Genomic DNA, 142,005 nt, shown 5'->3' with positions numbered 1-142,005 from the left:
TAGCAATTCTGTTGCTCTTGTTGTGTGGCACATTTCAGGCTTGGCCTCTCGTTTTAGATTTGTAAGGATCACTTTGTCGGTGTGTTTTCTAACCAGTGAGTACACTAAACACTGGAAAGGTGTTGAGTGGGCATGTATAGAATTAGCTATAGGAACAAACCTGTCATGCCTGTAAATGCATTTTTGACATGCTTACTCAAAAAAGTCTAAATTTAAAGCCCAGTGGATGCGACGCTCATGTTGGCTGACATATCGAGCTTGACCGCAGGGTATAAAACCTTACAATCTGAATTGTTAGCTTGCCACCGAAGTAATAGTTTTGCAGCTCGTCTATATCCAGGTACACGTCTGGCCTAAGCGGGACGCGGGAAACTGGAAACCCCTTCCAAATGTCATTGCCATACATCAAGGCTGTCAGCACACTGCTATCCAGGGCAGACGTTCAGAGCTGGCTTCCCTGTAAACATTCTGGCCAACAACCAGCAACCTCGACTACTAAACCACAGAACAATTAACTGACCCTTTATGCATCATTGCCAAATATCTCCGTCCCTCATCTGGATTCGGCACGTACATAGCTGTGGTTCCCGCTGTTGACACTGCTGACAATGATTTGCTGTATTCTCCGACTGTTTACGATGCTAATTTATGTCTGTGGAGTTAATACATAAACTATTTTCAGAGTGGATGATGCTGAACTGTTTATTAGGATGGCTGCAGTTTTTGCTCGTGTTAAATAAATTAGAGTGAATGTTTAGCCTGCTTCAGATCTACTGTCAGAAAGTTATTATGACATTGCAATGAACTGCTGGGTTGACTTTTTGAACATGACTTTGACCGGATTCTTCTTGCTCTATCTTGCACTTTAATTTTATGACAGTGTAGCTAGTGCAACTGATCAGCTGATTCACATAATTCACACAATCAAATGAGGACATGTTTGTTATCCTTATTATCAAGGCGCAGTATTATAATTCTGATTATTTTCTATTAAGATTTTAAAAAATAAATATTGTACTGGTATAAATAATCCAGGACAAGATAAATCAACTTAAATTCATAGGTTATTCTTTGTAAACTCTGTGCAAACTTAAGTAAACCGTTCGTGGTAAACGACCTGTTTCATGTGTGCGTGCTATGACCTCACCTCTTCGTACACCTCCCTGACCGCTGCTCCACAGGGCTCCTCGTCCGGCTCCATCCCTCCTCCGGGCACAATCCATTGGTCTGGATGTCGGCTGCTGCTCACCAACAGCACCTGCCAAAGGAAGGGAGGCCTCCGTCAGCTCCTCTGCTGCCAGAATCGGGGTGTTGAAAACACTGCAAAGGTTCAGATTCCAGCCCGCGAGTCCAGAGTCCAGAGTCCAGAGTCCGTCATCACTAAAGCTCCCCAGTCGCAGCCAAGTGAGGTGCTATATATTCAGCGTATTGAACATCTCACATACCGTGCCGGTCATTCATTTCATTTACTTGATGCAACAGGAGTGTCGTACAGATCTGGCTGTTCCGCACGTCCATGAAGCTTCGTCTATTGGTATGCTGATGCACTGAAATCTAATTTCAGTGCAGCCTCATTTAAAATTTGCCATTACTGAATATATTACAAGAACAAGAACCTCAAAATTGAACACGGTTAAATGTATATTAAAGTGACCACATTTGGGTATTTCTGGTAATTCGTTAATTAAAAGATAAAAGACTAAAACCTGCCAAAAAGAGACTGCTCAGCACTCTCATCCAAAAAAATCAACATAAGGCCCCTATCTATATTTAACTGACCTGAGACACTTTTAGTGTGGTTGGGTTTTTGAGCACGGTGCCCCTCTGGTGATGCAGTCACTTGACCTTAAACCCTATCTGGCATCACTCTGACCCACATTAAGTTCACGTGTGAGTAATTTCTCCATCCTGCCGTGAGCTAACCAGACATGTGCGGCCAACTCTTTCTCCTGCAATGAAGGCAACTCTCTTAAGGCAGCACAGGCTTAAACCAGGAGCCACTATCAGTTCTTTTTGTTTTTAACACATGTCCCAGCAGAACTTTCCCAGTTTTAAGATTCGCCTGCTGAGACCGGATACTGAAAGCAAGCCAGATTCGCGACGATCATTAACGTCTTCCCTGCCGCCAAAGCCCGACTCGGTTGCACAGAAACAACCGTGATGAGTGACCCTTTGCTGTAACTCATTCCATAACCAGGTCAAACAGCGTAAGATAAAACCCAAGAGAAATCTCAGGCCTGAGAGACAGCTTCATTCTGAGAGTCTCGCTGCTGGCTGAGCTTTCAGTTTTATGGAGAAGTGGCACACTTTAAAACTACAACTCACAAAAGAGGTCCTGTTCACCTGCAACACGGGCTTCGGCTCATTATTAACAAATGCCTGAATGCATGCGGGTGTTGCTCTGAATCCATCCCTGCATTTACAAACTTACTGGAGACCATGTGACTTATTTTTAACACTGGCAACTCTGTCAGTATTTAGTGCGGATGACAGGCTACATTAGAAGGTGCGAATGATTTCACAGTCATCGATGACCTGAATCTGGAGGTCACTAAAACCCGCAGAACAACAACATTTTCCACTCTGTTTCATTACTTCTAAATACGAACATCATGAAAATATTTAAAAAAAAAGACTGCATGTAACAATTAGGACTTAATATGCAATGCCAAAGTAATGAAAGCAAAGATAAATCACTCAAAGAGAAATTTGACATGTTTTTATGTTCTGATCAAGGCGATTTTCTTGCTGCTGGACTGGATATAACATTAATACTACACCGTATGACGAGGTGGCAAGTTAAACGAGCAGTGGTGAGACCGAGGGAACTGTTGATGCACCGCCGCTTGTCTCTCCGACAACACACACACACACACACACATGCATGCGCAATTTCACACGGACGCCCTGTGAAACACGTAGGCACTTTGGCGCGCGCACCCTAAAGGCTTTTCAAAAACCACTGGATCAGCAGTTGCCTTTCTGCGCGAGAAGAAAAGAGCTTAGTGGAGGAGGTTAACGACCCCGGCGGGCACCGGGCACACCTCAGTCAGAGCGAGGAAGAGCCCCCCGAGTGGGGACATCCACAAGAGCTCCACAATCCGACTGCCACGCGGCTGACAATGTTATATTTGTGAGTCAGATGAAGGGGCCATGTTGAGGCGAGAATACATGTTTGGTCTTGTGACCACGTGAAATTTCATTTTTTAGCTTTCGCTGACATTTTTGTTCCAAAAAGTTTTAGCAATTCTGCTACGAAAATGAATTATTCTGAGCTGATCTCCACCAAAAACAAACAAAAAGCTTTTAGTTTTACACATGCCAAAGACTGTGTCTGATGTTAGGCCACATTGTGTTTGGTGCAAATTTAGAGACATTAAAACAGCCAGTTACAGAAATAATGTCTGTATAAATATTCACTCAGGCATGTATTTATAATAAAACTGTTTTTCCTCGTACTGAAAAGTGAAAGCAAACACTTATTTTTTTAATGTGTGCATGAAGTGAAGTCATCCTGTTATCCTGCACTCCAGCTGACATGTTCAGGAAGCGACTGTAAACCAGGCACGCAGGCTGGATGGATAGTTTACCACATAAAGTGTGACACACGCAGCGAACGAAGGACGAGATCAGTACGGCGTACGACCGTTCCATCATCCTCAGACTGTTAGCTTATGTCAGCATGTGTGAGACCCTGATGAAAAGCAGGAGCAGCAGAGAGAGAGAGACAGAGAGAGAGAGAGAGAGAGATTGCCAGCACAAGGAGCAGGAAAGTAAATCTGTCAAGGGACAGCAAGTGCCTGCACCTTGTTTCTATAAATTGCAGCTGATAGGTCACTCACGGCGTTTGGCACACTGTGTAACAGCCACTCAGCCCCCTACTCCTGCTGTCACATGTGGCCCTGAGCTGGGCTGCCGTCATCAGGCAGATAACCCCTGCCCTCAGCGTAAAACTACAGTAACGTAGCTTAAGTCTTAATATCAAACTAAGTTGAATGCATATTCTAGACACTGCTGATCTCTGCATGTTTGTTTTAACACCGAGTGGATGAGTAAAACTGGAGACAATGCAATTCAGTAGTACTATAAACCACAGCCTCCAAAATGAAAGCACAGATGAATCAACAGCTACAAATGCTGAATACCATAACCTTCATGAAGCTGGGATTTAGTGCAGGATTATTACACCGATCAGGCATAACATTATGACCACCTTCCTAATATTGTGTAGGTCTCCCTTGTGCCTCCAAACAGTTTTGACTCATCAGAAAATGGACATGGGGGTGTCTGAGGCTGTTCTGTGGCAACAGAATATTGTTAGTGGGGGGCCTTTGGGTCCTATGGGTTGTGGGGAGTGCCACGGATATTTGATTAGTTTGGGATCTAGTGAATTTGGAGGTCAGGTCAACGTCTTGTGCTGTTTTTCATGTTTTTTGACTTGTTCCTAAACCATTTTTGTGTGTGTGTGTGTCTGTGTCAGGCTGCATCCTGCTGGGTATGGCTGCTGCCATCAAGGAGTGTCATTGCTATGGGGTGGGGGTATCTGGTCTGGTCTAGGTGGGCGGTACATGTCTAAGTAACATCCGCACGAATGCCAGGTCCAAAGGTTTCCTAGCACATTGTATTGTCACAAGATGGTCTATGTCGTTTACTTCTTCAGCAGCAACAGGCTGCAGGGCGTTGCACCGTGTTTCAGGTTAGTGACCTGCTACTGTACTACAACCACATCAGCTGATGCCAGTGCAAGTCAGAAAACAAACTCCAGCTCTTTCAGTGAACATAGATGCAGTATTTTTATACTGACAGGAGGCATTTATAGGCTAAGGTGTTGTAATGTAAGACGAGGGGCTGCAATTTTACACATGCAGCATTAGACTTGTGAAATGAGTCCGAGGTTGAGGAAATTTGTCATGAAATAAATCCTCGACTGACAATGGTTTCTGAACAGCCTGCCTTGTCTTTATGAATTATGAGTTATGTGGATTCCCTCCTGGACAGGAAATGAAAATGCGGGTCTCCTGCTGGCTGCACACAGACTGCCCTGCTGTTTAATAGGTCAAATATTTGGCCCCCCAGCCAAGTTATGTTCTCCTCTGCCCAACACACCAATTATCAGACACGCACTCACGCATTAAACAGAAACCTGGTGTATGACAGGTCTGTGCCCTGATAAATCATGCTACTGTACAGTAAGAGTCCCGCAGTTAAATCGGGACCGAGTCAAAAATAAAACAGGGCATGTTAGTAAATGCCCTCTCCTCCAGCAAACAGTTTAACTTGGGCCGTCCACAGACGCAGCTTACCTCGTCCTCCTCCTCGCTTTTGAAACACAAACACGCCGCTCTTCTCTTGAAGCCTTCGCCGTCGTACGTCCTGGTCTGGTTGGGCTTGAACTTCATCATAAATATATATATATTTGTAACCGTCGAGTGCCAGAAAAAGAAAAAGAAAAGAAAAAAGGCAAACAAAAACAACTGTGTTCAAGCAAACGCTGGAGAAATCGTCCCTCCGAGAGACTGTTGAGAGAGCAGTATTCTTCTTCAAACGGCAGTCCAAGTTACTGGAGTCCGTTCATTCATCCCTGCGCTCCGAGACAATGTCAGGCTGCATCTGGTCGTGTATTGTACCCACCATGGTGGTTTTAGTGCCGCTGTCAACACGCATGAATCAACAAACTCGCTCACATCTGTGGTGTCGGTGGTGTGCTGCGACCAGCTGACCTGAGGGCTGCGCAACAAGCTGCCCGTCGGCTCCCACGTTACGCTGAGCTCCACGCTGATCCATGAACACTGTCGGTGCACACACACACACACACACACACACACACACACACACACACACACACACACACACACACACGAATCAAGTGTCTTCACAGAGATGACAGCTGGGCACACCTTCCGCTTTCAACACGGTTGTTTAGTAATCACATATAGATATATATATATAAAAAAAAAAAAAAAAAACGCAGGCGTGAGTGATGCGCTTTCCACAACTGATGGTGCTTTCAAGTGCTGCTCTGGAAAATTTTCAACTCCAAGCCAAGATGTGTGAAGGTAGCCTACGTTCAAAGCGCAAAAGACATTTGTGTTAAGCTTGTAATGAAGGTCAGGGCGTTCAGATGTAACACGTTCCTTCCCTTTCTGGCTCAGATATGATTTCACAGAAATGGTTTAACATTTCCACACTGGCATAGATAAAACACACAGAAAGCAAATGCAACACAACTTGTCAGTTCACAAGTTCAAATATAACAGTATAACACAGCTTAGCTTCATGGTTATGGTATCACCATTTGTTTAAAAGCCGTTGATTCAACTGTTTTCATTTTGTCTGATTATCAATGAATCAGTGACTAAAATCTTGGTTTGCCAAGGTACATTTGCGTTTAGATTTTTGATGATTGTCCTGCTGATTTAACTTAAAAACAGTCTAGGAACAACTCAACAAAAACTTGAAAAACAGCACAAGGTGTTGACCTGGCCTTCAAATTCACTAGATCCCAAACTGATCAGATATCTGTGGGATGCACTGGAACAAGCCTGATCCACAAAGGCCCCTCCCCTCAACCTATAGGACCCAAACATCCTGTTGCCAGAGGCCACAAGACACCCTCTGAAGGTCCATGCCCATTCTCTAATGAGCCACATCTGTTTTGGAGGCACAAGGAGACCTACACAATATTAGGAAGGCAGTCATAATGTTATGTCTGATCGGTGTACAGCAGCATGTGAAGATGAACCTCTTTTCTTTGGCTTTTAACACCATGTAGAGTGTTGATTTTATGTGTATACATGCATATTTTTACTACTTCATATTTTATTGTTTCTATTGTGTTATTTATTTATTGCGTTTTATCTTGTAAAGCACTTTGGAAACCTTGTGTTTGTTAAAATTGTGCTATATAAATAAAGTGGATTGGATTGGATGAAGCTTTCAGTGAGGGTGTAAAAGTTATAAAGCTCAGGGACTCCCTCTAGTGGTAGAGGACAGTTCTTAATCAACTGCAGGGGTTTACTGCGAAAACGGTTAAAGGTATTAAAACAAAAATAGAAGATATACTCTTATTGCATTCATGGCAGCTGGCCACTGACCTCTGACTCAACACATTTTGAATTTAAAAGCAGCTGTAGTATTTAGCAAACTTCATGCATGTGTCGCTTTAAGAAACACGCCCAGGTAAGTATTTATTAATCAACAAAATTTATTTACAGAACATAAACATATATGAAGGTGGACTGCTTGATAGCCTTCTGAGAGCAGGAAAACAATTCCTCTTCAGATTAAAAATGAACAAATGTACAGACAGTGAACTGAAGACCAATCAAGGCCTTTGAAACTCAAAGCCTTCATTGGTCTTTTGGAGATTGATCCCTTGACAATCCAGCATCTCTTCTCAAATACATCAGGCTCACGAAGCTTGTACTCCCTCCGTCAAATAACCGTCGTCTCAAATGTAACAGCTGCTTTGTTGAAGTAAATGCCTTTGAGAGCAGGTGGAGAGGAAAACAAAAAGAGAGTCTAGTAGAAATAGACAGCGATGCCATGAGGCAAGGAGCAAGTTTTGTTAGTATACACTGAAAGAAAGATTCACATATAAAAGACTGGATATGGTAATAACACATAAGTGCTAAAAACTAAGGAAAAGTCCACGATGTCCACCGCACCCTCCGAACTTTCTATGACGTCACCCGCAAGTCTACAGAATGGATGTAGAGGTTAATGTGACGGTGGCAGGCTCAGTTTGTATTTTTAGTCGTAGCAGTTTGTATTTAATGAGGTTACTTGAAGCAGAGTACAGCAATGCTTGTTTATGCGTCCTGCTGGGAAATCTACACAGGACACAACCCTCTCCAGGTGAGCGTCTACATATAGTAGTTAGCTGCTTTTAAGAAACAAATCGGGACACGAGAAAACACTAAAAGAAACATTAAAAGTATATCATATTGATCACACCTAGACAGTTTCTCATGCCCACTCGCACGTGCGCCGCTCCGCCTCCACCAAAACGCACACTCACGCAAAACCGTGGGACGTAAGTAGACACCCTTTCTTCCGTGGGACAAACAAAGCCAGGTGTGTAGATCTAAAACCTCTGCCCATGCATTTGAATAGTAGTGAGTTAGGACAAAGACAAGTCATTTCATTACTAGTGAGCGTTTAAATCACCACGTCAGCAGTGTGTATATACGTGTGTGTATATATGTATATATATATACACACACGTATATACACGCACGCGCACACACACACACACTCACCCCCACACACACACGCATAATAAAAGACTGTGTCCTTTAAAGGAGTTGAAGGAGGTCTTGGCAGCACATAAGTTGTGTTGACACTTGACTTCCACATGTGTGTCCACTTGTTAAGGCTGCTTCACACTTCATTTTTGCTTCCAGCATAAAGCCTGGTCCATGACTTGGCTGTGGAAAAAAAAAACAACAACCATTATATGATTATGGACATAAATCAACAAAACTTTACAAAGCATGCATGAACAAGTGTTTAATAAAAGTATATGACAGATGTGGAAATGAAAACGGCTGGAATATGGTAAGTGTGCACATTTTTATATGTTGGTGCACAATAACAGAAAAATGAACTGTGGGTGGACTGGTTCAGTCTGTGTCCCACCTAAAGCTACAGGAACAACAAACCAACAACAAAAAACTACCGTCAACAAAGGCCGATTGTGACGTCGCCTGTTTCTGGATCAAAAACTTCCACTTAAAAACACACCGTGAAGACTACAGCCACGGGCCTGCAAGCACATACGTTCTGTGCTTTCTCTAAAGTAGACAGCTCTTCGAAACCAGTAGGTGGCAATAGTCTGTATTTGTCATTCAAGAGGGGAAACTGGAAGAGTTACTATTAGCTGGGAGGCTAGGAAGTGCTAAAAACTCCTGAATCATGCTGATCATTTGGTCTACACTACATCTATTCTAGATGATCATGTTGTTGTGAAAATATTTCTGTATTTGAATGTGAGGCTTTTGTGTGTGGTTTAATGTTCATTAAATAGTGTTTCACAATACATCTGTACCTCAGGCAAAGAGTAGAGCATACAATGAGGACATTACATTAATAACTAATCATGATGGATGGAAAATTATGCAGTATAATCAAAAATCTGTGAAGATTTTAAGGATGTTAAACCACAAAATCTTTTCAGTTTTTCTGTTCTTTGTATACGTATTTCTATCTTTCTGTTTTGGCTGGGTATTTCAGGCTAGTAAGTGACTGAAATGTGATAAGCCTTCTGCTGGAGCAGGCCAAATATCACGGGCCAGATCTCTCACCTGTTTCTATGGCTTCAGCTTCACTGGACTTCCACTTCTCTGCAACGTCGTTTGCTAGGGGATCGTCAGGGTTGGGTGCACTTAGTAAAGCCTGGATTGATAGCAGCACTGTACGAATCTGCAGAGCTGGCGACCATTTATCTGGAAAACCACAAATGCAAACCACAGAGGGACAGCAGAGTGTAAGACACTGAAAAGAATAAAAAACAAAAAAACAGAGAATGACGTATCTCTTCATTTTGCAGTAACAGAGCAGTGGAGACATTGGTGATATGCAGCAGCAGCAGCAGCGGTGGTGGCGGCGGCACAAAGCTCCAGTCAGGGTGAAAAGTATCACGTAGGAGGCGTTTGATCTTTTGAGCAAGATGAAATTGACAAATCCCCTCAGTTCATTCACAAGTCAAACACCACAGCACACAGTACATACAAGCTGTCCAACAGTAACACGACAGAACAAAGACGACAGGAGGGAAACGCATTAGCACCAGCTTACCTTTCAAAATGTCTAGACATATTCTTCCCAACTTGTCGACGTTGGGATGATATATTTTGGTCATGAAACGGACTTTAGGAGCTGCCATGGGATATTCTTCTGGTAAAAAGAGTTCAAGTTTAAATGTGCCTCCTTCAAAAGGCGAGTCCTGAGGCCCAGAAATGACAACATGAAAGTAGCGTGCATTGCTTTCGTCCGGCTCTGCCTGGATGCCTGGGACCGGCTCCGCAAGCAAGCGCTGGGTTTCCTGGTGAATAAAGAGAAAAAAGTATCTACATGTTAATGTGTTTTACCTGAGAGGAACATAAATCGCACTGTCACTACCGTACACCCCAATTCAGGCAGATATGTGTGGTTTTAGGAAAATACGTTTGAACACCGTTGATGCTCCCACAACAAATCTATGCAGAGAAAACATTTACACCTGTGTCCAGTGCTTGTCCAGTCGTTGAGAGACGTGAGGACCAGGTCACAGCTGTTACGGTCTATATCACCGCAACGGATAATTACATTTCTGGGAAGGTGCACGTCAGACTACGACCAAAGCGGTTTTGGTCCGGAGCTGTGGCGTAGAAGTGATGTGCAACCATAAATTCTTAATGAATTGCTGCTAAAGAAGATATAGCACAGAGCACCAGTCGTAGCACACAGGCGAAACAGTGATTTAGATGAGAGCAATCAATCTTTGCCTTTTGAACACAACTCGTCTCTCTAACTCTCGCATAATTCCTTCAGTCTTTAGTCTTCAGGATATTTATTATTTAAAGTTCAGACTCCCAGTTATATCCATAGGAATTGCCATAAATAAAGACACCATATGTCCCTCTTTTGATATTTGCAAAATCATTTTAGGCAGCTGTGACAGTTGAGTTCTACCAAATGCAGAAAGAAGTGACGAAGATACAGAGGAAAGTCTTGTTTTATACACTTAATTTGAACCATTACATTTAATTAAGCTTAAATATGAAGTATGACTGCATTAGCCTTTATATAAGAGCTGCAAATAGCTGTGCATCTTATCATTCTTGAAGCTAGAAGAAAAAAACTGCATGGCTGTTGTCCTTTAACATAGAGGGGAGGGTGGTTTTTACTGCATTGGTAGCTCCAGACTGTCTTTTAGAGGTGACTCTGACTCAGCCACCCCACCACGGGGGACAAGCACTCTTGCAACCATCAGCCACTTGCAGCAAGGCTACTCCCGGCTCGTCGTGACAGCCAAGCGACCTGCAGAAACACCTGACTGTGAAAGAGGAGCAGGTATCTGATATGGTTTGTGGCGCGCATGAAGCAGCATAAGTCACACATTACAAGGAAACTACGTTGCAGCTCAATACTTATACCAGCTGTTTTTTTCCCTCCTCTACCAAACACTGTTTCTTCCAGGTTATCTGTTTTAGCATTGATAATAAAACTCAAATGTACTTCCTCTGTAAAGCTGACTATTTTCACAATCCAAAAAAAACTTGGATCCTGTTGCGACAGTTTGAAACGCACACCTGATTACAGTGGAACAACACCCGCCACCCCTTGTTTTCTGACAGGCTTTTCCTCTATGAAACTGGGAGTGAGATTCCTGAAATGCTTCAGATAACCCACAGACAAAACCGTGCAGTGAAAACACAGACAGAAGAGGGGCTCCCAGTCCCAGTCACACGCTCTGAGGGCTCAAGGGCTCGGCTCGCAGTGTGCTGTTCCCAGCCCGCCAACCGCAGGCTGCGGTCCGCTTCCTCACACACCTGTGTAACATTTACTACTCACTAAACGCTACTCGTATTCTTTGTGAATGAAGGATATTTTCTAATACATCTGTGGAAATTTACGAATATCCAGGTCATAGTATATCCATATATATATATAACACCAAAACTTAAAGGAAAAATCAACTTAATAGCGGAGTTATTAGGTTAAAGTAAATACTGTGGGACTGTGGCACACATTTGTATTAAAAATAATACAGAATATTTTTGCAACCTTAAATGAAACCTGCCTATACGACAGAGAAGAAGTGCGGCAAGAAATCACAGTATCCCTCAGATGGTAGAAACTTCTTTATTAATCTGATTTATGTCATTACTTTCATATTTTCATACTGTCGTGATAGGGAAAATGCACACTCAGCATCTAAATAATGTTAAGCGCACACTATTAAAAACAAATGCATTCCACTATAACAGTGCTGCACTAAATCTTATCTCGATGAAGGTTATAGCATTCAGCATTTGTTTAAAATAACTGAGAGAGTTGCTGCTTCATCTGTGTTTTCCTTTTGGAGGCTGTGGCTCCTCCTTGAACCGTCACCTTATCGTGGTGGAGGAGTTTGAGTGTCCTAATGACCCTAGGGGCTATGCTGTCCGGGGCAATTTGCCCCTGGTAGGGCCTCCCAAGGCAGATTGGTCTTAGGCGAAGGGCCAGACAAAGAACGGTTCAGAAGACCTTTCATGAAGAAGATCAAGAGGTGAACGTGTACCCGGCCCGGAGGGGTTACCGGGGCCCCACCCTGGAGCCAGGCCTGGGGCTGGGGCTGGGGGCTCGTTTTATAATTCTGACAGCCCCGTTTTAGTCAGTGAGAAACACTTTTGCGTTTAATTCAGTACAGTTTAACAGCACCACAAACTAGAAAATGATCCTACATTTATAATAACCACCTTTCTTTCAAAATAAACTGTCACGAATGGGAATTTAGTGCAGGACTTTCATATAAATCATCAATCATTTCACTAGTTTCCCTTCCTGCTGGGACAATGATGAATGAAGTTGTTCAGGTCAGTGAATCTAAATCCTTAAACAGCATCATAATCAGGATGCTGAGCAAACCCCCCCAAACTGTCCTCTCAGCTCAGACAGCGAGCATTATTTGCTGATGCTACAGTCAGTGGTCATGCGGCAGGAGTCTGCAGTGGTGGTAGAGTTAATTAACTTAGACGTTTAACTGCACCGGTTACTGAAAACTTAAATTAAAAAAAAAGTGAATAATGAAAATAATAGACAACAAGATGAATTTCATTGACGTTTTACGTCAGTGTTAGTTGGCAGTAAAAATATTGGGCATATCCGACTAGCGTTAGCTTCTTAACTGTTACTGTTTTTTATCAAATACAAGCAATGCTAACAAACTAGCCGGGGCTAGCAAAGTTAGCCTTGTTATCCTGTCAGCTTCACAACGCTACTGAGCATTGAAAGTATATTTAGAAAAGATACGCAAGGCACACAGCAAATCAATACATGCGCCATCTTTTCAGAGCGTATTATTTTTTTTTTAACCGGCAGTGCCTCTGTGTATCTAGGCACAGGAATGAAGCGGAAGTTACTTTACCAAACTAACGTTAGCCGGATGGAAGCTAACGCTAGCGTACAAAACTGTTAACCGGGACGGACCAGCGGAGCGTCGGGACGTTTAGACTGTGAATGCAGAGGCTTTCGCCATTAGAGAGAAAATGTCATGCTAGTCGTTGTTTTTGTGAAATGATTACCTTAATGATTCTGCGGGGCAGTCCTGTCATCTTGTCTTATGTGCGGGCTTTTAGCTCTCGGAGTGCCTTCTCTGTGGCATTGACAGCAACAAGCTCACGTCTTCCGGGTTCCCTACGTCATCATTGTGGATGGAGGGACACGAGCGTGGCTGACAGGTCATAATAATAATAACACACTTGTTTGTCTCCAAATGCACCTTTGACAAGACTGAAGGAGAAAGTGCTGATCGTCTTTTCAGTGGTTGTTCATTTTGTGTTGCTGTATAACTAGTTATACATATTATATAAAACATAACATATGATAATTACTGAAGGCAAAATGTAATTACTTCAATGTAATATATATATTATTAACCTTTATTTTGTATGGGGAATTGTAAATTGTAAAAAACAACTCAGTCTTTAAAGTTATTTATTACTGAAAAGTATATATCATCAGGCATAACATTATGACCACCTACACACCATTTTGTGTAGGTCTCCCTTGTGCATCCAAAACTGTTGTGACTCATCAGAGAATGGACATGGGTCTTCTGAGGGCGTCCTTAGTGGGGGCCTTTGGGTCCTATGGATGGGGAGGGGGGGCTCTGTGGATTAGGCTTGTTCCAGTGCCTCCCACAAATACTTGATGAGAATTTGGAGGCCACCTTGTGCTGTTTTTCATGCTTTTTTTTGGAAGCCAGAGTTGTTCTCAAGTTTGTGCCTCACACTTTCTCTCCCTGTTTTAGACAAAACTTTGCATCACTTAGACTTAACACATCCAAGGACCAATAAGGCTGCTCAGTGCAGCTGCATTTTTCGTTCTTACTTGTTTTTTCTGCACCACAGACTGAATAGAAGCTGTAGATTGGAAGGGGTTTTTGGAGCTCCTCCTCCTCACATATCTGTATGGAGAAAAAGCTTTGTCCTTTTGGGTGTCAGGCCTGTTACATGGACATTAGCCGAGCAGCACACTCACAGGAACTTTATTTAAAAACGTCTGACCAAGAATTCGTCCAGCATGCAATTTCTGCCCGAACGTAGCTCAGCAGGTGGGTTTACCATTTTTGTGAATGGTTGATAATTTTTTTTTATTTATTTATTGAATACGGAAAGCGTGTCTGTTTTTACCGTTTGACCAAATTCAATTTTACTGTCATAAATATGTGATCCTGTGATTTAGTTGATTATATGCATGATTTATTTTATTTTGCTGTCAGACAAATGTCAATTCTTCTCACTAAGCATATGATATGTCACACTGTGATTAAAAAAATAAATAAATGTTAAAATGTGGTTTTAAAAAGTTAATTTCATCCCTCAGGTGAGAGAATCTGACTCATATAGCCAAGCCCATGCATTTCCTGTGAGTGGCCTAGTTTATATTCGTCTTCTCTGTAAAATCTGCATTTTACAGAGGAAACAACCAAGTGTAAAACATGAGCTTACACTCGTGTCGTGTCACTTAGCTGAGCTCAGGGAACTCTCTTCAGACAAATGTGTCCTTCTCGGGTTTAAAGTTGATTAAGCTTTGTACGTGTATGAAACCATATTCTTAGTCATTTCGATTATAAATGTAGAAATGTAAGATGTGAGTAAAATAAGTGCTTGTAAATATCAAAAAGCAGCAAGTTCCGCAAAAATACACTCATAATATTAATAGATCATCCACACTTCCAGCTAATGATTCTCTTGTACTTTGCAGTGGTATCTTTTAGCCTTTCTCTCCCGCCACACCTCACCAGCCCTCTGAAATTTTCCATTGTTCAACACACACAGGAACAGATGAACCGGCACCTAATGTAGTGCACAGGGAGAACGGGCAATACCAGCCACATTACAGAGGCTGCTGCTCACGCTGAGCGCCCGATTTGAAGATCTATGTCAACAGAGTGTAGCCAGACTTCCTTATCGACATCAAGCACTTTATATAGAGGAAGCAGCGTTCGTGGTGAGCTTAGTCTGATACACACACGCCCATCAAATGAAAGTGTATTTTACACATTTGTGCCGGCCTTTATGCCCCATGGTGTGACTTTAGAGGCCTAGGTATACTGCGTATTAAAAGAAACAAGACTGATTATAGTATGAAGACCTTTCTATTGCAAACTTTTGGGATATTTTTCTTTCCTTGTTTCGCATTTCCAGAAATACTCATTCACTTTCTGGGGGAAATGAGAAGATGAATACTATCCTTTTAAAAAACTATAAATATGAAGCTATGCCAGCAGTAGCTTAGCAAAAATACTGGAAATAGTGAGAACCTTGAAACCAGGACCAAGGATGAAGTCAGTTTGCTTCAATTTGCACCAAATCTTTTGAACAAAAAGCACAAAATGTCTATTCTTTACGTTCGGTGACCCTTAGGCTTAGATGGTGACCCCTCTGAGCCCGACCGTCATGTTGGGACAGGATGGGAATTCAAAAATCAGTGCAGTTCAATTAATCCAAATTTCAATATTTTGCTCTTTGTAGGTTTTATATTTCTTTCATTTATTTGGTGTATGTTAGTAACGGAGACTTGCAAAGTAAGAATTTAATTAACATCTTGAATCTGGGACTGCTTTTACAAAAACCTCAACCTCGGGACCCCCAGAGCTGGCACTACTTTAATAGTGGGAAATAAAAACTTGTTTTCAACAGGAAGAAACCTTGAGCAGAATCCGGCTCATATGGGCGAGTAGTGGAGCTTGAGTAATGGAGAAACAGAAAAAATGAGTGAGGTGGGATAGAGGACAAAAGAGGGAAGGGGGAGAAGTGAGCAGAAGAAGAAAGCAAATGAATTTATACATCTGGATAAAGAATACATGCAGCATATAAACATGGTACAAAGAAGAGCACAAGATACTGGGTGATACATGATACATGTGAGACAGATGATACATAAAAAGAAAAGACCGAGCCAGAAGTCATCAGAATTCAAAACATCAGAAACTAAGGCAGGCCCGGGACGTATCAAGCTTCCTAATGAAGTCTCCCACTCAGTCTTTTACTCATATATGTCATGTTTTGCACTTGTTTTATAGCTCACCGGAGAACACACTACCACTACCTGGCGTGTCTGTTCATCATGGTCACCTACTCTGGACCAGTTTCCCCCCTTCACCCCCCTCCGGTGTCACCAGGTGTGCGCTCTGCTTTCTCCGCCACGCAGACCAACAGTGTAGTGGGCGGCAAGCAGAAAGCGGTGACTTTCAACAGGCTCTTGGTCAACATCGGCGGGGACTTCAACCCGGACACCGGTTACTTCCGCTGCCGCATCCCCGGAGCTTACTATTTCTCCTTCTCCGTGGGGAAATTTCCCAAAAAGATGCTTTCTGTCATACTGGTGAAGAATGGAGAGGAGGTGCAGGCCATAGCCTACGACGACTACCGCAAGAAAGGAAGGAAAGTTCAAAGCCAAAGTGTAATGATCAGTTTGAAGAAAATGGACACTGTGTGGCTGCTTTTACAGCAGAGCCCTAAGTATGCTCTGTACAGCAATGCCGGGCCTTACATCAGCTTCTCTGGTTACCTTGTGTATCCTGACATGCCCCTGACCAGCTACAGCAGTAACCAGGAGGCCTCACCAGCACTGCACTACCCACACTGCCCACCTCAGACTGACCCCTGGTCCAGAGGTCAGACGATGGAGCAGCCGAAGTCTGCCTTCTCAGTGGCTCGGACATCCGCTCTCATGGGCCAGAGCGGCACGCAGCGGGACAAGACACCTCTGAACTTTGATGTGGAATTTGTCAACATAGGAGGCCATTTCAACAAAAGCTCGGGCCTGTTCACCTGCCACTTCCCCGGAGCTTACTTCTTTGCCTTCACAGTGGGGAAACACCCTTGCAAGGCAGTTTCTGTGAAGCTGATGACCGGGAAGGGCGTGGTGCAGGCGATGGTGTTCGATGAGGACACGTCAAAGAGACGGGAGATGCAGAGCCAGAGCTTGCTGCTGTCTCTCCGCAAGGGCGACAGTGTTTGGCTGTACAGCCAGCAGGACGAGCGTTACGCCGTTTACAGCAACCAGGGGAGGTACACAACGTTTTCTGGCTTCTTGGTTTATCCTGACGCAGAAACACCTCCCAGCGACCAGGACAGAACTCACCTATAAATATCTCAACCCTTCATAGAAGCTAGATTTATAGTAAGTCTGTAGTTTATTTGCATATGGATGGATCAGAGGCAATCAGGGTAGTGTAAGTGACTTTACTGCTTATTTGATGGTTTTCTGGCTAAATAACATAATTCCTAAGGTAACACGTGTTGGCTATTTACTCCACAAGATGGCGCTGCGGGCAAGCTTTTCAATCAAGTGCAATTAGCTGCAAGACATCACAAAAACAATATATGTGTTTAGATAATGAGCTCTCAATGAAGTAACAGTTTTTGTTCACAGACATTTTTTACAATTCTTTGTATTTAGACTTTGTTAAATCTAAGTTTTTGTACCTTTTTGTAAACTGTCAGGTATAGCTATGTAAATGATGTAAAGTTTATTAAAATGAGTAACAATGTGTACGGAGCTTTTGCGTTGTAGATAGATATGTTTAAATGTTGTGTCTTCATAAAAAAAAAAAAAATAAAGTTTGTATTTCTTCTCAGTCAAATTAACAAAAGTATGAGCAGCTAGTGTAACTGACAATATCAAAAAGGGGCTAAATATTTCTTCCTTCTTCAAACATGGATCCTAGCTGTTACCAGTAGTCTGGGTGGTGGTGCCGTGGAGGAATTCAAGATTCTCCTGCATAATGGCATTACAACATCAGGAACAAGAAAGAAAGAAAGACAGAAAGAAACTGGAATCACGAGACAATGAATGAAGGGGTCCGCATTAAGAATAGCCAACAGCAATGTTAAATATTCTTTATTAACCGTCTGAAAATTGAACTAAAACACGCAAAAGCATGGGTTTTAGTCTTTTAATTGAGGCGATTTGTTCTCATGTTAACTGGGGGCATAAATAAAAAGTAGAATAAAAAGTCAGTGATTTTCTGGGGTGTAAATTGTGAAGTATACAATGTAAGACTATTTCATCATGGAAACATTTCCATGTAAATAATTTAGTGTTTCGCAATTTCTTGTTCATTTTAACGAGATACATTTTTAAAAAAAAGAAATACAAAAAAAGATAAAATTATTTCGCAGATGTGCCAGATGTTGCTTCTGCGACAGGCTTGGAAAAAAATGCCCCCTCATAAATCTTTTTCCTAAAAACTTTTGCCATTTATCGAGGCGGGACATAGGACATTTGTGCACAGCTATTGTGACACCATACAATATGAATAAATGAATGCAGGGAAACTAAATCTTACTCTTTTTATGAGCACCATCTTGGCTTTGAATAGGTTCCAGTGTTTGTACTTGTCTGACTAATCAACATGATTTACATTTAAAAGAAAAAAAAAGTTTGCTAAATCCAAACCTTTGAACAGTTTTCTCTTTGCTGCCACAATTAATAAGAATAGTGGTGGGAGCCATGAAAAAAAAAAAATAACATAAACACAAACAAATACTCTAAACCATCCAGAGTCAGTGCCTGCACCTAAACCCCCCAAGGTCAGGCTCCACAGAGGCGTCTTGTGTAGGATTTTAACTCCTCACATTCTGCCATATAAATACACACTGCTGCTCGGCCCACTTAGTCTTGCAAATGTTCTTCTTACTGTCGCCTCCGTCGCCACTCCCCTGGACGCATCACTGCACGTCCCAAATCTCGCAGAGCAACGGGGTGAATTTGTGGTCGTTCATTCTCCAGGACGAGAGCATCTCGGTGTGGTAGTGGTTGAGAGTCCTCAGCTCTGTCAGGCGGCCCAGGAGGCGAGCGAAGTACTGAGGCTCCTGCGGATGCTGCAGGACGCAGAGCTTCCTCAGCACGTCCAGCATGGGCTCCTGAAGTTTCTCAACAGCCTGATGATCCTTCACGTAGGGCCGATCTGGAGAGGAAGGCAGAGGATTACATATCTGACTATGAAAGATTATAGACGCTGATTTAGGAAACCCTCCACTCTATGACCTAACAAACCACTTCTGGATCAGTAAAAACTGCTAAGGCTCACCTGGCGTCAGGATGGTTATGGCGGTGAGGAGAGCCTGTTCCTCCTGTATCATCTGCAGCTCACCGATGCTTTTGTAAAAGTTGAACATGGGTGTGATAAACTCTTCTGATATACCTGCAGAAGAAAAGAGTAAAACATTCTTTATTTTAAAGTAATATTTCAGATAAGCTATGCGTTGTGCATCGGCACGAACAGGCTCCCAGTAAAAAGACAAGAAGAGGTGCTAGGTTTTTATACAGTAATAATGTCCAGTTTAGTTAAATGATAATATATATATTTTTGAGCTGTCTGTGCCTCATGTGATGAACTAATCTGGTGAAAGGTGCAGCATAGATGTGTGAAACACTCTTGTAGTTTTCAGATGCACAAGAAGCAGAACACAGAAGAAAGAGGAGGAAATGAAAGGAGGGCAGCAACAGTTGTGTCTGATCTGCATCACTGAAATCTATAGTATACCTGGTCTACCTATATAAAACTATACAGCCATTTCTGTGTGCCATTTCATGCATAATATGTGGGAGTTTCAGACTGGAATGAAACATTGATGTTAAAATCTCTACCAGATGCCAAAAGTTTTAATGCAAAATCAATAACGCCGCCATAGCCAGTCAGCCGTGATGTACGCTAAAAGGTTCAAACACTAATTGTAACAGTACTTTTTTAGAAATCAGAGGGTCCTAAGGTGATCGGTGCTCTGCTGTATGATGAACTGGAACAAGATACTGCTCTACAGTATGTTCTTCAAGGACTTATCTCTTTCAGATGAACAAGTAAAAGCTCAAAAAGGGCATGTAGAAAAATACATGCTCAAAAAGGGCATGTAGAAAAATATTATAGGTTTATGAATGTGCTGAAAAATATATTTATTATCTGAGCGATATCAAAAGACGAATAAAGGATCATAATTTTGCAGAATGTGAATATCTGATCAGGACTACCCGATCAGATGTTTTCCTGTTAAACATTTGTACAAATACTTTAGTTCTATGACAACAGAATCAGCCTCCGTCATCTCTAAACAGCAGAAACTTCTGCAGAGACCTTCAGCACAAGAATATCTAAAACTGCTCCCTATGAAATGTTTTCATTCCGTTTTCTCTTGCACACTGGCGACAGTTCCTACTTTTGACGCTCTTCAAATGAGTTGAGGGGCTCTGTCTGCTCGGACACATCATTGAGCTTTCAGAAATGCCACTGGGGCTCAGAGGGAGAGAGGAGGACAATGGCACTCCTGATGTTTTGATAAAGAACAATGGTCTCTCCAGACAGCTTTGCTCCCTCATTCTCCCAGACTGGCCTTTAGTGTGAATATTTCTTATCCCCGCCATTCACACCACAGCAGCGCCAAGGGACTCTGTGACGCACTCACATGCCTGCCATCGCCGCTGCTGTCTGTCTAACTGTCCGGGATGTTGACAGAATGACACCTCACATACATTTAATTTGGTTTTGAAACCAGCAAGTAAACGACTTGAATATATAGGCACTTGAGTAACTGTGTGCTTTAATGCATTAATCCTTACGGCGCCAAACGGCCTTCATCTTGCGAGCATGCACGCACACTTCGGCAGAGTGAAACTAAACCCAGCGAAGGTGTGCGTGTGTGTGTGTAAACTACACCGAGCCAAAGATCAACAGGTCAGCGCACATCTCCCAGCTGCATCACACAGATCGGCGAGATCAAATATTAAAGGAGGATCTGACTAGACGTGCTGCCAGCTGCAGCTGGCAGAGCAAAAGATGGCTGAAGGTCATGAATCAGGCGTTAATGTGTTACTAGACTACTGCTACTTTATGTACGGAACAGGATTAGGGCCACTGTAAAATAAAAATAAAATAAAATACATAATATATATATTTTCTGGGGTTATGACTTTTGTTTCTTTATGAGAATGAGGTTAATCTCTGCCGGATTGATCTCAGAATTCTCAGAATAAATTCCAGATTCTTAGATTAAAGTCAGAATTTCGACAAACAGTCACAACCAAAAATATTTTTTTCCACTGGCCCTAATCCTTTATCATATTTATGCAATTTAGTTAGGCCATCTGTATTACAGTCAATAAAGAAGTCAGATAAAAGCCAGAGAATAATCTCAAAATTCTGAGATTAAAACTCAAACATTTGAGGTTAAAGTCAGAACTTTGACAGAAAAATAAAAAATCCATCCAAAAACTTTTTTTCTAATCCTTTTCCATACTTACGTGATGAGAGTTTATAAAGTCACACCTATGTATACTCTGTTATTAGTTAGACTATCTGTATTTCAGTCAATAAAGTGAGATTAAAGTTAAATTCTAAGAACAAAGTCAAAATTGTGAGTTTAAAGTCACAATTCTGACAAAACATGACATTTGTTGCCCTAAAACTCCAGTGTATTTATGTGATGAGAGCTTAAAAAGCTGCACTCGTTTGTAGAAACTCTGTTGTTATAGTTACGCCGTCTGAATCTCAGGCAGCACAGAAGGCTAAGACTCACCACTCTTGCGTATCCTCTCCTCTAAAACTTCGGTGTGTCCGCCGGGCATCTTTTTGCTGAAAACCTGAGCTGAGCGCAGAAACATGGCTTCTACAGCCGAACCCTTCAGCAGAGCGATCTGATCCTCATGATCCAGAGCCAAAAAACCTGCAGGAGGCATAACACCGCTTGTTATAATGAGGCATAATAAGAAATAATGAGGCAATTTGTGTTTTTTAATACACTTCAGTGTGTGTTCTTCCTCTGTAAATAGTAAATAGAAATACCTGGAATATTTTTTGTAAACTCCACCAAAACTTGAACTTGACTTGTTGCCATTTCTGTCAGTAGGAGAAAGTTTTCCTCTGCACTGTACTGTTCTTGTAGCTGAAGGGGAGAGAACATCAGTAAACAGCAGAGAAACAGATCAGACCTTCTGGGAGAAGCCATGAGCAGCTCCACCGACATCAAGGCTGAACCAGTCAGATGCAGACTTCGCTTCATTCAATAGACAGGTGTGGGCTCAGTCTGTGTATACTGCTTTGTGTTTGCAGCACTCTCCAGTTTTCTCTTGCTGGATCATTTATGGTCAATAATTCATACAGTTAGTTGAAAGAAAATATTCCAAAATGGCAAAATACCAGTTTTTTGGCAACATCTTGGGGAATCTGATGTCTGTTGTAAGCATCTACAATGAGTTTCAAGAGGGCCTGCTGCTCCTTGGTGATTTCAACCTTCTCCTGGATTCAGAAAGACATCAAAATAAATAAATTAATAAGTAAATGATTACACAGATTGTCTCAGTTCATAAGGCAGAATCAGTGAGGTCAAGAGAAATGTATTAGTGATGCTGCAGAGGGGTCGTTTACCTTCGACAACCTGGTGGTTGAGGTGACCTGTTTGCTGTCTGCGTTGTCTACCCCCTCCGTCTCGTCTCCGGTGGACTGTCCCGGGGAGGCCTTGGTGTTCTTCCGCAGCCTTTTCGATTTACACTGGATCTCTGTCAGCAGGCCTGTCAGCATCGACAAAGGCTTTCTGTGTTAAATACCTCAGAGTAGTTTTAAGGCTTCATCTTCACTTAAATAATATCTATGTGTATATGTGGATCTTTTAATCCCTTTTGATTTATATTTCAACATCACGTCCACTTTAAAAAGCGCTGTATCGAATATGATTGAGTGTTTATGCTTTTATTTGATATGACATTTTCCTTTACATTTCTATGTATCAGCTCCATGAAATTAGTTTATTTAGATTTCAGATAACTGAAGGAGGATGGGAATGGTCAATGAACAAACAGAAATAAAACAACCGGTCAAATCACCATCTTTCTCGTCCGCATTATGACCGGAAAAGTCGAACCCTTCAAGCTCTGGTTGCCTCCCACCCTGCAATATTCATCGCAGCTTCCCTGCACTATTTATGAGCAACAGGAGTCCGGTCTCTCCTCCTGCTCTTTTCGGCTGACGGCTTTTTTATAGAGCCCATAACTAATAATCCTCCACAGACCCAGCTTCAGACAAAGTACATGTTCACATCTAGAAGTCTGCTCGGCATATGAAAAGAAAAAAAGCTCACAAGTTCCTTTCCGTGACAGCCGCCACTGGCAGGGTGATCCTTTTAGTTTTCTAAATGGAGCTTAAGGTTTCTGTTAAACTGCTTCTATTCCCGTACCAGTAACAAAACCTGGGTCTTTTGTATTGTGTGATATGCAGCGACACAGAATCCCCCAGTAAAATTCAACAGAGCATGTCAGAATGGAAAATGAGGGCTTACCTATGACAGCCTCTCGTGACGCTACTGAACAGAAAGTACAGCGTTCGCATGCACAAATAAGTTTGATGTTTGTCTATAATCTATTTTCCATTGATTAATGGCTATTTTGGCGTCCCGTCAGCGTGAACGGGAGCCAGGAGGCTCTTGACATGCAGCCATACTCACACTCTGCCAGCATGCCCATCTCCTTGCACTTTCTCAGTCGGCACTCCTGGCATTTCCTGCGCATGTACATGTCCATCTCGCAGTTTCCACCGCTCTTGCACTTGTACACGGCGTTCTTGGTTATGCTCCGTCTGAAGAAACCTGAACATGGTAGAAATATGACATTAGTGGAGAAAACACATATACACAGAAAGGATCTTCTCTTGAGCCCCACTGATAGCAGGATGCAGATGCAAAATGGTACCTCTGTAGAATAAATAATGATGGATTATTAAGGCCTATAAGGAAACCCACATACATAAGATAGATGTATAATGACACAGTATACTAACTTTCAAAAGAGTTTTTGGGAGCGTTTTATGCCTTTTTAGTAAAGTGAACAATTAGGAGAAGATGTAAATAGAGAGAGCGAGTTAAAAAAGCACATAAACAAAAATTCTTGACATTAAGCATGGCAATATTCCTCATGAATTTCTCAGCTGCAATATTTTGTTGCTGTTTTGACTGACACTATACTTCATAATCAGACGATATATTGGTGTAGTTACTTTTATTGCCTGATGCTTTTTATGATGCATTGTTATGTGTTCGATTATGTGACATCTGGTTAAAGTGGTTAAAAAAGAAGTAAACCTCATTCATTAATATAGAAACAATGCTACTAACAATCATATAATAACATATAGAGTGATGTTTGATATTGTCAAGCTTATTTTTCTGTCAATTCTTATTTGAACTTTTGACTATTTCTCATTAATATTGACGGTCTTTAAGTAAATCGAGGATCTGTTATAATTCCTCCACTGCTCTGTAATGAGATATGAATAATGACCGCTTCATAGTTTGCACACTGTTCCGATAATGTTGCAGAGACACCAGTGAACCCAGCTGGCTCCGGTCCAGACATCAACAGAGGGAAACACACACACACACGTGCACAAACACATGCACAATCACACACACATGCACAAACACATGCACGAGCACACACACCTGCACAAACACACACACCTGCACAGAATAACTTTGGAACAGTTACTAGACATTCTGACATCATTAAGCACAATGACATGCATTAGCGTAACTCAGCTCGGGTTGCTCGTGCATTGTACAGCAGAAAGCTGAGAGGGAACCCAATCTGGCAGCCGTACCAGTTAGACCTGAGCCTATTCTCAGTCAAATGGCAGGACAGGTCAGCTGCCGCACTCCTGGCATTGTCCAACCTCACAGTGTGGAATTACACTGATACCCATTCACCCCGTCGTTTGGCAGGAATCACACCAAATTCACGGCGCCATAAAAAAAAACACGGCGGGGCGCGGCCGAAGGCCACAACTTTGCTGTCCCAAGGTAGCAAAAAGTTCAAGGAGAGTGGCTTGTAAAGTGTTCGCTTTTACTGTAACATTGCAACATTTTATTGTTTTTGTCCTCTTAAAATCAGCCTCAATCTTTCCTTCAGAAATGATTGTATGTTTTATGGTTGTGTGCATTACTGCCTGTCCCTGGCAGGTTATCAAGCATGTAGTCAATACACAGTGTACAGCTGTAGTAGAAAGTATTTGTGCAGTTACAACATTTCTAGGACAATTCTGCCAACTGCAGCCAGATAAGGAAATTGTTTCAGCGTCAGAGCGTAATCCCCCCCACCTCACAAAGAAAAATCCCTTTCCTTAAAGAAGTTCCTCCTCCATAGTCAGGACTAACATGCACAAAATTCCCCCAAAGGGAACATCCTGGTGTTGAAGAGTGCAGTAGCTTTTATTTTCCTCATCTTCACATATTACTCTTCACTGTAATATGTTGTAGGTTGTCATGACTGACCCCTGAGATTCAAGAACTAAAGAAAATAACATCATTTTTACTATGTGGGCCAAATGACATTCAGCTGATAAGTATCAGTTATAGACTATAAACTCCTGGAAACGCCGTCTTAAGATGACTCACGTGCCTTGGCTCTGACAAATACACAATAGGCGCATCAAAATAACTAAATGCAAAAGCAAGCCAAGCTCAGACTTAGCTGATCATTTTATACAGAACAAGCTGGGTTTCTTCTTCATTCTCAGGATATTCTTCTGCTGTTTACGCCTTTATTTGATATCGCCAGTGAAGAGAATGAAATCATGGGATGAGAGAGACACATGCAGAAAAAGGGTCTTTTATCGAACACGCTCTACTAGCAAAATGCCAACCGCTTTCTGGCTGCTGCTTTTCACGTTTGTATCTGTGTGACAGGGACACATGTCATCTGAGCGGCATGGAGCTGAATTTGTTTACAACAAAAACACGCCCCATAATAAAAATCCAAATGGCGTGTTACCGGACTCGTATTCTGATAAGAACTGAAGAAGTCTGGTTATGTCCGACTAGCGTGATGTATAAATATATTTAAATACAATTACATTTCACCAGATGGCGAAGTCATCCCCCAGTAGCGCCCCCTATAGACCGTATTGCACGAAACTTGTTGGGCTTGTAAAGTGTCGTCCACGGATTATTATTGTCAAATTTCAAGCAGTTTACTGTGGTGGTTTGTCAGATATAAACATGTAGTGGTTGTAGCGCCCCCTACAGCCCGATTTTCACGAAACTTGCGATGATTGTACACAAGCATATTACAATGACGGTTGCTACGTTTCATAAGGATTGGGTGAATTCTTCAAAAGTTATAGGCCTTAAAGTCATATGGAATGTTTCCATGTCACCTGTAGCGCCCCCTGTAGACGTAGTGTCAAGCAACTTGATGGGCGTCTGCACAATATTTTACAGATTGTGTATGCAAAATTTCACGAAGTTAGCTACTGTAGTTTTTGAGATATTGAAATGTTGCTTTGATATACAAATCGCAATAAAAACAATAGGGATCCTGCAGCTTCGTTGCATGGACCCCTAAAAAACAAGAAAAGACCACAAGAAATTGTCTTGTTTTTCTTGTTTCTCTCCTTTTTCTCCCGTGGATCAAGAGGAGCGAGTCAAATCAATAAGGTCTGCAGCCATTTTGATGGACAGGCCCGTTCCTGAATTGTCCTGAATTGTGTATTGTTGAGTTTCTGGTTTTGTAGACTGCCATGCTGGTTCTCCTGCCTGTTTGTGTTGGGGTATCCGTGTCTAAACCCGCTTCAGGAAAGAAAGGGGTGTCGGCATGTTCTCAATGATAAAAAACTAATTGATCATATGTGGGGAGAACGTGTAAAATCAAATGTGAAATATGTGTAATACCTGACATACAGTACATACACTGCACATGGAAAAGGTGGGATTTTATAATATTGTCCCATGTGACTAAGCACAGAAAATGTCTGGGAATAGGTGATAGTCCTTAAGATATAACTTGTGATAACACGTTTAACACATGCGCTCCCTTATAATGCAACTGACACATGATCGTATTGTGTGTTTTCCACATGTTTTACACATGTGAAAAGAGTTGTTTTCTGTAACAACAAGAGTTGTTACAGAAAAAAAACACATTTTACTTGTGAACACATGTCCATGTGTTTTGCACATGTGAAATGTGAACTATGTCCAAGATTTGTACCTCTGAACATACGAAACGCATGGTTTTTGAACATGTTCGTGGTGTGAATGTGTGAATCAAGTGTCAGCAGCTCATTTGTATTTAAAGCAACAGGCACTGAAACGCTGAACATAAGCTATTCTCCTGCATCTATATTTGAAAATCACCCATGACTCCTCTCAGTGTTCTGTCCTCTCACCTTTACACCCCTCACAGGTGAGAGCGTTATAATGGTATCCGGAGGCCTTGTCTCCACACACAACACACAGTTCCTCCCCTTTGACCCTTCCAGCTTGCGACATGTGCCGGGTCCTCTTACACACGGCCGGCACAACCGGGGACCCCTCGTCCATCTCGGCGTCATAACTACCCTCCAGGGGTCCTTTCCTCAGTTCATATATCCCCGTGTGTGAGTACCATTCATCCCCATTGTACTGAGGGTAGTAGTTCTGAGTGGAGTAGTATGGAGTGGAAGACATGTTTGGCTCCATGGACGGGTACTGCATGGTGGGATAGCTGGTGAAAGGTAACATATCAGGGTCCTGTAGGAGAGGACTGCCTTGATCTGCCAGGATATCTGAGAGAAGAAGAAGAGAACGTTCTTTAAACAACATGCCCAGAAGCTGACATTTAAAGCCATATCTATTGTTTTTTGATATGTTAGAATGACACATTACCACCCTACAAAAGTGAATATGTCAGCTAGACATGAAGCCAGATTACCATTCAGTGTTTCTATACAACTTGTCTCCAACTGCAAAGAGAGAGAGATATCTGCCCCTACTCATAGCTAATCACTAACTATATCTGTCTGGGCACAAAGTGTACAGTGTGTACACTTGTAACCTCTTTCAGCTGAGGACAGCTGAACATGAAGACGCCTGAAACAAAGCATTCAGGCAGAAGATGGAAATCTAAACTAACGAGTTGAAAGATTTTAAAAACATTCAGCGAAGCTGAGAGGAACTACTCAGTCTGGAGATAATTATCTGTGTCCTCATCATCGTCAAATGAGAAGTGTCACTTGTTGTGATAAAAACCAGTTGGAAATAGGAAATGTTTTGTTGAGTAGCTTCAATAAAATGAGACAACTTCTATGAGTAACACTGGTGGCGCTAAAGTGTAAAAAGCCGTCCAATACAAAAGGACATCAGTGGCGAATATATATTTATGTATGTGTTTGTGTATATGTCTTTATATATATATATATATATATATATATATATATATAAAGACATATAGTGTAACTTTTGAAGTGTAAAAGCCGTCCAATACAAAAGGAAATCAGTGTCGAATATATATTTATGTATGTATGTATATATATATAAAGACATATATAACTCACATTTTTGCAACATATGACATCTTCTTTAATCATACTCTGTTTCCTGCAGAAGCTTGTTAGAGAAGGAACAGACTCTGCATCAACTCACACAGCATATAATATAAACCCATAAATGATTAACAGCCTGCTTGCACAGAGCACACCGTGTCTTTCAGGGTGACATGTAACACCGCCACAAACAAGCTGACACAAAGTTGAAGATATTAACAGGATCACTGCGTTGTTTCATCACGATTTCCAGAGTACGTCGGGCATATTCACGAGCTTTCGTTTCCTTTAAAAACCACCGAGTGGGGGTTGACTGCCACTTTAACGGCAGTGTGTTCTCTCAACTATACTGAAATGTCAAGAATGAGGATCAGACCTTTAATCAAAAACTACTGCTTAATCCTAATATCTGTGAAGTATACCATGACACTGACCTCTTGAAGACTTGGTCTGGACCATGGCCATCTCCCTGTGTCAACACACAGGCTATTCTGAGCCTTTACTCTCCTTTATCTCCCCACAGTCCGCCTGTGTTTTGTTGTTTAGTCCTTCCTCTGCGTCGAACCCAAAAAAATCATCTTCCATTTATTTCTTTTGACCGGGAAGTCGTCTCCCAGAGATGTGAGAACGGCACCGAGCCACCTGCCGCTTGCTTGAGAAATCCCAAGAGGAGCAAAGGTTGCCACGGCTACTCATTAACCACGCGGTTACATTTCTTTACATCATTACAAGTAGCTGGCTAATGTGTTATTTGCAGAATTGGGCAGCGGTACGGGGTGAGTGCTACTGTACGGAGATGATGGGAACTCTTTGAATGAAGGCGGTGGATGACGGTCACCTCCCTGCTTGTTGTTTATCATGTCCCAAGGTGGACGGATTTTAAATTGAATGTTACATAACACTTAAATCTCACGCAGTAAGTTGTACATGCTGTACATTGATGTGGACATCGTTGACAATTAATCTACTTTATCTACTTTACTTTTCAAACGTATTTCCGTCACTGCATTTCACTTTGCTTGCTCATTTTTACTCAAGTGCAACAGGTTATGATGTTTCAGCGCCGACTGGGTGAGAGGTTTCTTGACCCTGCAAATGCTGGTTGTTAAGTGGCTGTTAAATATCCAACCTCATACACTGAGTATCAGGCATGCACCAGTGAGAGGCCTGTTAATCATACACACTTATAGCAAAACTGAAACGGTTTAATGCAACAGGAATAAATCATCAATAAATCCCACCCTTATGAAGGTTATATGGTTCATGGTTTCATTGAAACTTGTTCAAAGCAGTTAATTGAACTGTATGCCCATCCAGTTTACAGCTGCGGCAGAAACACCTCTCTGTATCACGTTATTGATATACCCATTGCCACTACTTGTTAAGGAAGTAATAAGGTTTATTCTTTAGGCCTTTTTTGCATGTTTTCTTTCAAGTCCAAGACAATTTTCCCAGTGAGGATTTATTTTTTGGCTCAAAAGCAAATTCATCTGGAAATATAACAAGATGTCCGAGTGGAGGTGCACTGCAATTTAATGGAGGTGGGTTTGTTTGACGCGCATAAATGATTCAGTGGAATCTCTGTTGCCCTTTGTGGTTCTTGAAGTTATGAGAAAGCACTAACCCATATGGTTTGGCACACTATAATCACTTATGCTTTATGTGAGATGTTGTCAAACTACCTTGCCTCCGTTAAAAGGAGGCAAGCTTAAGCTGGATTTATGCTTCTGAGTCGGCTCTGGGTCGCAGCTACAATGTAGCATACAGCCTGAGGTGGATTTCCCAAGAAATGTAACCACATGTTGAGGCATCAAGTGCCGCAACAACCGCTTTTGGTCCAAAACGGATTTCCACATCTGTGTCTCTCAGTAGGACTCTGGTAGGCTACAACATAGGTTCTTTGAGAGAGTATAACCCAAGCTCCAGGTGTGCTCCACACTAGCTAGTTAACATTATACTCTCTAAACATCAGCGTGTTAATTTTGTCACATGCTGCCATTAGCTCAAAGCAGTTGGCAGCCGTCTCGTCTTGGACTTGCTCAGACCGAGCATACTTACCAAACAGGTGGGTGCTCTCTGAGATGGAGAATTCATCGCTGGGTGGGATTTGCAGTGGTCCCACCACATTGATGTCGGGGCCCACCCACTCATTCATTCAGGATGGTTGTCCGTCGGTGCCTCAGAGACAGCAGTAGTAGTCGTAGTGAGCCTTTGTTGACCTCTGTAACAAGCAAGGTGATTTGTGAACCATAATGAATATCGGCATGATAGTTTGACACCGGCACCACGGTGCAATTAAACATCATCCTGTGAGTCCCCACGTCAACACACCTGACAGGTCTCCTCTCCCACACAGGGATGAGATGCTCAGTAGGTGCCTGGAAGGAGGAGGGGATGAATAACAAGGGGAAGGAGTCGCAGAAAGAAGTCTGTTGTGTCCTGTTATATACTCAGTTCGTGTGACTAAGGCTCACTTGACGCTGGATGTTAAAGAAGATCAGTGCTGACTTTCGTTAAACACGACATACACAAGCATTCAGTCAGTGCAGTAAAACCTGAACTCTAGATGGGATCGAAGGCGTCCACAGACAAGCTACCATGTTACTTTCTACTGTTAAGGCCACACAACACGTTCACATGTGAGGCATTACTTCTATAGACCTCACCAGACATGTTTTTTAATTAACTCAGTGTAATTTCCCTTGAGATAAAAAAAAAAGCAACCCACCAGGATTCAGAAACCTCCAACCCACACAACAGCCAGCCATAGCTCCCCAATCGTATAAAACAGCAACACACCGCGGGCTCATAAGAAGTCATCTGTGATATATGTTCACACTCCATCTGCTTACCTTTTCCCCCGGTCTGGCGACGTTAAATTCCCGACCTTTTTGTGCCTTTTTGCTCTGATATCCACGCTGTGAGCTACAGCTCCATCAATATTTGCTAACGAACATTAAGCTGCCTGTCTGTGGACCCCAGTGAGAGCATGTGCAACCAGTGGAGGTCAGGGAGGAATGGATAGTGGTTATTAATTAAACTGTCCATTCCTGTCCATGTCAGCCCCTCCAAACACACTCAACCCCCGCCCCCCAAAAAACTCTCGCTTTATCTCAACAAGACAACAGGCTGCCTCATGAATTCCCACCCACATACACAAACATTACACATGGATGTAAAACACATCCAGTCGTCATTAGCGCAACACACACACACACACACACACACAAAAGATATCTACAACTTTAAATTAAATCGAAGCATTTTGCTGTATTTGGGTCAGATTTTTATGTACAAGAAGAAAATAAGGCTATCATAGAAGGCCTACGACATCAGACTGTGAGGCAATCAGCCGTCCTTGAACTGATCGAAGTCATTTGATTGAGTCACCGTGGTGTCCAGTACCAGCTGACACAAATTTGTTTGTATAAGGACTTTTCAGACCACGGCGTTCCTGCCTTACTGTCTTTGTGTCCTCTAAGATGAGTATGCACACAGAAAATCATGTTCTTCTCGTCTTTATAACCCTTAATTTGCCCAAATAGAGAAGTTTAATCATTGATGGGTTGTTGCTCCATCCAAAGAGGTCCTTCTGAGTCAACAGACAGTCTCTCTGGAATAAACAGAACCTTTGCCATTGGCTGTTGTCTGTTTGTGGACTATCTGGTCTGCTTGTGAGAGCATGTGAGGAATGAGCTGGCAGCCTCTCATGAGGACTAGAACTTGTGTGCGTTGGTTTGGGCTTTTGTCTTCTCCGCAACCTTGATGTTTTGTGATGTCGTGACTCAAATACACAATGGAAAGTTACCGATCACATGTCCACCAGGACTTCTGAGCACTACGATGATGACCAGCCACAAAGTCCACAGCCTTGAAATGTCTTATCACCACATGAGCGAGGGGGAAAAAAATCATTAGACATTTTGTAGCCAAATGCACAAAGGCGTTATTTATGTGTTTTTCAAGCAAAATCAATTTATACAAGAGAGGCCAACGCTGGCGAGGAATATCCTGTCCAATAATTATCTTCGGTGGTGAAAATGAAACAGGCGGACAAAGAAAGATAAGACAAAGGATGTTTACAGTGTGAAGGGAAACAGGCCAGTCTGTGGAATATTTAAGAATGTGTCATTTGAGCACACTGACGTAAAGAGGAACTGAGAGCTGTACAGTAACGAGCCTGACAATGAGTCTTATAATACTAATTAGCAAAATTAGCCGAGGCATTAGGAGAAGCAGAAACAAATTTAACTAAACTGAGTACGTGCCTCTGTATGTAGTGACAGTAAGTTTAGTAAAGTTTGGTTTAGACACTCATGTTCCCGTCAGGATGAATCATTAAAAGTTTTGTGTGTGTTTTTTTGAGTTTTAGTTTAGCAACATCATCAGATATGAATTTCACTTGTTCAGTAGCTGGAAACCAAACAACATTCTGTGCTAATTAGCGAATAGTAGCATGCTAACAGGCTAACAGGCTAACTAACTATCATTTTTAGTGTTATACATGCTTAATAGCAGCATATTAGCAATGTTACTGTGACCAGGAAACTAAAATGTCTCAGTTCATGTTCTCTAGCAGGTGAAGTCTACTCTCTTACAGTAACTGACTACCACAGTGAGGTGGACATTGAGGTTTTGAGTCCATTACTGGATGTATTACCCTTCGATTAGCTTTAGACATTCATGCTAACCTTTGGGTAAATCACCTCTCCGAGTCAAAAAGTCCCTTTTCCAGAACTTTAATTTATGACCAAACAGCTGCAAACGTAATGACATTTATGTGCAAATTAGCAAATGCTAGTATGCTAAAAGGCTAAGTGACCGACATGATTAACATTGAACATGCTAAACTTGAGCATGTTAGCAGTGCTATTGTAACCATTTGGCGATCTCTGTGTTAGCTCAGAGACAATTGAGCCTTAATTGTTTTCTATTACACCAAATGAACATTCAGTTTGATGATAAATAATGATTATGGTTAGTTTGGGTGTGTAAAGCATCATGAAGAGCTGACTAACATCATGCATGTAGTCCACATCCTGAACTGAAATGTTGTTTGTGTGGTGTGTTCATTTGCAAATCAAACCTCTTTCAAACAATAAGATTATAATTTACTGTACAAAACTTTTTTTTTGAAGTAATGATAAACAGTAAATATACTATATTCTTTTATGATTAAAATGAAACTTTACAGCACATTATTTTCAGAAACAAACTGGGTCTCCATGTATCAAACATCGAGATATTGCAAAAAAAAAAAAAAAAAAAAGCAGAACACCAGAAGATTAAATAGTCAAGCTAAAAGCCTCAACAATGAGCTCTCCATCCATTTTGTCCCATTGTGAGCTCAGAGCTGTATAAATAATGAAGCTGATATAAAGCTGCATCACAAACCGATGGTGAACTAAGACCGGGTCAGACAAAGGGAAGCGAGCTAAGCAGTGCAATCATTCAGCAACAGCAAATACTGCACATACAGGCAACAAAAACTTTAAGACTCTTTACATTAACACTGTCGTCTCCTGTCGACCCCGTTATGACATTCCAGTGGTACGTCTCTTTTCACGTTGCATAGCTGACACAAAACATTTCAAAAACTCTTCACATGGAGTAAAGTAAGCTAAAATCCAATAACCGTTTGCTCGCACAGACTACTAGAAGAACACGATCAGCACAGGTTGTTTGAAAGTTGTGTTTCTTTAACACAGCACTATTTGGTCCATGAATGTCAATCTGTTGTTTTCATTGTACTAAATCTACAGTATATGTTAGCATAGATTAGATTTACTATTCAGTCTCTGATATGACGTTTCATTCACCCTTATTTTGTTCTAAACCTTTGATTTTATCAATGACATTTTTATAAGGATGTGTTTTTTTTTTTCTGCTGACAATATCATACATCACAGTTAAACGGGTGTATTGTCCAAAAATGAAAAAGGGCAGTTTTGAGGTACATGTGATGCTTCTTCTCCACTTCAACATTTCCACAGAAGCAAAATCAGACCTTCTGCTTGTTTTGGAAGTCCTTTACCCTCCGGGGCGTCTCACTGGTAGCTGTCCTGATAGTCCCCGTTCCCGTAATGTTCCTCCTCCTCTTGCATGGTCACCCCTCTCTTCTTTTTCCAGGCCTGTTTTCGACCGGAAGAATTGTCCGTTGTTCCGTAACTCTTTTTGGAAGCCACCAGGTTGTCGGTGTTGAGCTCCGACTCTTCGGCCAGCTCGTCCTCATCGATGATGCCACATTTGTCCTCGCTCGTGCTCTCGGGGTTGGCCCACTCCTGCTGCTCTCCCGAAGCAAAGATAGCGTAGAAGATGACCCCTGAGTAATGCACCATGGAAGCAATGACAAAGACATTCTGCCACTCCAGACGAGTCTGTGGGGACATGAAGAGAGTCAATGAATTTCCTGTCGGAGGCAGACTTACTTCAGGGATGTAGCACTGAGGTACTCCTATAAATCCACTGCCTTACTCATGGCTCTGGAAATGTTACAACTGCTGTGTGTAATCAATTTTACAGTGCTATAAATTATTAACACTGGCCTTTGATAGGTGCAAGATTACATACAGCCTCTCAAATGGATTTAAAAAAAGCATACCTGCACCAGAAAAGAAAACTACAGATAGGGTTACTGTGACTAAGTTTCCTGTAGGATTTTATATATATATTACAGAGCAGGAGTACCATAGCAATTAGTATTCAGTTACTTAAAAAAAGAGCCAGATATTTGAGCTTAACTATGAGTGAAATAAACAGCAACAGTCTAAACACAACATACCTTGTGTTTAGTCAAAGCTCCAACGATTAGGGGACACACCATTCCAGACAGCGTTCCTACTCCGTTAGAAATGCCCATCAGGATGCTGGCATAGCGAGGAGCAATGTCCAGGTGATTAACATTAAAACCTGAAGACGCAGCACAAACAGGAGCGTTTGATTATTTATACTGCAACACAATAGTACAATAAATTCTCATGATTATTTTTTGGGAGCGAGTGCTTTTGAACGTTTTGTAATAGTGAGCTCAGTTTAGAGCCACATGCACGCTTACATTTTTTGGTTGCCTTGACAACAATCTATAAAATATTCAGTAGAAGCACCTCTGTGAAGGCTTGGCGAGCTAATGAATGTATACTGCATCGCACCCAAAGGAGGAGATAGTGTATTTCACTTTTTAGACCAAAAAAAAAAAAAAGGCTTATATGTAACATCCCGATGTCTGTTGTTTTTTGCTTCATGCTGACAGTCAAGCTTAAAGTCTTATGGCATGGACGCACCAAACCGTCATCAAAGAGCTAAAACTTAAGGCCGACTGTGGCATCGACTCAGGTTGCCTGTGTCTGGACCAAAAACTTGGACTTCAAGTCACACATAGTAGGTCACAGTCAATCAGAGTGATCTCTCTCACCGACTTGGACCAACAACAGACAGAGGTCTAGTGTCACAAAAACAAATGTTTCTGTGGTAATACCTGATATGGCAAATCCGCTGAAGCCTACAGCCAGCACAAGGAAGGAAATGGCGACCCCTCGAGTGTGAGAAAACCCAACGACCAGCAGCAGAGTAGCCTCCATGCCGAATCCTGTGACAAAACAGCATGTGCATTATAAAACTCTGTAAACATCCACTTTATTTTCAATGTAAGTAAAAGATACAGGTACATCAGATTCAGTACAAGAAAAGTAATAGGGGGCCATCTCTAAAGTGAGGCAGCGTTCATAGACTTCCTTGTTACAATGTCCTTCTTTACAGCAGAAATAAACATGTTTCCTGTCTGGTGCACCAAATGTTTTTGGTCTCGATAGCTAATTTCCTCATTCGTGACAGATATACAGGGGTGGATTCTTTTATAACTCAGTCAATTTAAATTATATCACAGGGCTACTTTGAGTGACAGGTGTGCAGAGTTGGCTCCACCTCTTTGCGAATTTGTAGGTGGAGTCAGGCACTGGCAGGATGGAAACAACCAACGACACCAACTTTGACCTTCAAAACCAAGCTGTAGAAGAAGCCATAGACAAAGCCTTCGCTTGGTGTATTCATATCTTGTCGATGTTAACTTTGATAAGGGGCGTTCACAAGTTGTGATGTGTTTTTTTTTGTTTGTTTTTTAATGGTATTTGAAGTGAATGGTAAGTTAGTATGGCGTTAGTTTAGTTAAAGGTTACTTTGTGGTTTTATAACATGTATAAGTAAGCCTCATGTTTTTGTTATGCCTTTACATTTCCTACAATAAATCACCTGGTTGTTAGCTTGCTGACTGTTTGCCTTGGTGGGTTTCAGATGCCAACAGTTGCACAGCTTTGTTCTCACGACTTATGGTTGATGTTACCCTTTGAACACCGAGCATTTTGTGTACACGACTTCCCATGTCGTAACCACAAGTTCAAAGGCAGCATTATATAGTCAATGCTCAGTATCAACAAGTATGTAGTTCACATTGCACCTGTTAAGATAAAGAATGGCTAGACGTGTTTATACAGACGTACCTCCGCAGTTCATGAGTTTCCTCACATTTGTAGTCGACATGATTTTGTTAGTGCGTAAGTAGTCGGCCAGCTGTCCTCCAATAGGAACTACAATTGTCATCACCATGTGTGGGACAGCAGACAGGATCCCCACCTGTAAGTAGTTCACATATTCAGGAAGAGATGCAATACATCAGAGCAAACAAGAAGAATCTGTGTACATGGACATTTGCCAACTTATTGTGAAAACGGCAGGCCAACCTTGCTGATGGGGAAGCCAAACACTTCCTCAAAGTATGCCGGCTGGCTGATGAGGAGCAGGTAGAAAGTCCAGCTGCGGCAGAAGTTGGCCACGATGATTGCGTAGACAGGCATGGAGGTAAAGAAACGACGCCATGGGGCCTTGAATTTCTGTGATTGGAGGACAGAATTCAGTTTATGCTGTCTGTGTGTGTGTGTGTGTGTGTGTGTGTGTGTGTGTGTGTGTGTGTGTGTGTTGGGATTTTTTGTGAAACCACTTGCATTCCCAGACATCAACAATACAGCGTACATACACACCTCAGTCACGCTCAGTTGGTGGAGGTTTTCACCAATGGTGAACTCGATGTACGTCCTCTCCTCGTCTGTGATTGTGGGATGTTCTGCAGGACTTCCATAAGCCAAAAGGAGCCACATGATGTACCATAGGATCCCAAAAACACCTTGCCATGAAAAGATAACAACGAGTGAATGTGATCCTTTGTACACAGACATGTCGAGATGTTAATCTTTGTAGTGAAGGCTTTGTAAAGTATGAAAGTGAAGCTTGAGTGCAGGACAGATTAATTAAACCATGCCCAGACCTTCTCTCGACCACAAGAATTTTCATTATTAAAAATGAAACCAGTATGAGTCACAGACCCCAGACAGGAAAATGTTAATTTACATCAATAAATCACGAGATTATATCGCATCAGGACCAGAGTAGGGTTTTATTAAAACATGTTTGCCAAAGAATTAATTTTATGTGAGCATTAATCGTTTTAATCAAAACTCAAAAGCAATTCAGATAACGCTTATTGTGCAAGCAAAGTACAACAGCCAGAGAGCAGCGTGGCGGCCAAAGGATTATGAACATCCCTCTTATGTGTGTTTAATGACTCCGCACCTGGAGGACATCATTTCTGGTTCAACTGTGTTCTGTGTTCTCTAATAATGATAATAATTTGTAAATTGAGTTCACGAACATTTGATATTCTAATAACTTATTGAGTTTATTGGTCCATTTGAGGGACTTTATGATTATTAATGAACTAAAATTATTAAAAAGTGTCCTAGATGATAAACCACAACCAGAGTACTTTTTATAATCCATCATCAGCCTCTTATTAATGTCTTAAAATGTTTTTTATAAATGAATTATTAACTATTGAACAATGTAGAAAATGTGAATCAGTATCAAATGTGAATCAGTGTCAAACCATTTTTTTTAGATCATTCTTAAAATAAAACCATCAGGAATTTTATATTTTCTAAGTGTAAAAGACATTCTGCGTCTTTATGCAAATATATTTTGCACTTTCACACTGTGTGTGATCAAAATGCTCTGTCAAACATCAGCCTTACCATAAATATAGAAGACTGAAGGCCAGCCAACGTACTGAACAAGGATTCCTGCTAAAGGCATGGCGATCACTGCTCCTGCGTAGGATCCTGGGAACAATGGGGTGTCTTAAATCAGTGTCAATAGGCAATAAGGCTGGATCTCAGTATATTTAACCATCATAAAATATGGTGTGTGTTGTTTCCTTTTCTCTTTTTCACAAGTTTGAATAATACACACAACTGAATAGATATTTTAACTTAACGTGCAGCGACCTTTAATGGAACAAAAACCACTCTGCACCGTGAAAAAGTCTTAATACGAACAAACACATCAAAGAAACACATTAGTTTCATTGAATGCTGTCAAAATGAGTCATTAGCACTGCCATTACAGACAGGGTGTTTTAGCGTGTTTTCTATTATGTGACAGATTCATGAACGCCGCTGTTTTGAATGGAGCATGGAGCGAGAGAGTGCATTTGGACTGTAAGCAATGTGACACTTCATTTAGGTGAATAGAGGGAGAAGCTCCTTCAGACTGCGCAGGTGAGCTGTGTTCATTTACAGACAATGTCAAGAGGGTTTTGATGCACGGGTTGTCATGGTACCAATTAAAGAGCCACATGGTTATTTCAATTTCAAAAATAAGCTCTCTCGCATCCATTTACTGAGCCGCGTTGACTTGTGGGGTTGCGTGAACTGCACAAACAGGTTTGTATCAGTGAGGAGCTCTACGTTTGTCGTCAGTTTTTGGGTAGATGGTCGAGCATTTCGATCTGAGGAAGCAGAGGAGTCACTCACCACAGAATGATGTGGTGGCCAGTCGACTCCGTTCAAGCGGTGGCGCCCATTTTGACCACATCCCATGGCATGCTGGGTAAGTGACACCCTGATGGGGACATAGTGTGGAAGAAGACAGGCTTGAGGAAAAACTTGGGATTCATCTGACAAAGTAGAAATGCTAACTTGACATTTTGGGAAACACATTTATATTTTTTCTTTCTGTACGTTAAATATGGAGCTACAGTCAGCAACTGCTTAGCCTAACCTTGGTTCCTGGAAAGATTATTAATCTACCTAACACCTGCCTAATATTGTGTAGGTCTCCCTTGTGCCTCCAAAACTGTTGTGACTCATCAGAGAATGGACATGGGCCTTCTGAGGGTGTCCTTTGGTGTCTGGTAACAGAATGTTGTTAGTGGGGGCCTTTGGGTCCTATGGGTTGAGGGGAGGGACCTCTGTGGATCAGGCTTGTTCCAGTGCATCCCTCAGATGCACTCAATATGGAGGCTAGATCAACACCTTGTGCTGTTTCTCATGTTTTTCAAGTCGCTCCTAAACCGTTTTTGTGTGTGTGTCTGTGTCAGGCTGCATCCTGCTGGGGATGGCTGCTGCCATCAAGGAGTGTCATTGCTACGGGGTGAGGGTGCCTGGTCTGGTCTAGGTGGGTGGTACACGTCTAAGTAACATCCACATGAATGCCAGGTCCAAAAGTTTCCCAGCAGAATTAGTATTGCATTATCACAAGATGGTCAATGTTATTTACTTCTCCTCTCAGTGGTTTTAATGTTGTGGCTGATCTTGGTTACTAAATTTGTACACAAAAAGGGAAAACTGTGCCTTTAGTAATTTTTTTTGCCATTGCCGGTCACACATGAATGATTTTACACTTAACAAACTTATAATTTTGTTACCTCCAGAGAGGGGCTAGGCTAGTGCTGACCCCCTGGTATCAATCTTGCCATTTGGCTTACTGTGTCTCTCAGAACAAAAAATAAATAAAAAATAAAGCCAATTTTCACAAAATCTAAAATGATTCCCATTCAGAGGACTCCTACCTCCACCAAGCCCTGCAGTATGCGTACAAACATCACGCAGCCATAGTGCACCCGCGCTGCTGATGGGATGAACATATTCAGCAAGGATGTCAGGAAAATGGCCGCTCCGAACACCCTGTGGAGAAACCAGAAGGTCATCGTCCATCTAACATATCTATCTGAATCACCATACACTTCTTCACCACAACCTCGAGGCCTTTAGCCTAGCTTAGCAAGTCACATAAACGACTGGCTCTGATAAATGGTGGCTAAAAACTTAATTTTAGCATAAGATGAAAATAAATACACAAATTAGTTGACTGATAAGGTTTTTTAACCATCGACATGTGTTGGAAAATGGATTGTGTTTTAGCATAAACTGTAAATAAAGATGGACGGAGGAACAGCTCCTCAAAAGTGAAGCTAAAGCAAGTAGAGCTCCCCCTGGTGTCTGGGTGCAGTATAGATCATAAGCTCCACCCCTTCCATGTTAGTGGAGGCAAACTAAAACACTAAAACACACGTCAAATAAAAAATAATTAAGGATGATTTCTGTCATTTATGGTATGTAATATAATACTGATGTATATAAGAGTGTCCATTTTTCTGATATGTTTTGTTTTAGTTAGTTACGTGTCGCTATAGAAACAGAATGTGACATCATGATGACTACAAGTTGCCATGCCAACTGTGAGAGTTGGAAATAAATAAACAAATAATTACAGTGTATTATCGAACATTTCCTTGTAACTGGTGGAGGTAGAGCAGTATTAGTTAAATGAAAAGGTGAGTGAGTCTGCGGAAGTGTGGGCGAGCCATGGATAAGATGGCGTCGCCCTTGTACCCGGGAAAATAGCATCAGTTTGGCCAATGCAAGGAAGAGGGGATGCAATATCCATATATTTTTTTAGGCTAAGCATTCAGACTGCTGTTGATTTCATTTAACTATTTTCCAAATACATCAAACTGTTTCTTTAAATTCTTTTTCTGGAGAATGTAATTAGTCAATGAAATCAGAACTTGTGTTCAATGTATGTGAATTAATTGCAAATAACTGCTGTATATAATTAACTCTATGCCTTGTCCTACTTATCTATTTATCATTCTACTTATCTATCTAACCTAAATAATATAGACATTTTAGAAAATGACTAAATGATTCCTAAAATAATAGCTCAACAGCTTGACAGTTGTATTTTGTGCTATTGTCTAGATCTGTCTGCAGCAGGTAAAGACACAACAAGCACATGCCACCCACTGTCTGAAAGCTATTGTGGATGTCTAATATTGGCAGGCAGCATATCTCCAAACATCTGACGGCCGAAGCGTCTCAGTCAGCCTCATAATCACGCCTCTGCCTTTCACAGACTCAGATAAAGACATCCCATTCAAGCCCCAAGTTTCTGCCTCATCGCAACGGTGCTGCCGAGCTCCCTCCTGTTTTCTACTTCACTTCGTCTCCCCGTCCTTCTCTTTTTCCAAAACAGCGTGTAAGTGACACTTGTAATATTCCAGTGGCTGGTGTTTCAGAAAGAAATCAGAGGCAGGATCTTTCATTATTAACTCTGTCAGTGACGTGTCCTCTTTTCCTGTGAAGCTTTTATTACAGGACTGCTATCTGGTCCATCAGCTACCGCTCAGCACACCGTACTGCTTTAACCCTTTAACTGCACAGGCTCAGGAGGCGCACCCCCTGAAACTTTATTTATTTATTTTAATATTCCGTGTGATCCTTTCTTAACGTGACCCTAATAATAATCCTCGGCATATAAAACCCCAAAACCATCATCTGTGGCTTCACATCTCACTTAGCATGTAACTTTCAACATATTCTCTCGTTATTAACCTCATCCATTTGGCTCCAGTGCTGATTAATCTAATGATTAATTAAAGACTGAAGTGTTACCATCAAAACTACAAATGGTCATGAAGTCAGTAAGTGCATCTGACCTGTTGGCAGACAGCTTGTTGGAGATGAAACCACCAGGGATTTGAGTCACGATGTAGCCCCAGAAGAAGGAGCCGTGGATCAGTCCCACTGTCTCTGGGTTCCAGTTAAACTGGGCTTTCTGGATAGGGGCAAACAAGTGGATTTTAAAATCTGAAACTATTAGTTATTAAAAAAAAAGATCATTCTCTTAAAATGCAATGCTTCCCTGCTCCTACTGCTTTTGAACTGTCTTTTATCATTTACTGTTATTCTATCACAGGAATTGCTGTTTAATACATCTGGCAATACTGCAGATACATCCCAAACACAGCCAATTAAACTAGTGTACCTCATGATCGTAAAACAGTCTACCTGAAGCACTGGAGTCCCATTAATATAGACGGTGTTGTTGTTCACCATCTCTACAATAGCCACACCGAGGTTGCATCGAATGCCAAAGGAGATGCAGAAGCCCAGGCCACTGAGGATGGCGATGATATAGCGCTTAGGCAGGCCACCACAGCTGCAGTCCAGCAGCGGGACAGGACGTGGAGCTGACGCCACTGGGCGCCCATCCTCTGTCAGTTCGATGTTGTCCTCTTCTTCCACATTGCTACCATCTATTTTCCTAAGGATGCATGTAGTAGTTGTAAGAGTTCAGCTTAAAAAATAAAATAAATAAAAAATCAACAAAAGTGCGGAAAATACAACGTTAACAAAGCAACGGCCTGTAGAAGAAGCATGAACAAAGGTCACTGAACTGTGGCTATCAGGTTGCTTTCAGGTGTATCACCCTCCACACTTCTTCCACTTCCCAGAATCCACCTCTTTCTCTCATCTCCTTGCAAAAGATCTGTTTTGTGCTGCTGTTCAAGACATTAACAGGAAACTATAATCAATTTTAATTATACGTGTATGTGTCCTGTCATATTGTTATATGTTCTATGGAACAGTACAATAAAGAATTATAGTATTAGTCCATGTTAGCTCAAGAATTATCAATTTAAAACAGACGTGTCACTTGTATGATAGTAGAATAACAGGTGCAGAAAAGCAGAACATTAATAGAAGTCAAACACTGGTGCAACAGGGTTGAAAGTATCTGATCAGGTTGGTTGAGAGTCAAAAAATTTGTTGTCACATACATAATTTAAAGCATTTACCAATCCAAAGTTAATTAGTGTTTTATACCTGAGTATTGTTTTTATATTTGGCTATTGTTTTAGAATTACTACCGTGTTTGCTGGAATGAGATCCTGCTCAGCGTCAGGTAATTAACACCATAAAATATATAATGAAAAGCGTAATTTACTCACTAATTCTGTGTTTTTCTGTTTGAAAAATCTCTTTTATCTTTTTTTCTATGAACATTTACACTACACGCAAAGGTAATTTTACAGGAAATTGCCTACTTAGTATTTTATCTCTTAAAATGACTTCAGCGTTTCTTATATATATGGAGGCTCCCCCGCCACACACGCCGTCTGTGAAATATGTATCAGATATGAAATATGTATCCGTGTCTGAAAATAAAATCTGTGATTACATCACTGGCATTGCTCGGCAAGCACAAGAATCAAATATTTATTTATCGCCGGGATCTCGGAGAACACGCCGAGCTTATTGTGCTCGATGACAGCGTCTCCTTGTTCCTCTGACAGCAGGCGTTTTAGTCCTCTTAGATCAGCAGCCTTACAAAGTTGCTCCAAAAATAATATCACAAACACATTATGTGGAGGATGTGTCAGAAGACTGGGCTTCTTCAATGCAGCCCAACAACATCTACAGACTGGATCAGCCTCACCTTTGTAGTTTTCCTAGAGAGTCCCCTACTGTGTTCTTCACTTCCTCCTTCCCAGGTTTAAGCACCTGCTCCTTCAAACCAGCTAAACCAAAAGGCATTTTTCTCTCAGTCTTATTTTCTCCTCTTGAGTCCCCAAAAGGTGTCTAGACACCTCACTGGCACACTCTGGTATGAGAAAGGACACAAAAAACTACTAGACGCTGTTCCTCATCCTTCCTAAGTTTGTAGCACTGGGGATTGGCTCCACCTTTCAATGGCGCCAAAGGTCCCTCAGACTTTTCTCCTCCACTTCTCAGAGAGGAATCAGTAAAGAAGTGGAGGGGAGGGTGATGTTAAAGTATCCTCCAGTGTCCAAGGCACCATTCAGTCAGAGCCTCTAGATTGTTTAATCCCTAAAAGATCCATCCACGACTGCATGATAAGGGAAGAGCAAATGGAGGTGTAGAATCCAGTTTTTAGTCTCTAGTCATTGTGATCCCACCTTTGTCTGTGCAGCTGCACCGAATGAGCCGCTTAGATCTCCTCTCCATCTCATAACTCATCCATTCCTAGAGAGGAGGGGCAGGTGTGGCTGGCTTTCCAAAACCCAGCCCCTCGCTTTTACACATCATCATCTTCATCATATTCGCAGCACCGCCCCTTTACTTCATTAGGTTCATCTGATAGCAGCCCAGTGGACTATTAAATATACATGAGCTTGACAAGTTGCATTGAAGGGAGACGGGAGTAGCTGGGCTGCGGCGGTTTAGAATGGGAGCAGGTGAAACCTAAGACAGAGCCATCGAGTTCCAGGTTTACACTCGGCGTCCTCTGCCAGCTTTACTATGTCCGCTCTCTACATTTTCTGAATTTATGAAGGAGTGATGGAACCATAACTGCTCCAAAAAAGTGGAACACCAATTCTCTGAACATCTGACGCTGATGGGCATTTCCCCTTGCAGGTTATTAAATATGCAGCATTTTCAAGCATAGAAGCTGAGATTTTAAAATGTAAACAGATAACTGAATGGTGTTGGCCAATGTTAGTGGTGGTCTGCTGCAGCTCAGGGTGGTGTTGGTACACTGGCTGTTTATGTAAGGTTCTTCATCACATGAATCATGGATAGACTGGTGGTTCAATGCATGCCCCTGTGTGACCCATTACTGCAGTTCCCAGTGATTTGGGGCAGATTTGTGGTAGCAAGCATTGTTAATTTCATCTGAATAAGGATTTAAAAGGTAACTGAGGCTTTATAGAGGGGCCTTCAATAATCAACAGCAAATCCCAAATGTGCTGCACAACTGACATTCTGTGTATTCCACTTGATTATGAAGGACACCGTGAGCAAACCCTCCCATTTCTAGTCTTGTCTGCCATCTAGTGTTAGAATGAGTAAGTGGCACACTTGTGTTTGTGAGATTCTGCAGACACAGGTCATAGATTCATTCATTTTCTGTAACCCCTTATCCTCCAGATGGGGGTGGGGAGTGGGGGTGGGGGTGGGGGTGGGGGTGGGGGGGCTATCCCACCTGATCCCCAGAGAGACAGACATGCAAACTCCACACAGAAAGACCCCAGTCGGCAGATGGATTCAAACAAACCGAGAACCCTCCTCCTGTGAAGAAGAAGTAGCCACCACGGCACTGTGCCGCCCCAGGTGGTATTTAATAATTTTAATAAATCTCTAATAGGCATACATCCAGAACCTGGTGAATAGACAATGGTTTACTGTCCTCCAGTTAAACTAATTTATAAAAATAAAAACATTATAAACTCACAAATATCCTCGTTGCGTTATAGGAAGCCCAAAATGTAGTTACCTGAACAAATTAAAACAAATATTAAGGTAGATCTTCAATATGCATCACCTACTACTCCTCTATTGCTGTATGCACACTGACTTCAAACTTCTGTCTTTATCAGAGATCGCTGGATTAATAAACCCATTTAGACATGAATAATGAATATGAAAAGAAAATATTTTGGCTCAAAATAAGAGCATCAGGGACAGTGAGACTTATCACTGAAATGCAAATAACCAAATAACATGCTACATAACATCAGATTAATCAGAAATGAATTGAGAATCAAGACTATTCAATCTTACATTGTATATAACAGAATGAACAATAAAAGCTAAGTGTATGAACGTTTTGATATTCAAAACAACCTTCATTTCCAAACAGCAAGTTTGGGGAGTTATTTTGTAAGTATCTTTCTTAAACAGAAACCTGTCCCGCTTAATTTTAAAACTATATAAATCAATATAAAACAATAGAAAGCAGAACATTCCTCTTGTAATAGTGCAATAAGAAAAGTGCAAAAAGTGCTTTGTGGTCTTCCGGTATTTTCTTCGCAACCGACAGTACCTCGACCAATGAGATGAGCGGGATTCCCACTGTCAGCTCATTGGTCACAGAGCAGGAGACTGCCTGGGAATAAGTTTACTGCAAATTTTCATATAAAGCTCTGTTATTCATTAATTCCATTGACATTTTACACAATATTTTAGATTTTCACGGTAATATGGGACAAAGTGCGTCCCGTTTCAGCTCAATACAGTGGGCGCGTACTTTTGTTTCTAAATACGGGACAATTCCGTTTTTCAAGGGACGGTTGGCAACCCTAGTTCTAAGCAACTAAAGGCCTCGCTCACATTGGATAATGTTAATGTTCAGGAATCGACCATTGCCTCTGGGGCGGGACCGTTTGCCATCATTGATGGACTACGTTATTCTGAATTATATCCGCCAATTCTACAGAAAATGTCAGGACATCTGGCTTTGAGTTAAAGCTTAAGAGGAACTGGGTTTTGCAGCAAGACAACAACCCCAAAGCACACAAGTCGTTTTACAAAAGAATAGTTCAACAAGTCAAAGCCCTGACCTTAAGCCAAAAGAAATGTTGTGGACTTGAAGCAGTTCGTGTAAGAAAACCCACCAACATCTCAGAACTGCAGTGGTTCTGTACGGAGGAATGGGCTAGAATTCCTCCAAGCCGCTGTGGATAACCGTTCGGTAATTGCCAGAAACATTTAGCTGCTGTTATTGCTGCACAAGGGGATCACATACTTTTGCAACAAATGATTAATAAATAAAAGCACAAGAACAATATTTCTGTTCATTTGTGTGATTGGGTTTTTATTGTCTACTTTCAGGACAAAAATCTGCTGTTTTTAGTAATTTTTTTGCGAAATGGTAAAAACTCCAGAAGAGTGCAACTTTTAAGTTGCATTTTTGTAAATTTAAATGTGATTAAAACATTATCAGACAAAACAATTCATTTGTTTATTATGCTTTTGTTTATTTATCTTTTTATTTTTTTTACGTCTTTGGACGGTGGAAGGAAGCCGGAGTACCCGGAGAGAACCCACACACACACACACACACACACACACATTCATACATTTACACAATGGAAATCAAACACGGGGTACATACCCCAGAGAATGTAACCACCAGTGCAACTATGGCAGTAGTGGTTTATGAAGAAGAAACTTAAGGGTGGATAGTGTGACAGAAGATAAAGAAGGACAGGAGGAAAAGAGGAAAAGAGAGAATGAAAAGCAAGCTGAGAAACATTAATTCATTCATTCATTCATCTGCTGTAACCACTTATTCCTGTTAAGGGACAACCATTCACACTCACATGCACACCAATTTAGAATCACCAATTAACCTAATGCGCATGTTTTTGGACGGTGGGAGGAAGCCGGAGTACCCGGAGAGAACCCACGCAGACACAGGGAGAACATGCAAACTCCACACAGAAAGGCCCAGTCGGCCCATGGGCTGAGAAACATACCTAGAAAGAAGCAGGTGATACATGTTGAAAGTCACAGTAGGACTCTATCAGGTAGTTTGCACAGTCCCACAGACAACAAGTACTGTTTGGATCACAGTCATTAATCAATGTGGGTGCCAGGAAACCAGAATGAATAAGAGAACCCACAGTAATGGCACCCACGGTCAAGGCCACTGTACATATCCTTTTAGCATAGCGACGCCACACACTTCTGGTCCGAGCCATAAATGAGGAAGTGTCGGCAGGAGTTGTCTCTTCTATCTGAGGTTCTACAGCAGATGTTTCCGATGACAGAAGTTCAGCAACAGGGTTCTCCAGCTGCTGAGTTTCTGCAGCGAGGTTTCCGAGCTGGTGGGAACCAACTGCTGGAATTTCCAAAGGGTCGGAATCTCTGTGTTGCTCAGGTGTAATCTCAAATAAATCATCTCTCTGCTCGGGAGTCTCCTGCTGCGGAGATTCTGCAGCAGAAGTCACCAGCTGCAAAGGTATGGCAACTGTGAAGCTCTCATTGCTCTGCTCCTCGTCCGTCTCCAGCAGGCTCTCAGTTTGTCGAGCCTCCTCCACTTGACATTGAAGATCAGACAAAGCTACCCTCTGCAAAGGTATGGCAACTGTGAAGCTCTCATTGCTCTGCTCCTCAGCCGTCTCCAGCAGGCTCTCAGTTTGTCGAGCCTTCTCCACTTGACGTTGAAGATCAGACAAAGCTACCCTCAGAGCATCAGTCTCTTTTTGCTTTTCATTTCCTTCATTTTCCAATTGGGCAACCTTAGCAAAGAGATTTGTGTTCTGTTCACTCATAACCGATATTTGGTTTTCAAGCTCAAGTACTCTGAGTCCAGACTGAGAACTCACTTCATGGAGTTCATCCTGTAAACTCAGATATTGTTTTTCATATTCATCCTTTTGGGCTCTTTCTGCCTCCACTTGACACTGATGATCATGCAAAGCTGCCCTCAAACCATTAGCCTCTTTTTCCTTTCCATCTACTTCATTTTCCAGTTGGGTGACCTCAGCAAGGAGATTTGCGTTCTGTTCATTCATAACCGATATCTGTTTTTCTAGATATAATACTTTTAGTCCAGCCTCAGAATCCAGTTTATGGAACTCCTCTTGTAAACTCAGATATCGTCTTTCATATTTTGCCTTTTTGGCAGTTTCCTCCTCCATTTGATACTGAAGATCATGCAAAGTTGCAGTTAAAATGTCAACTTGTTTTTGCATTTCATCTCCTTCATTTTCCAGTTGGGTGACCTTAGCACGCAGATATGCTTTGCGTTGATTTATGACTGAAATCTTTTTTTCCAGCCCACGTACAGTTTGTTCTGACTTGGAGTTAAAGTTCTTCCACACAGAATCCAGTTTATGGAGCTCCTGAATTGAAGTTAGATATTGTTTTTCACACTCTGCATTTTCAGTCATTTCCTCCTCCACTTGATGCTGAAGATCACACAAAGCTGCCCTCTGAGCATCAGTCTCTTTTTGCATTTCGTCTCTTTCATTTTCCAATTGGGCAACCGTCGCAAGGAGATTTGTGTTCTGTTCATTCATAACCAATATTTGTTTTTCTAGATCAAATACTTTTAATCCAGACTCAGAATCCAGTTTATGGAACTCCTCTTGTAAACTCAGATATCGTCTTTCATGTTCTGTCTTTTTGGCAGTTTCCTCCTCCATTTGATGTTGAAGATCATGCAAAGTTGACCTTGAAATGTCAACTTGTTTTTGCATTTCATCTCCATTTTCCAGTTGGGTGACCTTAGCAAGGAGATTTGTGTTCTGTTCATTCAGAACTGATATTTGTTTTTCTAGATCAAATACTTTTAGTCCAGACTCAGAATCCAGTTTATGGAACTCCTCTTGTAAACTCAGATATCGTCTTTCATATTCTGCCTTTTTGGCAGTTTCCTCCTCCATTTGATGTTGAAGATCATGTAAAGTTGACCTTGAAATGTCAACTTGTTTTTGCATTTCATCTCCATTTTCCAGTTGGGTGACCTTAGCAAGGAGATTTGTGTTCTTTTCATTGATAACCAATATTTGTTTTTCTAGATCAAATACTTTTAGTCCAGACTCAGAATCCAGTTTATGGAACTCCTCTTGTAAACTCAGATATCGTCTTTCATATTCTGCCTTTTTGGCAGTTTCCTCCTCCATTTGATGTTGAACATCATGCAAAGTTGCCCTTAAAATGTCAACTTGTTTTTGCATTTCATCTCCATTTTCCAGTTGGGTGACCTTAGCAAGGAGATTTGTGTTCTGTTCATTCAGAACTGATATTTGTTTTTCTAGATCAAATACTTTCAGTCCAGAATCAGAATCCAGTTTTTGGAGCTCCTCTTGTGAACTCAGATATCGTCTTTCATATTCTGCCTTTTTGGCAGTTTCCTCCTCCATTTGATGCTGAAGATCATGCAAAGTTGCCCTTAAAATGTCAACTTGTTTTTGCATTTCATCCCCATTTTCCAGTTGGGTGACCTTAGCAAGGAGATTTGCGTTCTGTTCATTCATAACCGATATCTGTTTTTCTAGATCAAATACTTTTAGTCCAGACTCAGAATCCAGTTTATGGAACTCCTCTTGTAAACTCAGATATCGTCTTTCATATTCTGTCTTTTTGGCAGTTTCCTCCTCCATTTGATGCTGAAGATCATGCAAAGTTGCCCTCGAAATGTCAACTTGTTTTTGCATTTCATCTACTTCATTTACCAGTTTGGTGACCTTAGCAAGGACATTTGTGTTCTCTTCATTCATAACCGATATTTGTTTTTCTAGATGAAATACTTTTAGTCCAGACTCAGAATCCAGTTTATGGAACTCCTCTTGTAAACTCAGAAATCGTCTTTCATATTCTGCCTTTTTGGCAATTTCCTCCTCCATTTGATGTTGAAGATCATGCAAAGTTGACCTTGAAATGTCAACTTGTTTTTGCTTTTCATCTCCATTTTCCTGTTGGGTGACCTCAGCAAGGAGATTTGTGTTCTGTTCATTCATAACCGATATCTGTTTTTCTAGATATAATACTTTCAGTCCAGACTCAGAATCCAGTTTATGGAACTCCTCTTGTAAACTCAGATATCGTCTTTCATGTTCTGCCTTTTTGGCAGTTTCCTCCGCCATTTGATGCTGAAGATCATGCAAAGTTGCCCTTAAAATGTCATCTTGTTTTTGCATTTCATCTACTTCATTTTCCAGTTGGGTGACCTTAGCAAGGAGATTTGCGTTGTGTTCATTTATGACTGAAATCTTTTTTTCCAGCACTAGTACAGTTTGTTCTGACTTGGAGTTAAAGTTCTTCCACACAGAATCCAGTCTATGGAGCTCCTGAATTGAAGTTAGATATTGTTTTTTATATTCATCCTTTTCAGTCATTTCCTCCTCCACTTGAAGCTGAAGATCAAGCAAAGCTGCCCTCAGAGCATCAGTCACTTTTTGCTTTTCCTTTCTAAGATTTTCCAGTAAAGCCACCTTTTCCACGACATTTTTATGCATTTCATTTTCAGCTGATTTGAATTTCTTAAAATCTGAATATGCTTTCAAGAGCTCTTCCTGGTAACGTTGATATCGTCTCTTATATCGGGTCTTTTTGTTCATTTCCTTATTTAATTTCAATTGAAGCTCATGAAGTCTCTGTTGAGGGTTCGGTGGCATATCTTCCTCCTCTAAGATATATAGTCTACGTGATTCCGGTATCTCTGCAACGCGCAGTGAATTGTTAAAATTATTTTGAGACATGGCTTCTATTGTGTTAACTGTATAACCGAAATTTAAATGGTTGGTGTGATTTGGGGTTCTTCGTCCGATTTTCTCAAGTCAAAAAAATTCCACAGAAATTTCAAAAAGAAATTTGTATTAAATCGTGTCCTATAAGATCTGTGTGACGTCACACCACGTCAAACTTCAGCACTGTGACTTCAAAGTGACCTTTTGTTTTCCTTTGAAGATGTTGCCTAGCAACGATGGCGTCTTACGTTCCTTGCAAGCAGCCAGGTCAGCTGAGGACAGAGATTTTGGCTTTTCAGACTTTTTCAGGATTTCATCATAGCTACCCAGTGCACGTCCCCAGAGATATGCTCGGTGAGTTTGGAGCAGATCGGACTTGTCCAGAGACGTGATCACACATATGGCTTACATTCCCTTGCCATAACATTTGGTACACAAGTGGGAAATACGTCCTAATACAACAGTCTACTGCATTAAATCTAGGCTTCATGAAAGTTAAATTTGTTCAGTTTATTTTTGAAACAATTTAAGACAATTGTTTATTCTTGTGGTGCTGTTACACTGGATTTAATTAACAACAAAGGTTTCTGTTATGTAGTCAAGCGCACTGTTATCTGTTATTTTAAATAAGAGATAGTGAAGGTGATCGTTCTTGTCGAGTGTTGCCTTGGCAATGGCAAATGCCCATTACCATTGAAAACGCATGAAAACAGACCATTTATTTACCTAATTTCATATTTATGTTTTACATAGTATTATGTCCAGGATATGTATTATATTTAATTCATCTGATGGGAATATAACGCAGGCCATATCAGCTATTTAAACTATTTGCAATAGACGAGGAGGGAGCGCAGACTGCGGGAGAAGCTGCGGCGGTGACTCCGGTGAACCGGTAGGAGGAGACTGTGCTCTGTCTTCCGTGTTTACCCGAACACTGTCCTAATTACACCGCACGATAGTACCTTTGTGCACGTTTCTGTGCCCTCGTCCACTTTCTTTTTATCTAGGGGAAAAAAATAAAATAAACAAGCGATCGCTCTGCATTTTGCGGCTCCACCACAACGTGTCTTGTTAACACAGCGATATCTGGGAGTGATCGACTGCCTCATCCATGCATTGGAGTCCCGGGCCCCGGCACACCGGCTCCGGCTCCAGCCATGTCGGCCAGGAATGTAGCGACTGGCGGCGGTGACAGAGCGGGAGGCGAACCGGCAGGTAATTAAACAACAAAACGTGTTCAACTTCAAATTTGATGTTAATAAGACAAGCTGAGGGACAGTGCGGCGTGGCGATTTACCAGAAAGAAGGAAGGAAGGAAGCGCAGCGGCGTTTAGTGGCAGTTTCTCACCGGTTAACTTTGCGCTATCCCAAAACTAGGTCAGTAGATCAGTGGAGCAAGCTCGCCCTCTAACGCTACGACATTTATGTAACCCTGCACGACGATGTTTGTCACACCGCCAAATTTTTGCGAAGAATATATTGACGTGTGCCGTTTTACTTGTCAACGAGAACAACATTATTTACACGTAAACGGTTGTGTTTAATTCCCGCTGATGTTTACACAAACGGATAACCCAAATGTTAGCTTAGCAACAAGGCCTGGTTACCGGGGCAATGATCCCAACAGACAGAGATGGGTCTGTTAGAGGTAGTTTTACAGCCCAGGACAGTAAATTACTGTAAATATATTTAATAATTTGGTAGTCTGTGGTGTGCGATATAAAATAGCAGCTATGTGTGTTGCTGTTTATGCTTTCCTAACGTTTTAATCGGCCATATATTAGTTTTTGTGTTAGCTAACAGCCTGTAAGTTAGCTGTGCCTTTTCCTCTCTTTACACAGTGACCGTTAAAATAAACCCCTTTGTTTGACCCGATAACAATAAATTAGGTCAAACTTCCGTAGTAATTAACGCCATCGTTAGGTTTGATTTGAACAGTAAAATTATGTTAAAATGCACTGTGGAAGCGTCCTTTTGTGGTTTCTAACTAATGACTCATATCTAAGATTGTCAAACAGGAAGTGTCCCTCAAAGAGACTGTAGTCTGTCCCCTTAAATCTAGACATTGAAAGACCATTTAACAATAAAATACACGCAAATAACACGCCTCAAACTGAGGAGGGAAAAAAAAAATGTGTAAAAATGTGTTTTTACATAATCAATAGCAGTTTCAACTATTTATATCCAATTTCAGACATAAAAAAATATAATTGATAATGCGATACATCCAGTGTCGAAATATTCTTCCTGTAAACAAAGGTTAGGTTATGTGTCTTGCATTGCTATTACAATGCCTACTGGTGTTTGTGTAGCCAGCGAGTTACATATAATGTAGGTCAAACTGGATCATTACTTTAGTTATTTCTGGCTGGTCGTCGGATATCCTAGATTAGGAATTAAAATGCAGTATTAATGAATATGAGGATTTGTGGTTTGGTAGAAAAATGGACACCTATTAGATGTAAGGAATCCAGTCTAGGATTGGATTATAAACCTGGAACCTTTAAGGAAACAAGGCTTTTGAAGATCAGGTTCAAAAATAGTGCTGGTTTTAATCATATAAGACAAAAAACTTTTTCTAAATAACGTGCACACTGCCACATTATTATTCAATTTATGTTTTAAAGATAGATGGTCTTCAGAGGATCTCTGAGCTGTTGACAGGCATGTTGCATTGTGGGTAATGACAAGGTAGCGCAATTATGCTGAAATAAATAAGATATTATAAGATTATAAGGTATTATCTTATTTACCTCCTCCAGATATGGTCTGGGTGCTTCTTGGGTGCATGTACACTTAAACAAAAAGGTGTTCACTTGGAACGGGAGAAACATTTTTAAGCCAGGCGTTAATATGACTGAAGTGTGTTCTCAGTCCACTGTATGTTTTTCTCTCTGTTGCTTGGACAACCTTATCGTGCTGCTTCTTTTAGTTGAATTCGATTTGTCCAAACTTTTGCAAAGCGATCTTACATGACAGAACCTGCAATACAAAACCGTTTAATTGTCTGTCAGGTAGAATGTCCTAGTACTTTCTTTATGCATTTTCAGGTTTCTTCTGTAGGTTGCCTTTTTTTCTTTGCCTACCAATACGTTAATTCTTGTTCAATTTTGATGCTGTGAACTTTGTGCCATAACAGCATAAATGTTTGATGGCAGCAACAATTAAAAATTGAAGAATGAGGACTTACTGGGCAGATGCCAGGGCACTGCATGATTAATTTTATGAATCTAAGTTCGGGTGGCACAAGGTAGCTCATGACTTGTTTTTACCACACAGTTTGAACATTTTGTGCTTGTTTTTTTGTTATGAATATTTCTTTGGCAGCTTTTGTCGGTTCCTTCAAGTGCAACTGGTGCTCATTCAGGTATCAGGTGAATTAAATATTTAACAAACTTGAACTTGAGAGAGGGATTGTTGTCGTTATGGGCCTTAAGTCCTGTCAACCACTTGCCATCTTTGTAACCCTGTAATACAGTAGATCTTGAGATTAAAAGTCAGGTTGCTGGATATGTGGTCTTTTGTGGCCTTGACAAAATCACAGTCATGGCATGAAAGGTCATGGTAGAATAGATATTAGGCTGTGAAGGCATAGAAATGGAGGCAGTAGAGGTGCATAGTCTCATAATAGCTCCTCCACAGCAGTTTGGGCTTCACTGGTCTTTACCAACACGTGATGGCATCTGTTCAAAAAGGTACAGAATCTATATGGATAAGCAAGCACTGTACATGCTGGCACTGTGAGCATCCAGATTTCAAATTGCATTCTGTGCTTTCGAAAATCAAACGGTGGTGACTCACTGGGGAGCTCCTTGAGGCTTTCTTTTCTCTTGGCCAATAGGAGTAGCTAATTGACGTACTTAGGAGTTCAAAAGTCCAACAGTGTGATTGATTGGGTCCTTGACAATGACAATGCGTTTGTTCGCACGTAATGTGTCAATGCAATGCAGTGTCTTAGCTATACCGAGGGAAATTCAGTGTCCAGTAGCTTCATCACATAGAAACCGATATGAAAGATAAATATAATACTATGTAAAATATACAGTAGTATCATCACTGACCAGAGTCCAGTTGGTTCCTCATAGGGAGTCGTTGTAGAGGCCGCGAGGTGCCCTTCTTCTTAGTGCTGCCTCACCAGCACACCACAGGGTAGAAGGCGATAGTCTGGTAGAACATGCCCGGCAGCTTCCGGCAGATAATAAACAACCTTAGCCTTTGTATACTGAGTCTGTGTTAGCCGACCAGTTTGTGATCCAGTTCACCTATAAGACCCAGGTACTCATAGGTCTGAGCCACGTCTACACGTTCCCCGTTGATGTTTACAGGCTGAAGGTGGGGTCCGGACCTCTGGAAATCCACTACCATCTCCTTGGTTTTAGCTGTATTGATCAGAAGACACTTGGTAAAAAATAAAAGGAATTAAGACAACTGCACGACTGAATTGCATGCGCGCCTCAAAAGTTCCTCTCCCCAAATTCATTGCGAGAGACTTTCTGACCTCAAAACGAAAAGTCGTCAGCGCAGTTATTTGGACTATTGCAGTGTGTTTGTTTGATTCTTTGTTGGTAGCCAGGGAATCGTTGCCGTGCCCTTGTCTATTGTGTTTTTGACAAGAATTCAACGACACTCCCTTAGAGCAGATACTTATGGCTAGGATGACGACGCTGCTTTCCAGTGCCGTTCTAAGCAGTTTGTTTATGTTGCGTGTAAACAACTTTCCTCCACTGCATGAATCTGAACTTTTTGGTGAATGCTATCATAAGGTAAAGGTTAAAGTTTGGGACGGTTTTTTGTTCATAGATTCCATGTTAAAATATCTAATTTTGAGAAAAGGTTGAAATGTTATTGGTAGAAGTTAGGGTTATTTACACACTTTGTTTAAAACACACAGGAAGGTATTTCTTTAAGAGCTATAGGAACTAAGAAGAAGTTACCTATAGCTCCGATATTGTTGGAAACTCCAGCACGACACCATTTTGCCTTAACAATCTGTGTCAACCATTCATTGTTGGCTGAAAGGATAACTCGATCTTGGTGTCTGCTGTCAGTTTCCATTGCGGCTAAGATGACGTCAGTTCAAAGTAAAATCATCTGCTCTAGTCTTTGGCTGGAAGGGAAACAACTACCCAAACTTTTTCTGCACTCTTACCCAACTGCTCTGCCCAGTCCGGTTTGCGACTGCACCCTCGACTGCCCCTGATTCTCAGTCTGTGAATGTAGCAAAACACCAAAAAGCTCTACAGTCTTCACCCAGAAACATAAACGCCAGATCCGTCTGTATTGACATGTTCAGTTATGGCGATATTCCACGTATGTAGGGGCAAATACATTGACAAATTACCAATACTATTAAACAGGTTAATATGTAGATTGGTACAGCAGGTGTTTGACTGCTTTGCTATCCCCTAGAATCTGCTCATCAGCTGTTTTTGAATATCATAATACAACAGTTTCATACTTTACCACTTGCGTTTACGAAGTTGCTTATCTGTACACCTTAATGCGGAAGTTCAAAGGATGTACTAATGCGTGAGAGCCTATCATTTATGACCAGCGCAATGGTGTGTTGTGCGTTTCAGAGGATGTGCTGGTTGAAGAAAATCAAAGCAGTTCTGTGTCCCTGTCCAGCCTGATGACCACGTCCTCAGCCGCTGGAATGTCCTTGAGCATGGAGATGCCTCGGAAACGCAAGGGCAGCATGGACAACCAGTAAGCATGAGAGTGATTCAAAGTTAGGAAAATCTAAATCTAGTAACCTGAACTGATACGAGCTGGTGTTTATGACCTTTTTATGTTTTCCAGTGATTCAAAGTCTGTTTCAGTCCTTGATGCAGATATGGAAGAAGACCAAAACGGGTACTGTGTGCTAGTTAAAGGATAACTTTAAAAAAACATTAACTCTCTGTGGCACAGAGGAAGCTAAATAAGTCTTCATGTAAGCTGTTGCTTCCTGGAAAAAACCAAAAACATTTTTAATTATCGTTTTCTGTTTTTCCTGTACAGGTCAGATGGAGAGGACCAACATGTCAAAATTAAATGTTTCAGGTACGTAATATTTGACACGTATATATCTGACTTGATGTTCTTATCATCGATGCTAGATTAAATCGTGTCTCTGTAGGGAACCACATAGCCAAATTGAGAAGAGGAGACGGGACAAAATGAACAATCTCATAGACAAGCTGTCGGCCATGATCCCGACCTGTAACCCCATGTCCCGTAAACTGGACAAACTCACTGTGCTCAGAATGGCTGTGCAGCATCTCAAATCTCTCAAAGGTACCAAGTCAACTGAAGCCTATCGTTGTTGGAAATAATCTGCCCTCATATTTATTTATGCGCTCGCAACTGTGATGTTTTTTGTTGTTTTTACCATCTCTTTTGGTCCATTATCGTAAATGTTATGTTGCATGTAAAACGGCAGTCATTATGGCTAACCTGATGTTTCTTCTTTTTCCTTTTCCATCCTTCTATTGATTGGCTGTTACCAGATTTTCCTAGATCTCAGCAATCAGCATAAAGAGTACTTATGGTTAAAGCTCTCACATTTTCAGGTTCAGCAAGTTCCTTCTCTGAAGCCAACTACAAACCGTCATTCCTTCCGGACGAGGAGCTTAAACACCTCGTCCTTAAGGTAAACCTACAGTTGTATGTATAATAAATATTCATCATGAATACTCTTGCATTTAATTTGTTTGTTTTAGTCACTGCGTAGACTGGTGTAAGATTGATCTACAGTAGGTCATGATGCTTATATTTAGATACAAGAAAAATGTATAACTAGTTTAAAAATATACTCATTGGCCTCTTACATTTGTCTTGACCATGTCATCACATTGGTTCCCCCTATTCTCCCCCGTGTTTCTTTGTTGTGCAGGCTGCGGATGGGTTCCTGTTTGTAGTGGGCTGTGATCGTGGGAAAATAGTTTTTGTCTCAGAGTCCATCACGAAGATATTAAATTATAGTCGGGTAACACTTTTACATTTGTTACTGTGTCTGCAGCGTCTTTGTTTGTGTGGAAAAATCCCCGGAAACACCAGATGGACTGTGTTATCTTGGCACCAACACCAATAAATCAGAATCCATGAGCTGTGATCTGTAGCAACATGTTTGAGTGCACTTCTTCCATTATTGCACACTTAAGAAATGCAAAATTGATGACTATTGCATTATGTGATCACAATGGCACCAAACTTAAGACACAACTTGACACATTCCTTATAATTTTACCTGTCCATACATGTTCCTAATTATGCAATAACTACGAGCTTAAAGTTCACACTCTCAGCTTTGATTCAAGGGGTTGAACAAAAATGTCATGGGAAATATTAACATTCGAACCTCATTTTCGTGGGCTCAAATGTGATTCGGCAAATGAAAATAATTCTCATTCAGTCAACTTTGATAGTTTGTTGAGAATCATTAGCAGGCAACGACTGCCTAAAATCTGGAACCCATGGACTTTACCATCCAGTGGCTTCCCTCCTTCGTAGCCTTTACTACAACTCTCTTTGGTTTATGTTCATATGTCCTTCCAACTTTAGTTTTGTCTCCAGGAAGTGAAATGACTGCTCTATCAGGTTTAGATTAGCTAACTGACTCAGGCTGCAGAATAGTCCAAAAAAACAAAATGTATGAAGGCGACTAGACTTGAATAGTTTCTTGAAGATGCTGCATCACTCATCCAAGTAACTTCTGCAGTTCTAAGACAATAGCGTTAGAAGGCAACAGCATCCACTGTAAAATTACCGTAGTAGGCAGTTTTCTGATGGACAACAGCCACAGGTGATGCTATTTAAACCCCAACTCCCCTCCAGTCCTTTTGAACTGAAGAAGGTATTTGGATGAGTTGTGAAATGTCTTCAACAAACTCTTTAAGTCCAGTTGCCCTTGTTTCAGCTTGTTTTTTTTTAGATATGCTATGGCCTGGGTGACAATGGACTATGTCTGGGTTGCTTTCACAGTATGTTTTGAGTCATTGTCCATCTGTACTGTGAAGCGCTGTCCTATCAGCTTCGCTTTATTTGGCTCTATCTGAGGAGGCATAACTCCTACTTAATTCCTAAGCCCTTTGTCCAATTTGGATGTGAATACCCTTAAAAATTAAATCTGAGAGTTTAAAAAAAGATATTCACAGACTGTCACATACAAACACTTAGGCCTTCTAAAGAACATTTTGAAGCCTGAGCATCTGGCTCTAGGTACATACACGCCTCACACAGTGTCTGGTGTGCTCCCGGGGAACAGTCCACAGTCAGTGCACTTTGTTTAATTTGTCATCAGCAGGACTTTACTTTAGATGCTTTTGGCATTTCTTTTTGTCAGCATAGGATCCTTGATTTGGTTCCGTTTGATCAGCTGTTTGTTTTCTTCTAGGCGGAGCTGATTGGACAGAGTCTGTTTGATTACATCCACCCCAAGGACATGGGAAAAGTGAAGGAGCAGCTGTCGGCTTCTGAATTATACCCTCGAGAACGTCTAATAGATGCTAAAAGTAACACACTTATTTTTGTCTCCGTCTGTTTTGTTAATGCGTAAGAGTGCACTTAACACGCCGTTTGTGTCCTCAGCCGGTCTCCAGGTTCAGGCCGACCTCCCAGTCGGTGCAGCGCGGTTGTGTTCAGGCGCACGCCGCTCTTTCTTCTGTCGCATGAAGTACAACAAAGTTTCTGTCAAAATGGAAGAGAAGGAATCTCAGGCCAACACCTCCAAAAAGAAAGGTGGGGAAAACAGATCGCTTTTGTTTTCAGGTTTGAATTTATGGCATGAAGTTTGATTTTTTTTTTGTTGTTGTTGTTGTTGTTGCTGTTGTGTGTGTGTCATATTGGGCGCATGTGATTGTTTCTGTATTTTGCTTACAGAGTCGCAGAAGTACTGCACAGTCCACTGTACAGGCTACATGCGCAGCTGGCCTAGTAGCCAGATGGAAGCAGAGGGGGAGGGGGAAGCAGACAAGCAGGACAGCTCCCACTTCAGCTGTCTCGTAGCCGTGGGACGTGTCCACTCCCACTCATCTCCGCAGGTTAACGGCGAAGTACGAGTTAAACCCACAGAGTTCGTCACACGCTATGCTATGGATGGCAAATTCACCTTCGTTGACCAACGGTAAAGTTGACTTTCAGTGTGGGTTCATCTTCATCGACTAGCAGAATTGGTAGTGCATGGCTTACTTGTACTAATAGTTTAATATTTTAAGTTTAAAACAGTGGAAATATTATCTTCTAGCTAAATGCCTAAAACTAATATTTCTGTGCCCCGATCTTATCAAGAGTTCAACTTACACTTTACCACTGATGAGCATGTACTCAGATTGAACGTCTTATTATAGTGAAGATCAACAGGTCATGTCATGTGTAAAAGTCCTCATGAATAACCAACCTGTATCTGGTAAGTAGAGACCTTCAGTTAGGAAAATGTAGATGCTATTCATCCCCATTGAATTTCATCTCCCGATTCATACGAATCTCCCATTGTACTTATGACTTAAATTACAATATGCAATGTTTGTTTTTTTTTCCTTCCACAGAGCGACAACAGTTCTTGGTTACCTTCCTCAAGAACTGCTTGGGACATCGTGCTACGAGTACTTCCACCAAGATGACTTACCGCATTTAGCAGATAGGCATCGAAAAGGTACATTATTATTTATTTTAGCGGCCAAATATAATTTATGTTTCCTCTAATCAGTAAAAGGGAAGCTTATATGTACCGCCTTTAATCATGCAGCTCAGTTATATACACTCTTAGAACCCGTAAATTAATTACCGTTTCCGTTTATTCAAGGAGGTACCCTTCCAGTGTTTTCGCTGACTCACCATCTTACCGTTTTCCTTCCCCAGTGCTGCGGAGTAAAGAGAAAATCGAGACGAACTGCTATAAGTTCAAGACAAAGTATGGCTCCTTTGTCACACTGCAAAGTCAGTGGTTTAGTTTTGTAAATCCCTGGACCAAAGAAGTAGAATACATAGTGTCAACTAACACAGTCATATCGTGAGTATAAGCTTCAGTCCCTGCGTATGTCATTCAAATATGTGTGTAGACGGATGTTCATCAAATCTTCATCTGCTTTCTCATCCCATAACAAGGCATGATCACAGTCGGACGAGTCGGTCAGGAAACAAGTCCGAACAATCAAGCAACTCCAAGGCCTCTGAAGGTCAGCTCAAATGAGAAAAATTTTCTAAAGATACTACATTATTAAAGTCTCAGGTGTAGTGCGATGCCTAAAAAAGCAGATTGTTTGGTAGTAGCACTATTCTTTTGATTTATTTTTTATTTTTTCTCTGTCAGAAAATTGCAAGAAGTCCCTTCCAATCATACCGGGCATCTCCACCACACCTGGAACTATGATATATGCTGGAAGCATAGGGACCCAGATTGCCAATGAGCTGCTGGATTTCAACAGGTGTGGCATCACGCACAACATTTCTTCTTGTGTAACAGAGAAACTCACAATGTTAATAGATGGCTGTAGCTACCTTTTTGATTTTAATGAGACCTATAAAGCTAGTCTTATTAGTTGCTGTAAATGCTACTTGAAGTTTTAAGTTGATCTGTGTGCATTTCTTTAGGATGAACTCGTCACCTTCCAGTGGTAACGTCAGCCCGTTCAGCCTGCCACAGGATAAGTCTCCACAAACCCTCAGTCAAATCAGCAACAGTGTAAGTCTTTATACAACACACAAACAAAAATTATTAACTTCATAAAACTTTACAAACTTGGCCAGCCTAGTTTAACAGATGTGCCGGAAGATTTGTTAGACTGAACCGTTGGAGAAATCCTTTTTGGAAAGTGTTTGAAAAATGGAAGGCTCTTTTGAAAAAAATACTTGGCAGGGAATTGAATAAACCATCAGTCTGTCGTGGATTAGGTCCAAAAGTCTGCCCTCTGAAAGTCTTTGAAAGCTAGGAAGCAGTCAGCTTGAGGAAAGAAACTGCTCTGAAGTCTAGTGTTGAGGCAAAGGATACCTTTGTACCGCTTACCAGATGGCGGCAAGGCGCGCAGGCTGTGGCTTGGTTCATGTGGGTCTTCCTGCTTTGATATTTCTTAAGCGAGTGAGATTCATCTCTGAATGGGTCGATATCTGATCTGGTGTTTCTACTTTGCAGCCTATTACCATATTCTTTTACGTTCAAAAGCCCCAGGGTTGCTTTCACAGCTATGTTGAGGGTCCTTTTCTGTCTGTGAAGCGCTGTCCAATCTACCTTTCAGTCACATCATTATTAAACACTAGTAAGTGCCACTGGACTCGGGTCATGCCACTGGGTTTTCTTTGGATTATGAGCCTTCTCCATATTTTTTTCCTTCTACTCACTCTGGTACAGGTTGATCTTAGTACAAAGGATGCTTTTCTAGATGTTGTTTTGCAAAGATCAATGAACGGTTGACACCTTGCCTTTGCACTCACCTACTTTCTGGAGAGTGTTCTTCATTTGGCAGGGAATTGAATAAACCATCAGTCTATTGTGGATTAGGTCCAAAAGTCTGCCCTCTGAAAGTCTTTGAAAGCTAGGAAGCAGTTTGCTTGAGGAAAGAAACTACCTTTCAGTCATATCATTGTTAAACACTAGTAGTAAAGGGTTTTTTACCGTAGAAAGGATGCTGATGAAAAGAGGACTCCTGCATATTGAAGAGTTGTAATTTCTTATTCCTTGCCATCAAATTAAAGCTGAGAGTGTTATTCTGGGTCCTGACGATGCTTATTTTCCTGGTAATTGGTCACAGCCATTGCTCATCATCTTTTGGTTTCCAGGTGCCAAATGGAGAAACATCTGACATTGAGATGCCTGCAAAGTCCAGCTCAGACGATGAACCCCAAGGAGCTGCGTTCTCTGCAGGAGAAGCACTTATGGGTACTGTCTCTGGTCCTAACAATACAATTTATAAACTACTTCTCCCCCGGTATTACTCCATCAACTCCTTTCTCTTTGACTCTTCCTCAGGGGAGAATTCTCAGCTGGATTTGGACAGCATGGTCGGACCAGGCCTTGGTAGTCTTAGCAACGATGAGGCAGCCATGGCAGTGATCATGAGCCTCCTGGAGACGGACACTAATCTGGGAGAGACTGTGGATTTTGAAGAGATGCATTGGTCCTTATAGAATCTGCATTACAGTGTGACATGCAACACTTGGAAAACAAAACACGGGACCGTCAGTTTGTCGATGGCAAGAACTGCATAATGCTCACTCCAAGAAACAGCATTATATATGTTTTTTTTTTTTTAAAGACTTTAATTTATTAGTTAGCCTTTTCCACATAAGCTGTGTTTGGGTGGCTGCTCTATCAGGTGCGGGATCAACGGAAAACAAGGAGCAACTGCTTTCCCTCTTCAGAAAGAGGACGTGCCTATAAAGCCTTATAGCGGTTTGCCTGCCCTGACACGCTGTTCTTCTCCTCTTTCCTCAAGTCTACTGTCTAAATCCTCACAAGGTTGAAGAATCGATGAACGCAAAAGACAGCGATATGACATAAATCATGATGGCTCTGGATTCCTGCTTCTATTTCTCTCTTCCACCTACATTTAAACAAAGGTTGAGAGTGGTAATGCAAAAAAAAGAAAAAAAAAGAAAATTTGCACTGAATAGATTTAACGTTTTTAAACGGTTGTAATTTCACTAGGTACTGTACTTTTAATTAAAATGCGACACCACGACAACCTGGCCCATGTCTGCGACCCCTCAGGATCCAAACCGCTGGTATCCAGTGTACCACGGCAGACCACACTTCCATAACCTCTGCTCTTTGAGAGCCGCCTAACGACGTGGCGCTCTGAGATTTTTTTCTTAACTTGTCAGTATCTGAACATTGTCAAATGAAAACAGTCTATTAACCTCTTCTCTTGTACACAGACTTAAACATACTGTATATGTGTGGAGATGGTATGCTTTGCAAACATCATGTCTTCAGGCCAAATGTGTCTTAAAGGGAGAGTTTGCATAGGAAGCCGGGGATTTTTATTCATTCTAGCTTCAAACGTTTGACATTTCGTGGCAGTAGAAACATACACCTTCATAAATTTGTTGAGACCTGCCAGTTTCGGGCGCTTGGCCGTGCACTCACTGCTGTGTATTTATGAGCACTACAGTATGATGTCATGAAAAGCTAAACGGCACTTTAGAGGTGCTGAAATCGAGGTTTGGTTGCAGCGGCGAGACGGCAAACCCATTTCTCATCTGTGACATGTTCTCAATACATGTTTGAGGCTTGATGACGGACGTGATAACTCAGGGAGTTATCCAGTTTAAGGTTTTACATACTTCCCTGCGTACTGTTCATCGGTATGTGGTGTAGAGAGCCTGTTCCTGTTCACCTGCGCATCTGTGTTCATATTGTGAGCTGTCGTCTTTCAGATAAGCCATAGCTTTAGCGCTTTTTTTTTTTTCTTTTTTCTGTACTGTTATGCACTGACAGTCTAAAGACGTGTGATGTTTTTAGTGCGTGTTAGAGTCACACAGCTTTGCCATGCTCACATTTGTTAAGGGACTGTGCTATGCAGAGCAATCATTCCATGAATCCTAAACTTTAAAAGTTATGTTATTTTTCTCTCCGTGTGTAAAGGTCACATGCATGACTCCTAAAGATATGAAATCCTTTGCTGTCTTGTGATATGATATTTGGCGAGAACTTGAACGAGTCGGTGTGCGGTATGGATCCCGTTGTTATTTACCTCATAATTTGCCCATGGTTAAAACTGCACATTTTAGCTTTTATTAAAAAAAAAAAAAAAAAAAAGAAAGAAAAATTGCAATTATGTGATGACCTGTTTGTTTAGTGATCCACTGCTAAGAGTCATGTGGTTGTGAGTTGGATTTATTTTATATAATTACCAAAGTATAACAAAGTTATTATATTGGCTGTTGCACTTCAGTATACTGATCCCGATTAAGCAAAAAATATAAAAAATCTCAACATGTAGGGAATATAAAATGTATTAAAGACAAAAATAAGAAGATATATTTGGGCCTATGGAACATTCATTTTGTATTTTATCCCCTGGCGACTGTATGTTGCATTTGCCAGTTTACGTTAGAGAGTACAATAGAAAACTAACCCCATATCTAACCCAGTCACACCCCAACATTGTGAGGAGTGCTTTTGATTTCATGTCACGCCATTGTTCAGTGTCTCCTGCCACGATTTTCCTTTCTTGAGGGCTGTTAAGGATATTTCCAATAAGAACTCTTGCTTCAAGGAGAGGTTGTTGAGAAATATGAAAAATTCTGTCTTTTCTCCCTAATGCTTGAATTGTGAAGAGCCAGTCGACGGAGGAGCTGAACTCACGAGGACCCTCCAGTCTGTGTCCGAAGTGCCTTTGGACATTCCTGCTCGGACACGCGTCGAGGCTGTGTGGCTTTCGGAGACCTCCTCCCACGTGGTCGCCTCGGGCCGGGCTGAAAGGAGGGCTAAAACGTATCATTGGATTAACTTGACCCAACATGGCGAGCCGTGCTCATCCTGTATGAAGTGGGAGGCTTGTTCAGAGATGAAATGGAAACTGTACATGTTGGCTTCGACGCTCACTACCTAACCAAACATCCTGAGCTATGGAGTCGTGCCATAGATGCAAAACTGGTCATTTTTAAAAGGCAAAAAGGACATTTTGTATTACTGCTACTACTACTACTACTTTGTTCCCATTTATTTTGTTCAATCATCGCACTGTTGTGGCTGTCATTTCCCCAGAAAGCTAAAATATTGCTCACACATCATCTTATTTGGTAACTGAGTGATAAACCCTTTTAAGAAGTCACATACTTTGCTTTTGTCTCCATGTGAAATAAAATAGTTTTGGTAACCTGGGGAACATTTTTCTTTTATTTCATCCTGTTCTTTGTGATTCAGTCGTTAGATTTTGTCACAATATTAGACCCAGGAAGTTAAGACTGCTGAACCTTAGAACCTTACGTCTTGGCATTACTCTGTTATTCCACTCTTTATCGCTGTATTTCTGGATTCTCATTAGATTTTACGACCCCCGAGGAAATACTTTCTGTGTTTGTCTGTTGCATTATCTCTTGATACTGTCAACATGGAACGGGACGTCTTCCTCCCCATCAGGGATGTTTTCCCAGGTTGTCACGTTGTTAATAAATGTTAGTCTACTACATCCTTAACAGGAACTCTATCAATATTTTAGAAATATCTAAACTTTTTGCGCCCTTCAGAGTTTTCTACATTTCTTGCATAAAAATGACTCGAAACGTCAGCGGATTTCACACAAGTCGGAAATATCATACGTGTACTTTTATTCATTCAACAAAAGCATGTGAAATCTTGTACAGCAATAACAGGAACTAAACATTTCCGGCAACTGCTCAGAGGAATTTTAGCCCATTCCTCAGCACAGAACCGCTATAGTTGTTGAGACGTTTTCCTCACGTCAACCGCTTTGCTTCAGATCCTTCCAAGACATTTCTTCTTTGACTTGGCGATTCCAAAGCACCATTTTTGTTCTTCTGTCACCATTCTCTTGTAGGACAACTTGTGTATGCACGGCTCAGTTTCTCTAAAGATTCAGCTCACAGACAGGTGTCCTGACATTGCTGAAGCAGCGCTGTATATTTGGTCCAAATAGCACAGAACACAGAATTAAAAATGTTTAATCAAGCTCATGGCACTTTTCAGTCTGCTGTCTTATATCTCTTGTTGCAGTACATTGGGAGGCAGCCTGCCTTTTTATTAATTACACTCTCCTTCTACTGCCCCTATGTACAGCCTTTTTATCCCCCCCTATGAGCAGATTAGCTCAGAGTAATTTGTCAGATGTGATAAGGCAGTGGTGTGTGCAATTAAGAAAGCATGGCCTAAGCTGGGATTTGGTGTGTATATAAAGTCAGTGGAGGATCGGGAGCTGTTGCTCCTCCTTTACAGAATGGGCCAAGCTGCTACGCTGCCATGTAAGAGTGGGGAGTCTTATGTTACAGAGCTGTATCAGTGGTTCAGGTAAGATTTTACTTTGACTTTCAAATTTCCACAGAAAGTAATTTCAAGCTGCTTAGATGTATTCAAGAGACTTGTAAGTAAATGAAAGGTGAAAGAGGATAGAGTGAGGAAATGTCCCATTAGAGCTCTTTCAACCTGTAGAGTTTCTGTATGTTTTAAGCTTAAAACTGCTAAATATTAAAATATGTATCTGCCAGGAGACATAGAATTTATTTTCCATTAAATAAAAAATAATCTTAGCAAGTTTTTATTTTACCTTTTTGCCCTGGAAGCGTGAATCTCAACTTCATGACCGTCACTGCTTAGCTTCACGCTGCCATGATGCAGTAAATTAGTCCAAAATCATTTGGCCTAATTATCCGAGCACTCTCTCAGGGTGTAAACAAGCTTTCAAACAAGTGTAATCTCTGCAGGCTGGGGATGGGCTGACCTTAATTCTTATAATTCTCAGTTTAAAAGACACATTTTCTCCTGCTACAAATCCTGACCCGTAGCCAAACTGCTTGTATTACAACCAAAACCGTTTTGTACTTTAATGCATTTTCTTTTGTGACAGAAAGTTCATCAATGAATGCCCAAGCGGGTTGATCACTCTTCACGAGTTTAAAAGACATTTCTGTGAAGGAACTGTGGGCAGTGAATCAGCAGAGTATGCAGAACAGATTTTCCGCACGTTGGACAATAATGAAGTAAGCAGCACATTTGTTCTGCAGCAACACCAACAGTAAATACCACTATAACAACAATGCACCAATACAGTCGAGCTGAGTGGTAATGCCAGGCTGCTTTTCTTCAGGACGGGGTGGTCGATTTCAGGGAGTACGTCATGGCCATCAGCATGCTCATTGAGGGTTCAGCTGTTCAGAAGCTACGCTGGTCGTTCAAGCTCTACGACAAAGACAAGGACGGGGCCATCACAAAGGAGGAAATGCTGGAGATTATGGAGGTGTGTGTGTGTGTTTGGCTACATTGCACACAAAACTCTGTTCTGCTAAGTCCCAGATGTTGCATCTTTCTGTTCGGCTGGTGTGTGTGTGTGTTTCCTTGTGTTCGCAGGCTGTTTACAAGATGAACGTAGCCGCTGCTTTGACCAAACCCAACACACTTACAGCTGAAGAATGCACCAACAGGATATTTGTGAGATTAGATAAAGACAACAACGGTGAGGAAATGTTTGCCTTTTTTTTCTGCTCAAAATCGTAGATCTAACAGGGATGCTACACTCACTACGCCCACTGCCCTCAGTGAATTGACCTCACTGGGTTAAGAGTTGTGTTTTCTGTAGAAGAAGGTAAATATGCCAACAAAACAGCCTCTTGCCATAATGCTAGAACAGTAGATTTCTCATAAATGCTTTATGAGAGCATCTGCAAAATAATACAACTAATATTCTTTCCATAATATGTTTCATGTGGTAAACTAACATTAAAAACCGTGAAGCTCTTAGTAATCCCGCCATATAACAGGAGGGAACCAAATCAAACGATATTAATAGAGTCTGTCCTCTCTGTGTCTAATCACTCCCCGTCCTTGTTCTGCCTGTAGCCATCATCAGTCTGGAGGAGTTCATAGAGGGAGCGCTGGACGATGATTGGATCAGAGAGATGTTGGAATGTGACCCCAGCACTGTGAAGGTGGAGAGGCCCCTGAGGAGGGATGCTGCTTTGGGGACCCACAGTTGACCTGAAGTGGGGTCTTACTGTACACTGTATACTGTGTAGGGAGAAACAAGCCAGTTCATGGTTGGACTCAAATTTTCCAGCATCCAGATTATATCATCATCTGTTGGACAGCTTTAACAAAGAAAAATAAAACATTTAATATTGAAAATTCATATATTACTCTATTACATTTCTTGATTAAGTTTACCTATGTTTCTGTGCTGCGTCATTTGACGTTGTTTTCTGTTTTAAGTTTATGTCCTACTCACATTACATTGTTAAATACCCATTCTGCACCTGTGGCCTGATTAACTTGCACGAGGTGACACATCTCCAGCAACATTTGAGTGGCCTAAAAAATGTTGTAGCAATCTGTGCCTCCCAGAATACCTTTGGTCTTCCATGCCTTGTCATGCTGTCCATTTCTGGGCCCTTTTCTGCATGCTATAATAATTTAAACTTGCAGTTTACCCGGATATCTTCAGAATTATTCACCTGCTACATTAACTTAACTTTATTTCAGATGGAAATGCTGTACTTTTTATGTATTAGTGACTTATTTTAAGCTTGTAATCAATATAATGCAATGTTGTTGAAATAAACTACGAAATACAAATATATGTTATGGGTCTTTGATTAACCACAGCATTAAAAAGACTGTTTTAATGTTTGTGCATCAGTAACAGTAATTCATTAATATGTAACACATCGAAATCACACATTTTTGTATATTGGATATGTTTTGAATCTTGCTTTTAATGTTTCTGCACTGTTTCTTTAAAATGAACTGTGAATTGTGGAATTTTACTTGGGACATGTGGACATTTCTGCACAGTGTTGTTGTTGTTTTCACCACTGACACTTACAGACCACTAGATGTCGCCTGCGCTTGTTTAAAACTCAGACAACATGGACGTCGTCACCCAGACTTTAAAGGATATGCTGCTTTCTCGGTCCAGTAAAAAAATACGAAAAGCCTCCTACGTTACTGACACTACTATGTTTAATGTGGCTACCGTTGTGCCTCGAAGTGACTCACTATTATTGTATTTTTAATAGCTACAAAAAAGAAGCCATACACGCGTCTTGTAAATTGCTTACCTATGTAGGGAATGGTTATATCTCAAAGAAAACCTCCATCTCCTATTTTTGCCACGGGACACCGAACGCACCAGGACTCCCATTTTACAAAACAGTTCCTGCTTCCAGGCCAATCCCGGTCGGGGCAGGGGGCGGGGCTTTTCAGCCGTGACGTCCCCAGTTTTCCAGCGGCCGTGTCACTTCGACATCATGGCGTAGCGATGTGGACGTATGGGGGGTAGTACTGGTGGGCACGCAGAAGTTAAGAAACCAAAACCCTGTGGAGTTTTTTTAATAAATGAGAAAGGACACAAACTAACGGAAATCTTAGATTTATTGGAGCAAAGTTTCGGTAAGTGAGTCCGTTGATGTTTGTTTTTAGCTGTGATTTTTTTTTTTATTTTTTTTTACCGTTTAGTGGGCACAAACTGCTGCGGTGGCTCGCGCAAATTAGTGTACACGTTTTCCCAACAGTAACGTCTAACGGCAGCTCTTTAGCTTTAAACGGTTTTTAAATGAATTGACGAGTTTAATTCAATACATTTAGATGTTCAGGCATGTAATGTTCAATAAACCGGTAAAATAATATGCCCGTTTTTTAACTTTTTTTGGAACGTAAAAAAAAAAAAAAAGTGATCAAGCGTTTGTTAGATGTACATTTCTCTTTATTTACTGTGACGTCTGCGGTCATAGCATTAGCATAAGTTACAAAAACATACTTTAACGTATTTTTAAGTGTCTGACTTGAGTTTTAGTTTGATTTTCTGGACAGTGTGGTAACTTTTTCCCACCGTGTCCGAGGGCACCTTTTTTCTGTGTTAAGTGTTTCTGTTTGATGTTGCCTTCAGGTGCTGCTGACTGTAGGAATTTTGATTTTGTACCGATTTTGTTGTTATCCATCATTTTTTTTATTTTTTTATATAGCTGTGAAACTCGATCACATTTTGCATTGTCCTCGACTTGACCTCCAAAATAGTTTTGTCTGCCTTTTCAAATGCTTCCCAAAACAACGGAATTGTCTGCATATCACACACCAGATGCGCTCAACCCTGCAACAAGTACTCACTAGAGATGTGGGGGTTTGTGCATTTGTGATTCTGTCATGTGCACTGCATCCGACATAAGGCATTATTTGTTGTCTTTTTGTGATTTAGCTGTGGCTTTTTTTTTTTTTGTTGTGGAAACTCCCAGGGTTCTGATTTCAGCTTCTTCCTGTCTGTACTGCTGCAAAAAAATGCTAGGAATTTATTAGGGGAGAAATGCTTCACAATGATTTTTTTGTGATACCGTGAAGTCTTGCAATTGTATGCAGCAAAACCAAAACGTCTGTGCAAGCTGTGTGCTGTTCAGTCTTGCATTTGCATTAATGTCAGAGTTAAACTACAACTTGTGAGCAACATGAGAAGAATGTGTGCTGCTGTCCAACACAAATGAACTTCTGCTGCTTCTGAAAGCATATTGTACTGGCAGGACGATTTTATCACATTGAAAGCTCTTTTAATCAAAAACTAAATTTCCATCTTTTGTTTCGCTGTGTTTACATTGCATCCGTGCCTATCAGGCTTTTTATTTTTTATTTCTTCCCCAGGCTGTCTAAAGATAGCGTAAAGGGATCCCTCTGCTTTACGCACATCTTATTTTCTTATACGCCTTGTTGTTTTGCGGGTATAAAATTAGTGACGGTGTATTCTGCCTGCTCACCCGGGTTGGAAATAGCTGCAGGTTATTCCTGAGTAGAGTTGTGCAGACGGCCGCCAGCCGGTGAATACCCCAAACGTGTCTACACCCAGTGAATCACGGGAAACACCAAGCCTTCTTGTTGCTTTGCTCCATTCATATCAAGCTTGTCAAGAAAACCATGAACCGTTTCTTAAGCTGAAACCGCAGCAGATAGTCTGTTTGTGGTGTTGTAGACCCTTAACTCCCTTTTTAGATACCTAAAGTAAGGGGTGACAGTGAAGAAGGTTGAAAGAGACAACTGGACGATCAGTTTTCAAGGTTTTCAGAGTTAAAACAGGACGAGGCATGCAGGCGAAAGTTTAGCTTTCCTCTTGGAAACATTTTGTGAAGGTGAAGAATGAGTCAAGGTCCGCATGAGTCAAAGCACAGAGAGTGTCATTATGTGAACAGACTTGTATATATCCCGCCGTGTCCACGTAGGTCATCGCGGGATAAAAACAGAACAAGAACTAAAGCTGCGGGATTCACTCCTGGTTTGTAAATTCCTATCCTTTTACCGCCCTTAGCAACTCATCTCGACACACAGCCTCTTAAAGTCAGTTGTGTGGCAGCTGTAAACACTCAAGAGAGAAGACAGTGACCCTGAGGCATCTGTTTTGTTTTCTGTTTCCTGTGCATGTGCAGAAGCATAGTTTAGTGGTCATTCGGGACTGAGGCATTACAAGATCTCCCCCCTTTTTAGTCCCAGGAATAGTTTCTGTAGAGTTCCCTCTGAGGATCGGTTATGACGGCTCGCTTTGCCTAAAGGGACCGAAGCTGAAGGATTTGAAAAGCAATTATTGTGGTCCAATCTCCCCGCTTGTATTCATTGTTCTCTGCATGCCTCTGTGAATTATATGGATGTTTTCACCAAGGGGCATGGCCGCTGCTTTTTGAATGCATTTTTCTTTCTTTCCAGACAGAGAGTATGCAAGCAGGTGCTGTTACGAGCATCTTATGTACTGTAACATCGCGATATCGTTTTTTTTTCCTGCCTTTGTCTTCTTATTCCTCTCAAAATACCCCGCTATGATGAACAATAGCCCCCTCTGTGTGTCCTATGGCTGGTGGAAGTGGTGCTTATAGAAAAGCAGACAGTGAGACTTTGTTTTTGAGAGCGACGCGAGCTTGTTGGGATTTTTGAGATGTCTCCTTTGACGGCGGACTTGCACAGATGGAGCGGCTAATGCAGGTACATTCTCCTTGAATGGAGAGTGGAAACGATTAGTCAGTTTTAGTGAATGATGTCAAAACACATACAGCATGTGAGGGTTTGTGGTGAAATGTGACGATGTCCCGTTATTTTAAATTAATTTTCATTTTGAATGTGTTTTCTGACATTTTCAAGTTTCATTTCAAACCTAAATGACATTCAAGGGGCTTTGTTTTGTCAAGGCAGCGTTTGGCGAAGTCACCATTGTCTCATTGCTAGACAACTCTCTTGTGTTTACTTATGACTGACAGACCATTGAGGCATCCCGGGACTTGAGGACAGAGCGTCCTTCTTTGTAATTAGGCATTCTTTGTGCTGGTCCATCTTGGATTCGGGGTGAAACCGTGGAAATGCTCACGCTCCGGAAATCCTCCGCGAACGTGGTATTTATTACACTTGTTTAGCTTTTAGCTGACGCGAGGAGAGCAGCTTTCAAAGCGGCATGTCTGTTCTTGGCCGGTGTCTTTGAAGTATGTTTGCTGAAAGCCATGTGTTAACCGTACCCATATTTGCTCATCTACTGTGAGAGGAGGATGCCCCACATGCCCTCATTTCAGTTTGAGTCGGCGCGATTCAAACTTTGATAGGTGCTTTTAACAAGCTGGATGCTTGACAACATGTTGCTCAAGTGTAAGGAGTGGCTGATGATGACGATTTCATAATGAAGGTCTGTTGTAGCTGAGTAATTGACCCTTTGTTGGCCTTCTGATTGGTTTGCTAATCAGCAACCAGAGGTCTCCTACTCTTCGTCAAGGCCCGACCTCGTCTGTTACTTTCGCTAGGTTAAATAAACATTAGCAATGCAGGGGTTCATTCCCATAGAGAACTAGCCTAGAATCTAGACGCGCCCATAGCGGCAGCAAATTACATTTGCTTCCAGGGTCAGTCTAGTTACTCTCCGTTGACTTGAGTCGGTGGGCGGGCTTAACATGATGACGACTGACCTGCGACCATAAGGGTACATTCACACTAAGCGTCTTTTTTGCAGCTGCCGGCGTCTGTTTTACATTATAACCCTATGGAGTAGACCGTTTTTTCAAAAAGGTTGCCGGCTTCTTTTAAAACGCGACTGCAACCGTCTTTTTTCTGCAGCTCGAAGTTGAGAAATGTTCAACTTCTAGCGGAAAAACGCCATACGTCATGCTGTCTTTTTTTACAGCTGACCAATCACAAGCGTTTTAATGAGACCTGTGGTTACCCATGACAACGAGAAAAAATGGAGACGGTGCCGGTCGAGAGACTCGTCGTTTTAGTGTCAGAACGCAACGAATTATTTGACATGACATCTAAATTATACCATAACATTCAACACAAAGAAGCAGTGTGGCGCCAGATTGGACTACTCCTCGGGATTTCAGGTAAGTACTCCACAAACCGACCACTACTCAAACGGAGTTCACGAACTAAATTTCCCGTATTATGTCATCTACCCATATACGTTTAGGAGGATAAACGTTTTCCTCCTCGTCAAACAAAGCAATAGCTAACGCCAATTTTCTCTTCCGCGACATTTTGTATCCGTTGTACTTTGTATCCACTTTGTATCCGCGACGTAACGTTGCTTTAAATCGCAAAAGACGCTTCCGGCAAAAAAAGACGCTTCCGGCTGCTTTTTGGAAAAACGCTGGCAGATTTTTTTTTTAAGTGAAAAAAACAGTCTGCACAACTTTTTTTGTCAAAAAAAGACGCTACGTGTGAGCGTACCCTTAGTTCCGTGAATTACGCGTGAGTTCCCCGTCCTAGCTAGAACTACCAGAGCGATGGCCGCTGCTAGCGAACAACTTTCTTTCGAATCGGCTTTGGCCGCCGCTCTGAAAGACTTGAAGTTAAGCTTTTCTCTGAGAAAAGAACAAGAAACTGCACTGAGGTCGTTCTTACAAAAGAAGGATGTATTTGGAGTTTTGCCAACCAGATACGGCAAAAGTTTGATCCACAGCTTAAAAATGATTAATGCAGGAGAAACTCAACCTGTAGGCGAACTCATGAAAAAAAAAAAATAAAACAGGATGCAACAAGAACTACTTAATATCTATTAGGATAAGTTTTTTCCACAACACATGCAAGGAACTCTCTTTTCCGTCGCTCTGACTACGTCACCTTCTTCGTTGCTCTGATTGGTTGTAGCGCTATCCTATTGCGTGGAGAGGGAGTTTGAAAGACAACCGTTGAGCCCTGTCTATGGAGAGTGCCCAGACCCTACATTTAATGTGGGTCTGGCTCGTCAGGCTAACAGAGAACTGTAACCATGCATAAAAAAAATGGTGAAAAGACTTTCAGTTTCGGCCAGCTTTGGCTCGGTCGCTAACGTACTGTCAACATTTTTCCATGGGAACGGAGCCCGCGTGGCTGTTATTTGTCTAACCGAGCAACAGTGACATAGGTCGAGACTTGGGACAGGCTTGGAGCCGAATGGTTTTGTGGTCGGCAGACCAGTCGGAAGGCCGACAAAAGGTAAATTAGAGTTCTTAGTAGACGGTGTGTGGAGCAGCCCCAGAAATACACCCGTTTAAATGTCATTTCTTGACATAATCCAGTGGTTCTCAAACTTTTTCTGCTGGGACCCCCTTTGGTACATAAGAAAAAAAAGTTTTTTATTTCACACATTGTAATTAATACAAACCTCAACCTTTTGTGAACAAATAAACGTAAACTTTCCTGTGTAATTATGTTCAGTGTAACAGGATTGCGTGGGAGCCCGTCAAAAACTTGTCCATCTCATCGCTGGCCGTGTCCTTTGATTGATTCATTCATTCCATATAGAGGGTGCCACGGGAATCAGTTGTCGCTCCCACCCCATCCCGAGCCCACAAAAATACCCGTCATATATCCCGATCACATGACTGCCCACCCGTCCCGCAAAATCCCGACAGAAAGACTCCCGCGGTGGGCGCACTCGCCGCATTGCAGCGTCACTTGTAATTTAATCTCCGGCTCCGTCCCATTTCCTTTGAATATTTGCTCTATCTCGTCCCTATCACGTTACCAACAGTGAAATTGACTCCCGCAGGAATACCGTGACCCGCGGAAGTCCCAAAGAATTGTCACCCTCTAATTCCATCTGCGTCCTGCGCCCCCCCTGCAATGGCTCTGCGCCCCCCCTAGGGGAACCACTGACATATCTAAGTGTATCTTTGCTTAGCTTTTATATAAAACATTGCTTAATGGTGCCAGAACATTGTGTCTTTTGGACACAAGGATCAGCTCCTGTGCATCTTGTTTTTTTTATTTTTAAATAAAAGTAAAAGTGAGACAAGCAGCTACTGTAGGCAGCCATAGAACAGCATTGTTACCTGAATTTTACTGTTGGAAAGCACTCAGTAGTTTACTGTGGACTGATGGCATGCTGGTTCCTCTCATCTCTCCCAAGCCCGCTGTGTGTTGTGACAAATCGTATGTTTTAGTAGCATGCTTATTTTACACATAATGGAAAATGCGACCACAGAAATGCTGAAATAACAGTGCTGGGTCTGTGGGTGGTTTCCATAAAGTTTGAAAAAACGGTGCCATGTCCCAGCGTCGGGGCACTCCCAGGATCTGAGGCAGCTCGTTAAAAATGAAGAGGTGTGTGTGTGTATCCGTGCTCTGGTGCAGATGAACGTGTTTGTGCGCTTGTTTAAGCATAAATGGAGTATACAGCAGAGTCTTTTGATAAAACGCTCAAAGAATAAAGGGACTGCTGTGCTGTTTGGGCTGATGTCCAAGACTGGGATGCTAAAATGTATCTTCACTCGGCTTCTAACAGAGTGTCCAATGTCCTGTTGGCAGGACATTCAGTTCACCAATATTTTAGGTAAATGGCCTGATTTATATTCTGAAATGCATTATTCATTGGTGTTACTCTGACAAAATCTACATAACACTGCTCCAGCATTGAGCTCAAGACAATATGTATTATTACATTGGGGCGGGGCGGGGCGGGGCGGTGGGGGGGGGGGGGGGGGGGGGGGGGGGCTGCCATAGACTCCTGGTTCGTCATATAACTATTTAGATGGAGCTCAGCTTGACTGTTTTTATTCAGCCATACTCATCCCGCTCTAACGTGGTATTTTACTAGCCAGAGTCCCTTTTTAGGGTTGAGAGGATGTACTGCAGTTGCAGCCTAATTCCTGGGTGGGAACATTTTTATAATTGTATGCTTAATGTCAGTGTTACTGCACTTTTTTTTGACTAGAAAGCTGAACACCACAGTAAACGCTTTGCTGGATTTACTCTCCTTGTACACGGTTCATATTCACATATTGAGCGCACAGACCAGCAGACACAATTACTTGTTTTTCTACAGACTAAACTCAGGTTATCAGGGTTAGTAAAGTCATGCTTTATACTACGACGGAGTATTAGGGCCACAGTAAGGAAAAAAAAAAATCACAAACTTCGAGAATAAAGTCGTAACTTACGAGAATAAAGTCATAATTTATGAGAATAAAGTCATATATTACGAGAATAAAGTCATATATTACGAGAATAAAGTCGTTATTTATGAGAATAAAGTCGTAATTTATGAGAATAAAGTCGTTATTTATGAGAATAAAGTCATATATTACGAGAATAAAGTCGTTATTTATGAGAATAAAGTCGTAATTTATGAGAATAAAGTCATATATTACGAGAATAAAGTCGTTATGAGAATAAAGTCATATATTACGAGAATAAAGTCGTTATTTATGAGAATAAAGTCGTAATTTATGAGAATAAAGTCGTTATTTATGAGAATAAAGTCATATTACGAGAATAAAGTCGTTATTTATGAGAATAAAGTCGTTATTTATGAGAATAAAGTCGTAATTTATGAGAATAATGTCATATATTACGAGAATAAAGTCGTTATTTATGAGAATAAAGTCATATATTACGAGAATAAAGTCGTTATTTATGAGAATAAAGTCATATATTACGAGAATAAAGTCGTTATTTATGAGAATAAAGTCGTTATTTATGAGAATAAAGTCATATATTACGAGAATAAAGTCGTTATTTATGAGAATAAAGTCATATATTACGAGAATAAAGTCGTTATTTATGAGAATAAAGTCATATATTACGAGAATAAAGTTGTTATTTATGAGAAAAAAGTCTATAATATTCTAACCTGTTGTTTGAGTATTAGGGCCACAGTAAGGAAAAAAAAAAATCACAAACTTCGAGAATAAAGTCGTAACTTACGAGAATAAAGTCATAATTTATGAGAATAAAGTCATATATTACGAGAATAAAGTCATATATTACGAGAATAAAGTCGTTATTTATGAGAATAAAGTCGTAATTTATGAGAATAAAGTCGTTATTTATGAGAATAAAGTCATATATTACGAGAATAAAGTCGTTATTTATGAGAATAAAGTCGTAATTTATGAGAATAAAGTCATATATTACGAGAATAAAGTCGTTATGAGAATAAAGTCATATATTACGAGAATAAAGTCGTTATTTATGAGAATAAAGTCGTAATTTATGAGAATAAAGTCGTTATTTATGAGAATAAAGTCATATTACGAGAATAAAGTCGTTATTTATGAGAATAAAGTCGTTATTTATGAGAATAAAGTCGTAATTTATGAGAATAATGTCATATATTACGAGAATAAAGTCGTTATTTATGAGAATAAAGTCATATATTACGAGAATAAAGTCGTTATTTATGAGAATAAAGTCATATATTACGAGAATAAAGTCGTTATTTATGAGAATAAAGTCGTTATTTATGAGAATAAAGTCATATATTACGAGAATAAAGTCGTTATTTATGAGAATAAAGTCATATATTACGAGAATAAAGTCGTTATTTATGAGAATAAAGTCATATATTACGAGAATAAAGTTGTTATTTATGAGAAAAAAGTCATAATATTCTAACCTGTTGTTTTAGAGGAAGACAGTTGGTAAAATGAGGGCCGTGGAGGATTTTGTGGAGTTGTACTTTAGGATAGGTTTCACAAACAAGGAGATACTTAATCTTTTGGCACATCAGCATCACGTTATTATAGGTATTAGGACTTTAAAAAGAATATGCAAGAAAATGCATCTTTTCCGGAGAAAGAACCAGACGGACTTGGAGGAAGTCGCTGCTTTTGTGGAGGGGGGAAATGGCTGGAACTGGTCAACTGCAGGGTTATCGGTGGATGCATCAGCGGGCCATTCAGAGGGGTTTCATGGTGTCTCAAGAAACACTCCGACTGATAATTAAGATTCTGGATCCAGAGGGAGTCGAGCTCCGGCGAGCACGGTGTCTCCGACGCAGCCAATACACCTGCAGAGGCCCCAACGCCTTATGGCACATGGATTCTTATGATAAACTAAAGCCCTATGGCATTGCTATTAACGGCTGCATTGACGGATTTAGTCATGACTTTATTCTCATAAATAACGACTTTATTCTCGTAATATATGACTTTATTCTTATAAATAACGACTTTATTCTCATAAATTACGACTTTATTCTCATAAATTACGACTTTATTCTCGTAATATGACTTTATTCTCATAAATTACGACTTTATTCTCATAAATTACGACTTTATTCTCATAAATTACGACTTTATTCTCATAAATAACGACTTTATTCTCATAAATTACGACTTTATTCTCATAAATAACGACTTTATTCTCATAAATTACGACTTTATTCTCGTAATATGACTTTATTCTCATAAATTACGACTTTATTCTCATAAATAACGACTTTATTCTCATAAATTACGACTTTATTCTCATAAATAACGACTTTATTCTCATAAATTACGACTTTATTCTCATAAATAACGACTTTATTCTTGTAAGTTACGACTTTATTCTCGAAGTTGTGAAGTCCAATGCAGAAAATGTTGGGAATAGTCTTTACAAATAAAGCATTATTTACATGCAGCGCTTCTTTTGATCATCAATGAATGCTCATCAGTTCAGTTTTCAAACTCACTGAATGGTTTTCAATGTTCCTCAAAGGTTTACCAGTGACTGAAGATGATGTCCGATGCCAGTGACATGTTGGCCGCCGCCCTTGAGCAGATGGACGGCATTATAGCAGGTAAAGTTCTCTGACTGCTTTAAGCATCAACATGCTGTTTTATGTTTAGTAGTACAGTACTTGAAGCAGTCATGTGATTCGCTGAGCAGTCGTGTCAGAGCATAAAAGCCTCTGATATGACTCGTCCACGTTGAGTCAACACTGATAAGATTTTATCTGGCGTTGTTGTTATGGTTTGTTGGTGAGCCGACATTTTAGACAGCTGTGATGTCTGGCACTCCATGCTTGTCAGACTGTGTGGCTCTAATCATATTGTATAAATACTATGTCCTATTGTGTATAAATGGACCATTTAAGACGAACCTGAATATTCTCAGTAGTACAATAAAATGTTATCATATTTGTGTTACTCGTGCGAGGTGATCGTTCATCCCTGATATTTTCACGTCTTCTATTGTTCTACCTCACCTCAGGTTCCAAGTCGCTGGATTACTCCAATGGTTTGTTTGATTGCCAGTCGCCTACGTCTCCTTTCATGGGTAGTTTGCGGGCTCTTCACCTTCTGGAAGACCTGAGGAGCGTCCTGGAGTTGATGGACACAGAGGAAAGGGAGAGTCTACGGTGCCAGATCCCCGACTCCACAGCTGACAGTCTGGTCGAGTGGCTTCATGGTCACCTGGTGAGAGCCTTGCGTGTTGCAAAGATACATACATAAATAAAAATAAATAACATGTCGATCACGTTAAGTTGATTTAGTGATAAAAAGTCAGTCGTAAAAGTCACACTGATCTGGTTGGAGTCTTCATAATAGTATAATCTCATGGCTGATCACTTCCACTGGTAATGGCACATAACAGATTTGCTTGTTGATTTTTTTATTTTATTTTTTTTTACCACATGAACGCTTAGGTTTGCGTTGAGAATCTGTTCTCGAGAATCAGTGTTGTGTAATCGTGGATAGCTGGACAGAAAGTGCTCCAAACAACCAGTACTGCATTTGGTTTCTGTTTAATGTTGCCCTGTCTGCTAAAACTATTAATGCTGAACAGCATGGGCAAACCATTCTGTGTGCAAGTGTACTGCTGACTTGTTTGCTAAGTGAAAACATGACTGTTCTGTTCAGCTGAGTTCCCTGGGAATGCGAGATAAATTGCTGGTGTTGTCAGCGTCGCAGCCAGTGACCAGCAGGAAAGACGCTGACTTCTTGGGAATCAGAGCGGTGTTTGGGAACGTGATGGGCTGCAGGCCAGACAGAGTTTTTGTGTAATGCTGTAACTCACTCTGTGTGCAGCGGTGTGAATGCGAGCTTTCTTTTCAGCCATGTAAGGTTTTGTCTGTGCAGGGTAAAGCAGTGCAGCCATATTGTTTTTGTGAAGAATTGTTATTATTAGACCCTACATACCATAACATCAGCAGAGTTACTTACCTCAACCTGAGCTACTCTGCGCCAAAAAAAGTTTAATAAAGGTCCTTTTATTATACTTTGTCGAATTCATGCTTTCTTCTGTCTCTGCAGTCCAATGGACACATCTCTCTGGGTGGCGGTGACCACTACCAAGAAAGGCTTACCAGACTAGAAACCGACAAGGAGTCTCTGGTGCTTCAGGTTGTAAACCAGCAATATTTCAGATCATTTTACCCCAAAAAAAAAAGGTAGACATAAAACTATCTTTAAAAAGGAGTAACGCATTGGTTCCATGCAGGTGAGCGTGCTAACAGACCAGGTGGAGGCTCAGGGAGAAAAGATTCGGGATCTGGACTTGTGTTTGGATGAACACAGGGAGAAACTAAACGCTACTGAGGAGATGCTGCAACAGGTGTGTGCGTGTTTGCTTTTCACACAAAGTAAAGCCAGAGTCAATCTGATTGTACACAGGAACCACCCAGTAGTGAAAGTTATACGGGTTCATGCCCTCTTGTCAGTAAACATCTCTACTGTTAGAGATGCAAAATTACCAGTGTGCTGCTGTGCTGCATAGTCTACAAGAGTTGTGTTTACCAGAGGCTTCTCCTTGTATATGTCAGTTGAGATATATATATATATATATATATTGCTGACTCCTCTCAGTGTCTATATTTTTCCAACAACAATGCCCATATAACCACTGTTGTTTACTCTGTCAGTGCTGTCTGCATAGCAGCCACAGAGACTGTTCTTAGACTGTCTTCATTTGTCATTGTAGGAGCTTCTATGCAGAACTGCACTGGAGACCCAGAAGCTCGAACTGATGTCTGAAGTGTCCAACCTCAAGCTGAAGCTGAACAGCATGGAGAAGGAGAGGCTGGACTTCGATGACAGATTTAGGGACAGCGATGTATGTGGAGCTAATTCTTAAGATAATGAACCTCTTTGCTTCAGCATGCTTCTTGTGGTCTCACTCAAGTTACACATCAAACAGACAACAAGTAGCGTTGTCTGACACCTGTGTGAGAGAGGGTCTTATTTTATTGTCTGTCTCAAAGCAGTTATGTGTTAAGGTTTAAATTAGTTTTTTATGCCTTGGCGTCATCTGGTCAAAGACTTTATAAAGATTAAATTGTCAGCCTTTTGTTTACTAGACAAGGGGAGATGGCCGCTTCCAGATGAACCATGCACAAATGCTTGGATAGCTTTCAAACACGTCATGTTATTGTTGTTGCAGCGCGGTCGTCTCTTCCACTCCACTGGAACAAAAAGCTGCTGTCAATGTTCCGCCTCACAGCACATAAATCACGTCTTCTCCACAAGCAGCTTCCTCTCTTTTTATCACTGCTGCTGCTGCTGCGTTTAAGCTTTTACTCTCTCTAAGGAATTCCTAACAAGCAAAACAAGAGTTGCTTTATAGAGTTGGTTTTTACTGAATTGTATCAGTATTTGTAATCCTAAATATAAGTTTAAGTGCATATCTGTTTCGCTACCACTGTGTGACGTAAACTTCCTCTTCTTTTAGGATTTGATTCTTGAAATTAATGAACTGCGGTACAGACTCACAGACCTGGAGGGTGAAAAACTACAGTACGAAAAGAAACTTAAATCCACAAAGGTGAGTCGTCACAGGCATGCTAACCTTTTTTTTTGCATATAAGCTGATAAAATTCACTTCTGAGCCTGTTTTCTATTCATATCCCCTAAAATTAAATCCATCGACTTCTTTCATGATCTGGAGTAAGTCATTCATGTCACCATTTCGTCCCCCACGACGCCCTCACACACTTGCTGTTCTTTAGAGCTTCCAGTAAAATGTATTTATTTAGGATTTATTCTGATTCGGAGATTCTGATGGATGTTTTAAAGCTCTGAATTGAGAGCTGTATTGGAAATAGAAAAAGGAGCATCAGCAACTAGTGTGGGTGCTGACATTTACTGCTGCTCTATGGTTCATGTCCCAGTGAACAACATGTTAAGTCTGATTAAGCATTAAGGCTATGTGTAGAAAACATGTTTCTTTTAAATGGACTCTGAGAAGGCGCACTGCTGCTGCTGCCATACACATCCAAAGGAGAGGACGCGGCCTGGAGGCATACATCTACCTGGTCCTATCAGTCTGTTCTCACTACAAAGAGATTGCCGAGACCGGTCTTGGCTCTGTTGATTTGTCCCAGAATGTAGGGCGATAGCTGAAGCGTGAAGCACCGTGAAACTCGAGAACCCTGATCAGCGTCTACTTTTAATGTACTTTACGCTTTCAAAATATCATTGTTTCTTGGCTATTCCACCTCATTGGCCTCTTTTATCTTCACATCTTCTTCTATCTCTATTTTCTTTTTTTCTTTGGCGTGCCTCTCTGCTGCTAGTCGCTAATGGCCAAGCTTTCTAGCCTGAAAATCAAAATGGGCCAGATGCAGTATGAGAAACAGAGGAAAGAGTACAAACTCCAGGCTATGAAGGTTTGCTTTTCTCAGGATGATTGTTGTGCTTGCTGTATGATTATGACTTCTGACCCCTGCCTTTGGCTCCCCTTTGTTTGTTTTTTTTTCTTTTGGAGGCAAAAAAGGTTATTAAATCAAGTTGGGTGTATTTCTTCTGTATTTTTAGCAAATTATGTCATTTTTTGCAAACAATGAAATCGCTTGGTTTACTTAACTGCAATACAGTAAAATGTAGAAAGTAAAGTTCAAACTGAAATACCACTTCCTTTAGCTGGCATCTACAAGGCACTAGTTTCAGCAAACACTCGCTTTTTAAACCACAGGTATGCTTTAATTTGGGGTTTATGTCAAGAGTTGGCAGACTTCTGTTTTTCTGTGTTTTTCTTTATCCCTTTTTACACTTGTTCCACTTATTTCCCTTTTTTCTGACCCTCTCCATTAAAACCTCTTTCCAGTTTAATGTGTCTGCCTCCAAGTTTGAATCCTATTCTGGTCACTTGAATGTTATGGTTTTATAACAGCTTGTATATCTGTTATTACCACAGCCCTCCCTGCATCAGTGCTTTCCACCCACCTCACGCAGATTACCCTTGGAGCAGGTGTGGCTTGTGTGTGCGCCTGTATGCCACGTCAGCGTCTGTGAACATTTGTGTTGTGGTTTGTTTGTGGTGGTGGGGTCGGGTGGGGTGGGGTGGGGGAGGTGATGTCTGTGCGGAGGCAAATATTCTCACTGTTGTCCTCTGTTGGACAGGAGGAGCTCGCCATACTGAGGAGGCAGCTGGAGGGCAAAGACGGAGAGATGAGGCGGCTACAGGACGAGACAGGCTTCAAAGCTATCGCCTCGAGCAGTGTGGATCCCACAGAGAGAGGTGGGGAAGTCAGTCAGATCACAAGCCTCACTGGAGATGAGCATGATGTAAACTTTCTAATTTATGAAACATGGATGAGTAGTAATATCTATGTGAAGTTAGCAAAGGCTAAAGTTCTACAACCAGTTTTTGTTTCATAATTTTTTGTCCTGTTTAGTCTCTCATCCGGATGAAACTCTTAGAAAGAGGCTGAAAGAAAAACGTAAGGGGGGTTTTTATGCTCTTATGCTATGTATTTATTACTGCACTTAATCATTGCACCCACCGCAACCCCTGTTTGCATGAAACGAGCATGAGCCACCTGAACTCTGCTTGTCCAGTATAACCCTCTGGAGTGTTAGTACCTGACCACAGAGCACCAGAACTCAGTTAAAGGTTTTCCACTTTTATTTTGAACAAATCCATATCACTTGTGTTTTTAATATTCAACTAAAACAACGATAGGATGTGTTTGTGTTTACAGCAGGAATGAGGAATGAACTGTTTGTCGTAACCATTCAGGCTGCTCACTCATCCTTCTGACTTATGTCCTCCAACAATAATCACCTTCTGTATCCCTCGATACCTCTCCTAAAAGTCCTCTAAAGCTCCTCCTGCTCACACCAACAACCTGTGTGTGCACTTCTAACCTGTACTGTGTTGTCCTGTTCAGTGTTGTTATCTTTGCTGTGAGTGTCTACATATCTGTGCCTTTTCCCACGAGTTATATTCTTTATATATGCGCTATAGAATTTCATCTTTCATAGCACACACTCCCTCAACAGGACTCTGCACATACAGCAGTCCAAGTTACTAGAATTAGCCGCTGTAAATATCCCTGACACTTATTAGATTTAAAGTGTGGGATTTAATATATATGACATTTGCAATAAAAAGAACCGGAATGGTTTGAAGCTTGCAGACACATATTTCACATCTTTAATGAACGCAGCTATCAAACATTCACAGTGCTGGGTGGAAAAAAAATTGAGTCAATATTGTATTTAATATATGGTCAAACTCCTGGCAGCAATATCCCCAAACAAACATTTCTAGTAGCGTGGTGCGAGAAACTGCTTCACCTCAGCCATAGTCTGTTGTGCTGTTGAGGTCGTTCAACAGGATCTCTGTTGGGTTAATGTTTAGACTCTGACTAATCCACAACAAAGGGAGGATTTTGTGGTGTGGATTTACTTTTACTTTGATGTCTAGGGTAATTGTCCTCCCTCTTCAACCTGCTTCCCCCGACTTTCTGCCGGTAGACAGACATAGCATCCTGACGTTATGCTGTAAAGATAAGCTCAGTTACGAAGTTGGCAAACTGGGAATCTAAAAGGACAAATGGTTTTCCCTCCTCTTGTATGCAGTATTCTTTTTGACAGATAGTTTTGTGGAGCTTAAAGAAGCTCATTGGCCTTCATTCGCCTTACATTATATCTGTTACTATGGCGCTCATTTAACCATTTTACTGTATTTACTACTGTACTTTTATTTGGTCTCATCTTAGCGGGAAGTCAGTTTCTCGTAAAGTAATCATAGCACTAAACAGTCTCCATTTGTTGACAGTTTGGCTGACTATTAACAGATCTCTCAGATTAATTTGGTATAATTTCCAGCTTCATGAAATCAAAGATTGTAAGACCTCTGAGATTGCTGTTAGGTATGTGAAACATATTATTATTATTATTATTTATAATAATAAAGGGGAGTGCCTCTTGAGATGTGTCATCTCATTTTCGAGAGGATCCTGAAACACGCCCTAACAAAAAAAGCAGATGGTTCTGGCGATTAGCAACCTCACAATGTGGTGTGAATTAATGTATTAATTAGTATTATTTATGTTATTTAAAGGTAAATGAATAAACACTCTCTCAACACCTTTAAACAAGCCCAAAATCATTAACCATGTGTTTATTTGTTACGACATTAAAACACTACTTGCTTTAATTCATAGGTAATAAACCAGAGGGAATAAACTTAAATTAGACAAGAGTAGATGAGGACTGCTCACAGAGTCTGGTGTTAGAATGTGTGTTGTGAAATATGAAAAGGTTTTACCAAAGATAAATATGTCAAACACCTGCTCACACAAAGACATTGTGTATCAGTTGGAAAGAAAAATAAAAAAACAATGCGACTGTGATGCCACTGGAATGACAGTAATATTGCTGCGTGTAAGTTCTGAATGTATTTAATCCTCCAGTTGCACCCTCTGTGTTAAGGCTTATTGTCTATCCAGACACTGCACCCTCCTCTAACTTCACACCATGAACACCTTAGTTCTTTGTCTGAAGTCATTTTCTTCCCTCACCAGATGTGGAAGTGCAGAGAATGAAAAAGGCAGTTGAGTCGTTGATGGCAGCAAATGAAGAAAAGGTACATTTGACTATTGATGATTAACTTTGCACCGCAACAAGTTCAACTCACTACCCCAAAAACTAACCTGATCTTCTAACTTAATCGTCTTTCCTTTGCAGGATCGTAAAATTGAGGAACTAAAGCAGTCACTTCTGCGGTACAAGAAAGTTCAAGACATGGTGATGTCTGTGCAAGGAAAGAAAGGTTAGGCTTTGCTTCTACAGATTTGAAGTGATGTTAATAGACACAATGTGTTGAAGTAAATCCCCACAGACTCATTTACTACGTAGTGTCCATTACTGCCAGCTATATTTCACAGCATATTTTGTATTTTTATAATGATTGCTAACATTCTTTTCTAGGCGGACACTGGCTTGACTTCAGTACAATATATAAATGCATATTTGCTTTGTAATCTTCAGCTGTCTGTAACAAATGTCACCGTATGTCTAGCGAAGGTAAAGAAAACCTTGTCTTTCTTAAATTGTCCTCTTCAGAGAGAACAGATAACGAGCATGTCGAGAGTCTTGGTGATGGATTCGTCGCAGCCTCGCCTGCCAGCCCGACGTCTGTGGAAACAGAAATGCAAGAAGTTACAGATGATGAACAGCCACAAAGGAAAAGCCCACATGAGGTTTGTACAACATAATATGATATGGTGTCACAACTGCTTACAGGCGTTAGTTTACTAGAAGAGTAAAGACACAATTTTGGAGTTTGAAAGGTAAACAATATAAGATTAACTATTTATAATTTTAGTCAAATTATAGTTTCAGTGTTGAGAAAAGCAAATTCTCCTAGACTGACTTCACATCGTATTAAAATCATGCTCCATAAAACACCCACATTAATCTCACACTTTTGAAATGTGTGTTGAAGGGCTTGACAGCTAATTAACTGAATAACATCTACCGTCAGTCCTCTCTGAGTGAGCGTTTAAATTCAGACTCTAGAAAATAAAGAGAAGTCAGTGTTTTAAGACAGGCCACACTTTACATTTTTAAAACTCTGTCTCATTTTTATGCGTCTTCTTTTGTCATCCTCACACATCTTTAGGTGGTGAGCTTCAATGGACTAAGTGACGAGCATTCGCCTTCACCCAGCCCATCTGATCCTGAGCCAGTATCGGAGTCTGCACCGGCAGACGCCGAAAGGTGAAACATGAAAAAGACTGCACCTCAGATTTACATTTACGTATTTTAAACTTTCAGTGTTGCTGATGTTACGCAGCGAGTTTGACTTGCAACATATCATTGTCCTCTGTCTCTTACCTCTTTCTGTTTTACTGCCACACTCCCTTCTATGTTATCTTTTCATCAATGTAAGGCATTGTATTGTGGGCTCAAGTGATAAGACATCAGACTATTCGTCCCATGGGATTGCTAATAGCCTGTTCAGGACTGGATGATAATTAAATGGGGTCGTTAATAAACAGTGAATACACAGTCAAATTAGAACATAAGTGCTCACCGTTTTAATGCAATACTTACTGTATTAGCAAGTATTGGAACTGTAAAGACAATAATGTTTTGTCCAACCTACACACCATTCGCATTTGCAACTACTTGATACACACTGCTTCTCTGTGTGAGCATTCGGACACATGTTTTGTTCATTAGCGGCAGTCATCAGTCAGAGTGTGAGGAAGTGTCTCAGAGGCCTTTAAGGTTACACATTAGAAGAATGTGCGTGGTTGTCATGTCCTGTAGCCTCACACTGCTGCTTCTCGGGAGAACATGTGAGACAAGCTGACAGATCTCAACTACACTGCTTTAACTGAAGTGTGCACTGTTTTAACTTGTCAATTCAGCAGTCAGGATACCACCAGGACTGTGAGCCAGGACCACCTGGAAGGGAACAATAATGAGAAGGTAAGGGGGTAAAAAATCTTTATGATCTGGCAAAGTACATTTTTAGCCGTAACTCAACAAATCATGTAATAAAGCAATTAAGGGCTTACTTTTACGTCCAGAAGTTCAAAGGTCACATTGAATTAAAGTGTTCACTGCATATACAGTGCTTATAAAACAATAAATGTACAAAAAGTCTGATATAATTAAGTTTTACATAATAAAAACCTGCTTATTTTCATACCCACTGTATCATAGCCTGCACATACTACACGACACATATCCACACGGTATGTGTAAATGTAGACAATGTGTATGAGCGACGTCTTTGTTTTTACAGGGTACAACTGAAGAGATCAGTAAGATGAGTGAAAAGCCACCCATGGGTCCCTCTGCCACCTTACCTGCCTCCACAGAGGACGACAGCTTTGGCTCAAGAAAGGCTCGCTCATCATTTGGAAAGGGTTTCTTCAAGATCCGTGGGGGCAAGAAGACGACCAGTACCCCCAACCTCGGTAGGAGCAAACTCGTTACTTAGGGCATCATAGTAGGTTTAATCTAGTTTTTCTCTGAGGTTTTTCTTCCATCATTGAGGACGTTTTATTTTCCCAAGCCCCACCCATGGAATATATTATATGGACCATAATTTGCAGCCCACACGAACTGTGGTGCCCATTTAATTATGGAAGTCTGTTTCTGAGCCGCTGTGTGGAGATAGTCCCGCGTGTCTGTGTGTGCGCTTTTTTTTTTTTTTTTTTTTTTGTCTGCTGTGCTTAAACTTAATGTCTGTGTCCCACCTCTCCAACGCCGATTTATTTCAATCATAATTTCTGCCCTCTTGTTCTTTTTTTTTTTGTTGTTGTTGGACCATGTCGTGTGTTGTGTGTACTTTGTAACACATGAAGACCGCAGCAGGAGTGCGAGTGCGCCTATGCTAGGTACAGTATAGACCGCAAGTCATTGTAGGGTTGCAGTAGTTCTCCGAAGAAAGCACAGGAAACTACTGAACATATCCTACATCCTAGTACGTCTATGCCTCTTCTAATCTCAACCATTCTTTTTTAGTAAATCATGTTCCAGTAACTGCCGTGCTTTAACATCCACAACCTCATCACTGCCCTTTGTTACGCAAATGTTACAGTCTGTGTATGCTGCGTTGTGTATGTTGATTTGCCTGTGTGCCTGCATGCATTTGCTTACACCTGAATGTTTCTTTCAAAGCCTTCCACAGACACACATCTGTGTTGAGATCCACATTATTGACAAAAGGAATTATTTGGATCTTGAAGGTCTCCTACTAAATATCTAAAAACAACTAAAGAATGAAACCTTTTTTTTTATTCTTAGTCGGACAGCAGCCTGCCTGATGCATGAATACTGTAGAGCAAACTGCTTTTAATGCTCACTGCCATGACCTCTCAGTCTGTCTAGTCGTCATGTGTCTATCTCACTGTTTCTCTTTACTTCTGCACTGGTTCTGTGCAGCAGCTCTATCTCCACCGACAAGTGCGTCTCTCCCACACCGTTGTTCGTGAGGCTCATGATGTGTCGTGTGCATTTGTTTGTACAGCCGAAACAGAGCGACAGGGCACTGATCACCTGGATCTGGCCGGGCTACCGCAGCGGTCAGCTAACAGCGACAGCACACACACACTCCCCACAACACCAGAAAGCAGGAAGAAATCCAAAGGAATAAAGAAGCTCTTCGGGAAGTAAGTAGAAAATAACAATCTTTAGCAAAAGTAATAAAAACATTGACAAGAATGTGAAGTTTCTGTAAGGGTGTTTTAATACTTAGAATTGAACGTTTTGTTTTTGAGGTTAAAAAGGAGCCAGTCGACCACATTTAACCTGGATGACAACCTGCCGGAGGGTGAATTCAAGCGGGGTGGAGTGCGCGCCACGGCGGGACCCAGACTGGGCTGGTCTCGTGACCTCCAGCGAGTCAACAAGTGAGTCTGTTCATTCCGCATGAATAACGACAGCGAGTGTGGTTGCTTTGATTGGAATCTCTGCGGTGCAATGAAAAGCAGAGAGATTTTAACAAAGCAGTTTTTGTTAGATTAACAAAGGCATGAAAAGAGAACTCACAATCAATCTTGTGTCCATTTACTACTATTGTATCTCTTTATATTAATACAAGGGTGTGGCTTGTTACCTCTAAAAGCCTTGACTCTCCTGCTCTCGCTTAGTGACGTGGATGCTCCTTTTGCACGCTGGTCAAAGGATCAGGTTTGTGACTGGCTGCAGGATCAGGGTCTCGGTCTGTATACGAACATGGCTCGTGTGTGGATCTCCTCTGGACAGACGCTGCTGCAGGCCTCTCAACATGACCTGGAGCGGGTGAGATGAAGCCGAAGAATTTAATAAGTGAACTAATGCTGGCGGACAGGCAAAGTATTCTCATGCAAAACTTCCCGTGAAGTCCCTGGTGGGTGTTGTGTCTGACCTTCTCTGGTCTCCTCGTGGATGTTTAGGAGCTGGGCATCAAACACCCGCTGCACAGAAAGAAGCTGCAGCTGGCTCTGCAGGCCCTCGGCTCAGAGGAGGAGGACAATAAGGGGAAGCTGGACTACAACTGGGTGACAAGTGAGTACTAGCTGACAGTCTTAGTCAAAATTAGCAGGTTAATAACGTCCTTTTGAATCAAAACTACCACACCTTGCAAAAGTAGTAAGAAAGAAAAGCAGAAATGGATGAACTGAGTCACTACCACATCAAGTAAAATGTCATGGAGACGCCTGGACGACAATATTCTGTGTCAACATTCGCTATCACAAATCATGTGATCCGTCATGATCAAATATTTGAATCTATTGACAGCCCTTATTTAAATATTATACTTAGATGTGACGTTGGTCATCTTGTTCTTTTGTGCTTCCTCTCTCTCTCAGGATGGCTGGATGACATCGGCCTGCCTCAGTATAAAACTCAGTTTGACGAGGGGAGGGTGGATGGTCGCATGCTGCACTATATGACAGTGGTGAGTGTTGGCAAGGGACACGAACTCGAATCACAGACCCTGCGGATAAGTGAGCCTGATGGCTCCAGTGCCATCTCACATTAGGATTATTGCACAAAGGGTCTGTTGAGCTCCACTGGACATGGCCGCCTCTCACCCGCTGTGATATTTGTGGCAACGCTGAAGGCTCTGCTGCTGTTCAGATTGGGACTTCTTACATATCCTGCTGTATAAATTATTTTTTGTTGCAATAGTAATCAGTTGTTATTATGAGTTTTTGTTATTTGCTTAAATCTCCCAGTAAGTCACTGATTGGTGCTTTGTCCCTCAGGATGACCTGCTGTCTCTGAAGGTGGGAAGTGTCCTGCATCACCTCAGTATCAAGCGAGCCATTCAGGTTCTTCGACTCAACAACTATGAGCCCAACTGTTTGCGCCGTCGGCCATCAGACGAGGTTTGTTAACTTTTAACAGTCAGCAGCGAAATGTTTTCACGGTGCTTAGCATACTGCTTTATGACTTGACACGCTAACTTCACAACTCACAGTTGTCTGTAAACGTACTGTCTGACTTATAATCTGTTCATCTTCTTTCCGTCTGCTGTATCTATAGAACAATATTACTCCTGCAGAGATTTCCCAGTGGACTAACCACAGGGTCATGGAGTGGCTGCGGTCTGCGGACCTCGCTGAATATGCTCCCAACCTGAGAGGCAGTGGCGTACATGGAGGCCTGATGGTGAGTGCTCGGTGCTCAGTTTCCTTTAGAAGCGTTTGTCTTCACCGAATGTATCCGCTCCTAATACGCCACCTTCCCGCTCAGGTCCTGGAGCCTCGGTTCAATGTGGAGACTATGGCTTTGCTGCTGAACATCCCTCCCAACAAGACTCTGCTGCGTCGCCACCTTGCCACACATTTCAGCCTGCTCATCGGCTCAGAGGCCCAGCAGCTCAAACAGGAGTGTCTTGAGAACCCAGACTACACTTTGCTCACCGCCACCACTAAGGTCAAGGTAATACGAGACTTCCTGAGAACAGACGGTCTGCAACTTACCCTGCAATAACATAGTCACTAAATGATATGAAGTTATTGAACGATTTAGAGATTCTTCTCTTAAAAAATATGTTTTGGACTTGTACTTATCTCTGTACGCATGTGTCACATTCTTTGTCTTCTCTCTCCTTGTTCACACCAGCCAAAGAAACTATCATTCGGTAACTTTGGCAGGAAGAAAAAGCAGGAAGAGAGTGAGGAGTATGTGTGTCCGATGGATGTGGAGATGCCAAAGGGACGAAGCTTCCAGAAAGGCTTTGAGCTCCAAATCTATGAGGATGATCTTGATAGGCTAGAACAGGTGACGCTGCGCTTCAAAAAAAACATTTGAACCCTTAAAACATGGACAGTTATACCCAATTTAGCTTTTGTTAAAGACATGTTTGGAGGAGGATTTATAAAATATTTACTCGCTAAATATTGTGTCAGCTTATGCAGCTATAGTCTGTTGTGTATTGAGTTGAGCGTCTCTATTCACAGATGGAGGACTCTGAGGGAACTGTCAGACAGATCGGAGCTTTCTCTGAGGGGATTCAGAATCTGACGGTGAGAATCTTAAAGTATTACCAGGACACGAAGCACATCCTACTCTTGTTTTGGTTGGTATTATACGTTTCTCTGTTTTCCCCTTTTACCAGAGCATGCTGAAAGATGATGAATTCTTTAAGGAGGTTTCAAATTCACCGAACCCCAGCGTGACAGATGAGGAATCCAACGCGTGAGACGGTCGGCCTCAGAGCCGGTCCTGCTGTGAATGAAAACTCTGTGCCAACTCTCTCCACTTGCACACAGACCTGTCTCGACAAACCCCAAGAATGCTCCCACATTTCTTTTTTTTTTTTAGTGTTACATTAAGACAAGAGCCAGAAGTATTACAGTGTTGTTTTTGAACGATGGTGTTGTGAAAGTCTCCAGTCCAGCGGCCACTATTCCTCCTGAACTTTGTCTGCGTTACTGTGGCCTGATGTCAGAGGGAACATTTAGGACGACACCACTGCTTGACCGCCAGCGGGCTTCTGGAGATATTTTCTTCTCTGGCACGTTTCTCTTTATTACAGAACTCAAGTGTCAACCAGCAGGAAAAAAAAAAATACGACATCCAGAAAATGCCAATATAGATTTAATATATGTCTTCTGACTGTGGAGAAACAGATGAGCTCCGTATAAAAAGCAATATGCTGAGAATACTGTATGTTCCCATGACTTTGAAGTTAGTGTAAAGTAATAACTCCGAAACAGCTGCTATGTTTTCTACACAACTGAACCCTGCTAATTAAATAACAATGGTCTTCTGTTTTATCCTTTTCTAGAGATTTTTAGTAGTACTCATGCATTTGCACGTATACAGGCCTAATGAATATCATTGCATGGTATTGAAATCCAACACATTCATATAAGAGCTTGTCTTTTGTTTTATTTTTTACCATAAAATGATTTTAAATGGAAACATGTTGGCTGACAGAGTTGTTTTTGGGAGATATTCACCTTTATGAAGATATGAACGTCTAGTTTTTTTTGCATCTTTTCACTCTTACCTGCCTACAGCACTACGTTACAACTAGTCCAGAGGTAAGTGCACTGTAACGTTGGGGGACCATTCATGCACCCAGGCCTGAGTTTATTTGTGCCATGCAGCCTCTGATTATTATTATATAGAGAAGAAAATCAAATCTCCCTTTCTGAATAAGACTGAGGCGAGACACAAACTCTGAGAAAAGACATACCACTGAGTGAACAAGTGTGAAAAAGACTTTTTAGGAGGTTTTATTTGAGGTCGTCTTATTATCCCCGCGTTTGAACTCCATCTGCGCTGTCAACGTTATGCCCAAACCGTCAAAGCCAAGCAGTTCCTCTGTTTTTTTGGCTTTTTAAGTTATGACAGCTTGTTCAGGCTTTTCTTTCATCTGTTAAATCATTACTTCTCTCATCATCTCTCAGAGGAAGAGGAGGAGCAAGAATGACAGTTATGGTAATTTAAACAGTAAAGTCAGATTATTTATTAGATCACTTCAAAAGGTTTCCTTTTACAAATGTCAGTATTTATATGTGTTGTTTTGTCTCTGTTCATCTCTTCTTCTCTTCCATCTGTTGTGCTAACATGAAAAGTTTCCAGTGATCTATTCATTTCTCATCTGTTATCCTTTCATCTTGCCTTGTTTCTTCCTTTCTATCTTCCTAAAACTGGAATTAGACACAGATGCACTCTAACAAGGACCTGGATCAACAACAACAAACACATTATATATCATGGTATGAGGACTGACCTTATTTCATACTACTACAGTAGATATATATTTTGAATGGGATCTGTGTTTATTCTCCACTGATAATTAAGGAGTTACCTCACATGTGCAGAGCCTACACTATGTAAGTGTGTGCATACTAAAAATAATTGTCAGACTGTACAGCAAAGTGTCCACAGCAGAACTAAATTGTGTTTCTCCAAGCAAAGTATATGTGAGACAATATCAGACGGACATAAAAGACAAAACTGACATAGAGACAGAATAAACCATAAGGAAATTGCACATTGTTTTGACAATGTTTGGATTTTGCAGTCTGACAGTGGTGAAAATGTCATTAAATGAAGAATTTAAAGATTGAACTGTAGCTTTGAGTAGCAGCAGATAGAAGGTCTTAGTTGTGATTGCACAAAATAAAGTGAAATGTTTCACAGGATAGAGTTTTTAATCTCTCCTTGAAGTGAAAAGACCCGTTTAAACAATCAGAAGTCATTAAGTTAAATGAATCTGAAGTTGTAAATAAATAAACACCTCATGGAAAACCAGGAAGGATATCCTGCGTCCTGGGACAAAGCGCCCTCTGGTGGCCAAACCTGGACTTTAACTCAACTTGTTCAGGTTTCCACATCCAGCCCCTGCAGGGTATTAAGTGCTGGGTGGAGACTGGACCGAGAGCCAAACCTACTGTACAAGTGAGTTCTCTTGTCTAGTGTGAGCTGAAGGAGTGGACACTATCGATCGGTATCATGGCTGCAGGGTGTGTATTTTTATTTTTTATCCTCACACTAAACTAAAAATCTTTGTGAAGTTCAGTTTATGCCCACATCTGCTACCACGCTATTCTTCTTGACATTAAACAGGAGCCCAGAGATCCAAATAACTTGTGTTTTGCCACTTTCTAATGTGTGACATTCAGGTCCTGTGGTTTCCTGCTCCTTGCAGTGTTTCTCAGTGGGCTGGATGCATCAAGGTACAGTTTCACATTAAACTCTCACAATGTTTGTTTCCTGTACGTGTGTCAGAATGTGTCAGCTTCTCTCCTCCTGACTCTTTCTGTTATAGACCAGCTCTAAACCAGGAGCTGTCGAATATTTTCAATGAGCTGTGGAGGCTGGATGTTAATCGCATGAAGCCCGGGATAGACTACACCCTCTCTGTTCAGGTGTGTTACGTTTTCCTTTTTTTTTTTCTAGTCAACACTTATTATGTGTTTTTACAAAGGTGCGCTCTGTTTGACCTCTCCAGGGCAGGGCCGGATTTGTGAGCCAGGGCAGCAGTGTTGTTCAGGATCACGCCTCGCAGCCTCTGTTCTCCAACGTCGATGAGAACAAACTGAAGAACACAACCACTTTCTCCCGTAAGTGTCTCTGAATGGGGCAGGATTTGTTTAAAGCCTTCTTAGGAGTTCACTGTAATAATAATGACTTCTGGCGCCCTCAGGCTTCATGAAGCTCCTGGACAACTATGAGCGGTCTACAGGCGTGACGGAGCGAGTCACAACAGAGGAGCTGACTGAGATTAATCTCTTCCTGGATGCTGTGTTAGAGACAGCAGTCATGAAGGTATGTCTGACATGACTAGCTGCATATCGATTTTAACGCCCAAGTTTCTTTTGCAGTTTGTTCTCTGCCTCACTGATAGAAGACAGTGTTTATGGCTTTATATAGTTTATATTCTAAGATGTTTTGTTCCCCCTCTTTCTTTTGTTTCCTATGTTTTGTGGTTTTGGGGCCACAGCTGAACTCCAGAGGGAGTTTAATCTTTTCCTGCCGTACCACACTGAACACTTTAGTTTCGTGATGTGAGAGTGGGAGAGAAGAAAACATGTGAAACATCTGTGTGCAGCTGTGGAATGTGGCTCTGGCCTCAGTGGACTCCCCAAAGAGGATCACTGGAAAAAAAACATGGACATGATGTACTTGCTGGAGTTGGAAGAGAAGCTTGTTTTGTCAGACGGACCTTGTGACTGAATTTGACGTCAGGACAAATGTCTGAGTACGATGCAAACAGGACAGTTGCATAGTTTAGTATTTAGTTTGCCTCTGAAAACAAACAAAAATTAGTTAAACTTTAATTCTGAGTTGGTCATAGGTGTGAATGTGAGTGTGAATGGTTGTCTGTCTCTCTGTGTTAGCCCTGCGATAGACTGGAGACCCGTCCAGGGTGTACCCCGTCCTCTCGCCCTATGACAGCTGGGATAGGCTGCAGTTACCCACGGCCCTCTACAGGATGAGTGGTAACAGATACATACTCATAAACTGAGCAGATCAAGGATTATTTAATACAACCAATTAAAGATGAACAAAAAACAACATATCTAATGTCTATTATTTAATTATGGCATTTCAAAAGAAGTGGAATTGTATCTAATTAAGGTCTTAATAATTCCTTAGATAAGATTTAATCAACTTTATTTCCTGTCAACAAAGAAAGTACAACATGTACTGAACACTGTATAATTATTACAGTTATCTGAGCCCTTCTGTGTTATTTTATTGTTATTTTGAATGTCACAAACCTGACTTCTCCACAGCGGGCTCATAAATATCTTGTGACCAAAGGACAGTCCAGCTCTGACCTGAGGCTGTTCAAGAATCAGCTCAACTTGATCTGGTTCCACCTCTACCACAGGCTGAGAAACACAGGGTGAGTCTGTCTGTTAAACTCATCGTTAAATTAAAATTAGTTCTGGAGACGTACTACAACTGTGTTCACGTGTTGTGAAGTAACATTTTCTTTTGTGTGATATTTCTGAACTCATCACCAGACTGGACTCATCTGGGTTTGAACACGTCTTTGTGGGAGAGACGAAATCTGGAACAGAAATCATCGGTTTTCACAACTGGGTCCAGTTCTACCTGCAAGAAAAGAGCAGGCACCTGGACTACAAAGGTTACAAGGCCAGAGAGCACGACTTGGTAAGTTTACCATTTCATCTGAGACGAGAAATTCTTTTCTGCCTGTGCCAACGTGACCCGTGTTTCGACATGTTTCTGTCTGCAGCCTGATCAAGACGACCACGTTCTGAACCTCCAGTTCAGCTGGCACGGCGTAGTGAAGCCTGTCGGCAGCGCCTTCATCGGGACCAGCCCTGAGTTTGACATGGCCCTCTTCACCATCGTCTTCCTCATGAACACGGAGAGAAGCACCACGGTGCTCGTCAACATCGACCAGTGTCAGATGGAGCTGGTGGTCATCAGACACGGACGCTCCCTCGGGACGGCGTACCCCAAACTGCTCAGCAGCAACAGCAGACACGTCAGGCAGCGCTCACACTGAGTGTCTGGCTCTGTTACTGAATCAACGGCGATGCTCATCTTTACTTGAGAACATGTGGTTTCATTAATAAGGCACATACCTCTTATTGTAATCTCAAGATAACTAATAAAATATGCTTTTTAAGTGAAATATTTGGTGTTTTTACATCATTTTCTAACATGTAAAACACATTTGAATCACTTGTAGTGACGTTTAGTTGTGCACATATGGAAGAAATACTTAAAGGTTAAAGTGGCAACGATGCATTACATTATGTTATTGTGCATTGTCCTAAAATGTTCCCATGTATAAAAATAAAAGGATTAATTGTACGTAATGATTACATCTGTTTCTGGAGACACAAGTGCATCTTAGCTGCCATCCCAATATATCAGGTGTCTATACGCAGTTAAAATATCAAAAACCTGGACAAACTAAACCAGAGTAAGTCAGAAAATATGTAGGGTTTCATTCAGTTTCATTAAAATGTTTTTGTTTGTGGCTGGTAGATGAACTACCTCTTTATTTTAACTGGTAAATACAGAAGTAAGAAAATAAACTTAAGTAGCAGCGTTTATAACCTCTTCTTGTGAAACTACACACATACCTGTATTTTCTGTACCTAATAATTACTGCAGATAAAGCATCAAAAGTTGTTTTCATTAGATTTTCAACACCAGATTCATATTTATAATAACGACGGAACGCTTTCTTTGGTTCCGCCCGCACGGACGTTTTACGGTGTAACGCAGATGAGGGACGCACGCTGGAGACACTTCCGACACCGTGTATCAACACTGACAGTATTAGTAGTTTTATGTGTTTGCTGCTGAGCAGTAGCGTTAGCCATGGAGTTGTTGGGGGGAGAGTTTGGTGACATGACTCCTCAGGAGCTGGCGGCTCCTGTCAACACTGTAGCGGTGAGTTTGGAGAAACAAGGACAGAAAGTTTCACACCACGAGTCCAGAGAAGGAGCTAGCATGGAGGCTAATAGCTCAGCTAAACATAACAAACCGCTTTAGATGCACAGTGGAGGCGAAGATGGACTGAAGCTGCAGCTAATATTTAAGCTTCTGTTGTTTTATTGTTGGTATTTGTGGAAAAAAGTTGTATTTATTTATTTATTCATTCATTCAGAGCAGAAGTCAAGTAGCAGATAAGAAACATGTTCCTAACTCTGCGTTGAATTATATCTGTAGATTAAACTGTGTAGAAACTATATTGCTTTTTTATGTTTTTTTCTATCTTTCTTTGCAGGAAAAATGGAAACTATTACCAGCCTTCCTTAAGGTAACAGAACACACCTGCCGTGTATCTCTAAATATTCGCAAAAGTTTTAAATATACTACTGGCCAGTTTATTAAGTACACTAGTTAAAACTTATGCATTCCACTATAGCATTGTTGTGCTAAATCTTATCTTCATGAAGGTAATGATATTCAGCATTAGTGGGAGCCGTTGATTCAACTGTGTTTTCATTTTGGAGGCTGTGGTTTGTATATTATTTAATTATATTTGTTTCTATTATTATGACACCGCCATTTTAGTCAGTGGGCTAAATAATAGAAACACTTCTGGGTTTTATTTTTTACTCCAGTTTAACAGCACCACAAACTACATCCTCCTAAATGATCGTCCACTTGATCACCTTTCTTACCGTGTTTCAACACGGTGTTTCAATCATGGAGAGTGATTTAGTGCAAGACAGTTATATTAGGATGGATTTGTTTTCTTTAGTGTACCTAATGAACTGGCAAGTAGGTGTATTTCTTTATTTGTAAGCTACAAACTGTAGTGGGGAAACAAATACAAAAATATTCTATGGTGTGTGGTATTACTGTAATCATACTGTAATCAGTAAATCCAGAATCTGTATTTGGATATAGTATACATATAAACTGTTTTTTTTTTTTTTTTATACTACAACTATACTTCAGTCCGGTATTGCCTCAAAAGCGATCAGTCAATTGTTTATGTTGATTATTTTTGACTATAAGTAATTATTTTGTCACATCTTCAAATGACTTGTTCTTTCCTGCAGACTAAAATCCAAATGCCCTGACATTAAAATATTAAAAACTAAATAAACTCTATAAAACTAAATATTAGTTTCACTTACTTTATTGGCTGATCAGTTCAACACATGATACATCACACACTACATCTTCTCTCTGTGTGTCACCTCCACTCGTCCTTCAGTGTTTGATCTGTTGTGCGCTTCGCAGGTGAAAGGTCTGGTAAAGCAGCACATCGACTCCTTCAACTATTTCATCAATGTGGAGGTAAAACACGACCCCAGCGTGAGTGTTTGTCGTCGCTGGTTCAGTCGCTGCCGGATTTCAATATTAATGTCTTGTTTTCCAGATAAAGAAAATTATGAAAGCCAATGAGAAAATCACGAGTGATGCTGATCCCATGTGGTACCTGAAGTAAGTCAAGCCATCACTGTGCTTTAGTTGTTACTAGAGATGCACCGGATCCAGGTTCCGGATCCGGATCCGGCCGGATAATGGCGTTTTTATGGGGTCCGGTTACTGCCGGATACCTAGCGTGGCAACCGGATCCGGACCCGGAAGAACGTGATTACGCGGTTAATGTTTAGAGAAGCCATCCACTACATTGTGTTAGCAGTCCTCGTCGGAAATGGAAGCAGGGAGCCGAAAAAGTGCTGTGTGGCAGTACTTTAAACTGGTAGAGGGAGATTCAAGTCATGCGATATGCACGCTTTGCTGTCAAAGTTTGTCTCGAGGTAAAAACGTTAAAGTGTACTCAACATCTCCGCTGTTTTACTGCATTATAATGTACAAGCTGATGATCGGAGTAGGATCCGGATCCGGTTCCGGATCCGGCAGGATCTTAAGCAGTGGATCCGGTATCCGGCAGGATCCTAAAAATCAGGATCCGGTGCATCTCTAGTTGTTACTAACACTCTATTATTAACTATTTATTCAGCCACCATAGGAAGATACAGATATAAATCTCTTATTCCAGGTAGTAGCCGTACAGTATAACCACAATAAACACACACGTCATTAAGGGATCGGAATGATAATTATAATTAATTATAAATAAACAAAGGATGGCAACAACACAAGTTAAAAAGCAACAACATTGTTCTATAAAATTGTGGTGCATAATAGGAAAAGTGTTAAGTTAGGTTAAGTTTCGTCTTGTTTCCAGATACCTCAATATCTACGTTGGCATGCCTGATGTTGAAGAAAGCTTCAACGTAACCAGACCGGTGTCTCCTCATGAGGTGAGCTCCATGTGTGGTAACTTGTTATTAGAGGGAACTGGTACAGGTGGTGGCGTGGGCTCAATGCATGCCAGAGGTAAACGCAGAAAAAGACACTTGACTTGAAGCTGCTTGCAGTGGCAGAAGAGCACCTTGTATTTATTATTTAAACACGTATTCAGCTGAGTGAAAGTTATTTGCAAACAATTTTGATAATCGAACAAGAAGAACCACTGCTGTTACTCAAATGTAAGAGGTTTAATGTCATTGTTAATTAATTATTTGTGGGGTTTTTTTTTTGAATGTATAATCAGACACTTACAGTGTTTTTCAGCATGATATGATAAGGTTGAGAAACCACTGTCTGCACATTAAAACAGCTTTATAACATTTCCGATCATTATTACTGAAGTCCAGCTCATCGTTTTTTTGTTTTTTTTTTATTTCCACAGTGTCGTCTCAGAGACATGACCTACTCGGCACCCATCACAGTGGACATAGAGTACACCCGTGGCAGCCAGAGAATCATTCGCAATGCACTACCTATCGGAAGGTATCTGTTTATTTTTTGTTTATTACATAATGTACAAGAGACTAAATCTCTTATCTCCTCGTTTAAAACCTCACCAGCAAAAATCCTTCAGAAAGTGTTTCCATCCTTAATAAACTGACTTTGTTCACGTGTAATAACAATCAACAATTTTACTGAATTTGTAATTATTTGTTTGTTATTAATATGTTTAACCTTTTCTTTGTGTCAGGATGCCAATCATGCTGCGAAGCTCAAACTGTGTCCTCACAGGAAAGACTCCCATGGAGTTTTCAAAACTCAATGAATGTCCTCTGGATCCAGGTATGTGAGTCGCAACACTTTGTTCAGTAAAAATAAGATTGAAGTAAGATTTGCTGCTGATTCTTCTCCTCTTTCATCCCTTCCCTTTTGTTCACAGGGGGTTATTTCATTGTAAAAGGTCAGGAGAAAGTCATCCTGATCCAAGAACAGCTGTCCAAGAATCGAATCATTGTGGAGCAGGACAGGAAGGGCGCAGTCGGAGCCTCGGTCACCAGGTGCTGTAGCAACATCTCAACTAAACCAGAGGCTCGGTCTGATTTTAGATCAGACTATAATACCTGAATATAATACCTCTTAATACCTGAAACTGTCTCAACAGCAAGAAAGACAGATTAATCTCGAACAAGTTTCGCCTTTCCCGTTTGCCTCATTTACTTATATTCAAATGTTTTCCTGTCCCGTTTGTTCCAGCTCCACTCACGAGAAGAAAAGCAGAACTAACATGATTGTAAAACAAGGCCGATTCTACCTGAGACACAACACGCTGTCGGAGGACGCTCCCATCGCCATCATATTCAAGGTAGAAGACGTTTGGATGAGTCCTGACACAGATCAGTGACACTGTGTGCACAGTAGGTGGTGCTATGACACAACTATATGAGTTTAGGTGTTGTTTTTGGAAAAACAAAACCTGCGATTGTTTTCTAAGTAGCTTGGTCTGATTCATTGTCGGTTTTTTTTTCTGAAGACATAAATAATAGATACATCAGAATCAGTGGCTTCAGTCAGATTGAGCTCACGATGAAAATGTCACTTGGACAGCTGGTATCATGAACTTCTTTCCCCTCTGAGGACAGACTTCTCCAAACACGTCACCTTGTGAGCGTCAAGTATCATCACTACACACAGTCTGACACTAGTTTCAATGCTCGCTGTGTTTGCTTGTGCTCGTGTACGTCCTGGGTGACTTGTTCCTCGTGTGTTTGGCAGCGGCTGCAGAGGCGACCTCACATCCACATCAGTTCCCACTGCTTCACATTTCCATAAGCAAATGTCAGCCAACCTTATGACTCCCAGTTCACCTCACCCTCCATGTAAACACACCACCTTATGTCTCGTCGGCTTGATCCAGCTACTGTGTATATTTGACTTCGTGAGGTCTTTATCCGGTTACACAAACAGAAAAATAAAATAAAAAATTTTACATTAAAGCACGCGTTTTCTCCCTCGACCTTTGCGTCTCTTCTCACTTCACATTATAAACAGTTTTCATGTCATCCACGCAGGGTATGGGTGTAGAGAGCGACCAGGAGATAGTGCAGATGATCGGGACAGAGGAGCACGTCATGGCCAGCTTCGCCCCGAGCCTGGAGGAGTGTCAGAAAGCCCAGATCTTCACACAGACTCAGGTACGTCAGTGATCAGTGACCACCAGAACATCATTATTATCGAGTAATACAGATTCTCAGGTCAGTTTATTAGTCTCGGAGGAGCTGTGCTCATGTTCAGGTGGGAGATTTAATCATCTTTTATCTGGAATTATTAAAGACGATGTAAAAATAATGTCATGATTGAAACTAAAATGAAGAAAAACATAAATCCAATGAGAAGGGAAAAATAAAAAACTCCAACTATGTCCAACTCAACTTTTCTCCATTGGCTCATACATATGTATGTAAATGTTTATGACTGCTTGTCCACACAGTTTACACACTATTTAAAATCTTGTTTGCTTTACGGTTATCTATGACCCTGATAAAGCTGAAACGTGTTGTGAGCTGGATGCCCCAAATAATACTACAAGTGTTTCTGGAGTTTTGACCGCTTCGTGTTTCCATCCTTCCTGCTTGCACCTCGTGTTGGAAGTGTCCTCAGAAATGCAAAGCTGGACGAGGACACCGGTGCCGCTCTCGTGTCTGTACAGTAAATGTGAAGCGACAGCCAGCTGATGGTTAGCTTAACTCCGTCTACGAGCGCCTCCACAGCTCGCTAATTGGAGTCCCTGCACGTTGCCGGGCAACCTCACAGTGACACCAAGACTCAGGAAGTCACATAACGCCCCATAAAACCGCCCCGTGTTGTTTTTGCTCCTTGTTTTTTTTTCTTTTTACACATTTTGCAAACGAGATGTGACGTGTTCAATAGTTTATAGGTGGATTTTGTTACTGTTTCCAAGGGAAACTAAGCTAACCTCCTTCATCCGTAGTTTATACGTGACAGATCATCTTATCATGATGCGACATATGTTGTCAAAGTCACATTTAAAATTGTAAAAACAAAACTTTCAAGAGTTTATTTTCTTAGGATTTAGATAACCGCTTATTCACAAAAATCAATAATTAATGATAACACGTTGAGAATACGTCTTGAAGTCCTTAAACAACAGTATTGATTCACTAATGCGTCCATTAAGTCGTTCTGAAGAGCAGGATGTGGTCGTTCAGACGGCCGCTGTCTGTTGACAGAAGGTATTTTCTTTGTCGCTCTGTGATCAGATGACTAAGCTTTTGTCTTACCGGCCAGTTAAGTAACGCTTTCCACGGGTTATTCAGGAGGCCCACGTGTTTTCTTTGACATCTACAGATGAATGCAATCGGCCAATTTGTTTTTCATAAAGATTATGTCGTTAGAGGAGCCACTGATGCATTGATGAGGCCATATTTGCTTCCTAGCAACCGGCCGCCGCTGCTCTCATGTTCCTCTGTCTGCCAGCCTCCATGATGTCTTTTCATGGTATTCACTGGGTCATTGTATTGTGCACAATGAGGCCTAAATCTATATAATTAAAGGCAGATAAGGCTTAAGAAACATTGTTATCAGATTATGATAAGTAATCTGCCTAAACTAAATTTGACTGTCATCTTTTTTTTTTTTTTTTTTTTTTTTGTGACGTAGACACCAGAATCTGAACGCAGCTGATTCCATCAAATAATTTATTTTGATTCCTCTGGATTACACAGCGGTTATGTTTGTTACACAGCTGCCATTAAACTATATATTTTTATATACTTTATGCACCGTGGAGGGGAAGGGTGGGTGGTCCTGGAGAAAGTCTTTGTCCTCATTAACCTTTGACCTTTTCTATAGTTGCGTTGAGGGCTCCAGTTGAACACTGACTCAGGTGTGTGTGACTGTGTGTGCGTATTATGCTCTTTGTGATTCACTTGACTGACCACAAGCCTGATACGTGTGTTGTTTTTTCTGCACATGCTCGTTTTACTCTTTAGCATCTAAGGCCAGATGTCTTTAAGTGGTTAGTTACGTGTCAACCAGGATGGATTCACTTTGTCTGCACTAATAATTATTGAAAACTGTTAAAAGTTTGACTCCGGGACCTTTGTGAAACATCCTTCACCCTCTTTTTCCTCATTGTCCTTCACTTTTCAGCTGCCGGCATCAAATACAGACAACTGGCTCCCAAAATATAATAATTAAATACAGTGTGTTTTCATCAAATGTCTGTTCAGACTCAGAGAACATGATTAATAATCACTTTTTTCGGCACAGAGCTGAATCTGATTTCAGATTTAACAGTTTACATGCGTTGATTGTCTTTGTGTTTTGCCTGGTTATCAGATTACTGGACTAAAATATTCTTTATTCAAACCCAGTCTGGAGACGTTTGTTGTTCTTGCCGATGTCTTTGAGGATTGTCAGTCGTCCAGGTAATGGTAGGTTTAAAATAAGGACTTGTCTGAAGTCTCTGGAAGACATTTCGGCTATCGTGGTAGTAGCTGCTTCGGTTCTGTTGTCTGCTATGTCTTTTCTCTTTTACATTTGTAACGTGATGTGTGATTATTATGAAGTGGAAACGTACTTCAAACCCTAAATTTAAGAGTTGGATCGAGGAAACACATCAGGCTGTATCAAGACGGAGAAGATAAAATGCTCTACAGTGGGCTCTCTAAAAACTTGGTGGATGAGGAAATGCAATTTGGGGGGCGCCTCTTATTTATATGTTTTAAACGATAACTTTGCTCCACTGCTGACGTCTGCTGTGTTTGCTGCTCTGTGTTTCAGGCTCTGAGGTTTCTTGGGAATAAAGTGCGGAGACAGCGCATGTGGGGAGGCCCCAAGAAGACCAAGATGGAGGAAGCCAGGGAGCTGTTAGCATCTCTAATCCTCACACACGTGCCTGTATGTAAACACACAATTATTCTCATTATAATAACTCGTACATTCCCAGTTTCTACTAAAAAAAAACATTTAATATCTTATCTTCAGGTAAAAGAGTTTAACTTTCGAGCCAAGTGTATTTACCTGGCTGTGATGGTTCGGAGGGTGATCCTGGCTCAGGGGGACAACAAGGTGGACGACAGAGATTACTATGGCAACAAACGTCTGGAGTTGGCCGGACAGGTAAACCTCAACACACCATGTGGTTTAATTGTCTTTATTTAATCCTCTATTGGGATGCTTTTATATTACGAGACAAAAACGTCATGTTTGCTGATCAACAGGAAACTGAATGAGCCTGAGTTCAGATCTGACATTACAGACCCCCTAGTGAACTGGCTGGTCATTCTTTTAATTCATTTCTGTTACCTGAAAGGTGTTTATTGCCTTTTCTTTACTCACAGAGCCACTGCAAAACAAAAACACGAGTAATAATAATATCCAGAAATACACCAATAGCGCTCTCATGCCTCAGAGTGAATGGATCACAGCGCTGCTCCGGCGGACAGCGGCGGCTCCAGCCCTGATCTCTCACCTGCATCTTTGTTCCTGCCACCTTCTTTTAATAAGACTCTCATTATTTTCCCTCAGCTTTGTTTTTCCCTGTTTTGTTTTCCTCCCTCCTCCCCCCTTGTAGTTCAGCCTGGCTTTGTCAGGAGAGAGATATGCGGTGGCACCAAAATCCTGAGGCTGTGGAAGCATGGGGATTTTTCAGCACCGTGACAATAGAAATGCTGCCTTGACTGGAGCGATTGAGCTAATCCGCAGGGCCCGGCTCTGATAATGTAATTACTGCTGTCTTAAGGCCTTTAATTTCCCCCCCAACCTGCTCTGTATAAGGAGCAGGAGATGGGAGGGGTGGGGGTACACAGAGCCTTCTTTCAATAGGGGGCTTACACACTAACAACGCCAGCAATCTCCTCACTCTCCAATTATGGTTCCCTGACATTCAACTAATTGGCCTGGCTGCGCAACGGAAGCTTAATTTCTTTATTAATTTCAAGCAGCGCTGCCTGTTTGTTTTGATGTATGCTAATGCACAGAGTGGGTGGGGGTTGTGAGAGAGGTTGCCTCCTGTGGGCCCGACGGAGGAGGACAGGGACCCGGGACGGAGGCCAGGTCAGGCTTATTTGTAAGCCGCCACACCTGGTTATTCAAGCCGCCAGTAAACGCACCTCAGCGCTGATTAGAGACGCGAACAGATGTGTCGTTGCAGGAGACATGAAAGTGAAATCATTGTTCCTCTTCAGCAGACTTGACTTGACAAAAGTTCTCTGCGTCTGTTTCAGCTCCTGTCTCTGCTGTTTGAAGACCTGTTTAAAAAGTTCAACTCCGAGCTGAAGAAAATCGCCGACCAGATCATCCCCAAGCAGAGAGCAGCTCAGTTTGATGTGGTCAAGCACATGCGGCAGGATCAGATCACCAACGGCATGGTCAACGCCATCTCCACGGTGAGTGTGAGCGAGTCAGAGACAATAATGTGAAGAGATAATTGAATAGAAAGCATGCAGCGCTCTCCCCTGGTGGAGCCGGGTTTAAATCCCTGTGCCAACAAACATCTGGCCTGCAGAAGAATCTGTGAGCAGTGAGTCTCTGCCAGCTCTGTCTCTGTTGATTGTGTTGGAGCAGACACAGAAGTAATTATATATTTTATTCACTTTTTCTTATCCTAAATGTCATTGGCTTCATTTACATGTGCAGACACAAACTTTTTGACTGGATAAATCTCATTTATTCATGTTTTTTTATTTTAATTTACAGTGCAGAGAGTAAAGTAAAATATGAACCAAAGTCTGGTTTTCTCTGTCCACAGGGGAACTGGTCTCTGAAGAGATTCAAGATGGACCGTCAGGGCGTCACCCAGGTCCTGTCTCGTCTCTCCTACATTTCGGCTCTCGGCATGATGACCAGGATCTCCTCCCAGTTTGAGAAGACCAGGAAGGTCAGCGGACCGCGCTCCCTGCAGCCGTCCCAGTGGGGCATGCTGTGTCCGTCTGACACTCCCGAGGGAGAGGTGAGTGGGCTGCAGCGACCACACCTGAGCTGAGCTGGTGACACAGTCTGGAGGTTAAAGAAAGACCACCTCTGTGTGAACACAAACATCTCTCTGTGGTTCACATCTAAAAGCTAAAAGTATTCATGGAACAGAGCTGTTAATGATACGTGTAAAGCAGCCTGTGATTATTATTAATTTCTTGAGCAAATGTTCAGTTATTTAGTCTATAAAGCATCAAAAAATAACACACTGGCCCACACTGAAACACAATAATGATATTAAACAATGAACAAACCTACATATTTGAGAATGAGAAGCAGGAACCAGCAACAATGGTTGATAATTAGGATAAAATGTGGTTTAAATATTGTGTTACCTGGCCTTCCAATGAGTGTAACCAGATGTACAATGCTGTGAATGTGTTCGAATATGTTCACTGGAAACTTCTAAAAACACATAATTTTTTGTTAGATAACAACTTTTAACGTCTTCATATGTTGTAAATTTACATATGTGCTGAAAAATACAGATCTCGTGGCATTTTGTTCTCTTCAACGTCTCGTTTAATGTGTTTAAAGTTTGATCAGATTTCATAGAATCACAGTTTTCTCGCGGAAAATAAAAAGAAGAAAGCGTGAGAAGTGAGCAAATACTAAATTTAGTTATTTGCATTCATTAAAATCCATTAAATGTTCACATTGAAGAAGATCTGATGTCATTTCACTCCTGTCTTGGTTAAAGTGTCCAGTCAAAAGAAACAAGGGGAAGTTATGAACAGGAGACCCCCTAAAGCTAAACTTGTTATCGCATCAAAGCTCTTGGACAAACCGATATGGTTTTGGTTTTCACAAAGTATGTGTTCCTTTGTGTTTCCATGTGGATAATATCAGACTACATATATGTGTGCGTTCGTAGGCCTGCGGTCTGGTAAAGAACTTGGCTCTGATGACGCACATCACCACCGACATGGAGGACGGCCCCATCATCAAACTGGCCTTCAACCTCGGGGTAGAGGACGTCAACCTGCTGTGTGGAGAGGAGCTCTCCTACCCGAGCGTCTTCCTTGTCTTCCTCAATGGTAAAACTCCTCCGCACCATTCGAGCTAATAAATAAATAAATAAATAAATAAATAAATAAATAACCAGAGAGAGAGAGACAATTAACAGTGGATGCTGCTGCTTTAGATCACTTGAAAAGAAACTCTAATCCTCCGTGTTTTGAATGCATTGCTTATGAACATGAAGGGCAAAATATTCTGTTTAGTTTACAGAAGGTAATTTTGTATTTTGCAGGGGCGCTGATAAGTCGTTAATTTCACGGCAGCAGTAGGTATTATTCTTGAGTCACAACTCGGGCCCTTAATTACTGTATATGTTTGTCTCGCCACTGATAACTGTCAAATTATATTAGCTGCCATAGCTTTTAATTAGTTGCTAGCAGCAGGTGTCAAAGCCCTTCAGAGTGTGTTCAGTGCACATGTGCCCTCACACAGAGGCAGAGCACAGTGTCTCCTCTGTTCTCCAGTCATTTGTCTGTCAGCCTTGATATGAACAAACCCCTGCAGGCAGTTTGAGCTCAGCTTTCTCCAGTCGTCCAGGTTCAGAGTACGCTGCTGTGCTTCTAAACCGCCTCTTTCTTCCCATTTGGAGTTTATGCATGTGAGTGTTTGAGTAAAAAAATCAGCTGTGATTTTGCTCGCTCAAACAAAAATGCCACAAATTCTTAAAATGTTCAAATGTACAGGATAGTAAACAGACTATTTGATGAGTTTAGCTGTAGGTGTTGTCTTACGTTGTGATGCAAGTTGATTAATAAAGGAAATAACTGACATAAATGTAAATTACAATCATGAGTTGCTGCAGCGTAGTTCCACCAGTCTGTCTGTGTTACGTCCACAGGTAACATCCTCGGTGTGATTCGAGACCACCATAAGCTGGTCAGCACTTTCAGGCTGATGCGCAGGGCGGGCTTCATCAACGAGTTTGTGTCGATCTCCACCAACATGACCGACCGCTGCGTCTACATCTCGTCTGATGGAGGACGCCTCTGCAGGTAGGGAGGACTAAAAAAAACACCTTGTGGTTCAGGTTTCTGTCTTAATGGTTAAGGAAAAAACACAGAGATGCCTCTGTCGTTTAACACTGCTCTGCTTTTTGGTTGTGTTGTACAGGCCGTACATCATAGTGAAGAAGGGGGTACCGATGGTGAAAAACAAACACATTGAAGATTTGTCTCAGGGCTACAGGTGAGGCCGAGAGTCTACATATTTTATTTCTGCCTTTTTATGCACAGAGACGACCAAACAGGAAATCCAACCTCAGCCAAAAAAACACAAGAAAACTCATTAATTCATTATTTTTAGTCTTTTTTGTTGTGGTCAGATAAGATGTAGGATCTTCAGAATCATCTGATTTGATTATTTCTGACTCCAGAACCTTTGAGGATTTCCTGCACGAAGGCCTGGTGGAGTATCTGGACGTCAATGAGGAGAACGACTGTCAGATCGCCCTTTATGAACACATGATTAACAAGTGAGCGATTCAGCCGACATTAAAGGGGAACTACTGTTTTTTACAACCTGGACCTTATTTCTGGCATAAAATACGATCGTTTACTCACCCATATAGCTTTTGTGTAATTTGTAGTCAATCGGGAGATGTTTAGATCAGTTTATATCCATATAGTTGGAGTGACTGGGGCACCGGACCGCAGCCTTTAAATAACACATTATCTGCCACGAAACTCGTTCGTTTCACCAATATTCGCGCACCCGCGATGGTCAGCTTGTTTACTTGTAATTTTCTACTGCTAGTTCTTTGCAACATGGCTGAATATTTTTCCAAATTTTGAGGTTGTGGACGAACCATAGCAGTAGCAAATTACAGCCGACCGTTAAGGGTGCACGCGGCGCTCAGAGATGACATCGTCCATGTCAGAAGACATCATGATGATGATAACAGGTTACTCCGGACTCAACGGGGAATAGCACTAGCGTACAATAACAAAATATTGGTGAAATGAAGAAGTTTCACGGCAGATAATCCATTATTTAGAGGCTGCGTTCCGGTGCCCCAATCACTCCCACTATATGGATATACGCAGATCTAAATATCTACCGACTGACTATAAATACACAAAAGTTATATGGGTGAGCAAACGATCGTATTTTACCTTTTAGAGATAAGGTCCAGGTTGTAAAAAACAGTAGTTCCCCTTTAAACTACGGGAAAAGATCCTCCTGATTTATGTCACTTTTTCTTTTACATTTTGTTTCTTTAGAGAGACAACACACTTGGAGATCGAGCCCTTCACGCTGCTTGGAGTGTGCGCCGGCCTCATTCCCTACCCCCACCACAACCAGTCGCCCAGGAACACATACCAGTGCGCTATGGGCAAGCAGGCGATGGGTAAGACTCAGCTGAGCAGGTAGCTTCAGTCAGCTCGTTAAACTGTGAAGATCTCCAATCCTTTCTCAAACATCCTCCACACAGCTGCAGAGCTTACGTCTCTTCACACTTACAGTAGTTTAATCTCACACGAACACTGCTCTTAAGCCTCCTAAATCTGCTGCTTCAGAGTTTTATTTGCACGAGTTAAAATCATACAAAAGGCCATTAGAATAACAAACGGTATCGATACAAGCAGCCTGCTGGTTCGTCTCCCCCCAAAAAACTCTGCTCCTGTGCTACTTCTTGTCAGAATACATTTGTATGTGTGATTGAGTGTTTGTCTTATATGTGTGTGTGTGTGTGTGTGTGTGTGCGTCTGTGTGTGTATGCGCATGGACATCAAACATGGGGCGCTTGCGTAGGTTCTCCATTGTGCTGTGTGTGCGGAGGCCCTTTCCCTGCCAGTCACCCAGAGTGTCATTAGCAATTCATTGTGTCTGCTCTGGCTGTGCTCAGGGGGTCAGTGTGCTCAGCTGCAAAAGACCACAGAGTGTGCACCCGAAAGCTCCTTGGTAACCAAAACTTCCCCAAACGGCCCTGCTAACATTCGTAAGGGCCGCGATCACCCCCACCCCGCCGTTTCACCTCCGTCCGTCCCCTCTTCCCCTCCCCCTATCTTTACAAAAACACAGACTGGAACTATATTTGGCCCAATATCCTCTGCCTTGTCTGTTTTGTGTGGACAGCCCTATACATGTGCTAATCTGGCTGTGTGGCCCGGGCCTATTATCACAGACTCTGTGCTTGTAGCCTGATTGTCAAGTAATAGCATCTGACAAATGTCAAGGCTTCCAGGGAGGCCAGGCTTTATGCCATAACTCGCCTCGTTCCTGCACTGCTTTGAGACGGTGCATCCAGACAGGATGATAAATCAAACAAGCTTTAAACATCCTGAAAACTGTTCTTTTATTAAACTAAACACTCCAGGAGTCTGAAGTTTCTGCTTGTTTCATCTCTCCAGGAACCATCGGCTACAACCAGAGGAACCGCATTGACACGCTGATGTACCTGCTGGCATATCCTCAGAGGCCGATGGTCAAAACTAAAACCATCGAGCTGATTGACTTTGAGAAGCTGCCGGCCGGTCAGAACGCCACCGTGGCCGTGATGAGCTACAGCGGCTACGACATTGAGGACGCTCTGGTCCTCAACAAAGCATCGCTCGACAGAGGTGCTGTTCTCAAAATTCAGCGTGTGTCTCTGCTTTAATAGATTTCTGTCTGTGTTAGTTTTAGTTTAAGACAACGTGTTATCAAGTGTATCAGCAACCAGTCCGGGCAGCGGAGAGAAGTGTCTGAACTTGAATATGTTTCCATCCAGGATTTGGACGGTGCCTCGTCTATAAAAATGCCAAGTGCACACTGCGGCGTTACACCAACCAGACCTTTGACAAGGTGATGGGGCCCATGCTGGATGCCGCCACACGAAAACCCATCTGGAGGCACAGCATCCTGGATGCTGATGGTATCTGCTCCCCAGGTGAGTAGCAGCAGGACTGGAGGAGGCCCAGCATGCTTTGCTGCTCCTCACCACACTCTAAAGCGCCAATAGAGGTGACTGATTATATCATAAATAATTCACAGGATTTACTTTTCACTGATGTGTCTCTAAACAATCATTGTTACTCCGGTCTGCAGACATTTAAGGACTCATGAATGGATACCTTATCTAATGTTATGTAGTTCCTGGTGAAACTTGATGCTCACTCAGGGGTAAAGAGGATTGGATTTAAAAAGAGGCTCAGAGGAATACATTTTATAGTCAATGTTGTGATTGCATCCTGGAGATAGATTGAGTTTATGACCACTTGTTTAACTTAAGAGTCATAGATTTACATGAAATGGAAGGAGCCATCTTTATCATGACTCTGTTTTGTGTTGACATCCAACTAAACAGTACCACGGTGCAGAGTCACTCAGCACATTTTACATGCTTTGAGAGCTAGATAGTATGAAATCCTGGTCATTGTACCTGGACTGCTTTAAAAACTAGCTGTGAGAGAGTTAAAGGGGAACTACTGTTTTTTACAACCTGGACCTTATTTCTGGCATAAAATATCGTTTACTCACCAATATAACTTTTGTGTAATTTGTAGTCCTTCGGGAGATATCCAAGCTTGTTTACTTGTATACTTGTAATCTGCTACTGCTATGGTTCGTCCACAACCTCAGAATCGGAAAAATATTCAGCCATGTTGCAAAAAAATAGCAAATTACAGGTAAGCAAGCATCATCCAGGTTAGAAGACATCATCCAGGGTCTGTAGGCCAATCTACAGACCCTGGATGATGATAACAGGTAACTCCAGACTCAACGGGGAATAGCAGTTGTGTACAAAAACAAAATATTGGTGAAATGAACGGGTTTCGTGGCAGATAATGCATTATTTAGAGGCTCTGTTTCGGGGCCCCAATCACTCCCACTATATGGATATACGCAGATGTAAATATCTGACGAACAACTCCAAATTACACAAAAGTTATATGGGCGAGTAAACAATCGTATTTTATGCCAGAAATAAGGTACAGGTTGTAAAAAACAGTAGTTCCCCTTTAAATAAAAACAAAAAATAGAGACACACGTCTGTTCCTGATCTTTGTTCAGGATATAATCCAGATTAGGAAAAAAAAATGCAAGACACCACATGTAAATAAAGCATCTAATGGACATTTGATGACAGTTTGATGTATCTTCTATGGCTCAGGTGAGAGGGTGGAGAACAAGCAGGTGTTGGTGAACAAATCTATGCCAACTGTCACCCAGACACCACTGGAGGGCAGTACCCAGCCAGGCCAGCCCCAGTACAGAGATGTGCCCATCAGGTGAGTGTATTTCAACACCACACCCACCCACTGTGACCTCAGCTTGTGCCACCTAGACGTAATTGTTCGGCTTCTTATACATGTAAAGAAAACCAGGTAACCGTCTTCTTGTTTGCAGCTATAAGGGCTCGACAGACTCTTACATCGAGAAGGTGATGATCTCGTCCAACGCTGAAGACGCTTTCCTCATCAAGATCCTCCTGAGACAGACCAGGAGACCAGAGATAGGAGACAAATTCAGCAGTCGACACGGACAGAAAGGTGCAGACGTCAGCGCACCTGTCAAACCTGCACAGAGAACACAAAGGGTCATATTCATGTCCACCACTTCAAAGTTCACTGCACCACTTCAAATTGAACCTGTTGCTAATGATTGTGAACGACTAGACATAACAAAAAAAAAAAAAAGAAAATGGTCGTCTCTGTGCTGGAGCATTTGTTGAGTCAAGTCCCAGTAGCTGTTGCTCTGTCACTGCCCCCTGTCCTCATCTTTCAAGAGCTCTTTTCAATTAATTGGCTCTTTGTCCTGTGCCAGACTATGCAAATTTATTACACCCCAGCAGTATTCTGCTGCTGCTGCTGGGGAAAAAGTGTTTACAACCTCTATTGTTTTGCAGCACCTCCCCTATAGAGGGCTTGTATGATGTTTTAATCAAAAAGCTAACTGGCGCCATGCATAATTTACTCTCTTCATTAACACGGTGGGCACTGGGCGGTCAGCTCAGGATGGGACAATGTCTTCTGTCTCAGATAGTGACGGAGGGAGAGGGGTCACGGTGGGGTTAGCCGGAGGAGATCTGGATGGAAACGCCCCAGATGTGCAGCAGATACTTTTTAATCTGAGCTCCTTACAGTTAGGTGTTCGGTCTCTTTAGAGACGTGTAAAAACAACATTTTTGATCCGTCTTAGGAATAAACACATTTTCTTGGCAAACGCTGTAAACGAATCCTAAATCAACATATATAATAGTTTAATTAGAAGTGAATTTGGCTGCAGTGATGGATTTCCCTGCTACTCATGACTAGTCTCATAAGTCCTGGTCAGCAGAGCAGAATAAGTTAATTATTTACCGGTCACACACACACACACACGCACGCACACACACACAGCTGTGGAGGTGGGGGAAGAGGTGGAGGGGTTGTCAGTAGTGGGGGCCTATTGTGCAGGGCCGCCACTGTGGAGCTGTATGAGCTGTGATGGAGGGCTCTGGACTCTGGCTGTTGTCTTGCCTTTCTCTGCTGATTTCATGCCTCTTTTATCATTCACTTTCACACAAAACAAACAACACCGAGGATGTCTGTTGTTAGGACTAGTGTCTCTCTCTCTCTCTCTCTCTCCTCTCCCTCTCTCTCTCTCTCTCTCTCTCTCTGGCTCTTTCCCTTCAACTTCTCCAACATTTTCCACTTCTTTCCTCCTCCTCTCGCTCCTCTTTCATCCTGTGTTCACCCTGATATTCAACCTTTCTCCCTTTTTATTTTCCTCTGGCTCGGCCTCACTCGCCTTTTCTTTTCACCTTCTTCCTGCTGTTGGATGACTTTCCAGTAAATCTCTGCACTCGTTCCCAGTCAACATCCTGTTGCAACATCCTGTACGAGGCATCAGCAGTCCGCGGCGCGCTGCGTCTCCCGACTTGGTCGGCTAATAGTGAATTTTTCCCACGTGCACTGATTCAATTTCTCCTCTCCAGTTGATCCCCTCCACTTCCTCTTAGTTGAGCTAAAAAGTCATGGGTGTGTAATCCTGGTCTCCCTGTCCAGCTAAGCACCTTTCTCCACTTCCTGCTCTCCTTCTCCTCACTCCTTTTTCTTTTTTCTTTTTTTTTTCATTTGCAAATGGGCCTACAATCTGTTTACCCTGGCCAGGGAAGAGTGCTTCGGCCCCTCGGCAAACATTTGCGCTCACACTTAAACTCCAGGCTACCAGGGTGCTTGTCCCCCACATCATGTGAGTCAAAAGAGGACCCTGTCTGTCCACATGAGCATGGAAATGTCATGCTCCGGCAGAGGTCCACACAGAGCCTCCCAGCACAAACACAGACGACAAAACAGTTTTACTAGAAGTCAGTCCAAACTGCTCAGTTTAGTTTAGAGGACGAATCATTTAATGGTGAAAATGTAAGATGGCGGCGCAGCTTCTACACTTAAAGATGAAACATTTTGCCTTAATGTCTTTGATTTACATGTTTTGTCCAACCGACTGTCCAAAATCAAAGATATTCAGTTTAGAAGAGTTAAAAAAACAGAAAAGTTACCCAAGAAAAGTGACAATTATCTGATTTTATGTCTATGACTGCTTAAATTTAAGGACTTTTTATATTTATTGCCACTCACGTGTCTGTAGAAGCACCGTTACCCTACTTAAATGTGGGGTTTTTTTCTGTGTTTCAGGTGTTTGTGGACTCATTGTCCCTCAGGAGGACATGCCGTTCTGTGACACAGGCATCTGTCCAGATATCATCATGAACCCTCACGGATATCCCTCCAGAATGACGGTACGTGTTGTCACGGCTGTGCAAGGAGATACCTCACAGGCCAACACATTAATCTGCAGATTATTTTCTCAACTAAACATTTTGTTTAGTTGAGAAAATGTAAAATATGCACAACAATACCCAGAGATATTTTATTTATTACTTCCTTTATAAATGAATTAATTGTTTGGTCTGTTAAATCTAGAAAATAGTGAAAAATTCTCCCTTTGACTTTGTTTTATTTGATAGCACTAAAACTTTTTTCAGATAAGCTATCAAATGTGAGCAGCTATTATATTTATTTATTTATTTATTGGCCCTTGCTTTATTAATAATCGACTCATCATTTCAGCTCTAATATTCTGTGCAACATTTGGAGAATAGGTGTTGATCTGACGGCTAAATCCAGGACCTGTAGTCGGTCATTATTTGTGATTCTTGGCCGTGAGTTCAGTCTGAATCACCTCCGTGTTGACTGTCGCTCTTCATAAGTTTGTGTCGGCCCTTCTGAGACAAAAACCCTCATTATGCCCGCTCCTCTCCTCTCTGGGTTATCATTGGCTTCCAGAGCACACGTCCATTGACGCCGTTAAGCGGCAATCTTACTGTTAACAAACGGATATTTGTTGCTGCGGAGACGGCTGCCAGCGAAGCCGCCGCCTGTAGCGGTGTGTGTGGAAGTTTTATCAAACATGCTCGGTACATCTGAACTGTAGGATGGTGCTGAATGTGAATGACATGAGACTTGGCCCCGTTTCTGGCCTGCTTTTTTGTCTCCTACACTGTAAAAACCTGAATGATCTTTACGGCGGAGGTTGTCAGTGCCAGTGTGTTTGCCGGCTCTGGTTGCCATGGAACAGTCTCAGCAATGTTGGGCTCGGGAGGATGTTTCTGTGGCCTGAGAGTGATATGAGAGTAGGTGTTTCCTTTTATGTGATGGGGTCAGGGGTCCTCTGGCTGCGACCTCGGTGGAATTGTTGAAATCAGTCATCCTTAGACTGCTGTCCCCGACCCCGAGGGGTACATGTGTAATCTAATCTCACCCACAATATCAACATTTGGTGCCAGGAGATGATTTAAATCATAAAAGATTTATGTTATGAACATGAACATTGTTCTGTTTCCTGGACTTTATCAGGTGGGGAAGTTGATCGAGCTGCTGGCTGGGAAGGCGGGAGTCTTGGACGGACGGTTTCACTACGGGACGGCCTTTGGAGGCAGCAAAGTGAAGGATGTGTGTGAGGATCTGATCCGTTATGGATACAACTACCAGGGCAAAGACTACGTCACATCAGGAATCACGGGGTAATAAAAAGATCGTGTCTCATCTCAGAAACATGTCACATTATAGGTGAAATGTTCACATTTGTAGATTTGTTTTCTTAATGACTGTTGACCACATTTTGTTTTTTCACCAAGGAAAATATCATCCCACACTTTTCTCAAATTACATGTGATGTAGTTATTTCTTTTAAAATTCTCACAATTTGTTATTTCCTGTCTCTCCAGGCTGCACATATGTAAACATTCATTAATTTCTCATGCCTTGTGTGTGTGTGTTTGTTTTAATACTTAAAGATCATGTGATCAACCAACGACCTTCTGATGATCTGATGCGTAGATGATAATTTCAGGCTTGTTTTTCTATTTTTGTGGTTCATGCAACATCGCTTGTTCCAGAAAAAAATCTTGCCAACCATATATATTGAATGTAGGATGTCCAACATCCCAGAGACGCCTGAACGCACCATGATGACGTTTTTAAAGCAGCCACAGCTCAGTAGTGCAGCTTCTCTTAAAGTCTATATTATTATCTGTGCCTTTTTTATTATGATAAATTATTTTCTGCATCTTAGAGGGTACCTGATTAAAATATTTATATTGTATTGTTCATTAGATATTTATAGATGCTTTGACTTCTGTATTGTCCTCAGAGAGCCTCTGGAGGCGTACATCTACTTTGGACCAGTGTATTATCAGAAGCTGAAGCACATGGTTCTTGACAAGATGCACGCCAGAGCCCGTGGCCCCAGAGCCGTTCTCACCAGGTAACATGAAATAGTTTCTAAACTCAACTTCTCGGACAGAGTGACTACAACTATTACTGTAAATCTAATCTTCTCTTTATTTCCCGCTGACAGGCAGCCCACGGAGGGCCGCTCAAGAGACGGAGGTCTGCGTCTGGGCGAGATGGAGCGTGACTGTCTGATCGGCTACGGAGCGAGCATGTTGCTCCTGGAGCGCCTCATGATCTCCAGTGATGCCTTCGAGGTGGACGTGTGTAATCAGTGTGGCCTGTTAGGATACTCTGGGTGGTGAGTTAAGCAGCTGATCTGAAAGTGGTGCTTCTGGTCATCAGTTTTTTTATGGATGCTAATCAAAAGTATGAACTCTGAACATCAGAGCATGGCCCCGGTGGTCATTAATACGTCTGTTTCTGTGTTACAGGTGTCACTACTGTAAGTCGTCCTGCCACGTTTCCTCGCTGCGGATCCCGTACGCCTGTAAGCTGCTGTTCCAGGAGCTGCAGTCCATGAACATCATCCCTCGACTCAAACTGTCGCGCTACAACGAGTGAACAGGACAGGGACAGAATCAGTGTGTGAGTGAAAAGGTTCAGAGTCAGAGATATCTAAGTTAATGAATGTGGAAAACATTTAGTTTGAGCTTTAAGGGAGAGAAACAGGACATTTTGGTTGATGTTCTCAACATAGGACATGTTTTTCCTGTTGGTCATCTTTGTTGATACTTTCTCACCACTATTCTTTTTGTATGTGTACATAATAAACACAAAACCATCATTTTGTATTCAGCTGCTGTCTGTTGTAATTAATTACAGATATTAAAACGGATGCTCACTTTGATCATTAATAACACATAATGAAAAGTAGCTGCACCTGTAAATACGAGCACTGGTTTTATATGATTAAAAGATTAAAAATAGGATTTAAAAAAAATTTTTTTTACGTCCTCTCGATCTACATTTGTTAAAATAACAAAAGGTGTTATTTAAAGAGCAATGCTTGTCGGGTAAAGCAGCTGAAGTACAAACTGACTCATGGTGCATTCATGTACTCCTTAGAAAGCTCCAAAATCTCAAAATCTGATATTTGACAGCAGCGATTTGTTTTAAATTCTACCACATAAGACAAACGGAAGGTAATAATTTAGTTTTTATCAGCAAGAAAATCTAAAGAGAGTGAGAGAGATGCTCAAAATCCTTCTCACAGTATTAAGATGAGAGAAAATAAGTGTATTATTATAGATAGATAGATAATAAACAATGAACAGTTTATTCTGCTGCCACATATTATACGACAAAACTCAAACTGATGTCAGTCACTGATTTTTCTTTATTTTTCTGATTATTGGATGAAACATTACTCTTATAAGGTAAAATATTTAACAATGTTGTCGTCTTTTTGTTTTATCTGATCAAAATATTCAGTTTTAAATTCACATTTTAGAAGCTTGAACTCTAAAAAGTGTCTCAAAATGATTAATCAGTTATATTTAATATCACATCCTGAAAATAAATACTTAATTATCACCCACCCCTTTATTTAACTGACACCCCAGATTGATTTAATAACATCAAAAAGACACTTGCTGGTTAGAAAAGCTCCAGTTTTTACATTCTGAGTTGATTTGCGTGTCTCATTAGAGAGAAGACGACCGCTTGCATTTAAATTTCACGTGACGAGTGCAGACAGCTGGACGCTCGACGCAGCGGCGTTCGGTGACGAGGCCGAAACGTGCGCAGGTCGTCGGCCTCGTTGTTATATCAGCAGTGAAGAGAGCTGCTTTGAGTCGTGAGGTTTCCTCTTTGGAAGCAAAGCCTTAATGCCACCAACATGTCGCTGTATGTAGCGTAACCATACCCCCCACTCGCGCATACACACACAACTCAATTGGGGCCTTTTCACCAAACAAAGGCAGAACACATCCGATTGTGCGGGCAGAGTGTGCGAGAATGGGAAGCATGGAAGAGGCTCTTTTGGTGGCTGCACCTGTCCTATTTTATGAGCTTCTAATAAGCAGATAAGAGGAAAAAACACCGGTCCACCTTCTTCTTATTATTAGACTGAAATTAATTAGATCCTGCGTTGAGGTCACGGCTTTGTGTCATGAGTCGTTAATGTGTAATTGTAGATTTTAAGGTTTTTTTTTTTTTTGAATGCATGAAAAATGATGTTTGTTTTGACCTTTCACTTATTCCAGCAGCTTTTTTTTTATTATTATTATTCCTGTATGAGTCTGAAGAAGCTCATGCCCCTTCTAACAAAGTCTGACCTTGTGCACATGTGATGTAGCTGCCGCCCCGTCCCGCCCTTGCTCACAGGTGCCCCGCACGCTGCGTGTTGGTGAGTATCACCAGCGGTGCCCACGCCTGCGCACTGGAAGAGAAAGTCCTCCTTTGCTGTCCGTGGTGTGGTGAGTAATTCAGCCATAATCCGCCTTTCTCCTCTCCCCTCTTCTTTCCCCTCTCCTCTCCCCCTCTCCTGCGGTTCCATTCATATTCTAATCACAGCTTTCCCTTCTCCAGCTCTCAGGCACTCCATCAGAGCCCTCCCAGCCTCGGGCTTTGCACTTTTACTTCCCCCCCTTTGTGACCGTTCCCTCTTCTCAGAGGCACACCAAAAATAAGGTTGCCACAGCGAAAGAGTGAGCGAAAAAGAGGTGAGAACTCCACCAGAAAAATTCACACTGGTGCAGTTTTAGCATGTTTGGACGAAGGGTGCGACGAGCACTGTGTGTCGGTGGATCTGTGGAGAAAAACAAAAAAAGTTATCACAAAGATGCTTTAATGGTGGAGTGGGATGTGGTGAAGCCCCTGTGTGGCAACAAGTGTCTGTGGGGATGTGAAAAGGGAATAAAAAGCAGAAGTGAAGGCAGGATCGGCGGTTGTGGAGGGATGTATGTTTATTTGGAGCTCGGGGGTGTATAAAAACGTATTAAATGCCATAATGGAAGACGGGGAGGCCACAGTGTTAGGACTGCGTAGATCTAAGCCTCTTTTTTTTTCGTTGGGAGGGAGCTTTTCTTATTCAAAACAGCCCCACAAAAGACTTCCAGTGAGCCTTGCCACATCCCCATCTGACTTGGGGCCATTCATCAGCCTTCCAAGCCTATCAATGACATGTCCCCATCAGGGCTCCTATAAAATCAGCCCCTTTCCCATGAAACATCAGCAAACATTTTGACGGGTCTGGCTTTCCCCCCGCTGGATTTCTGGAGTCTCTACTCCCCCCTTTCCACCCTTATTCCCACCTCCCCCTCTCTCCTCCGCCAACACCACCCCTCTCTGGTCGAACCTCAGATCCTCAACATCTCCTGTGACGGGCAGTGGTCACGGAAACACAGAGCGAGACAAGGGGAGCGCCGCCGAGGAGGGGGAAACGTGCACTAAGCCATTTTCTTGGAGGAGCCAGTGTCGTTGATGGGAAGAGGATGCATTGTGGGCTGCTGGAGGAGCCTGATATGGATTCCACAGGTCAGTCCTGTTAAACTCTGCTTGTCTGGATGTGTTGAGAATATCAGCTTCAGGTCAGTTCAGGAAAACCGTGCGAGCGTCTGTCGCTGCACTCCTGTGAGTCTCAAACTTTCTCTGTAGTTATTCGGAGAGACTTCTGTCTAGATGCTCAACTGTTGATTTGAACCTTTTAAACCTCGGATGAAGGACTGCTTTTGTTCATGCACATTTATTGGAACGCTGTTGCAGGATATCGATTAAAGAAAAGCAGGTTATAGGCATTAAATCTCCAACACTGGCTCGGTTAAGTGGCTTCTTGCTGTGTTTTTTTGTTTTTTATTTAACTATTGCACTGATCATTAGGGAGTGGAGAATTAAAAACAAGTGCACATCATGGTGCACCTGCTCTTTTGAGCTAATTTACTGAGTACAAAACCAGAAAACTGAGCTGCTGATTCAAGTTACAGAATTTCTCTGTAAAATCTTTTTTCTGGTAAAAACTTTCAGAAACATTAAAGATTAATGTCCAGTGGGATTAAATTATTATGTAGTAATCTGTCTTAATGGGAAGAGGCTTTATTGGGCTAAATTAAAAATGTCTAAGTTTGGTTACTTGATTGACATTTAGCTTTTTTCTTTTCGTTTCTTTTTTTTTTTTCGTAGTGTGGTCTAGTTTCAATGTGTGCTAATAAATGAGTGAACATCCGTTTCACTTGTTGATCGAATTTAATCCAATTATTTAGATCCCCAACTTATCTGTTCTCGTGGCAAATGAAGCTTGAGATCTGAGCCTCTGTGGAGAATTAGCTCCGCTTCAGTGAATTTACTTTTTCATTTCCAGATTTCTTTTTCTCGAAGAAAAAAAAAAGAAAAGCAAACAGCGCCAGAAAAAAATCATGAGAGAAGCACCAGGAGGCTGTCAGTGGTGCTGATTTATTCAAAATCTAATTGCAATTATTATTATTTTTAATTGAGAAACAAGAACCAGTAAAACATCCATGTTGTTACGTCCGTTAATGGTGGAGAGGAGGTGATAATCATACACAACATAATGTTGTTTCTTCTAAAGATAATTTTTGTGTAACACAAGCAGAAACAACTTTCTCTTCCAGTGTTCGGAGTGTCAGCAGATTTTATTTTTCTCTCGACGCGACTCTCACTTTGACCTTTCCTGTCAGCACGTGCCGAACATCGTGGTGCAGAGTCCTCATCGAATGTAAACTTCTAAAACTTTTCAATATCTGTGACCTCCTCTGGATCTCTCCCCCCCCTCACCCCACCCCAACCCACCCGTGAGCTGCACCAACAGGTCGTCCTGCCAACAGTCTGTCCTAGCAACAGCTGCTATGGTGAATGTTGTCAGCTCACATGCAGAAGAAAAAGATTTACACAATTTCAAGAAAGTTTTTAGGTCAGAAGTGACTGGTCATTTTCCTTTAGTACTAACATTAATAGTTTTTATCCACTATATATAATGGAAAACAACCTAACTTTTATTAAATTATTACTGTTCAGTTTAGTACATAAATGGCTAAAGAGCAAGATATAATCGTAAATAAAAAAAAAAATGCATTTGTGCACTCAGATGTTTCCATCCATCTTTCTTTTAGCTGTCAAACAATTTTGTCGAAACAAGTGCAAGCATCTGAAATGGATTTCCACTCAATCAGCCTGCTCCTACATGAAAGCCCGGGTGTTTGGCTGCTGCCCGCTCACAGAAAGCACACCAGTTGAGCTATTTCTAAGTAGAAATTAAAACAGGACAATGGCCCCTATTCCACCAGACTGCTTCAGTAATGTGCGCAGGCTCTTTTAAGCAAGTGTGTATGCTCGTAGTCTCCTGGGAACAATGCTGGATTCCTGCCGTCTCGGTGAAAACATCTCAAATAGAGCCATGGCCGCACTGCCGGCCGTACAATCGATTGTTGTCAGCCCGGCCTGTCACATTAGTGACATTTAAAGTGTCCTGTATAGGCGGTCATTTGCACTGTTTATGTAAATACGGCTTTGGCTCTATTCTACTGCAGGATATTAGGAAAAGAGTTTTTTAATGTGTCAGTGAAAATGAACAAAAAAAAAAAAGAACAAAACAACTATAAACTGAGGTTTTACACAGAAAAAAAAGGTTTTGAGAATTTCATCATGAATTAAAAAAAAAAAAATAAGAACTAGTTATTTTTTAGTTGCACTAAAAGGTGGTCTGTGTGTCTTTTCATAGAGAGCTGGATTGAAAGATGCCTCAATGAAAGTGAGAGCAAGCGATATTCCAGTCACACGTCTCTGGGGAACATGTCCAACGATGAACGTAAGCAGGACGAGCGCTGTTACACTCAGACTACTGAGGAATCCTTTAAACTGTGGTGTTGTCTGTGTTTTCTACACATAATGTTTGTTTTTAACTTTGCTTGCACAGAACAAGTAAGATCAGATTTAAATAATGAATGTCTGTGTTTATGGCACACCTTTGTCACATAGTAACTTAATTCATCCCTACATATGTTGTATATTACAGATGAGGAAAAAGAAAATAATAGAGCCTCTAAACCTCATTCAACACCGGCTACTCTGGAATGGTAAGTTGTTGAGAATTATTATTGTTTTCCTTTATTTCGTATCTGAAAATAAATTGTGCGAAATATGGTAACAAATAAAACCCTGACACGTATTTAATTTATCATTAAATATTATATAATTTACGTAAATGTTGATCTAATACGGTAAATACTACAGTCAAAGCTATGAACGAGGCTTCCAGTCATCAAATCTCGTATGAGACCGTTTTATTTTGAAAGGATTAAATGTGTTGATTCCTGCTCTGCACTGATAACTTGGTGGTAAAGTCCTATAATTTTCAGTCATAAATTATAAAACTGCATTAATCTGAACAGTTTTACGTGACACATGCGGGTGACCATGCATGAATGCCTCTTTCTCTGCATGCTGGAATTTCAATTTATGGATTTGTGTGAGCACATTTTGTATTTTAATTAATGTTTTTTGCATTTTTTTTTCTCCAAACCTTAACCTTGCATGTGGTCATGAAAATCTGATCAGAACTTTTTTTCATGATTTATGTTATTGTGCTTTAGAAATTAAGATAAACACAGTGACAGCCTGAAAAAGGAGAGCAGCTTTAACATGCATCACATCTTCTACCTGTTATGTGTCTTCCTGTTGCACTGCACCATGACCAGTGACACCTAATAGCATTCAAACTACACATGGGCTTCAGTGAATATTTATACTGATTTAACCTGAACTGTGAGGATATTAATGAAATTAAATTAAAGTGTAAAGAGAGGCATTACATAGATAAATATAGGTTAAAACAGCTCCTGTAATCCTTTATCCACTGTGAAAATCGACTTTCTTGTAATAGCGACTAATGATCGTATCTAAATACACTGGAAGGGGATTATCAGGTCTAATAATGTTGCAAAAGTAATCCAATTTTTACTTAATTTTATCACAATGACCCATTAAAAGTGAATAATATATACGTTTACACCTGTCTTTCTGAGAAAAAATACATTTGGTCACATGACTAACTATAATTTGCATCTTATCGTCGGAAAATTGGGCTGCTATTCCACTGAAAGCATTTACAGTGACTGGAATTCTTTTATGAGTCTAATTAGAAAACAGTCCACAGTCTGCTGGGTGAGTGAAAATGTAAGTCATATTATATAGGCCCAGGGAAACAATAAAACCACAGCCCATAAAGGAACCAGATTCTTACTTACAGCAGCCGTTTATAATTCAGCATAGTCCACAAGAATAAAGTGGATTGTAAAAAAAATAAAATAAAATGTTTTTAAGACAAATAAATAAAATCACAAAAGCTCAGAAAGACATGGAGTATATTTTAAGCAACATACAGATCAAGTGATGGAGCAGACACATATAAAAATAAATATAAATAAAACTTCTGTTTGTTAAGTCTGTGAAGGTCCAAACTCAAAAACTGATTTTTTGTAATTAGTCGATCTATTGCTCTTTTGAAAATCAATTTCTGACTTGCACAGAAGTAACTGTGTCAGTGCAGCGTTTGCTTAAGTTTTGCTTATAATGCTTTCTTCTGGTGTTTGCCGTTGGAAAACACTAAGGACAAACATTACATTTATTAAAACACTTTAAAAGCAGGTGATTTCCTAATGACAGAGTTGTTCCAAATATTTTAAAAGCGACACAAAATAATTCGGCTGCAGCAGTAATATATTTAATAAGTTAGCCTGTTAGCCGAATGCTTATTCTGTCTCAGTATGTCCTCAGCTCTTATTTGCTTCTAACATGAATCTAAGATGAATGTGCTTTAGGGATAGTCTTTATTAATTAATAATAACAATAATCATAAAAAAAAAATCTCTTGGAATGCAAAAGTTTACAGCAAATGATTGAAATCATAAGTAATAACGCTGGTGTACCTCAAGGCTCAGTTTTGGGTCCTTTATCTTTTTTTGTTTGTTTGTTTGCTCTTTTGTTGTTACTAAGAATATATGTTGGATGATTTTTAAAGATACATATGTGCTGTGGTCTAAATTTCTTAAAATTGTGAAACATATTCATATATTTTAGTTTAGGAAGAAGCTCTAATGTTGCGCCGAGGCATTGAGTGATTTTTTTCTTGAACCATTAGAGGGCAGACATTCTCCCAAATTCTATAACTATTTCTCTGAAAAGCTCATAGATTATGTACGTTCAGCTTCCTTCCACCACTAAGCGCCGACACACCCCATTTAGAAACTCTGACAACTGGTGACAGCTGTTTTATTTGTCATCATGAGTATTTTAATTCAATGCTATTATTAAAAATATTGCTTTACAAAGATTTCAATATTTCAGAAGTGTGAATATTTTACTGTAAAGCAAGTGTAAAGGTGTGACGTATAGGTGCATGCTTTTTCTAAATTCATAAAATTCAATGCAGTGATATTTTTTGTACATATAAATGATTTAAAATCGGCCTGATGTAATCATACAGAACAACATTAAAACTGTATTATATATATATTCATGTAATAATCCAAATTAAGTTTTGGATACATGTTACTGGGGTTGTCAAGCTTAATCCGTGTGTGTTATGGATCATGTCTGATGCTGTCTGGTACTAACTGTGTTGGTTTGTGTTACGTGTTTTTTCTGAACCAACTACAGTTAAAAAAAAAAATGGCAAAACCTGAAATATATACACTCAGTTTTCCTCCACTAAAATCAACTATAACATCATATAATTCAGTTATTTCACAGTTTTGATTCTTACACATTCACACAGCAAATTTCTTGAAGTTGTGAGTTTCTCATTTCACTCATGTCATTTTAAAAAACGTACAAGCTTCCACTTGTGTCCTGTTGTGCGCTCACACGGTTCCTGCTGTCGTTCACAGGCTAGAAGAAAACTACGAGATAGCCGAAGGTGTGTGCATCCCCCGAAGTGCCCTGTACATGCATTACCTTGACTTCAGTGAAAAGCATGACACTCAGCCTGTGAACGCAGCCAGCTTCGGAAAGGTGAGACTCAAACTTATCTGCGTCCGGTACAACTCATAGTCATGAATATATTTTCACTAATGCTGCAGTTGGATTAAAAAAAGGATTCTTCTCAGCTTTAAATGTTTTATTATTATTTAAACATGCTCTGTTTAAAGTTTGAAGTAATCAACAGATACTAAACCACAGTCTGGTGTTATAACAGACATAAAGGCAGTAATCTCATCCCTTCAATCAGCCGTGAGCATTAGTCTGACCATTTCATGCCTGAGCTGGTTTTGTGCTGCAGCTCTGGCTGCTGTGTTGAAGTTATATCAACTGCAGCTCAGTGTGAAGCAAAGCTCTGAACACATAATCTAGAGCCAAAGGAGATGTGCTTTCGTCTGTTCCCACAACCCCAAGAAGTTGCTCAGCCTTCCTACCCCCAGCCATCCCCTGTACCCTGTACTCCGGCCCCAACCCCCAACCCAGGACCACCCCCCCGCCCCCTCCGCAGCTCCTGTCGGAAGATATTGAAAAAGAGAAGGGGCCTGGATTAATGTGTAATTAAAGGAAATTTGGAAGGGTGAGATGTTGCGGAATGTTAGATCAGTGGCTGGAGCAGTGTGGGGTGTCCTTTAGGAAGGCTTCATTGATTCAGGACAAAACAACGAGAGAGGGCCCGGACTGCCTCCCTGTCTGCTCATTTATCAAGCGGGGCCTGACAGAAACTTCACAGCTTGGCCTCTTTTTTCATCCCACACAATGGAGAGCTACACTGTTTGCTAAAGTTTCTGCACCAGGAGCTGGACCGAGGAGCCAATCTCTTTGGACAAAAAAAAAAAAAAAGAGAGAGAGAGAGAGAGAGGAGAGGAAGAAGGAGGGAGCGGAGATGAGAAAGAGAAGGAGTGAGGATGTCTGGGTGGATAGATGAGAGTCGGTGGTTGATATTAACAAAAAAAAAAAAGAAAGTAACACCTGTGGATGTCGTAAATGGATAGATCTCAATGTTTGTTTGGAGACAAACTTTGTTAAACACATTCCCGACTGCAGCATTTTCTGTTAAATAATCTACACTGTATTTACTCTCTCTAACTTAAGAAGTCTTATTTTGCTCCACGTTTCACCTCCTTTACTTTTTATTTATTATGAATTACTGGAAAACTCTGATATGCCATGTATAGAAAACACTTATATATATCATTCTGTATGTAAAACACATGGCTGACGGGTTTTCTCTCCTTCAATTAACAGATCATAAGGCAACAGTTTCCAGCACTGACCACCAGAAGGCTGGGGACGAGAGGACAGTCTAAGTAAGGCGTTCTTAGTTTTATCCTCCTTTAAATCACTTATAAATAACATGTTTATGTGAATATTCACTAGAAAAAACACCAAAAAGTCCCAAAAACTAAACACTTGCATCCAACAGAATTATACAAAATAAACTTTTAACAGCAAATCACATAAAAATAGTAAGAAATGCTAAAATGTTAAGTAAATTATTTCCCTCAAGATCCTAAAATACTACGTTTAATATACATAACTTCATATAACAGCGCCATTTATTTCAGTAAAGATCTTTAGTAGCAAATTATCTAACTAAATTTGAATATATAATCCAGTGAATTATGTCTTAAATGGATATGTGCAGTTTTTCTATTCTGTGCGGCCTCCAGGTGTCAATATTCATCTGCTCCCCGTCTCTGCTCCTCAGGTACCATTACTACGGCATCGCAGTGAAGGAGACCTCCCAGTATTATGACGTGATGTACTCCAAAAAGGGAGCGGCATGGGTGAACGAGACGGGGAAGAAAGAGGTCACGAAGCAGACAGTGGCGTATTCACCGCGCTCCAAACTGGGGACTCTCCTGCCAGAGTTTCCAAATGTCAAAGACCTAAATTTGCCTGCCAGCCTGCCAGAAGAGAGGGTAAACAGGAGTTTTAAAAGTCCATCCTCACAGCGCCTCCAATCACCCCCCTCCCTTCCCTCCCTCTACAGTCTCACCATCTCTGCGCCCCCTCTGGCTCTTTTATCTGCCCCGGGACCTTCCCTGCGTTTAGAGAGGGACCTTGAGGATTTATATGCTGGCTCCTCACTAACTCTTAATCTTTTGGGGGAGATAATAAGATCTAGCAGTGGACAAAGGACAGGCACTAGCTGTCCGGCTTTTAAAGGGGGGCCATGATTTTAAATGGTTTGTGTTTTGCTGATCTCTAAAGCTCGTTTTATATTACACTGCTCCAGCCTGGACCTGTAACATGTATTTATTGGGTCACATGCTTTGTTGAAGATTTATTTTCTTGTTTTTGCACCACTTTTTTTCCCCGAAAGAGAAAAAAGCTGTTAAGTTTGTGATGAAATTAGATTAACGCTCTGTTGTTGCCCGTAGGTGTCAACCTTCATCATGATGTACAGAACGCACTGTCAGAGGATACTGGACACTGTGATTCGAGCCAACTTTGACGAGGCAAGGTTTCCATTAGTCCGTGTAGATTCTGCCTCGACACAATCAGTTTCTGTAAACTCATTCCTGTGATATATTGATCTGCAGGTCCAAAGCTTCCTGCTGCACTTCTGGCAGGGCATGCCGCCCCACATGCTCCCTGTCCTCGGCTCGCCCACGGTGGTGAACATCGTCGGAGTTTGTGACTCCATCCTCTATAAGGCCATTTCTGGGGTGTTGATGCCCACCGTCCTGCAAGCACTGCCTGATAGGTGAGCGTGTGTTCTTGACTCCACTCTAAATATGGAACAGTACTATCGTTTTATTCAACCCTTTCCTTAATAACATATTAATACTGGCTTAGATGTTATTAGTCACTCTAAAGTGGAGTTTTAGAGGAGTTACTCATAGTTGTGAGTGCAAAACCTTAAAAGCATGAAAGTTAAATGTCTGGGCTGGGCTTTTAAGCACGACTTCAAAGAAATTATTTAAATGTGATGCTTATTTAGCTGTTATAAGTCCTCTGGCTCCAGCTACAGCATAAAAGTAAATTTTAACATAACGTTTTTTAATTTTTTATTTAACCTTCATTTAACCGGGAAGATCCCACTGAGATTAAGAACCTCTTTTTCAAGGGAGTCCTGACCAAGATAAGCAGCAGCAAGTACAGAACACAATTACAAAATGACACAGTTAAAACACCGACAAAAAAAACAAATAAAGGAAAATAAGATCAAATTTTTCAAGCAGATTATAAAAACAAGTTCATATCGTGGAGTCGGCCTCAAGTACTCTCAGTTTGGATTTAAAAGAGCTCGATGAAATTAGTTTCCGGTCATTTTGCAACATATTCCAGTTTTGTTAAAGCAGGAGAAGGTGAAAAAACAGTAGAACACGAGATCTTTGCGTTTCACCCGTTACAGAGTAAAAAAAAAAAGACTGGATAGTCCTACAACCAATCACAGCCATTTTATTGTAAACAAATCCAACTCCATGACGCTCAGATGACGTTTAAGACTACGTTGCTGCTATTCTTCAGCCCATCACCGCATAAAGCCCACCAAAACAGTTTGAATGACACAGCAGATATCAGTTCCCAACGGAGCGACCCTTCCCGACCAACTTTCTGCCATAACAAAAGTTTGTGGGAAAGTTCATCTGGCTTTCAAACTATAAAAGCACTACAAAGTGCAGAAGAATCATTTTTATAGATAATCGGCTTGAAAAACATTTTATTTATTAGTAAAACTATTCATTTGTTATTTGATGAAACTTCAATAGAAAAAATAAAACATTATTAATCTATTACCTGTCCTCCTTCATACACACAGTTTGACTCAGGTTATCCGAAAATTCGCCAAACAGCTCGATGAGTGGCTTAAAATAGCACTTCACGACCTTCCTGAAAACCTGAGGAATATCAAATTTGAATGTGAGTGCAAAACACATCAACAAATACCTCTCAAAAACAAATGGACCCCGTGTTTTTGTTTACCTATATGTTTTTCTCCTGTTTTATTTCCAGTGTCGAGGAGATTTTCTCAGATTCTAAAGCGGCAAACGTCATTAAACCATCTGTGTCAGGTATCTATCATGGCCTGAATGTTTTTTTAATAAAATCCATATGAAAAGAACAAAGCCGATAAGGGATGCGGGTGTTCTTGGGTACGTCATATTGTTGATTTATCTGTCCCCAGGCGTCTCGGACGGTGATAAACAGTGCCGACATCACCTTTCAAATGTTGGAGGACTGGAGGAACGTGGACTTGAACAGCATCACCAAGCAGACACTTTACACCATGGAGGACTCACAGGAGGAGCACAGGCAGCTTATAATCCACTGTAAGTACACACAGTTAAACTGATTCCACTCTTCACATGCACAAATGACACTTAACGTCCACATAAACAACGCGGCGGGGTCGGGGCGGGGGGGCTATCATTCCCACGACCAGCAGAGTCAAAGCATTAACGACGGAGACCAAGAGGTTAAACAAGTTAACTCTCCTCTGAAACACCCCGGGGAGCGTCTTCGATTCACTGCAGCCTCGCTCCTCTGAATCAGTCCTGACAGGATCACAGGTCACGGACACGTAGAAGCTGATGCATTACGATCTTGTTTGCACCCAAAACTTAGAAAAATGTAAAATACTAAATGTGAGCTGTCCATCCTGTCATAGTGTATCAGGAGTTTGACCGTCTACTGGAGGAGCAGTCTCCAATCGAGGCTTACATCGAGTGGCTGGACTCGATGGTGGATCGCTGTGTCGTCAAGGTCAGACACCTCATACTTCTTTCACTTATTTAAAAAAAAATAAAATAAATGCTTTCGTATCTGACTCAGCACTTTTACAGGTACATTTTAAGATTATTTCCAGAAGTGGTTTGACCTAAATGTTTGCAGAGCAGAAGTCTGATAATCTTCCCCTTTTTTGCAAAGACACCTGCGGCTGAAAGCCACTCGCCTCCGCATGTCTTCCTCACACAGGGGCCACTTACGTTGCAATCCTCCCAGTTAATGATGTCTTCAAGCTTCCCATTTGCGTCCATTATGTGCCAGATATGGGCTTGTAAAATTTGGTCGCCCCGGCAACGTCCTGGACCGCCCAGACAATAGTTCAATAGGAAGGCGTGTCCCTGGGGGCAAATTAAATAGTTGACTTGTTGACATGTTTTTCGTTCCTGAGGGTTAAGCCCCAATACGCACCCAGGGGTTAATTCTACCCCGGCGTCCCCACCCTTCCCCCTCTTTTCTCATGGAAATGTTCTCTCTAGGTGGCAGGGAAGAGGCCCGGGTGCCTGAAGAAGGTGGCCCAACAGTTCCTGCTGATGTGGTCATGTTTTGGTACCAGAGTCATCCGGGATATGACCCTCCACAGCGCGCCCAGCTTTGGTGAGCTACAAATGCTTTGTCATCATTTCGGGATCTGATTTATTGCCACGTATGCTCACTCATGCATGAATTTGTCTCTGTGTTTGGAGCAAAAACACTGTAAGGAATAAGATAAAGTATAAATAAGAAGTCCAGTTTTCTGATGCAACAAGAGGGAAATGTGCAACTTTGACCATGTGGTTTGTTTTTTACTGTTGCCAGTGTACATGGACTCACATGACTTACAAGAACAAATTTTTTTTAGGGATGCACCAAAAATTTTCGGCCCAAAAAACGAAAATGCACTTTCGGGCCATTTTCAGACGAAAATTTAGCGCCGAAACAATACGGCCGAAACAGGATGTTGTGATGATGGAAGCAACAACCGCAGCAATTCTCGCCCAGCAATGGCCCAAAAGTGCATTTTCGTTTTTTCGGTCGAAATTTTTCGGTGCATCCCTGATTTTTCATATATATTTTTTTGAAAACTAGAGTTTTGTTCCTAATCTTAAACTCTATGAATGTAATTATTATTTTTTATTTAAGAACTCATCAGAAATGACTGATCTACTCAAAACTGCTGCTCTAAAATCATAATACCCATCACTGTAAAACTATAACAGAAACTGGATCATAAAGATAATCCCTCCCCCCACTAAAAGAACCAGTTAAAAAATGTCCGTCTTGATTTTCAAGTCGAACTGTCACATACATGTCTTATATTTGGACGTTCGTGTCCTGCATCATGTTTGTTGGCCAGAGTGGTCCACCAAGTAAACATTTCAAGATTCCTCTTCCTCTTCCTCCGAAATACTAAGAGAGTTGGAACAAATAAAATGGCTGCTGCTTTAATAGCTTGCAGTAAGGGAAGAGCAGTAAAAAATGAAAGAAAAGAAAATGGCTTCTCTTTCCTTCCTCTTGTGTCCTCTGGCCCTGTCTGTGAATATCAAAGACACAGCTGGTGCAGTGTTTTGATAAAGCAGGTCTCTGTGCACAAACAGCTAATTAACAAAAGCCGCCCCTCCCCTCTCCCCGACGTGTTTCCCTGTCTTTTCCATTTTATGACCGGTCAGTGTTACACCCCGCTCCCCCCTGAATAGCCACAAGTGTTTATTATGCGCACGGTGGCGGCGGCGGCAGCAGCAGTGACCGGCACAAAGACACAATTGTGACACTCCCTCACACGCCACGGGCTCGTCTTCCGTGCGACCCCGGGGTCAGCTGACATATTTCTGGCACTGAGTCGGTCATATTTCTGGCACTGAGTCGGTACGCGGAAACGAGCACTTCTTTTTAATATGGTCGGCCCTTCAGGATGTGATGTTGTCACGCTCCAGTCTTGACGATCAACATCTTTTTATATCGTGGGGAAGCATTTGTTTTGTTTCTTCCACCGGCTGACGCTTCTGACTCCCAGTTAAATTCATATAAAATACAAATAATCTGTGTTAGATAATAACACTTGTTTGTCCCGTTCGTCTGCAGGGTCCTTCCACCTGATCCATCTCATGTTTGATGATTATGTGCTTTATCTGCTGGAGTCCCTGCACTGCCAGGAGAGGGCCAACGACCTCATGAGGGCCATGAAAAGCGAGGGCAGCACAGGTGAGGCCGATACCTGGAGGTCCACTTGATGACTGACCTAAAACTAACAAATCCAAACAAACAAAATCGAATTAAATGTTTACAAGTAGTTTTTTAAGTAACAAATTAAGTTTATTAAGTGTCCACTTAATCCGTAATGAAAATAATTAATCAAAATACAGCATTTGCTTTGTTAAATTTCTTAATATCGTGGTTTGTTGAACCAAACGCTGTAGTCACTGACCAGAAAGGCCCCAGATGGGCCTTCTAGCTGACACTGGAAAGTGAAAATGCCATTAGAGGTGTCTCTTTATCAAGATTTAGATGGTTTATATACTTTAAAAACATATGTAACTCCTGTTCATTTTCAATAAGCTTGCAAACATAAATAGATAACTGGAAATGTCTTTCGCTTTGGAATATTTCTGAATCAGCCTTACATCTTCCTACATCAGCTCTCTCTCATCATGACAGATAACAGAAGAGTAACTTTCCATTTGTTCTGGTTTGTGTTGACTGGCGTCCCTCGTGTATTAGATAATCCAATAACCTGTCGTCTCTTGACACCTTCAGCGGAGAGAGAGGAGGAATTCCCGTTGACAGAAACCACTCCCACCTCCCCGTCTCCGGGATCCTACTCTCCCGCTCGGTCCGTCCACTCGGTGGGCGTCTCCTCGGCCAGCTCCCCCACCGCGGCCGTGTCCCCGGAGTACTCCGGAGTCGCCGCCGCCGCCGCCGCCACCACAGGTGAGACAGGACTCACCCGCAGTGAGTCAGTGAAACGCCTGAATGAGCAGAGTTTAACAGGCTTCACTGCACACAGTTCCTCTGCGCCAAAACACTTTCTCTGTGTGTCTATATATGTGTCTACCAGGCGCTGTTCAGTCATATACCTGGTCCCTTACATACACAGTGACAACAGCAGGCGGCTCCACTCCAGAGGCCGAACAACAGCTGTCTTGTATGAGGAGCAGCGCCCCTGTCCCGCCTCCATCTTCTGCCCACAGGCTGCCAGTCTACACCCACAGAGAGGAGCATGGGTAAATCATCACTTTTCATTTCCATGGTATTTTTGAAATCATTTAAATGTGATTAAATTTATTTAATTAATCTTGATTTCTTAACTCCATTCTAGGTATACTGGTAGCTACAACTATGGCAGTTACGCCAGCCAGCATCCTCACTCCATCCAGAGCCAGTACCCGAGTCTGGCCCATGAGCCGGCGATCCCGGCCCCCCTTCACTACTCCGCCTACCACCGCTCATCTGCACAGGTCAGCCACCCAGGACGTCAGTAGCATTTAAATAGAGATTCGTTCAACCCTTAGTAAATTTGAACGGCAATTAAAAATCAGTTAAAATAACTTTTTGATTTAAATAGTGTAACAAATGTTTAATATTTAATTAAATATATTAAATGTATATTATATACGTATATAAGTTGGAATTATTTTTATTCCTTTAGATACATTCCTCTTTTTATTACTATTTATGTGGCAGATGAGGTGAAGGGACTCTTAACGTAATGAAAAGTGGGAAAATCACAGCGTGACGACAGCCCAGATATTTATTCACAGATCACAGTCCTCTGAAAGTCCTCGAGGTCTAGTACAGAATCATTATCAGTACATTATACAATAAATAATAGTGTTTGTGATTTATTGGCAAAGTAACTAGTAAAAATACATGTCAAACAAAAGATAAAGGAGCATTAGTTCTTATTGAAAATGTTGAAGCTGAAGAATAAAAAATACTTGAATCAATGTGAAATTAGAGCAGTTTACACTGAAAGCTTCATTTTATTTCATCCGTGTAGAGGGATGAAACTCAGTATCACATAGTGCTGTGGATGGGATGTTTGCAATAGTGTGTGTTAGTGTACATCAGCACTGTTTCATCTATTTACACTGTGAGAAATAGTAAGGGATGTGACTAAATGAACATTTCAGATCCCATAACGTGCTCTATGTTGAGAAGCTCTGCAGCTGCGGCACACGTGAATGAGAACATGATCAGACTGTCCACATGTGAACTGTCCTGTCAAAGGATTTAAATGTGAGAAAAGAAGGTTCGCTGTGATGACATGGAGTCCCTGATGTTGCGGCTCATGTAGCGAGTGGTGTGAGTTTACTCTTTTGGTGGTAATTTCCTGTCAAGGGTCCTCCAGCCTCCGCTGCCTTTATAGTGGGAGGAGATCAGCTGGGCCTCAACGCTCGCAGTGTTTCTAAAAGTCCCTGAATCACCCTCTCCACACAGCGGAAGCAGACAGTGAAAGGTGGCCCGGCCGGGGCCAAGAGGGGCCCTGCTCTGTTACTCCTCTTTCCAGCTCTCAATAGTCTCTTCATCTGTTTGAGCCAGTAGCCACGGAGCAGGGCAAGGGGGCGTTTATTAAAATATTGTTATTCAATGGTCTCTTTTCTGCTTGTGAACAAGAGGCAGCTGAGCCGTCTGTTCTGCACTGACTGTCTTTTTCCATGCCGTGATTTCTCATAATGGGATCGACTGTCGTGTTTATATTTAGTGAGAAAAGGGAAAAAGCTCCTACTTCCACTTTTTTTTTTTTTTTAGACTCGTCTCAGCTTAAATCGGGCACAATGCCTGCACTTTGTCAGTGTGAGAGGTTGGACAGAGAGCTGAAAAACTTTGTCGGACTCCCATCTGTTCAAAATATTTTTGTCAGTGCTGTTTGTGGTCAGTCACCACAGGCAACAAAAATAACACAGGAAAACCACTTTCTTCATGAAAACCCTAATTTTCTTAAGTGGCTTAATTTTCTATTTTGACCGCAACTTGTGAAGCAATTTCCTTTGACAGGAAATTACAGTTGGCAGGGTCAGTTCGCACCCAATGCTCCATGTTTAATACGCCGCTGAATATGATATCAGCAGAGCCGTAGGCACCTTTAAGGACACTGAGGTTATGTCATTTATAAAAGAGAGTTTGAGGATTTGTACCAACATTACTGTTTTTTCCTGGCAGTGCAGAGAGTTTCTTAAAGGAATAGTTTGCAGGTTTTATTTGTCGATACATCCCTCGCTATCGTTCATCTCTATTTGAGGCTACAGCAGCTGGTTAGCTTAGCGTAAAGACTTGACACAGAGAGGAAACATTTAGCCTGGCTCCATCCAGAAATAACTAAACCTGTGTTTTATATCCCTTTTTTTTTTTACATATTAAAACTGAAAAACATTTATTAAATAAAGACTGACTTGTTGTTTCCTCCTCTTACAAGTCTTTATGATAAGGGAGGCTATCTGGTGTGGTACCGTTCTTCTCATTTAACTCGTTAAGGGAGAACATGAACAATCCTATTACGCTTATATTCCTTTAAGTGAATTCAAATTTACAACAATTAATCACTAAGAAAAATGTATTTTGGAAAGTATTTAAATGGTGTTTTTGGAACTTAAACACATATCTTAAGTAATATTATAAAAAATAAATCTATATTTATCTTTATTGAAAAGAAATACGCTTGTCAGAAATTTGTAAAGTTTTTCCATGAATCAGATTTGGATTATTTTTTTTTATTCTTCCTTTAGACTTTCTTGACATGCATGGAGAAATTTTTGAGGGTGTAAATCCGTTTTACGACTGAGGTGTTATTGACTTGCACACCTGCAAACTGGAGACGTATATATGTTTAGGACAACATCAGTTGCAAGTACAAAAGCTACTACTGCAATTTCAATTCTGAAAAACTCCCTGGTTCGATGCCACATAATTCAAAATGTTTAAGTAAAATTTTGTCATACTCTTAAATATTGTGCATTTTTTTATCTTTCGCTGCTTTTCTTTTTTGTTTCTGTACTTTTTGGTTTTGTTTCTTAAAGTCTTGTTTGGTCTCTTCATCTCTGCATGTATGCAAAAGAAAATAACCGTTAGCTGCAGCTCTGATCTATGTTTCCCTCAGTAGATGATCTCTCTGCATTGTCTTAACTTCTCTCCTCCTTTTTCTCTGCTCCACAGTACCAACTCAATGGCCAGATGTCTCGAATGGAGCCTTGCTTGATGGGCAGCACTCCCCGGTTGCACCCCACACCTGTCGCCCCCCGGTGGCCAGATGTGTCCCCTGCTAACAGCTGTTACACCAGCCCACCTATGCATTCATCCCGCTATGCCACCTCTGGGGACATGTACTCTCCCCTGGGGCCGCGCAGAAACTCTGAGTACGAACACTCGCAGCATTTTCCCGGCTTTGCCTACATCAACGGAGAGGCCACCACGGGCTGGGCCAAATAGCCTTTAAACAATGCTTCGGACATCCGTGTACAAGCTCCAGGCCTGCCAAGCCAGGAGGATGCAAAGTCTCTGAACACTTCCAATCAAGTGCATCAAAAACGGAGGAGCAGAGAGTAAAAAGTACCAATGTAAGGTAATAGGAATCATGGTATGGACGTTTTGACAATTTGACTCATCACACCAATCGCTCTGATGATTGTGGTGTAATTTGTGCAGAGGTTTATAAAAAATTTCTTCAGCAATTGATGGAAGAAAAAGTATTAAATCATATAGATTGTCAAAAAAAATTGCAGCAAAATCATTTGAAGAGTGCAATGCTGCTGCCAAGCTGTGCCTTTGTTTTAAGGAATGTATACACCTCTGCCAGAGTTTCTGTCAGTCTCACAAGTCAGCGCACGGATCAGCCCACCAACAGTCGGTCAGTAACGTCGGTGGCTGATGGCTCTGTGCGCTGCGAGCTGTTACTGACTCCAGTACAATCTCAGTGACACCACTGTCTCCTCTTGTTGCTCAGCACTGTGCAGCGTCCTGCCGTGAGCTCTTTGCAGCAGATTCGTCTGGGACGATGATGAACTGTCCTGCCTTAACCTTCACCTGGGACACCGGTTACATTCAGTGGCGCAAAGCCAAAACATCACAGGCGACAGACTCGTGACCTCGATCGTCGTGTTAAAGTGTTTCTATCTGTTTTTTTTGTTTTTTTTAAACGATTGAATGCTGTGACTCAAAAACAACGAACGTATCCTGTCGCAAGCTTTTCTGCTGTTTTTCTGTGACTATATATATACATATATATACATATATATGTATATATATATTTATATATAGTATGTATTTTCTGTAACTTTGTAACATGGTGTATTCTTTATTTTCTATGTTACAATTGGTACTCTGTTCTCTGTTTTGTATGGTTAGTAAAGGACGCATTAACCTAGGGTTGTGTGTTTTATAATGCACTCAAAGCTACTGAGGACCTATTACCCTATGGGTATTTATAAAAAAGGGAAAATATCAAAGTGTACAGTAACATGAAGTCTAGTCACTTTTGTGTAAATAAAAGCACTGGAAACCATCTGTGGAGAGTGTTAAACTGTCACAGCTGATGTGTATGTGGGATATATGTGGCCACATAAACAATTTCACAATTTAAAACACTGAATCATTCTTGTCAAATGTCTTATTCTTTCTTAATCTTTTTCGACTTTCTTTATTCTTTCTCCGGACAAACACATAAAAACATTCTCTAAATGTCCAAATACTAACACAAGCATAAATATTTAGCTAATATGTATTGGCTTTCTCTCAAATCACATAATTTTTCAACATTTCCTGAAGCTGCCTGGGCAGATTCTTTCCTTCTTTGGAAGTCACGATGCAGTGGGGGTTGGGTCAGAAGCAGAAGGGCCACACTGCAGAAAGAATTACATTTCTAAGGGGAGAATGTCCTGCTGTGCTGGGGTCATTGCACCTCAGTCCCATGACCTTTGACCCCTGACCCCTTTTGAGGTTTGTATTTATTAGCGTGTCGATCCTCTGAGTTACATCCCAGAAATCCTGAACGATTCACAGCTGAGACTTTGAATGCAGAAATCTTGTTTAAAGCAAAAAAAAAAAAAAAAAAAGAGAGGAAAAAAAAGTCCTCCCTTCACTGCGATTTAATCACGAGACCTCTGAGTGTCAATATCAATATCCGCTGAAGATTTCAGAAGAAGATGTGTGATCAGGTCATCTGTGAGATATGCGCTGTCAGAACTTTTATCTTTGATATGATCTAAATACAGAGGGTTATAGCGTACATCTTTATTTTTTAGTTATATACTTATCTAAGGGCTCTGAAATGTAAAATAACATTTTAGAAATATTATAGTCATTAAACTCATAGTATTTATGCGTACTGAGTTGGCATCAGTACACATAATAAATTCACATGCAGGTGTTCAGTTTCATTAATAAAAAGGTAAAAATAAAGACTGCTAAATAAACAGATTGAAAGAGACAAGAGCCAACTTGCAAAGAACACTGGTTCACCCGGCACAACCAACCAGGCAGCAGTTAGTCACAGACGTTTAGTTCCTCTGCAGAGTCACTTCATCAGGTTTGATGACTTTATTCATTTGACTGATATGTGCTGCAAAAGCTGCCAACAGTGTTGTTTTTTTTCTCTGTACAAAGACATTTTAGATTAAATTGAAAATAAACATGCAAAACCTTCAACATGTTCTTATTAGAAAACATGGTTTGTGGTTATATAGGTGTGTTTTCTCCTTCAACTCATTCAGATTAATTAAATTAATTAAAGTCAGTTTTTAAGCATTAATAGCTGACATAAA

At 41.3% G+C, this 142,005-nt stretch overlaps 11 protein-coding genes across 18 annotated transcripts in view; 7 read left to right on the top strand and 4 right to left on the bottom strand.

Annotated features, from left to right (window-relative positions):
• nudt4a (nudix (nucleoside diphosphate linked moiety X)-type motif 4a) overlaps window positions 1–5,789 on the bottom strand; it is a gene marked incomplete at its 3' end in the record, with an annotated part of 11,986 nt that extends 6,197 nt beyond the window's left edge. For both annotated transcript variants that reach the window (XM_084554574.1, XM_084554575.1), the window contains exons 1-2: window positions 5,304–5,789; window positions 1,148–1,258 (exon numbers count right to left, since the gene is read on the bottom strand). In XM_084554574.1, coding sequence (XP_084410700.1) covers window positions 1,148–1,258; window positions 5,304–5,402 — 210 coding nt within the window. In that variant the 5' untranslated portion in view covers window positions 5,403–5,789. The remainder of the gene's footprint in view (window positions 1–1,147; window positions 1,259–5,303) is intronic.
• A 1,278-nt stretch (window positions 5,790–7,067) lies between these two features.
• On the bottom strand, window positions 7,068–13,437 carry ube2na (ubiquitin-conjugating enzyme E2Na). The gene is made up of 4 exons (XM_084554576.1): window positions 13,269–13,437; window positions 9,799–10,045; window positions 9,306–9,446; window positions 7,068–8,429 (listed from the first exon to the last, which is right to left on the bottom strand). The coding sequence occupies exons 1-4, from the start codon at window positions 13,296–13,298 to the stop codon at window positions 8,383–8,385; spliced, it is 465 nt and encodes a 154-aa protein (XP_084410702.1). The 5' UTR covers window positions 13,299–13,437; the 3' UTR covers window positions 7,068–8,382.
• A 708-nt stretch (window positions 13,438–14,145) lies between these two features.
• c1qtnf13 (C1q and TNF related 13) lies at window positions 14,146–17,585 on the top strand. The gene is made up of 2 exons (XM_084554570.1): window positions 14,146–14,299; window positions 16,274–17,585. Exons 1-2 carry the CDS (start codon window positions 14,269–14,271, stop codon window positions 17,341–17,343), a joined length of 1,101 nt encoding a protein of 366 aa, XP_084410696.1. The 5' UTR covers window positions 14,146–14,268; the 3' UTR covers window positions 17,344–17,585.
• A 1,265-nt stretch (window positions 17,586–18,850) lies between these two features.
• On the bottom strand, window positions 18,851–30,692 carry nr1h4 (nuclear receptor subfamily 1, group H, member 4; the record flags this gene model as incomplete). Its single annotated transcript, XM_084554568.1, has 10 exons — window positions 18,851–19,165; window positions 19,289–19,402; window positions 21,768–21,914; window positions 22,034–22,133; window positions 22,388–22,486; window positions 22,616–22,758; window positions 23,688–23,828; window positions 27,404–27,781; window positions 28,972–29,006; window positions 30,592–30,692. The coding sequence occupies 10 exons, from the start codon at window positions 30,690–30,692 to the stop codon at window positions 18,927–18,929; spliced, it is 1,497 nt and encodes a 498-aa protein (XP_084410694.1). The 3' UTR covers window positions 18,851–18,926.
• A 3,049-nt stretch (window positions 30,693–33,741) lies between these two features.
• Window positions 33,742–44,241, bottom strand: slc17a8 (solute carrier family 17 member 8; the record flags this gene model as incomplete). 2 transcript variants are annotated; one of them, XM_084554562.1, is made up of 12 exons in its annotated part: window positions 33,742–34,914; window positions 35,319–35,446; window positions 36,012–36,122; window positions 37,030–37,162; window positions 37,270–37,419; window positions 37,567–37,709; window positions 38,614–38,700; window positions 39,394–39,481; window positions 40,431–40,545; window positions 42,360–42,478; window positions 42,712–42,967; window positions 44,144–44,241. In XM_084554562.1, the coding sequence occupies 12 exons, from the start codon at window positions 44,239–44,241 to the stop codon at window positions 34,585–34,587; spliced, it is 1,758 nt and encodes a 585-aa protein (XP_084410688.1). In that variant the 3' UTR covers window positions 33,742–34,584. The 2 variants fall into 2 exon arrangements, with proteins under 2 accessions (XP_084410688.1, XP_084410689.1); XM_084554563.1 differs by having other exon boundaries at window positions 37,576–37,709.
• Window positions 44,242–52,455: 8,214 nt separating this feature from the next.
• bmal2 (basic helix-loop-helix ARNT like 2) lies at window positions 52,456–66,337 on the top strand. 2 transcript variants are annotated; one of them, XM_084554917.1, is made up of 17 exons: window positions 52,456–52,865; window positions 57,230–57,359; window positions 57,453–57,506; window positions 57,654–57,695; window positions 57,772–57,929; window positions 58,205–58,284; window positions 58,528–58,620; window positions 60,028–60,145; window positions 60,222–60,371; window positions 60,513–60,756; window positions 61,178–61,284; window positions 61,491–61,641; window positions 61,737–61,807; window positions 61,942–62,056; window positions 62,223–62,313; window positions 63,405–63,504; window positions 63,595–66,337. In XM_084554917.1, the coding sequence occupies exons 1-17, from the start codon at window positions 52,808–52,810 to the stop codon at window positions 63,750–63,752; spliced, it is 1,920 nt and encodes a 639-aa protein (XP_084411043.1). In that variant the 5' UTR covers window positions 52,456–52,807; the 3' UTR covers window positions 63,753–66,337. The 2 variants fall into 2 exon arrangements, with proteins under 2 accessions (XP_084411043.1, XP_084411044.1); XM_084554918.1 differs by lacking the exon at window positions 58,528–58,620.
• Window positions 66,338–67,525: 1,188 nt separating this feature from the next.
• LOC311495826 (guanylyl cyclase inhibitory protein) lies at window positions 67,526–69,315 on the top strand (the record flags this gene model as incomplete). The annotated part of the gene is made up of 5 exons (XM_084555442.1): window positions 67,526–67,596; window positions 68,153–68,285; window positions 68,393–68,542; window positions 68,653–68,758; window positions 69,142–69,315. The coding sequence occupies 5 exons, from the start codon at window positions 67,526–67,528 to the stop codon at window positions 69,276–69,278; spliced, it is 597 nt and encodes a 198-aa protein (XP_084411568.1). The 3' UTR covers window positions 69,279–69,315.
• A 1,237-nt stretch (window positions 69,316–70,552) lies between these two features.
• Window positions 70,553–94,589, top strand: ppfibp1b (PPFIA binding protein 1b). Of its 4 annotated transcripts, none has more exons than XM_084556062.1 (27): window positions 70,553–70,689; window positions 80,209–80,290; window positions 80,704–80,909; window positions 81,747–81,836; window positions 81,934–82,047; window positions 82,414–82,545; window positions 83,161–83,253; window positions 84,831–84,948; window positions 85,106–85,150; window positions 87,242–87,303; window positions 87,405–87,489; window positions 87,783–87,919; window positions 88,342–88,439; window positions 89,099–89,156; window positions 89,476–89,650; window positions 90,041–90,073; window positions 90,706–90,847; window positions 90,956–91,087; window positions 91,328–91,478; window positions 91,613–91,724; window positions 92,030–92,118; window positions 92,429–92,551; window positions 92,709–92,834; window positions 92,919–93,107; window positions 93,291–93,449; window positions 93,629–93,694; window positions 93,787–94,589. In XM_084556062.1, exons 2-27 carry the CDS (start codon window positions 80,227–80,229, stop codon window positions 93,868–93,870), a joined length of 2,883 nt encoding a protein of 960 aa, XP_084412188.1. In that variant the 5' UTR covers window positions 70,553–70,689; window positions 80,209–80,226; the 3' UTR covers window positions 93,871–94,589. The 4 variants fall into 4 exon arrangements, with proteins under 4 accessions (XP_084412188.1, XP_084412187.1, XP_084412190.1 ...); XM_084556061.1 differs by having other exon boundaries at window positions 89,096–89,156; XM_084556064.1 differs by lacking the exon at window positions 85,106–85,150 and having other exon boundaries at window positions 89,096–89,156.
• A 1,433-nt stretch (window positions 94,590–96,022) lies between these two features.
• Window positions 96,023–98,799, top strand: endouc (endonuclease, polyU-specific C). Its single transcript, XM_084555862.1, has 8 exons — window positions 96,023–96,148; window positions 96,308–96,361; window positions 96,454–96,553; window positions 96,637–96,748; window positions 96,832–96,953; window positions 97,925–98,037; window positions 98,159–98,309; window positions 98,395–98,799. The coding sequence occupies exons 1-8, from the start codon at window positions 96,138–96,140 to the stop codon at window positions 98,668–98,670; spliced, it is 939 nt and encodes a 312-aa protein (XP_084411988.1). The 5' UTR covers window positions 96,023–96,137; the 3' UTR covers window positions 98,671–98,799.
• A 146-nt stretch (window positions 98,800–98,945) lies between these two features.
• polr3b (polymerase (RNA) III (DNA directed) polypeptide B) lies at window positions 98,946–120,798 on the top strand. The gene is made up of 28 exons (XM_084555861.1): window positions 98,946–99,569; window positions 99,907–99,939; window positions 100,875–100,931; window positions 101,014–101,078; window positions 101,830–101,905; window positions 102,337–102,437; window positions 102,646–102,737; window positions 102,835–102,952; window positions 103,149–103,257; window positions 103,964–104,086; window positions 106,698–106,814; window positions 106,902–107,036; window positions 108,143–108,304; window positions 108,667–108,867; window positions 109,765–109,927; window positions 110,749–110,902; window positions 111,021–111,095; window positions 111,283–111,381; window positions 112,130–112,257; window positions 113,261–113,470; window positions 113,620–113,778; window positions 115,003–115,120; window positions 115,239–115,381; window positions 117,509–117,612; window positions 118,730–118,896; window positions 119,526–119,639; window positions 119,733–119,906; window positions 120,040–120,798. Exons 1-28 carry the CDS (start codon window positions 99,498–99,500, stop codon window positions 120,167–120,169), a joined length of 3,399 nt encoding a protein of 1,132 aa, XP_084411987.1. The 5' UTR covers window positions 98,946–99,497; the 3' UTR covers window positions 120,170–120,798.
• Window positions 120,799–123,042: 2,244 nt separating this feature from the next.
• rfx4 (regulatory factor X, 4) lies at window positions 123,043–139,805 on the top strand (the record flags this gene model as incomplete). Of its 2 annotated transcripts, none has more annotated exons than XM_084554643.1 (18): window positions 123,043–123,085; window positions 125,283–125,369; window positions 125,577–125,637; window positions 128,449–128,572; window positions 129,785–129,846; window positions 130,248–130,461; window positions 130,924–131,001; window positions 131,086–131,249; window positions 132,309–132,409; window positions 132,503–132,561; window positions 132,675–132,819; window positions 133,158–133,252; window positions 133,753–133,870; window positions 135,335–135,454; window positions 136,007–136,180; window positions 136,308–136,473; window positions 136,569–136,707; window positions 139,403–139,805. In XM_084554643.1, 18 exons carry the CDS (start codon window positions 123,043–123,045, stop codon window positions 139,673–139,675), a joined length of 2,223 nt encoding a protein of 740 aa, XP_084410769.1. In that variant the 3' UTR covers window positions 139,676–139,805. The 2 variants fall into 2 exon arrangements, with proteins under 2 accessions (XP_084410769.1, XP_084410768.1); XM_084554642.1 differs by having other exon boundaries at window positions 123,043–123,089; window positions 125,248–125,369.
• Between the last annotated feature and the right edge of the window lie 2,200 nt (window positions 139,806–142,005).

This window comes from Chelon labrosus, assembly GCF_963514085.1.
Source record: "Chelon labrosus genome assembly, chromosome: 11".
NCBI classification, from domain to species: domain Eukaryota; kingdom Metazoa; phylum Chordata; class Actinopteri; order Mugiliformes; family Mugilidae; genus Chelon; species Chelon labrosus.
The sequence above is the reverse complement of the archived record's forward strand: the minus strand, read 5'-3'. Positions and strand labels throughout refer to the sequence as shown.

Coding starts and splice junctions, on each gene's coding strand:
- bmal2 (XM_084554917.1), top strand. CDS start 52,808: ATGTCGGCCAGGAATGTAGCGACTGGCGGCGGTGACAGAGCGGGAGGC. Junction 61,285..61,490: donor AGCAGATAGGCATCGAAAAG/GTACATTATTAT, acceptor TTCCTTCCCCAG/TGCTGCGGAGTAAAGAGAAA. Junction 63,505..63,594: donor TGCAGGAGAAGCACTTATGG/GTACTGTCTCTG, acceptor ACTCTTCCTCAG/GGGAGAATTCTCAGCTGGAT.
- ube2na (XM_084554576.1), bottom strand. CDS start 13,298: ATGACAGGACTGCCCCGCAGAATCATTAAG. Junction 10,046..13,268: donor TGCCCCGCAGAATCATTAAG/GTAATCATTTCA, acceptor TTTATTCACCAG/GAAACCCAGCGCTTGCTTGC. Junction 9,447..9,798: donor ATGTCTAGACATTTTGAAAG/GTAAGCTGGTGC, acceptor GTGGTTTTCCAG/ATAAATGGTCGCCAGCTCTG.
- polr3b (XM_084555861.1), top strand. CDS start 99,498: ATGGAGTTGTTGGGGGGAGAGTTTGGTGACATGACTCCTCAGGAGCTG. Junction 108,868..109,764: donor CTGACACTCCCGAGGGAGAG/GTGAGTGGGCTG, acceptor GTGCGTTCGTAG/GCCTGCGGTCTGGTAAAGAA. Junction 109,928..110,748: donor CTTCCTTGTCTTCCTCAATG/GTAAAACTCCTC, acceptor TTACGTCCACAG/GTAACATCCTCGGTGTGATT.
- ppfibp1b (XM_084556061.1), top strand. CDS start 80,227: ATGATGTCCGATGCCAGTGACATGTTGGCCGCCGCCCTTGAGCAGATG. Junction 82,048..82,413: donor CTGAGGAGATGCTGCAACAG/GTGTGTGCGTGT, acceptor TTGTCATTGTAG/GAGCTTCTATGCAGAACTGC. Junction 87,490..87,782: donor GTCTGTGCAAGGAAAGAAAG/GTTAGGCTTTGC, acceptor TGTCCTCTTCAG/AGAGAACAGATAACGAGCAT.
- c1qtnf13 (XM_084554570.1), top strand. CDS start 14,269: ATGCAATTTCTGCCCGAACGTAGCTCAGCAG. Junction 14,300..16,273: donor GCCCGAACGTAGCTCAGCAG/GTGGGTTTACCA, acceptor CTTGTTTTATAG/CTCACCGGAGAACACACTAC.
- endouc (XM_084555862.1), top strand. Junction 96,954..97,924: donor TAGAGACAGCAGTCATGAAG/GTATGTCTGACA, acceptor ACTTCTCCACAG/CGGGCTCATAAATATCTTGT. Junction 98,038..98,158: donor CACAGGCTGAGAAACACAGG/GTGAGTCTGTCT, acceptor ACTCATCACCAG/ACTGGACTCATCTGGGTTTG.